Here is a 134,824-nt window from a genome sequence, read left to right as displayed (position 1 = left end):
CCCCGAGCCTCCCTCAGAGCCGCCCCACTCCAGGTTCCGTTCCCGCGGCCTCCTCACATCCCCGCGCGCCCCGCTCTTACCGCCGCCTGCGTTTGAACGGCGCGGTGGGCGTGGGAGTCCTGGCGTCGCTTCCAGTACCGCGGGGCGGACCAATCGCAGGCCTGCGGGGCCGGAAGCCCTGTCCGGGAGTGGCGGCGGCCCCGTGAGGGTGGGAGTGGCGGCGGGTTCTGAGGGCACCGTGAGGGGACCCCAGGGCTGTGGGGCTTCCCTAGCTCCGCATCCGGAGGGAGCAGAGGAGGGCCTTCGGACACTGCTGCACACCAAGCAGCTAATGCTGCTCTGCCCTCACGGGTTTGCTCCCGCTTGTCCTGTATTTCACCTCCTTTTTTTTTTTTTGTTTGTTTGCTTGTTTGTTTTCCTTGCCAAATCTTAAAAGGCAAAAATGACTCATTCTCAGTAGTTTTGAGTGGAGCTGGCTCAACCCTACCCTAGACGTCATAGCTGGCAGCAGCTCCTGGCAGGTAAAGCAGCCAGAGGGGAAATGGAAAGGTTTTCAGAAGCTTTAAATTTCCTTCTGTAAAATGCTTGCCTTACCTTTATGACCTTTTTTGTATGGCCGTTTTATTCAGATACAGGTGATTAACTTTCAAGTGAAGCACTAGTGAAAAGCTCCCAGCTCGGCACCCCCTCTGTCCGTGATGCATCGATCAGAAGGCTCCGTGGGATACAGAATGATCTTGTGTAAGGATGGATCCGATGGATTCGTGAGGAGATGTCCGGGGAAAACATCGGCACGGAGCACTGATGTGACCTGCAGACATCACAGGGGCACAAAACATAGCCCCTTTTTACACAGTGTCTGGGCAAGATTTAATCTGGTAACAGAAACCTCGGTGATGTGGTTCTTAAAAATAATCATGTTGCTGATTGACAAAAAATAAGATATTTTGCTCTCCAACATTCATTTTAATGATGCTAATACTGGCTTGGCATCTAGCTGATCACATAATGGACTGATGGATTTATTACATTTGACTTTATAGAAATGATTTTAGAGATTTGTGCTTCCACCTCCCTGAGTCCACCCCTGGAACACTAACATAAGTTGTGGTGTATTTCTTGTCTCAAACTTACATAGCTGGGTTCATTTCAAGTTACAAAGCCAGAAAGTGTTTTTAAAATCTAATTGTCCACTACCTGCACTACCAGTTTGGTTTTTGGACTCCACTCAGGACACTGTCATTGCTCGTGTCTCGTCCACATCCGCATTGCCCAGGAGAGATCAGCTCTTAAACAGAAATGCAGTAAAGAGCTTCCTGTGCATGAGCTGGTCAATTGTCATGGTAGTGTGGTAGCATTTTAGTAAAATAGTACATCCTTCCCTGATATTCGAACCCTACCATGTCTAAAAGTATTCTACCCTAGATTTTGAACAAGTCTCATTGTCTGCCATCCAACTAAGAGAACTTCAGGCTCCTCTGCCTTTCCCTTTCTCCAGCCTATCTCCTCAGCAAATGTCATTAACCCCCTCTGTTTTAACTGCCAGAATTACTGTTAAATATCCACACTCTTTCTAATTACATTGGGATATCACCATATCTGTACGTCAGTTTGGATTTAGAAAATGGGGGAAGCAGAACTGGGTTCTCCTTCTGACAGCTCAGTTCTATATTGTGTTCAAATCACAAAGGTGTGACTGATTCTCCTTCCATCTTCTCTGCGGGATGGTGTGGAACAGCTGATCCACACATTGGGAGAGGAAATGGGTCATTAAGGGTTTTATCTCGTACATTAAGGCTCCCCTTTCCTTTCAGAATGTGAACACTGGCTCTGGGTCTCCCACAAAATATCCCAAATTTAACCAGCCAAATTAGCTGCTTGGCTGGATCATGAGCCTCTCTCAGCTGCCCAACAGGTTCAACAATAGCATCAGTTTACTGATTTACGGGTTTATAATTTAATTTTTCCAAATAAATATATTTTTTGAGTGTTTGCAAGCAAAGAAGCTGGCTCTTAAAAGCCTTTGGGACAGATACAGTTTTCCTCATAATTTAGATGAAGGCTCAAATTAGATTAGTTCCCTTTAAGAAGGCCCTTAAATACATATTTTGCTAGAAGCAGCCATGTGATACAAGGTCACTTACTGTTTTTTTTTTTCTTCTTTGATCCTCTGTAACAGACTCATGTAAATAGGAATGTCTACCAGCAAAATGAAATAGTAGCATAAAAATGCAGCTGCACCAGAATTGTTATCAAATGGTAAGAAAAAAACTGAAGTGGCAGATGAGGGGAGAAGAAGAGAGAAAAAAACTACAGTTTCAGTGATAACACCTCAGTACCCATTTCTGATGTCTCAGGTAAAAAGAGAAATACATACCTGTTCAGAAGAACACATATTTTGTTTTTCTTTAAATTGGTGAAGTCTTCAGAGTGAAAGTGATGATTCCTTCCTACCTTTGATATTTTTATCAAGAGAAATCATAGTGCACCAGTCCTTTGTAACAGCCAAGTTATGTATCACTCCTTGAACTTGACAGCTGCTCCTGGTTATAACCTCACTTAAGTAGAATGAGCATCAGCAGACCTGCAACCATACAAAGTAAAGGCTTATTCCTACTATTAAATTAATAGGTTGTCCAAAAGTGTAACAGCATAAATAGCTCTGTTATTTTCCCTAAGCAGGTCCCAACATGGTGCTCAACATGTTTTGACATCTCACCATGCATTGATTTGGTTACCATCTGTTTGACATTATTTTATTATAAGAGTAGGGGTTTCCCTTTATTTCCTCAGCCCAAATTCTCTCCCCTCTTGCTGTTGCATTGTGCTCCAAGGTGACTATGTTCCCATTGCTTGTCACTGTAGCATCCTTCAGGCTTGCCTGAGGTCTAAGATACCACATAAATGTAAAAGTAAACAACCAGGCAGGCAGGTACACCGGCTTTTTGGCAAGAACCTGGTGTTCAGATCCTCATCCTAACTAACTTCACCATATTTTAATGGGCAGAGAGCTCCCAAGTCCCCCCCAACACCATCAGGCTGTGAACTTCTGTATTTACAGCAGCATTACTTGGAAATATCTTCATCTGTGGAGCAGTGAGACGCTTGTGGCTAATGAATTTATATATGGTTAGAAAGCAATAAACCAGGCTTGTGTTATGACAGTGCTAAGAGCTAAGTATGACCAAAAGCCTATTTTTTTTTTGCCCTACCTTGTAAATCTCTCCAGCTCTGTTCTTTCCAAATTGTAATGCTGCTCATGCAGATGGGTCTGCAGGCAAGGCTTCCAGGGGATGTTGGCCCCAGAGATAAATCATGCTCTTCAGCAAGGCCTTTACCATAGCTAATCTATAATTCTATATGAAAACAAAAAATTAGCTTTATCAGCTCTATCCCTTCCTCTAACTCACCAATATTTAAAAGATCTTGTAATAAACCAAGTTCTTTCTTCAGCCCTAACCCTGATCACACCTGGGTTACCACTTTGTGTTTCAAAATAAAGGATTTAACTTGGCTGATACTGTCATAAACCATTGTAGCTCTCACCTTTGCTTAATGGGACCTAAATAATCCCTAGATCCCTGACACATTTTGTTTTACTTTCTTTCCCCAAACTATCACAAAGTATCCAACCTGACATAATAGTCATACATACTACAGGGACAGGAATATTTGCATAATACCTATTTGGGAAGAAGAGTTATGGAAGAGGGAAGTAAATTCCTTATCAAAGATATGAAGGCAAAGACAAATAATCGCCAGGAAAACAATTACATTGTCTTTCCTTCTGCAGTATTTTTAATTTCCTCCTGAGATTTTTTGGAAAAAGACTACTATGCTGTCATCCTCCTGGGATAAGCAAAAAGGAAATGAAACTTTAAAAGACCTGAAAGGCTGTTTGGTGTTTCTTCCACAGACTTTCACTAGAAGGTAGGCGCAGAGGTAATATTCTTCAAGGTTGTTTTGATTGAAATATTAAAGGCCTTTTTTGTTTGTATTAGCAATATGCTAATAATTGTATTATACAAGTTCACTGGGGGTTTTTTATGCATTGCTTCTATTTTCTTTATATTTACAGAAGTAAAATCCATCAAAATACTTTTAAAAACACATGGCCCTCTTATTAGGTATGTAGTTGTCATCTATCTTTGGATTTATTCATAAAAATGCAAACAGACATATGTGATACTGCTCTTCAGACCAAATCCCAGTTTTGAGGATTCCTCATTCCAGCACACACTGCTCAGTTCTGACCACACTCTCCTAACAAACTGTTGCATGCAAATGTTGAATTTCCCTGTAAGCCAAAACATAATCATGATAAACTTCTGGTGACCAAAATGAAATAGTAAGAGAATTGGGTCACTAAGAATCCTTCTTTATGAGCAAACTGAGCATTTAACCACATGAAAGTGAAGCGCCTTTTTTAATCCTAATTGTCTTCTTCATTTTTTTTATATTTGCCTAAAACAAATCCCTCATTACTTTCCAGAGAAATAATTTATTAACTTGTAGATGCAGTGAAAAGCAAATTATGTTTCATATATCTCAGCTTCAGGCTTCCTTTGTGCTATCACAGGAACACTCCTGATTCCACAAAAATTATTTTATAGAAAGCAATTTATTAAAGCTCACGATCTGTCAAGACACATGAATATTGATGTGCTCACATTAACATCTCCTGGAGCAGCTGAAAACTAAATTTTGCATGACTTAATGGGAATTACATGTTGCAGAGCAACAGGTGGCAAGAGCTTAATTAAAGCAAAACTGATAAAGTAGCTGAGCCATTATAAAAAATGCTTTGTTTTAAATGTCCTAAAGAACCACTTGCATGTTTTCATTGATGGGGAAGGGAAAGCAACTCTGGTTTACAAGATAAAATCTAGAACAGGACAGGTGCCACTTATCAGATGGAAACTGCATCTACCGTAACACTCAATTACTTTGGAATTTAGATAGAATAATCATGTAAGAAATTGCCATATCCAATTATATTTTACTTAGATTCCAAAAGAAAAAAAGAACAGAGACACCTTTATGGTGAAGATACAGAATTCCTTTGAGAGCACAATTAAAAACTTATTATTAAAATTTAATCATATGTTGGTCCTAGGGTGAATGAATTCTAGATGTTCACAGCAGGACTCTTTGCCTTAAATTAACAAATCCACAGAAAATACACCCTTTCCTTAAATACAGCAATAATTTGCTTGTTTGTAGGATTGGGCATCAGTGCCCAGATATTTTATTAGAAAAACAAATCCCACCGGACTGAAGTATCAAAATTTAGTATGAAAATAGATTAAACAAAGTATGTCTGTTAAAATTATGTCAGCATTTAAAAGACAAACAAACCCACTCCTTATTAACTCTGATGATTTAAGATACAGAGGTAGACTTGGATTCTTTGTGTAATTGAACTTGAAAGAAAGTCTGTCTTTTTCCTTTGAAGATTTATTCCAAAAATGCCAGTATCCAATAATCTGTGCTCTGCAGCTCTATAGCATAGTGGGCAGTATGAATAGGGTAAAAAAGAACAATAGTAGCACTTTGTGCAGAGTATAAATAAAAGCATCAGATGAGGCAATGACAGTTTTAATGTCAAAGGACTCTTCCAGGTAAGACTAAAAGAAATTTAGATTTGATTGCCTGCCTATTTTTCAATCTGGAATCACGATTTTTGTACTTTACGGATTTTAGATGTTCTTGCTCTGAGTGGGTGTGTTCATTCCTGTCCTGAAGAACTCAGCAATGACAGCCTACATGTTACTTTATTTAATTCTTCTAGAATTAGTTCTATACTGTTTGCTTGGAGGCCAAGAAATATTTTACAGTGACTATTGTGGGATTCTCATTTTTAAACAGCTTTTCCATGTTAAGAATTGTGATGAATAAGTGATTAAAAACACCGACAAACACTGAAGTAATTTAAGGTTCATAAAGGAAGTGAATGCCAATTTCTGGCTGCTTTGGAGGTCACTGCATGGTCAAATTGCTCTTTTTGGAGTGCTTGTCACCATTTCTCATGGTGGTTGGCCTGGCTCACATTGTTTTCTCACACTTATAAATTTCCTTTACTACCTGGAAAGGAAAGGCTCCAAACCCAGTATATTCTTCCTCAAAAATAAGTTACGAAGGTGGGAAATTGTTGCAATGGTGCAATGTTCATGGTCTGCCAAGGAATTGCATTTAACCATTTTTAGCCAAAGGCTGGATACAAAAATACAAGTCTTGAAAGAGGAATGGAAACTCCATGTGAAAGAGTTTCTGTGGAATAAACATTACCTGAATAAAAAATAGCTCTAGGCTACCTTTTTTCTCCCCCCATGTTTTTAAAGTATTGCAGGTCGACTTTTGTTTAAAAATAACTTTTAAATAAAAGGTGGGTTTATGCTACTATTTCAAATTCCTCTATAATTGAATTAATTACCTAAGTACTAAGGTAGAATATTTTCTACTTTCTGCTCTTCCCACCACTTAGCTCTCCAGTTTTCCTCAGAGCAATGGATCTTGTGTATTGCTTCTCTGAAATGTGAAATGGATCAGATGCAGCATTAATTAATTGTGCCAGTGGATGAGAACAATTAATAGATCCTTGGAAATGAGGGGAGAGGTGCAGACTTGTTGGCGCACCCCACACATTACATCTTAAACCTTTTAAGCTTGAAGCAGAAAGTAGTCAGCTTTTCATATCAAAGAGTTATCCAAAAAAGCTTAATAGCCAACCTCAAATGACAAAAAACAACAATAACTAAAACCAAAAATATATCTCAAGTAATTGTTATTTGTTAACAACCTTTCTAAAGCAGAACACCAGCTACCACTTAAAATCCTCCAGAAGACAATGTTTAAAGCAATGGAGGAGGCTGGGTTCTGCATCAACCTATTCCACCATGAACAGATACTACAAAATAAAGATTATTTAGAATACTGGATGCTAAAAGATGCTGGAATAAAAGAGATTTGTACACAGGCTGCATAGTTAGTTGCACCTTTGTCCTCTCTATGTTCCTGTGACTTTCATTCTGATGCCTTTCAATATCCCAGGCTCAAAAGATGATGTATCATCTAGTTCCCGTGAATAAGAACTGCTACTTCTCTCTTGAAAAGGGTTCTTTAAATCCTACTGGTTTTCTGGAATTCAGTTACAATCTGAGCCAGAGGCACAGCCAGGCAGTGCTGGCAGTCGTGTTCAACAGCAGCGTAGAGTCTGCAAAAGTCTTCCCCCCTTATATGTAGCCTCTTGGGGCAAAAACTGCTATTCCACATTCAGAAATATCCAACGAACAGGCTGATACAAGGTATTTATAAACAATGAAGGTGCAGGAACAAGGCTGTCTCCCCCTGTCACTGTCTGCCCAGCTGTGGTATGACAGAAGAATACACAGCCCCCACTGCATCATTCAGCAGTACCAACACATCAGAAAATGGCCACGGCTAAGAGCATTTTTCTTTTCATTCATACCAACTCATTTGTAAAGGGCCATTTCTGCCCGAGCTGCATATAAATCATAGGTTGTTAGTGGATTGCTGCTCTCTGGCTTCATCTGCCACAGTGCTCCGTGCCAAAACCACAGCTCTGCAGAACCTCAGTCGTAAAGAAGAAAATTATCAATAAGCCTGGGCAGCTTGTGATGCTCAGTGACAGATTTTCACTGCCTCTATGGCTGTATTTTAATTTAGACAAAAATAGTTATCAGCGCAGTTGCAAGGGAAAAGAAGTCATCTGCTTCTTATCTAATGTGTAATTCAAAAATTCCTATAATTGATCTTCATAGACAATTTTTGCAAGCTCACTCACCCACACTGCACATATTGTGCTTCCTGACATAATTCCCGACATAGACGATGATATTTCAACAGAGGAAGCTTGTTAAATCAGGTCAAACAAAATAAAGAATCAGAATGTGCTGCAAGTCCTTGCAGCTGTCTGTCTTTTCACCCTTCCCCCTTATCCTCACCAAAAAACCACAAAACAAAAAAAAAACCAAAAACCAAAACAACAACAGAACACACACAAAGCAATAGAAAAACCAATTTCCAAATACCGCTAAAAATACAAAATTCAGCTTTGTTAAATGTTGATAGGCTTCTGAATTAAAATACATTATTTTCTCCAAAGATGTTGGACTATTACTGTTGATCAGACGTAACTGCCAGTCTTTTATTGCTTCCACATGGTTTAATTTTCCCTGGAAGTGCCATATATATTCTAATGATTTGCCAAATTAAAAGAATTCTAAATGGGTTCCCAATTGATGAGACGGTGTTTCTGAGATAGGACAATAAAGGACATTTTCTCTCACAGACAAACACAAAAATTCAGGAGGTGATAATCGGTCCTCAGGTGTCTGAAAGAGCAATACATAATTTCAGAGCAACACAAACAATAGATGCATTTTCCATTCATAATGACTGTAAGTAAAGAGGAATATGTTTCTGTTTTATAAACACAATCACTGGCCTAGGCAGCATTCTCCAACTACTCAAACTGCTCTTATTCTTCAAAGAACTGAGATAAACGAAGAGTTCAACAGACTAACAACTAATAGATACAATTAAGGTAGCAGAAAGCCAGACAAAGTTCAACAGAAGCATGTTAGAATACTAGACACAAAAGGCTGGCACAGGGAAACCCCATTTTAATTTCTATGAATGCAACTCCAGCTTTTAAAACAAAACATTTGAAGTGCAGAGTGAGGTAGATTCCTTTATTCCAGATTCTTTTTCCAACTCTAGGTGCTAATTCTATAGCAGTTGAGAGATGATTCCCATAAATCACCTCCCTCACCCACAGGCCTTTCCCCCATCAGCTGGGGATGGCTCTTAGGCTGTGCTGCTGAATGATTTTCCAATACCTGGTGCCTATAGCGCTTCGGGTTACTTATGCTACACCTTATTGAGCTGGTAAGTCATCAGGAGAGAAAGGGAAGCAACCAAGGGGGACCGCACGTGCAGACACACTAAAAATCACAGTAAGCTCTTACCTTTCATGCCCACAGCAAGTTCCCAGGAGGCTTCTGCACTCAACAGGGATGTTGGTGTGCTCCGAAAATTGAGACAATATTTCCTGAGCTCTGCAGACATACCATGTTATGTGCAAGCATCTCCTCTTTCCCACTGAGTAAGTTCTGAAACGTTCAACAAACTCAACAACTTGAAGGGCAGACCCATAAATATTTCAGCTAGTTGTAGATAGGTTACTTCTTTGGAGTTAAATAACTGGAGTAAAACTGACCCAGCATGTATTTTATACAGAATAGCACAAAACTGACCCAGGGAGTAGTAAGGATTATGAGCCAGACTGTGGAATGGGAAGCCATACAGGCTCTTTCGCGAGGATATTCAATAATGGAATGTTTGGAAGGTAGTTGCTTCCCTAGTTTTTTGCCTTCACTGAAATTTCTTCATTTAAATGTAAATTTGGGGAAGCAATATTCATCTGTCTATATGATGCCTTTATATGAAAACAGTGAGGGAAAATAAAAATTAATTAAATTCTTTACATAAGGCTACATCTGACACTGACCTAAAAGAGCATAACTAAAATAGGCAAAAACATGTTTATTTAAGCTAAGATACACTTTTAATAGCAAAGTGTTGCTGAAAGAAACCAGATACCCAAATAAGTGGCAAGCTAACCCACAGCACTAAAATCAGGTACAAAATATGGGTTTTGATGACTTTTCCCTTCCTGCTCAACAAGGCTGATTTCGTGTCATTCTAGGCAGGCAAAGGTGTGGAAGCTTTATGAAATAACCTGTTTTCTAAGAGAGAGAAGAATCACACACCAAAGGGCATTCAGCCAAACCCAGAGCCTAGATTGCTATGGAGTTTTATCAGTCTCTACATCCAGAATGAAAAGCCATTGAGTAAGCAAAATATGCATCCTATCTTTATATACTTTCTACATGTACTAGTTTGCAAACAAACCAGCAGGAGGCACCAAGTCAGAATAACAACTTAATGGAAATTAAAGAAAATGAAAAAAAAAAACTAAAAGAAAACACTGGTTCAAACTGACATAGTCAAGATACAACCTGAGTCCCTGTTAGGCAGGGTGGTGGTAGCAGTCTAGTAGAATGGTGGCTGCAGTCTTCTGAAGCGGTGAGCCTGTAGAAAAAGGGTCTGCTCTTCCTCAGAAGGTCCAGTGGTGGCTGTGTAGCTCCTGTCCTCTGGGAATCCAGTAGAAAGGGTTGCCTCTGGTGTTCAGAGTCTCAGATTATATTCATGATGGAATGCTTGGTTCCTCCCTCTGGGTGGAGCATCTCACAACGGGGTAATGAGTCATGAGGCCAAGTGTGATTAGGCTCATTAACAGAAGATAGTTTGGAGGGAGTTATCTCTGAGTCATGCGGCAGGACAATGATGGGCAATTAACAGAAAGATAGTCTGGGGGGAGGAGGCAAGGAAACACTGCCCCACATGATTTCAACAGCTCATGAGGATGGTAATAGAATACATTGCAACCCAGGACACTACAACAGCATGTCAACATATTCACTGATCCCAGTGAAGCGTATATGGCTCCCTTTTTGTCACATCGCTGCCTTCACTCACCCCATGGGAGAAGTTGGCTGTGAACTCACACAAAGGCTGTACTAAATGTTCATAAATGTCATTCCCGATGCAACTGAGCTCACCCAGTCCCTGCAGGCATGGAATGCTGTACAGCAAAATGCAAAAATGGGAAGCAAGAATAGAAGGCACTTTATTAAGGTAATGTTCATATCTAAATTTCACCCCCATATAGATCATGTGTGGGTGAATATTAGATTTAAGCAGTCAGCTTAATGCTGAATATTTTATTGACAAATATGGTCTATGCATTTCCTAAAATGTCTAGAAGTATGCAAAGCAATAATATGGGAAAGGCAGGATAGAAAGAGAAAGGAAACTTTTACTCTTAAGGTTTATTTTTAGGTGATCCATTGAATGAAGGTTTGGCTTTTCCTTAGAACACCCACATCCATGCAGCAGAGCAAAGATTCTGATGAATGTGATACCCAGAGTATCACAGCTTTCTCCATGGTTGTTTTTTTCATATAATGTAGTCAGTTAATTAGATCTCCTCTGATCAATCATTGAATTTCCGCTTCAAAAGGCATTATGATATGATGAGAGTGCCTTGCAGCAGTTAAACACTTTGATTTTTCTGTCCTAACACATTTATAACTGATGTCAACTAGGTCCTCCAAGCAGGAATAAATAAATACTTTTTAAAATTACAAGCACAATTTATCTGACAATTTAAAATCTGACCAGTAAAATTAGTGTAATACAGATTCATTCTCTCCATTGGTCCTTTCCAGTATCTAAGACCAACCTCTTTCATGTTTTCCATGTGCCTTATGTTTTGATCTCAAGCCCTCTGGAGCTTCAACCTTCTCTCTTGCAATTGTTCTCTTCAGGTCTTTTGTAGCATCACTATTATACATCTGTGACTTCAGCTGTGTTACAGCAGCTCCTTCCTTGATCCTCAGGAGTCTGACTCAAAAACCAAAGCAGTGTAGTTGTTGTAAAGATATATTGACAGGAACTCTTTTGTTTTCCTTTTGTGACTTGACTCTTGAAGAGAAACTGTGATCTAAGAGTTAAGACTGTAGGTCACAACTTCATTATGAGATTTGCATGCTTTGGCATTGGGGATTGTTGGCAAATTACTGCCTTGGCTTCTCCTCATCCCTCTGTGAAAGGGGAGCAGGGATTAGAGGACAATGTCACCCCAAGGGTTGCCTCATTATAGTTTCTGTGAAGAGGTTTGGACTCCTTGGAAAGCAGACAGTACAAGGAGGGGTGGTGTGTAGTTTTGGGAAAGGCTGAGTTTTGCTTCCTCTCCAAAAGCAGATGGTATGTGCAACATCCAGGGATCTTTGCACAGTGCTGTTCAGAGAAGTTCTTATGCTTGCAGTAAAACAAGAAAATAAAAAAGCTTTCAATGTCCTGTTTTTGTTTGTGATTCAAGTCCCAAAATGAGGGAAAAAAGATACATTGGTTTTCTGAGCAGTATAAATGGTAGAAAATAATTTACTTTTTAATCCTATGGAAATACTTTTGCCAGATGAAAACTGTTCTGCTTTTGCCTTTCCAGCAGGAGAGTGCAGTCTGCAGGTAATTAAACAACAGAAAGCAATACCCATAATTCAACAGTATGTCTTAGCTATTACTTGGCAATTCTCTTTCTCTTGAAAACCCCTATACATAATATGAGCTTAAAATGGAAATCACTCATAGCAAGTTTCATTTCATTGTGAATTGTTCTCATACAGTAATATGTAACCACATTTGTAAGAAACCCAAATCTTTTCCTGCCAGCTGAAGCTGTCCTGCACTCTTACAAAGTCTGCTATTTTGCATTTGAATACCTGCTATGTGGGCAGCAGACCCCAGGGAGATGATACACCAGTCTGGAAACTCGACATTCTGTAAAACGAAAGGGTGCTGACAAACTGAAGGGGATTTAGGAACCAGCAACTAGAATGAGAAGACACAGGATTTTCATTTTTCTGGAGCGATTAAGATTTGGCTATTTTTATAGCAAGGTTGATTACTGCCTCCCAAATTAAACCCACTACTCGGGGAAACATATTATCATCTGGAAACTCATTCCCTAGTACTTGCAGGTCTCCCCATGGCCAGGCTGACACAGCAAAGACAGGTTTCCAGGTGCCTCCAGAGCCAAGAGGAGGAGAGGTTATTGCTCCTGACAGTGTAGAGCACTCCTGGGGCCCAGGGAGACAGTGTGCCCCTGTCCTGTGAGCTGAACATGTAAAAGGTGACAATGTTCTTTTTTAGTAACTCAACCGTTAAAAAGAAATAGAAGAAATCACAGTTTGAAAGCATGAAAAAGGAGGAAGATGCTGGGGAATAGCACTGACTACTGAATCGCGCTGAAACCGGGCCAGGAGACACCTCAGAGACAGAGTCAGAGAAGTGGGTATTTGCTTTATTTGGCGCGCTGGGTGTGTGGGGATCGCTCCTCCAAACACACACACCGGTGCTCTCTACAACACAGTATTAAGGGTTAAATTATGAATATTCATCACATTCCTTGGGACAAGTGTGGTATTACAAATTATTTCTCAGAAGTCATTAATATCATTAACATACGGGTCACGCATGCGCATGCTCCTCTTCTTCCTCGGGGGTCTTTTTGATGAAGACCAGAAGTCTTCCTCACAGTGCCCTTTTCACCTTTCTCCCTGGGCATGTGTAGTCCTTTGAGGAATGATTCAGCAGTCTCTGAGATAATCCTTGTCCCCTCTATCTTGACAAGATTAGGGTGAATTTGGCTTCTTAGGTTTTGAAATTAGCATCTGCTGTCTGAACTAACATTTGCTGTCTCCCAATAGTTAACTTGTGCTTACATGAGTTAGTTATTGACTGCCCTTTCCTCATTACCTCAAGCTGATGCAGGGTCCCTCATCCATGTAGAATGAGCTTTAGCTCACCAGGAGCAACTTAATTACTTCTGTTCAGTGGTTTTCCACCCACGTGTTTATCGTAGTTGGTGGTCTTGGAAAGTGCTGAGGAAACAGCTCAGGGCATAAAAGGGGATTACTCTCATAGGTAATGGGTGCTGCAAAAACTCCTTCTGAAAGCTTCTCTGCTGCATATACCCAGGATGTCTCCCCCTGGACAGGATTGTCTGGCTCCTAATGATGTGACAAGGGAGCAGATCCTGTATGGACACAAAGGTGCTGGTATTTGCATCAAGGAGTTAACAGCCCTAAGGATTAGTAATTACACAAATAAATATACAGCTAATAAAAAACCCTGTTATCCTGTACTTTTTACTTTAAAATTCCTTGTTCCCAAAAAGTGAATCAGGTCTCTCTTCAGGTAATTTATAGAATACCAGTTTCCATAACAACATAATTGCTCAGTGAAGTAAAAATACCTGGCAGAGTTGCCATTATCATGAAATAATTGACCACAACAGTTAGTGAAAGAGGCTGCATTAAACCCCACATTGCTTTTTGTCAACATGGCCAATTACAATCCAATAGTACCCGATCAAAGACCAGCATTCCTAAAATGAGTCATCACAAATCACTGCATAACCCTAAGAAGCAGAGCAAGATAACAGTGAACAAATATTTTTTCCTACAACAAAGCACAAAGTCATGTCCAGTCATTAATGGTTGCAGAACTCCATGGCCCACACCTTGACCGATAATTTTAAAACTTAAGGGTTTGCTGTAAAGAAATACTAGCAAAAACAGCTCTCTGTTTGTGCCTCCATATGAGTGAAGGCACAAGCTACTTTTCAATTGTTAATAGGAGTTTTTGTTCCACAAAGGCTTGGCAAACATTGTCATATGGTAAGATTCAAGAGGGAGAAACTCACACCCACTGCTGAAAATACCTACTTCATTAAAAAACACAGCACTAGTCCAGATGTAGATGTACATCTTCCCATGGAACCATTACATCTTTACTCCTCCTATGGGCTGCAGAAGCAGCCAGCCCACGGCTGGGTTTGTGTAGGAGCACTCAGACTCAACACCTCTCACATGAGTCTGCAGTTCCCATCCTGCACAGCCCCAGCCCAGGTCTGCTCTGCACTCTGTCATGCTCACCATGTCCGTGAGACATTTTTTGTTTCTCTGCAGCTTCTCCAGCAGCTCCAGCAGTCTGCTACTCACTGGTGAAGGCACACAGTGCAATCCCTGCAGCTGGCGCAAGGGTATGTGAGGATGGGTGCCCTCTTGGCTTAAGTGTTGGAAGATCATCCTACTAAGAAGGACCCAGCTTGAATCCTGTGTCCAGAGTCTCCCTGGAGCATAGTAAGTCAAGAAGGAGCCTCAAGTGCAAAGCAGCTTATGTGTCAGGTCAGGGCCAGGCGTGAACTGAAGTCAAATTGCTGGTGTGGTACCCCAAACAGATCAAGCTGGCCTGAAGTATTGGCCATGCAACTCCTCCAGATCCAGAGTAGTTCTGCTTGTTCCTGGCACTGTCAGCTTTGTTTTGGAGAGTCTGTTAGAGAATGCTTCTAAACTTCACAACTCACAGAGATGAAAACCTATAGTACAAAATTGTTAAATCTCTAACTCCTATGTGCCAAATTACAAAACTCTTCCCCTATTCTTTTTCCTTTGCACCCCTTGTTCCTTACACACAGGCAGGGTGAGCACAGCATGGTGTTGGCTCTGTCCTTGGGAACTCTTGAGTCATCCAGGCCATGCTTCACCCCCTTAGCAGTCAACGGATGTTTCCCCTGACTTCAATGTCATGAGTCACCTTGGTGGATGAGTGATCTTTCTGCTCTACCTGACATGATATTGATAACCCTGGGAAACAACAAACTTGTCAGAAACTCTGTGGAGATATTAAGCCTTGATAAAAATCCGGATGGTCTTTTATTTTACTACATCTCGCTTGGCTAACACTCATAACAGCTTTCTTTTCCTTCTGTTTAACGAGAAATCTCTGGGTTTTTCACCCTTACCAAGTGTCCTGGGTTGCAGTGTGTTCTATTACCATCCTCATGAGCTGTTGAAATCAGGTGGGGCAGTGTTTCCTTGCCTCCTCCCCCCAGACTATCTTTCTGTTAATTGCCCATCATTGTCCTGCCGCATGACTCACAGATAACTCCCTCCAACCTATCTTCTGTTAATGAGCCTAATCACACTTGGCCCCATGACTCATTACCCCGTTGTGAGATGCTCCACCCAGAGGGAGGAACCAAGCATTCCATCATGAATATAATCTGAGACTCTGAACACTAGAGACAACCTTTCCACTGGATTCCTAGAGGACAGGAGCTGCATAGCCACCACTGGACTTTCTGAGGAATATCAGGCCCTTTCTACAGGATCACTGCTTCGACAGAACCACATCTATCACTTCAGGAGGACTGCAGCCACCATTTTATTGGACTGTCACCACCACCCTGACTAACAGGGTGTCAGGTTGTATCCTGACTCTGTCAGTTTAACCCAGTATTTTCTGCCTTTATTTTTTTTCCCTTTATGTCCCTATTAAGTTGTTACTCTGACTTGGTGCCTTCCACTAGTTTGTTTTCGAACTAGTACACCAAGCTCTGCAAATACACCTTCCCATCCTGTATTTCCTCTACCCAGCACCAGGGAAAAGCTAGGCACATACTAGATAGCTTTGGACATTACAGAAGCAGAGAAAAAAAGGTCACACATGAGTTTTATCTCTGGCTTTGCCGTTCTGGCCTGTTTTGCAAGCAAGACACATATGGCTTTTAATTATTTATTAGGGTAACTGCAAACTCTCTGAGGCTGCCTGCACCTCTTGCAGCAGGGGAGGCTGTGGCTGAAACACCTCGGCACAGAGGTACACAAACAACCAGAAAAAGCAAAACATTTGTCAGAAATAAAGTGGAGGAAAACAGTGAGAAAAATAAAGCAATTAATCATTCAAAAAGTGGGGAGTGGGGCAGGGAGAGAGAAAGAGAGAGAATGGCCAAAGAAACCTGGTATCTTGTGCTGCCTCCCCTGGAAGTCTGTCAGCCCACTGGCAGGAAGATTAAGGATGTTGATGGGAATTCCTTTCTCACCACAGTCGGTTCTAAAAGCACAGGACAATAACCTACTTTTACAGGTCTGGCTGTGGCTTTGCCACAATACATCTTTTTCTCCCCTAACTCTAAACAAAAAAGGATGATCTCTTGCACTGCCTGTTATCTGAATGCTGCCCTCACAGCTGAGGTAAAGGTATTGATTGAAGCACTTGGACATTTATTGGACTTACAGCTTTTCTGATGTGTGAAAAATGCTTTGTCCTGCTAACTCATACAGTCTTACATGCTCCAGCATTTGTTGGTGTAACCACCAAAGGTCCAGACCCTCTGCCACACTTCCTTTGTAAACAGACCAACCAGTGAAATCCCTGCAAGGCAGAATACAGATTTCAAAGCATCAGACTTAACCATATACTTGACATTGGGCTTGAAGAGCCTGCACATCTTAGAGTTCAGCTCTCCTTGACCCTCTGGGAAGGACAATACCCATTGCTGTCTCCACAGCTTAAGCTGGGTTGCCTGTTTCAGTATCTTGCTCTTTGAGGAACCTGTTTAGCAGAGTGAATTTGCACTGGCTGGTTGCCCTGGATGGCTTCTTGAGTCAAGCTCTCCAACCCTCCCCATGGCTTATTTACTGGATTCAGTACTTGTGGGAGGGGGAAAAGAAAGAAGGGAAAATTACTTAGAGGTAAGGTCAGTGCCATCCTTTTGCCCCATAAGGATAGAACCTTTTGCTACTTTCTTTTTTATACAGACCTGCAATATTTTGATCTGAGCAAGGAAAATATGATTCACCCTCTTGCAGAGACTCTTAACACCACTCTGTTATAGCTATGCTTTATTTTAACCCTTGTTTGCTAATATCACAAAGAAGGCCTTCATATGTCCTGGGCAAGGTGACATTTCTGTGTTCTGTAATGACATCACTGGCATCAGTCACTTGCTCTCAGTTCTCTGTGTGCTTGAGTCAGTCTGGCCTTTTTGCATTTTCAGAAAGGGCCATCCCTGGAGTGATTTCCAGGCTGAAAGATCATTTGTTCTGTACACACAGGAACCTTCTGTGTTGCAAGAGCATGAGCTCTTGAAACGCCTGATCTAAATCTCCACAAGAGCTACTCACTGTTGCAGTCCTCAGTACATGAGGAGTGAAGTCTCACATCAGGCTTCAGTAGTGCAGTTAAAACAAACCAAAATAATCTCATATTTGACTTGTTTCCAATAACTAGCTCTTCTATTTTCTGGGCTGATGTTCTCCAAAGGACATAACCAAGCTTAAGCAGGGGAAGAAGAGCAGAAATGGGAGTTGGGTGTCTGTCCACTTACGGGCAGCAACTGTCCCAGCTCTCAGCAGAAATACATTTTAGGATCCTAATAGATAATGCCACCATATCATTGTAAAGAAACTGCATTATTATATTCTTAATAGTTGTTCATAGGTATTTGACTGTGATGACATATACAAAATAAAATACTAATAAAGTAGCATACAAAGTAGTTTTAAAAGTAGTAACATAACATATTTCTAAAATGCCAAATCAATAACTAAATTCACAGGACAATGAATTTCTTTGTAAGTCAATAACATGTTGTGCTATAAAGAAAGCTTTAATCCAGGGTTACTCCAGGTAACGCAGTTGTGTTTTGCAGTCAATAGTCCCCAAAAGAGCATTAAGCTTGTATATATGCCTGACTAAGATGGTGGCATATTTACAATGTATTTCACTGATTTATACGTCCTTTCTCCTCTCCATCCAAGCAATAGCTTTTCTTCATCCCTATCCTAACAGCTGCAGAAATGGGGTTTGTCTCAGGCTTTGTTTGGGAGATTAAAACCATCTCTTTTTGCAGTAACAAAAAGTATAATCTCGTTTTATACACTGAAGGAAGCATTAGAGATGAAAATTAATGCCACAATGGATTTTGTTAATCACACCAGGAAGCTGGGTTTGCTGTAGTAGGCACTTCCAGCAGAAGGTACTCACAATCAGTTTAAATATTAAACGCCCTCCTGTGTTTAAATAGTGATGATCAAATCTGGGCAATCACAGCTCCTGTCGGGACAGGGGTTCTTTTAAAAGGGCCAGTACTGTCCAAACCATCTCACCTTATGGTCAATCCCTCTTTCCAGCAATATAAGTGTCTGTGGAACTGCAAGGACAAAAGGACTAGAAAAATCAGTGCCTGGGGGAACTGCTGTGAGATAAAGGAAGTGTCACCTCTGGGTCACCAGCGCAAAAGAAATCATAATGGTCATAAGGGCCAACAGTTACTGTGGTGGGACAGGTGCTGGCAACATGAGGGACCAGTCTCTGCTCGGTCCTTGGAGAGTAGGTGCTCACATTACAAAAAGCATCACTGCTGTTAACTGATGCTGCCAGGAAAAAGGCCAAGGATCAACAGGTCCCCCAAGCTGGGCTGTTGGGGTGTATCCCCACCAAAGGCCAAGTCCCAGTAGCAGATGGCCAAAGGGAAGTTTGCATTCCCACAACTCATGTTCTAACTGTTACGAGTAATCAGCAGCTCTCCAGGGCGCTGGGTTTGACGTGAGGCAGGAGCCAGCCCTGCTTGAAAACTGCATCAGTCACCAACTGTCCCAGCCAAAAACATCCTTGGACTGATGCGTTGGGGCTGTTGCATACAGATGAACATGGTCTAAGTCAACCTTCCATAGAAGGAAGGAAAGCAAGCCCCAGGAAAGCAGCATACAAAGAGAAAAGCTGTAAAAAACCTCATAATTCCTTTCTGCAGAATCTAGGAATCAAAAGTACAAGTTTCCTTTAAAATGTTTTTGTTCAATCACTATTAAAGCCTTGATTGATTTAAAAGTATAATCAGAAATTGAGGGAAATGGGTCTTAGCAAATGTGACAATATACAGGTTTATTCTGCTGTATTCTGCCTCAGCCTCCCTCCTGTGCCAGGATCTAAGGGGATAGAAAATCAACAAAACTAAAACTGAAACCCCAACCAGTCCTGCCCCTAAGAGAAGGAATAGTGCTGGGAGCTGAACTGACTACAACTCCCAACGTTCACTGAGGGTACCTTTAGGACAAATGTTCCCCTAGAACATCCCAAACAATCTGAAATTGAAAGCAAGCCCCGGTGGCCGTTGGAAGCTGTAGTCAGCTCTCCGGGGTAAACTACTGAGCACAAAGATCCCGAGAGCTGCTCTGGCAACCAAAAGAGCCCCGCCAGAGCTCTGGGGGAGCGGGCGGCGAGCGGGGAGAACGCGCTGTTCCCCTCGGGGGGTGCAAAGCTCCCTCCTTGGGCTTCCCCGATGTTTTGGGGGGATTTTCGGCCTGGGCCTGCGGCACAAGGGGCGAGACCTGCCCGCGGCAGCTGGATCCAGCAGGACCCAGTTTTCCCCGCGCCACCCGGGCCCGATGCCGATGGCTGCGCCGGTGGCAGTGGCGGTGGCCGCGGCGATGCGCTGCCGGGGCCCGGCGCCGGGGGGCGGGGGCCGGGGGCGGTGGCGCTCCCCGCCCAGCCGCCGCAGCCGCGGGCCGGGCGCGGGGGGCGCAGCGGAGCGGCGGCGGCGCACAGGGCCATGTCGGCGCCGTGCCTGCGCCTGCCCGCCGCCGGGTCAGCACCGGCGGAGGCGGACAGCGCCGGCGGCATGGAGCCGCCCGGGGCCGCCGCCCTGGAGCTGGCCCTGGAGGAGGAGCTGGCGCTGCTGGCCGCCGCTGGGGAGCCGCCGGAGCCGCCGCCCGCCGCCGCCGCCCGCGACCCCGAGCTGCTCTCGCTGATCCGGCAGAAGGAGAAGGACCTGGTGCTGGCGGCGCGGCTGGGCAAGGCGCTGCTGGAGCGCAACCAGGACATGAGCCGGCAGTACGAGAGGATGCACAAGGAGCTCACCGACAAGCTGGAGGTGAGGCCCCGCCGCGCTCCGCCCGGTCCCGGCCCCGGTCCCGGCCTGCGGGGTCTCCCCGCGCAACGCGGCCCCTTCCCCGGCGAGTGCCGGGGGCGGGCGGCGGGCGCAGGCCCTGCCGGGCAGCCCACGGGATTCGCTGTGGCCGTGACGGGGAAGAAGAATTCTGAGCAATGCCTGCGAAGCCTGGGGGAGGCAAAGCTGCCGTTCTCCCCCGCTCCTCCCGGCCGAGAGCCGGCATGTGGGGCCGGGGCCGGGCTGCAGCACCGCGCTCCGGAGGCTCCTGGGGGACTGCTCTGCCCCAGGACCACCTGGGAGAGATGTGTGCAGCTCATCTCGTCACAGAAATACCTCGGAAGGTAGATTTGACAGCAGGTACTGAGCTACAGAGCATATGTGACCCTTATGCTAAGCTGTTGCAGCTAAGGCTTTAGGCATGGCAGGAGATAAGCCCTAGTGATACATCGCTGTTGGTTGTTTGGTCTGAAAAATGCCTACAGGTATCTGGAGAGAGCTGTTTGCCAGGAACTCGGTGGGTTGAGCTATTTATTGATTTTAAAGATAAAATAGAGCTATTACAAAGAAAAAGACTTGTGGAGGCAGCTTTTTTTGGAACAACTGTCTTGCACAGTTGTGAGAGAGCCACTGTTACTCACTCTTCCTCAGAGGTACTCTTGAAATTGTATTTCTTCCAGTAAGTAATAGTGCCTAGAAGGCTGAGACAAGCCTCTCTCACCTTTCTGGAGAGAGTTTGAACAGTGCTGGATTAACATTCACATTTCAAGTCACAGCCCTAGACCAGTCCTTTCTGTACAGTCCTGCATATTCCTGTATTCCTTCCTCACGGACTTAACATTGCTCAAGTTCAAGAGGATTTGTGAGATTACTGTACGCCTTTTGTTCTCCTGACAAAAATTCCTCTCTCTTATTAAACTTGTCACTTTACCCTAGCTGATCCCTTCCTCTTTGCATGGGAATCTCTCTGCCTTTGCTATTCTAATGGAAAAGTAGTGAAGGTGACATTTGCTCAGAGTGTTGCTTAGTGGCTCTGTTTATCAGATTAGAATTTCCCAGAGTATTAAAATTTGCCAGAGTGAATGTTTCCAGGGTGATCTTTAAGCAAGAACAGACATGTGGTGTTGTGCTGACATGGATTTCCTTAGGAGTTGGAGTAAAACCTTTCCTACCATTAAAGGAAAAATGCACAAGTTTAGGTATCCATTGAGCTGCCTCTTAGGGAGTTCAGGAGCCTCAAATACCACTCACTGTTTGCAAAAGGTAGAGGTGAAAGGGAGAAACTATGACTTGATAGTACTTTAAATAACATCCCATGAATGGTTTACCTCTGGTCTCACAGGCCCATTCAGAAGGTAAATGAAGAGATTGTAAACACAACCAACTGTTAATATATTTTCATCCCATTACTATCACCCTAACTTCCCAGTGGAATAACAGATTGCTATTTTCCAGGCTACCTGTCTGATAGGAGTTAGTGTTATCTGCTTTAGGGTCAATTTTTTTCCACTGGGTTTGGCAAATTTAACCCAGTGCTGCTTCACACGAAAAATCAAATTTCAACATTAATCTTCTAAAAAACACAAGCTTGATAATCCCAGCCTCTGCAGATTAAATCTTGGCCTCCTCCTGTTGCCACTGAATTGAATAAAACTTCACAATAAGCTTTTTGATTTCAGAGGAGCAGAGAGGAAGGACACAGAGCTGTTCCCTCCTTCCCTATGCTGAGAACTTTCTGACGGTGACAAGAAGCAAAGTCTCAGATGAGATCCTTGGTGACAACCTGATATAATGATGTTTAAGTAGCACTTAGAAGGAGATATTTTTCTCCCAGTTCACAGTTCAGAATTGGTTACAAGAGCTCAGTGAAGCCTCTCCATTTCACAACAGGCAAGGTACTGGTCTTCTCTTTGGGTGCTTTGCCTCAAGATTAAATATGTTCTAGTTTTGTGGGTTCATTGTTGAGGTACAGCATTCCTGCCATACACCTACTCTGGCAAACCTTTCACTTCACAGCCTGAATTTAAATCAATTTCTAATCATGAAATATAAGTTCTGTAATAAATTCTGCTAGGTGATCCTAGAGAGTTTTATCTTCTGTAAGGGATTAAAACAGTTAATACTGCTGTTCCTCTGACACAAAGGAGCCTGCTGTGTCCAAGCATTTTACAGTATGAACGCTCTATATCAGCTGGGAAACTCTCTCCTTGGTTTCATCTCTTTAGATGAGGACCAGCCCAGCTCAGTTAAGTTGAAGAGAAGCTGTTTTCAGAAGAAAACATCTTCTAGAAAGAAGTTCTGTGTAAAAATCAATGAACAGCTCGTGAATGGAGAGACACTCAGGAAACAAGAAACTCCCCTACTGAGGACAGCAGTTTGCCCTATCAGCACTACGTGCAGAAATCCCCTCTCCAGATCTGCAGCCCTGCAGGTGGTGGGGTGAGGGCAGGCTAGAGGAGACAGCTGCTGGCAGAGGCAGGAGGGACTAGTCAACACAGCTCATCTGGGTTATTCAGCGTCTCTGTGCCCCACTGCACTCTTCTGGTTTCTCTGTCACAACAGAATAAACTTGATGCTCTTCACCTCCCTGTAACTCCAGCCTTTGTGATGGCCATTTATGTGGGCTGTGTCTAGTGGAGATTTTCTTTTGCAGTGAAGGATTAAAGTGCTTTTTAAATGATTGACAAGTCTTAGCAGTGGCTTCTGAATCACATTAGGGTGTCTGGGGCACTTCAGCTGCGGTACTGCTCCTCTGCAGGCTGAAGTTCCATCTTCCATTTAGAGAAGGGCCTGGATCTTTCTAAACGTTGCCTAGCAGTGAAAGAGGCAGAGCTATAAAAGACAGAATTTTCAGTGTGCCACTAAAAGTGAAATTGTGGTTGCTCCAGCCACGCTTGGACTACAAACAAGATTTCTTTGCAATGGTTGTCATGGGCCAGCTGCTGGGATCTCATTCCTACCTATTGCATTAAAATATTTATATTACTGCTTAGCTCTCATTTGCAAGGATGCTCACTCTTTTAGTGTCTGAAATATGGGGAAATCCCCTGCTATGGAACACTGTTTTTAATCAACCTTCCCTCAAATTTAAGGGTTTTTCATGTAAGTTGGGAATTTGCAGAACAATTTGGAAGGGCACAAGCAAAGTGCTGCTACACTGAGCTGGAAGGAGCATAGGAAAGAATTTGGGGTTCAGGTGAAGAAAGAGAAAACATGGCATCTGCATGGCAGAGCTAAAAAGGTGGAAGATTAGCAATACACAGACCAGAGGGCCGGAGAGGAACTGGAGGGTTTTGACATTCAGACCTGTTCGGAAAGGTGACAGGGACCCTGCCAGGGAGTCTCTGTGTCATCAGTGATAGGCACCCAGGGGAAACAGCCCCCTCACAGCCTGTGTTTCCAACAAGCAATAAAAAGCCACTTCACATAAATGCAGTGCAATTTTCTTTTCTGCCTAGCAGGCTTATTTTTCCCTCCTATCAGAAGTGCCATGGGAATTGTTCACCAGGGAGCAATTCACCTGGGAGAAATAGGCAAGTGCTACCATTGTTTGACCCATTGGGTTTCTGTTCTTTTCTAAGACACATTCCTAAAAGACTGGGGAATCTGAGAGAGAGTAGCAGGAGATTATTTTGGGCATCAGAGGACAACCAACAAGGAGAGGACTCCCGCTTTTCAGGTTTCCCTGCTAATCCTGCGACGTGCCCATGTCCCCAATCTGTGACTGTTCTGAAAGTAAATGTGTAGCTTCAGTCACCAGGGGAAATTCAGACTCAGAGTTTTGGAGCAGGAATTCTTTCAAATGGGCACAACATAAATTTACTTTGACCTGATTTGCAGCTCTGTTTCAGTCAAGTCCTCATTTAACTGAGCCTGTAAAACATGCAGAAGTTTCACCAGATTTGTACTGTCCCTCATTTTCCAGCCAATCCAAAGCAGAGCAGAGTCTCTAGAACTGAGAGTGGTTTCTAAGAAACCTGAACCCAGAACATGCACATACATAATGTCTATAGCAACCAGTTCATTGCATCCATTGCCATTCCAGAGCGGACTGCATCAAACAGTGGAGTTACTGTGCACTATCAAACTCTCAGACAACTAATTAGGTCAGAAATAGAAAGAGCAAATGGATAGATGATTCAGCTGTTGTTCATGAGACCCATATGACAACAAGGATGCCTCATCTACATTCCTCACCAACAGTAAGGGTACAGTTTGTGTATTTTGACTATAAAGGCAATTTAAAAAGAATTATGACACTGACCACTGAAATATTGCTTTGGAGTTAAGACGGGCTCTGCTAAATCGATTGCTCTGTCTGACCTATATATTCTGCCTATTGACATGCAGCCTACTTTACTCTTTTGGCAGTTATTTCAGTGAAAATTCAATGTGCTGAACTCCAGAGGCAAAGGACAGGCCAATTGCTGGAAATGGAAAATGGCTTTAGTGCCAGTGACCTGCCCTGATGTGGAATTGCCATCTTCATGGCATTGTCACACTCTAGCACCATTCTCTTTCCTGCACAAGGTTTTAGCCCTAGCATAGATGAGGAAAAGGAGACATTCACCTTTTTTCCCTCCCTTCCTAACCTCTTCTCCCCCATCATTTAGCACCTGGAACAAGAGAAACATGAATTGCGGCGGCGATTTGAGAACAAGGAAGGAGAGTGGGAAGGAAGGGTGTCTGAACTGGAGAGTGACGTGAAGCAGCTGCAGGACGAGCTGGAGAAGCAGCAGGTCCACCTGCGTGAAGCCGACCGGGAGAAAACGCGTGCTGTCCAGGAACTCTCTGAGCAGAACCAAAGACTCCTGGACCAGCTCAGCAGGGTGAGTCAGCTGGGTGGCACAGCTGGGCATGGGACAGGGTCACAACTCTGCTATCATCCACCTCTGGGGCAAAAGAGTGAGAAAGCTCCCACTTCCAGGAAAACAAAGGTTTCTGCCTCTGGTCATGTTACACAGGTGTCCCAATAAGACATGCTGCCTTTAAATTGATTTGACACCTCTAAGGAGTGATGCATTTCTTTGGCAAAACAGTTGTGTTTCTGGGTTGAGTGGTCATTTACTGCATAGTTGTCTCTCTCAACTGTTTTTGTATCTAGAACTGATTTAGAAAATCTCTTTCTAATTTACTATTAGGCTGAACAAATGTAGCATGCAAGAAAAAGGCTAATCTGCAACAGTGGGGTGAAAGGCTTTTTGCAGGTCTCCCTTTTTTGAGATACGTTGGCTGTAATGTTGTAGAATTGAACATACCATATCATTCTTGGATGGTGTGTCACTACAGATAACTTTGCCATGGTTAGATGTGTGAGAACCTACTGAAATTCCTTGGAATGGCATGTTTCATCAAAGAGCTTAACTTGCCTCTGAATGAAAGAGGATTTATAGTGAGGCTGCTACAAATCAGCCTAATTGACTGAATACTTGCAGCATGAGTTTCTTTCTGACAGCAAAAGACTTAACAGTTCCTGCCTCCTTCCCCCAGAAGTTAACCTGTCTTCTGGAATTAAGAACCTTGGGTTTTTTTCTCCCCACTGGACAGTTACTACAAACCATAATTTTAATTTCTGAGAACACAGTTACTCTAGCAGACAAAAGCATTTGCTTGTTATCAGTTATTCCCAAAACAGCACATAACAAAAACACACACGCAGATTCATGCTGAAGAGGCCCATCTCATGCTGTAAGAACATCTCTCAGTCTAGATTCTGTCAGAGCTAAGTCTCTGGGGCTGATATGTGGATTTTACCTATGGGAGGGTGGACACCTCAACCACAACACTAGGACCAGAAGACTCTGAAGTGGGCCAAATGTACAGGTCTTCACTCAAGTTGTGTATGTGGTTGTCCTGTGCCTCTGGAGGTGAGAAGAGCAAGTCTTGGGTATGACAGTCTGTACTGACACTTGAGGAAATCATTCCTCATTCCACTGTAGATTTTCTTGTCAAGGATCAATGAAGTCACTTAGTCCAATTTGTTTAACTGGCTTTAAAAAAAAATACAAAAAGACCTAATCTTCCTTAGCTCAGGAATGTTGTTAAGTTTATCCATGTTTTTAAAGCAATGTGTCCCAAGTGAGCTACAGATCTGGACAGAGTATATTCCATATACACCATGAATGAGAGATTCCACCCAAGATTGCACAAGCCCTGTGTTGTGTCAGGTTTCTTATCCAGGGCTAAGAGCTTGGCTCCCATCAGATCTGGTGACTCAGTAATTTTCTGTGTATGTATTTCTGTCATTGACTGGGGAATGTAAGATTTGTTATGGTCCCAGCATAAGCATAAACTGGAAGAACGGACTAGAAGATGGGAGAGGCAAACCAGACAGCTTGTTTTGGGCTTTCAACCACATGGGATTATCCTCACATGACACTTGTGCTACAGGAGCCTCTCACAGTCAGATGCTCAGAGAGGCACTCCACAAAGCCTTGTCAGAAGAACCACCAAGTTAAGTCTACCAGCATGTGGTGTCCGAGTGTGGGTTTTGTTCCCTTAACTCCCTATTAGTGCCAGAAATAGTCTTCATTGACCCACTTCAGAACTGCCACATTCAAAAAAGATGAGTATTGGTGCAGCCCTTCCCATTCCAACTCAGCCCTGCTCCCAGCTTGGAGGACAGTTTTTCTCCAATGCAGATAAGCTCTGATAGAGACAGAGCTCACGTTTGCCGAGGCGCGATTCAGTGCTCATTGAGTTTGTCACCTGGCCAAAACTTGCCAGTAATTCAAATATAGCAATGGGTATAGCAAGCTTGTAAACAGTCTTCCCACAGTCAGGAAAACCTGGACAAATTGAAAGAGAGTGGGGAACGGTCTGTTGTCATTCTCAGGGCTTTAGCTGAGGCTTTTTAAAATCCCAGCATTTTATTAGCACTTGATTCCTGGCTACTTAATATTCCATATTTGCTGCTCCATAGTGCATTTGCAGTCTCATGTGTCTGGTCTCTTATTCTGAAGAGGTTACACATGTAATCCCTGAGGCAGTGGGACTGCCTAAACCCTGCACCCATGTAGTTCTGGCTCCTGTTACCACTTAGGCTTCCAATTAATAAAAAAGACAAATAGAGCTGCATGGATGTGCTTGCCCACAGCCATATTGCCATAGGCTGGAGTCTTGCCTGGGGTCATGAACTGAGCACTGGGAGAGGAAAAGTCCTACAAAGAGGTGCTGTTACAGCTTCTGTGACCTTTAAGGTGTTGGTGGTACCCTCCTTGTGTTCCTGGTTCTGCATCTTGCACCTGCCTTTTGTGTCACTCTGGGTTGTTTGAGAGCAGAAGGTTATGAGAAGTCTGGGATAAGGTGATGAAAGCCTTATTCAGAGCCTCAAGTCTGCCCCATCCAACACTATCCTGCTTCACTCACAGGACAGAAAGACGGGCTTCTCTCTGGTAGAGTCATTCTACAGTAGTAGGTACTGGCTCTTTAAATTTGAATTTCTACAGTTTTTAACAATTAACACCTCGTGGCCCCATTTAACAACACTTGATCATCTCTCTCTTGGAGAAGGCACTAGGCTCTGTGTGTTGAACGACAGTCAGCCTCAGAAGCTGCCACCCCACATGGTCCTGCTTGTTTCTTCTGGATTCCCTGGGTTTCAGCCTCTTTTCCCTCAAAGCAGGGCAGCAGCTGCCATCTCCTTCATCCTGCCCCTCCTTCTTCCAGCTGCTGCTGCCATTCTTTCACCAACTAATTAGGCTTTAGGACATTTTTTTAACCCTGCCTTCCCCAGAGATGAAAAGGCAACACAAGCACATACTCACTTTGTCTAAACCTGGCACAAATGCCAACCAACCAAGCACACACACCCACACAGGGACAGCAAAGGAATCTGGAAAGTTCTGTCTTGCAATTAATGCATGGGACTGAAAAAAATCCATTGTCAGTTCTAGCAAAGACTGAGAAGGAAAACTTAAGGATAGGAATTTTAAGTCTGTTCCAACATCTAAAAATTAGCCTTTTTCCTCTGTCACCAAGAGGCTGAAATAAGGTCCTTAAAATGGTTTGAGGTCTTCTGATGAGGTGATGATATAGGAGAACTTTAAATATCTAATAATAGTAAGTAGGTTATAAGGAACTTTGCCTCATCTTGAAATACAGCCTTTGGTTCTCTGCTTTTAGCCTGAGGTTAGAACAGCATTAAACCATGGGGAAAATTTGGTTGGCTGGACTGGGAGCATACAGTGAAAGACATGATCAAAATGCCAAAGAGCAAGTTTAAGACCTCCACAGTATTTTTTAATTTTTTATGTGATGATTAAAATCCCTTCTGCACATTGCTTTGATTTCCTTCCCCCTGCCTCAGCACAGCAAAGGGTGCAGGAGCTCTCAGCAGTGTGTCCACACCAAGCTAAATGCTGAGTTTACCAAGAACTGTAGAGCTCCTCATGAGCAGTGTACCAGAGTACAAACCACTCACCAGGACCAGGTGATATCAGAGATAAAGTATAGGAGTCTCTTGTCTGTTCTTGACCACAGGAGTCAAAGAACAGTTCTGCTGAGAAAGTCAAGGCTTGGGAATTATTACAAGTTCTGTTTCCAGCTCCTTCAGTCTCTCCCATCTGTCTCAGTTCCCCACTAGGATAAAAAAAAGAAAGAGAAAAAACCCAAAAACCATAATCGTATGCTTTCTGTCCTTTTATGGGGGAGTGTTTATAGGGAAAGCTCTCCTCTTACATGTGCCCACAGCAGGTAACACAGCAAGAGTCCTGTCCCCACCTTTGGGCTTCTAGGAGTTACTAATGCAAATAATAATAACAAGCAGTTGTCTTCTATAATGAGGCAACATATTACTACTTTGTCAGGAAGTGAATGAAAAAAGACTTTCACGCTGTTTCTGAGTGCCTTCAGCAGATGGCTTTCCCACACATTTCCTGCTCCCCAGCTCTGTCTCCTGGAGCTGTTTGCTGCATGTAGCTTGGGTGAGGCTCATCCTTCCCAGTTCAGCTGGGCTTCTTTTATGGTACATGGAACACAGGGGAACAATTTCACAATGTCAGGCTCAGGTAGTTTTTGCAATGCAAATCTCTTTCCAGGGGCAGGGGAAGAGTGTCATCTTGCACTGCTGAAACAGCTCCTTGTGTTTAGAGAGGAGTGCTGGGCTGCTGTGGCATCCCTCAGAGGGGCCCTCAATCACCAACTCATTATATTCACTCAGCATCTAGAGCCAGCATGCTGCTACAAAGAATGAGGTGTTTCAGTCAATTCCTCTGGTACAGAAAGAACAGGAGCAGCCAGCACACAATTGTCCAAAGAAGGTATTATTTACTAACCACAAAACCCTCCTTTCAGTAATATTTCAATTGAAGTTTCACACTTCATGCTCTAACATGCAGCATGTTAGAGAACTGGCAGGCACTCCCTGGCTTTGATTTGAAAGAAACAGGTTTTTATTTAAGAACAAGCTGACTATACTGTATTCTCCTTTCCAAATTACTTGTATTTTAAATACATCCTTTTATGGTCAAGAGCAGACAAGAGAGGCACGCCTGTTGTCAGTTATTAATTTGAAGAGATTTTTCCGAATGGTTGGTTGCTGGGTCTGTCAGCGTAGGAACAATGTTGGTTTTAAGAAATTCAGATTACTCACTGAAAAAGTTACTGGAAGAAGTATGCTGGGCAAGATGCACTGTTTTTGCCATGCCAGAGATTTGTAGCAATTACACTATGAATTATGTCTTTAATTCCTTATTTTATCTATTCAGGTGCTTAATGCAAGTCTCACTATGTTTCTTGTTTATTAAGTTGTCTCCAATAGCCCAGCAGGGTCTCATGGGAGCTCCATCCTTAGCACAGAGGCAAGTGAGGCTGAATTTGAGTCCTGCTTCAGGGGGTTTATTTTTAACTAGACAAAGATCCTGAGTGGACCTAGGCTAAAGAAGAGTTGCTTTGACTATTCCTACATTTCAAGGTGCAGATTAGCCACTACACTGAATTATTTTTCATAAAAACTCTCCAGGTTTTGCTCTTCAAAGTGTTTACTGGACCTGTTCAGCGAGTAGCTTAATTATGAGGAACTCCACACTGAACTCCTCAAGCACATAGCAAATCTTCACCTGCATCACCACTGAGCAGTCTAAATTCAATAGAAACAGGAGATTGCAGGAGAAAAGGCAGCACTGCCTCCTGTTGAAGGGGCTGAAGTACCTGCTTGTCATGGCAGCCTAGGTGGGGCTGCTCATTCCTTGGGGGAAGGCAGACAGCCCTTGAGCAATGTTTTGTGCCTGGCTTAAGGCTCACTCGTGTCACACATGCTGAGGTGAGAGGAAACAGACACCAGCACCAGACAGAGCCAAACACTGATTCCAGCAAACCTCCCAGTAAACTCATTCCTCAGCTCCCCACCCCTCTGGAGCATCAGCAGATCCTCACGCCACATAGCCAGATCCCTGATCACCTGGGGAATACTGATGAGAAAGGCTCCTTCTGTCCAGTTGCTTCTACTCTAGCAGAGAGCACTTTTTAATAATTCAGCTTCATGACACATCAGGCCTGGAGTACTGAGGCTTTCCATGATAAAGCTGTAAATATAGGATGTGACTGCAGCTGTGTGTTCTCGCCTGCAAAGTCCTTCAGTGAAATGATTCAGTCCCCTAGAAGGTAATGAAGAAACACCTTGAGGTCACTGCTGAGTGGCACTTACCCACCATCCCTCTAGAAGAACAAGGAGAAAGGCTCAACCCTCTGCTGAGAGTCAGTCCAAGTCTGCAGCACCCATTAACCCCATTTTAGGACACACAGAGCTTTGGGACCCAACAGGAACAGGGCCATCCAGACACCAAGGAATAAATACAGGAAGTGCCAAAGAAGTAATTTCAGCAAACATAAGGAGGAGGCACCCATACAGAATTTGCCCAAGGATTTTGCACACACTCATTTCATGAAAGATTTTTACTCTTGAGTCCTTTGGTTTAAGGGCTGATGAGCGCTGAGAAGGAATGTGTGGAAAGAGAATGGGTTGTAGTGATAGGACAAGGGGGAATGGGGACAAATTAAAGGAAGGGAAATATAGGTTACATATTAGAAAGAAGTTCTCTCCTATGAGGGTGCTTAGACACTGGAGCAGGTTGCCCGGGAAGGTTGTGGCTGTCCCAACCCTTGCAATGTTGAAAACCACGTTGGACAGGGCTTGGAACAGCCTGGTGTAGTGGGAGGATTCCCTGCCTGTGGCAGGGGGCGTTGCGACTAGATGATCTGTAAGGCCTATTCCAATCCCTTAACGTTTTGTGCTTCTATGAAAGCTGTGCCTGGAATAAAACAGGAGGCAAAGCCCTCCCTAGGAGAAGGATTAAACTACTATTAAGGTTAAAAAAATAAATGTTACTGTTAAGGCAGTGGAAGTACACAAATCGCTGCACCTGGGCAAAAGGATGGCATCCCTGGGTCCCAGGGGCTGGGTGGGACCCTTACTCTTCTCTGCGGCAGGGGAGCATCCCCTCCATCCCCGGGGTCCCCTCGCTGCTTGCTGGATGACAGCACAGCACGCCCCAGCTGGTGATGTTGCTGTGGCAACCGGGTGTGATTTCTCTGCTTGTAATGCCACGACAGTCAGGGAGACGCAGAGAGACGCACTTGTGACGTCCGAGGCGGGCGGGCAGTGGCCGCGGCCCGTCTGCCACCCCCGTGGGCTCGGCTCGCTGCCAGGACGTGTTCCCGCGTCCACTCTGCGTCCCCCGCGGGCCCCTCCCTGCCTTTCTTCCTCTGCTCACGGCAATTTCCCCCCCCCCCCCCCCCCCAAATCGTGCTGGAGCTGTCCCAGCCCAAGGCAGCCTGTTGGCTGTACCATCCACAATGAGCTCCCGAGCTCCTGCTGGGGACAGGTAAACATTTTATATCCTGAATGAAAAGAGCCTCTTGTGAGCAGGTCAGTGAGCTGGAGGATGACCCTCCCACCACCCCGGGCTTGGCACACAGCATCACCCGGGACATGGCACCGGAGAAAAGATTGTCTGCCCGAGCTACTGAACCTCCAGTCTGTGCACGGCTCATCTCACACCCTCAGAGGCTCGTAATGCTTGGATGGAGCAGCAGAGGCTGCCCCGGGAGACATCACAGAGCTACACCTCCTGTCCCACTGCCACCCCCTTTCCCTGGGCAGCACATCTGCAGGAATGAGTGTCCACAGCACTCTCTAGGACAAATACACGTAGGTATAAAGCCCTTGGTAGTCAGCCATACACTGCACTTCAGCTGAGCCCAGCTCACAGCCCAGCTTTCTCCTCCAGCAAGTAGTCCTAGAAGAGATTTCGAAAGTTCATGCAAGGCTTCTGTCTTGAGACGTCAGCAGCACCACTAAGCTGTGAACATCTGAAGGCCAGAATCCAACATAAAACTGAAGCCAAACTTGTCCTGGAGTAAGGAGGTAAAATGCTGAATGAGTCCTTTCCTCCCCTGTGCACTGCACTAAAAATTTCGAGTGGCTATTTTGTTTAGGTCCAGGTTGTTTCTTGGAATTGTTTTATTATGCAGTAGCTCAGAGGTAGGAACACATGGGCAGAAGAAGTCTTTTCAAAATATTTCTGCTTATTCACACTTGCTGTAAACACTTCCTCCTGGAGATTCTGGAAAGTAGGACACAGAAGGTGTTTGTATCCAGCCACTGCATTACTAGCTAGAACCAGAGACAAACATGATTGAAGGCTTTGCAAATATCTACATGAGAAAAAAAAACATTTGATCTTTAAAGACCCATTCTGGGTTATAAAGTTTGCACACTTTATAATGAAAGTCTTTAAATTTCTTCTTTTTTCAAGCAGACTGGTTTTTTCTAAACATAATTTAGTAGACAACAGCTGAAGAGGGAAGTCTCTTCTACACTGTGAGGGGCTTTTGGGTGCTCTGATTACCCATGAGAACAGAGGCTTCTTGCAAAACAGCCTAGAGCTTAACCAACATTTTGTTTAGAATGGCATTTAGCAAAACCCAGTTTATTTTGAGCACAGATACAGGATCAGCAAGACACTCTTGTTGACTTCTGGTGGCCACAATGCAATACAGAGCTGGCTCATGCTTGGCAGCACCACCACAGGGATGGGAAATGCCACCTCAGATAGGGACACAACAGCATCCAGAGGCAAAGGTACAACAGGGAACAACTGACAGATGAGGACATAAGCCAAAGGACCTGCATGTCAGAGCAACTGGAAGAGCATTTAATTTTGAGGAGATAGAGGCTGGCCTAAGAATCTCAGTAGGTATCCTTCTGTATAGGCTCAGTTCTGTAGATGCCAAGATCTGCAACAGATTTCCATCATAGATGGGATCCCTGTCACTGTCTGAGGGGAGACTGCTGAGGTCAGAAGTGTTGGGAACAATTCCATTAACTGTTCTTGCCCTCTCCTAACTATTCTTCCCTGGGAGGTTCTAATGTTGAAGCATGGAAAGAACATTTTTGAAAGGAAGAACTGCTTGGTTAGTTTCAGCTGGTTACCAAGATTAGCACAGTAATGCAGATCATAGATGTAGAGCTTTCACAGAACACTTGAAAGATCTGCAGATGTTTGGGTAACTAAAGCTCATTGGATTTGCCCTTTAAATGGAATCCCTCAGTTCCTTTGCACTTCAGTGCACCAAGATAATGAAATTTAACCTTGTGATTGCTTTGTTCTCTACATCCTTGAAAGTCTATTCCTGAATCCACTTCTAGATTTGGCACAGTTTTGTAGTGACAAGGGTCCTCTTAGAAAGCTGTTCCACTTGGTGTCTATTTAGCCTGAGCTGTTCCTGGTTACTTGTTGAACAAAGTACCATTGTATTTGGCTGTCTACAAGCTCAGATCCAGGAAAATGGAAGTGCTCTACAATTCAGGTATAGACCAGCAGATTTGTCACTCACACCAAGACCATTAGACAGGTACAAACCTTAAGACTTGCTGGAGGGAAGGGTCTATACTTACAGAAGAGATCCATAGTCCCAATTGCTTTTGCAGGTGAAGTGTTTCAGGACAAAAACACCCACAGATTTCAGGAGAAGGATGCCTTTTGGAGAAGTACCTAAAGAGTTCTCCATTGTTTCTTTACTTGGTTAGCAAGTGATGTGGCATAGATTCTATTGGAACACCAGGAAACTGAGGCACTGACAGACTAGGCAGTAATTATCAGTGTAAACCAATAAACAAGACCCTAGTGAACAAAAAATCTCCTCTCCACTCAAGCAGAGTATGCAAGAGTTTGAACTTTTCTCTTGATCTTACAGAATGGGGATGAACTGGGGTGGGGCTTTTTGTTTGTTTTTAAGGTGTGGAATAGGAATTTAGTCATCTGTGTCCCACACTGACAGCATGACAGGGTAAAGCTAGTGGTCAGACATTACTCCTTGACCAAGTATAAGCTTTATTCTCCATGTCCTTTACAATAACGGGCAGTGTGTATAAATTGCAGGATAAGAATTAGACTGATACTAAAAAAAAACAGCTGTAAGTTTGGCTGAGTAGAGGAGATAGCCCAGAGATTCTATAAGGTCTCCATCAAAGGAAACTTTTGGGAAGTGGCCAAGTAGCCACCGGTCAGGCAGGTCTGGCCAATTTTTGCACTGATATGAAAAGAACTAGGCAAAGTTAAGTCTGAAAGAGACCTTCTGGGGTTTCCCTTTTATGCAGGCAAGAGTTTGATTAACATCAGGTCAAGTCTTCTTGCTATTTATGAATACTAAAGAATGAGGCAGAGAAGCCTGAGGGAATATTCACAAGGAATAAGTGATCTCAAAGGCCTAGGAACTGGCTTGCATTTTCACTCTACATGGACATAAAGTAATGAAAAGGTGAAAAATGTAAACAGGGCATTATTCAAAATGCTTGAATAGACTCAGATTTTCTGGGAGTCATACTTTTCAACAGATTTTTGTTTAGAGAAGCCAAATGAGAAAGCCTGGAATTACCATGTTTGTTCAAGAGATCATTTGTAGAATGTAACTGTGATACTTGTCTAAATAATATCTATTGATCAGCTATGAAGTTGCACAGGGATTTGCCAACTCAAATTGTTCCTGTCAGTTTGCCTCTGTTCCAGAGAGATTTCCCTAGGCTTTACTGGATGCTATACTTCAATTTGTGCACAAATTCTTCCTAAATGTTGTGCTACTCAGCCTTTATTTCCCTCTCCACCTTGGGACAAGGGACCAGACTCTAGTGAAGTCTAACTAATAAATATTTAAAGCTTTAAGTGCTCCAGGCAAATGCTTATGAAATTGATGATTTCATTAATGTCACCTCTTCCTGGGGCCTTCCTGTGCCTGAGGCACTGGTGCCATGGGCACAGGACCTCACCCTGCAGAGCTGCAGAAAGCAGGGGTCTCCTGGTCTTGGGCTGCTTTATCATCAGAAGCTGCAATAAACCAGTCCAGGCATTATCCAATCCAGCAGCTCAGTTAATCTCTGCTTACCCAGATTAACTCTGGCATCACGAGACACAGCCCATCAGCTGCAGGCTGGCTCTCAGCATCTCCTTCCTTTCAAAGGAGTTATTTGCATCAGGCATTCAAAACTTGGGAAACTCCTTCTGTCTTCCCATCCTTCTTAATCATCCATCAGGCCACAGTATCAGAGACTAAGAAGGGCAAACTGGGGGAGAGGGAAGAACACAAGCAGCTTTCTCCCTCATTGTGGGTCACTGCCCCACCTCAGCACAGGAGGGGAAGATTTGCCCAATGTGGGACAGATCCAGACCACACAGCTTTAGTGCTCCTGATCCCAGACATGAGATCCTCCGACAGTCTCTGACCCTTTCCATGGCCAGGGAACACCCCACCAAGAAAATACTTTGCTGTATGAAGCTGACAGTGCAGAAACCTTTCCACGCATGAACTTGCTCAAATGAAGATACTAGCTCTCCAGCTTCTTTTAATCTCCCTAAGCAGAGCTATAAGCCACCCCAGGTCAGGGAAAGTGCATAATTGATCAACATGCCTGTCCAGATCCATATACCAAGTAGGCCATGGTGCTAACCCTGCCCACAGCTCAGTGAATCTGACACAAGCACCCAGAGGCAGGTGTCTGTGGTGCAGCTGGGCTCACCCTGGGGACAGGGATGGAGGAATGAGCAGGCTGGCTGTAAAGCCATGGACAAAGCACACACACCTCCATCCTGTAAGTACACGTACACCACCACCTCTGCTCTTCCTTTCCCTCACACCATTGGCATCCAAGACCTTTGCATGAGGCACCTGCAAGTATTTCAAACACGTGGACAGTTTTCATTAAGCCTCTGTCAGCACCACAGACTGAAATGGCTTCTTTACACTGTTTATCCTTGTGTATGCTGTGCTAATGCCACAGAGTGCAGGTGGCTGGACAGGGAACTCACAGCACTGCAAAAGCCTTGTCTGCCCCTCCCCACAGCACTGGATGCAGGATAAAGAGGAAAAAAATCAAGGCCAAGCTGCTGCTGCTTTAAGTTCACAGGGACATTTTTTGCATGTGTATCAGTCCTCCATATTCATCACAGAAGAGGTAGTACTTCAAAGGCACTCAGATAATCACTTCTTGGTGCATTCCACCAGTATCGTTAGGCAAATGTTCATAAATACCTTTCTCACATATCTTGTTTCACTCAGATTATCCTTGTCTCCTTGGCAACTGTCAGATGATGTATAATGCTAGCAGGGGATTAGCCCCAATGAGCCTCATAACCCTTGTGTAAAATCTGACTCTGTGAAGGGACCTGGCCAAAATACTCTCCTTTCCTGTTTAAGTGTTGCCATAAACAATATTAAATTCTAGACCCTTTCAGCAAACCTGAGTAAGGATGAAAAGCAATAGAGAGCTTTTTAAGTGGTAATATTTGTCTTGTCCTCCAGATAAATAAGTTTGACACATGGATATACTTGGTGTTTCACAGTTTGACATGTAAAGCTGTATTTTGAATCAGTACTTCAGAGCAGGTTTGTGCTGAAAACTTGGCTCTAATATCTTTATCTTCTTCGTTCCTTGTTGTCAGTGGGGATCACACTGGGAAATTCCAAATCCCTACAAGAGTTTAACAAACTTATGCTACACTTTAACCTATTAATTTCTGAAAACTCCCTGAGGTTCAAGTCATCACTTGGTGTGCACACACTGTCTGACATGGATTGCACTGAGACTTTCTGCCTCTGAGCAAGCAGTGGTGGGTTGCACCCTCACGCCCCACTGCTCAAGCAGACATGACCAAAGCATCAAGTCAAGGAGTTTCGATACATGCTCCACTTGCATGAAGCTTGTCTCTACTCCATATCTGGGTCTGTGTACTAGTTTGAAAACAAACGAGTGGGAGATTGCAAGTCAGAATTATAATTTAATAGGAAAATGAAAATAAATGCAATAGTACAAGAACACTGACAGAGTCAGCATACAACCTGACACTGTGTTAGTCAGGGTGGTGGTAGCAGTCAAGATGAAGTGGTTCTGTTGAAGAGGTGATCCTGTAGAAGGGTCTGGTCTTCACCTGAAGGTCCAGTGGTAGCTCTTGTCCTCTGGGAATCCAGTCGGTAGAGCTGCTTGTGCTGTTCCAAACCCCAGATTATATCTAGGTGGCAATGTTTGGCTCCTCCCCCTGGGTGGAGCATCTCACAATGGGATGATGTAATTCTGTGAGTCATGCAGTGGGTCCTTGATGACCCATTAACAGAGATAGACCCCCGAGGGAGTTATCAGGGATGAGTCATGGTAGGAGATAACAAACACTGCCCCACCTGCTTTAACAGCTTATGAAGATGATAATAGAATACATACTTTTGGTTACATCTTACACTGTAACCTAGGACAATCTGCTGAGAAAGAAGTTGGTTGTCTCGTGGCATCCTGGGCACCAGAGCCAGCTTTTGTCATGTGTGGCACTGACATGAGACCTGTCCCCACATAGGAGATGCAGAGTGCCAGTACATGGAGCTGAGCAGCCCTGCATTATATACAAGTGTTAAGAGTTGAAGATCTAAGTGATAAAAGCCTACCTGTGCTGCACGAGTGACATGGTTAAACTACTTGTTCCTTCTTCAGTCCATTCAGTTCTTTATAATGTTCCAGATTAGGCATATCTGCTCTAATTTGACAGAACAACAAAAAATATCTTTAACCAGAGCCGAAGAAAGGAGGCTGAAATCAGCACCAGCCTCAGGAACAAAACCAAATCCAGACATACTACAGCAGAAATAATAGTATTTCTGTAATTAAGCAAACAAATCTCTGGCACAGCATTGTGTCTAAAAATGAATTCAGCAATGTGCTATGGCTGATATCTCTTAGACTAATCACCTAGAGAGAGCTGAGAGAGGAAGGGAAAAAGCATTGTTCCAGGAGGTAGGTCACAAAACAGCCAAGCCAAGGGGTGATCGGGAAGCCAGTGTAGGCAGGGCAGCGAAAGGCAGAAGAAAACCCAAGTTGTGGCACAAGCTGGTTAGTAGTGATGCAACCTGATTTTTTTTTGCTTGCCTGCATGGACGTGTTTTCTCCGCAGCTATCTGCCAGCTCCAGCACACACCTCTCACCCTTGCAAGGAGGGAGAAAAGAGATCAGTGGGTTAAGGCAGGTGATTTTTAGCACGGATAGGATAAAAGTGCTCCTAACTCACTCACATGTCTATGTACTGGCAGAAGCTCTAAGCAGCACCATTTTGGACACTCCAGCGTGTCTAAAGGCGCTCAGGAGATTTAGTACTGCTACCACTGGCTTGTGCACATAGAGAAATTCAGCTACAGCAGCAGGAGTAATAAAAACTGCTGAGAGCTGAATACCACAGTCTCATCTGTCTCTGGTCACATTACTCTTGATTTCAGGCAGCAAGAGAAAGTTAATCATTTATGTGCAGCAAAGCTAGGGAAGATCCCAGGTTAAAATACTACTGTAATAGCAGAAGAAATGGAGTAGATCAGCCCATGATCAAGTGCAGGAGGATCCACACACAGGCAAGGCAGCCCTCTCTGCTGAAGATAAAGTGATAAAAGAACATATCTGAAAAGCAACAAAGGTTGCCACAGGTAGAATATGAGCACACTCAAACAAGGCTTTGAAAATTAAGCACATTCCCAACAGTAGCTTGTCAGGGAGTCTTTGAAGCTAGGAAACAGCCACTGCCACACCACTTTCATTGTGTTTTTTCTTGTTGCACTTTACAGCTGGTCTCCTGTTCCCTAGGTAGGGCCAAAAGGCGCATGCGGAGGGTACACGTCATTGGTACTGACTTCTGCTTAAAAGCACCGGAGCCAAAAGCAACAATATTATCCCTAAAGGGCAGCTGTAGGTCTTTACAAACTCTGCCCCTCCAAGACAAATCACTGAGGGTGAGATGGGGAACTTTGGTGAAGGAGGGAAGCCTGCTTCTTACGAGCCAAAGCCTCAGCCATGAAACCTTCAACCACCAGAGAAAAGAGATCTTTTCTCAGCATCAGACACAGGACAGGCTGCTAATTCTGTCTCTGCAGTGTTTCCCAGTCTTAAGACCTTGTGCAGTGCTTACAGGTGCTGGTTGGCAGCCAGGGCTGTGGGCCTGTCCCAAACCTGCCTGGCACCTGCTCCAGTTCAGCCCAGGCTTGCCGAGAGCTGGCTGTGTCTGCATGGAGTCAGCTGTTAGAAAGCAATAGCCTCTGTGCCAAAAAAACACAGCTTGAGTGACTCTTATCCCTTTAAGCAGCATCTTAGACAGTGGGGGAAAGGACTTTCAGTTCAATGACATCTGACCTGGATTTGCAAAACCTTGGCTACAGGTGCAAGTCTAAGTCTAACATGTTTATGCCAAACTGGCTGCCCACAGCCAAGCACAGTTTTTGTAACTCTTTCAGTGGACTCTCTCCCGGGCCGTTACTCTAACACAGCTGCTGGGATGTTGCTACAGCAGGTGTTTCTTCCTCTGATAACACTGTGCCTCTTTTCCATCAGAAAAATAGCTGAATACATGAAGGGGTTGTGACTGAGGTGTCTCCCCCCATACAGGACCATCCATATTTTACCTTTTGCGATATTCAGATGCACTAAAGCCTGAAACTCATACAGAGAGGGGCTCTTTCCAGTCCCTGATAATGATTCCCTGCATGTGTATGATTTGGCAGATTATAGTATATTTTATATGCCATCCCACAGCATGTGCTGCACCCACCTCATTTTTCAGCTACATTTCCTCTCCACATCTACTTGCTTTATTTTGTATTTCCAAGCACGGCTTTTTGTAGGACCTAAAGTACCAAAATGCTAGTGAGTTTGCCAAAAGCTGTTATTTAAATAAAATTAATGCAAGAGCTTTTTAAAAGCAAGATTGTAGGAGGACAAAGCTGCAAGGAGAGATCCATATTTCCAGACCCTCCCCTCATCCAGACACTGGCCACAGCTACAGCCATGCAGTCTCTTCAGAGGAGCACCTCACCTGCCAGGCTGGCGCATGCATAAGATCTGGCCACTTGCAGAAGTACTCAAGCTTCCCAAAAGCTGGGTTACAGGTGTTGTTTGGAAAATTTATCTTCAGCTTTGAATAGACCTGCTGTGAATTTAGGCTCTGGCTCACACTGGAAATTACTATTGCATATTTGTCCCTACTACAGCTGTGGAGGTGCAGACTGCTCTGAAGGGCAAACCCTGCCCTGAGGATCTGGGAATTAAAGACCTAAGCCCCTCAATGTTTACATCTGTGCACTGCACAGAAGGTAAACATACTGTGTTCCAGCATCTGCTGCACCTGCATCCATAGGTTCAACCTGGGTGGAAACAGAGCAAAGCTGGGCTGAAAGGAGACTGTTCCTGTACTTATTACCCATCTTAATGCACAAAGTATAGATTCAACTGCAGATCAAAGTGCTCAGATGTTATTACTAACACATTGTAATTATCTTTTGTCAGCAATCACCAGGAGCAAGGTCTACCTTGTGCTCAAAGTCTGCTCCAAAGACTTTATGCTCTACAGATCTTTTCATACTGCCAAGAGGGAGAACAATTCAGATTTAGCTGGAGGCTGCCAAAGTACAGGAAGAAACACTGCTAGGTTAAATGGTATCTCTCTAGAAGCTTTTTGTCTGCAGGTGTTCAGCATGGTTCTTTTGTGTTTAGAAGGACAGATCAAATGCTAGCTGACCAAGAAACATTTTCAAGTAAAACGTTACTTAACAGCTCCAGAACAATCCTTTAAGAATGTAGATTTGTACCTTTTTATTTAAGCATTGGAATGTGACATGCTGCCACATGAGTTTCATGGTTTGGGTTTTTTCCAAAACACTGTGATGCACTTGCTCATTTTTATGGCATTCACCTTCCATTTATGACCCTATTGCACCTATCAGTGGTTAAAACATTTAGTGAAGAGGAAGCTTTTATGGAATAGTTTGAAGCTGTAGCTTTCATCCTGGCCAATATTCACTATAGGGTCTGGGTTTCCTTATTTTTCCATAGAAAGCAGCCACAAGTTCTACTATATTGGCTTTGAGAAATCAGCCTTCTGCACAAAACATTTCCACATCTTGCTGTAGTCAAGCCAAGCTCCAAAAAAACCACTTCTTAGGTCTTCTTCCTCTGACTTTTGAAATAAATTTATCAAGTTATAAAGGAAATGAGCAAACACACATGAGCACCGTTTTTAAGAAACAGACTGATAGAAGTTACTTGGAATCAAACTTTGCAGGGATTTAAAAGCTAATAAAACATCTCCAGGTCAACCTACTATAAAATTTAAATATACATTTGAGAAAATGTTTTCTTTCTTCCTGTCTGAAGGCTTCTTGGGAGAGTTTAGTATATTTTAAACCAACTCCTTGAATTTTGTCCCATTTTTTTGGCACTCGCTCATTTCACATATATGGTAACGGACACCACTATTTTCATGCACTCAGATGTGTTTATAACTGCAGGTTTGAGCATCAGGTCTACACATACTAGAAAACTTTTGGCTTGTATCTTATGACCAATGAATCCTAAAACAGTATACTATGAGCTTAACAGGGTGTAGACATGAAGATTTCAAGAGCAGACAGAGCTGCTAGTCTGCCATCATGTGTTAGATATCCCCAGCAGAACTCAGTTAATTTGCCTTCAAATAAGGGGAGAGAGTGCTTAAAGCCAGAGCAAGAGACTGCAAGAAGCTTAATTATTGTCTGTTTCTTCCAGGCACAACCATTTGAGTTTGAACCACCTCCAGGTTTAAAGTCTTAGACTAAAACAATTTCATAAAAAAATTAATTCGAGAATGGAGATTGACTGTCCTGACTCCGGGCTACCATGGAAAGACCTCTCAGAGCAGGAAGGAATATTACATTTCTTTGTCTCCACCATTGTAACCTTCTTCTTAAGTTTTCAAAAGGCTTTAGTGACCTGGTTAAGTCTTCATGTTTCCAGTTCAGTTATTTCCAAACTAGTCAGGCATTTTGTATTTTATTATCCTCTCATCTGACCCACACTTTAGGCTCATTAGAAACTTACTGGAAGAAATATTTTTCAGCCTTTAGCTCATGTAGAAAAGTCAGACTGAGCTCAGGCAAATCTGGATTAAAAACCTGCATCGAAGGTAATGGCCAAAATGGTCTATCAGGATAAAATATGCATTTTTTCAGGGGAAAAAAAACTTAGTGGAAATTAAGAATTAGAAGTTATCTAGGAGAACAGACCACAGAACTTACTGATGCAAAACATAAACCATCCAGCTTTCAAACTGTACCATTCCCTCTACCATTCCTAGTCCAGTACAAAACTTCAGGCACTGCTATCTCACACAGGCATGAGGGGAATGACAGACTTTTTAACCTGAAGGTTGCAGACCCCCTTGAAACAAGGCCCAGGCTGTGCTGCAGTGAATTATTGTGGTGGTTCCTCTCAGCTCCACCAGACTTGATTATTGCAGCCTTTCTGCTTCATGTGCAAATAGGTAACAAATGCTTCACTCCAGGTGATGTGCAGCATCCCCACAGAACTAGAAGAGCCTGCTGGTGTTACATATTATTACCCCATTCCTTCTCACCATCCAGGAGCCAGACTGCTACCAGCAAGCGCACGTTCAGCTCACTTTGCAGAGCCCCACAACAGACACTGTGCAGTGTTATCTCATCTCCCACACTTCTTCTGCAAAGCAGGATTTGCACACTGAGAGCAAGAGCCATTTCGTGCATTACTTAGCATGGTGTGTCCTCCAGGCACACTTTGTCCTCTGAATTATCTCCAGTGCTAATTTATTGCAGCATTCAAAGTATCATGCCTCCGGCAGTCCCTCCCACAGGAAGCTGGCTGACTCATTTTTCCACACACTCTGTTTTCCTCTCCACAAGAGCCAAATGCTTAGGTCAAGAATAAACCACACAAAAAAAAAGGGAGGCTCATGTTTAAGCACCTCCTAAAACACAGCCCACAGCCACTTGTGAAGCTCTTTCTTTCATTCAAGCAACAGACCTGGAGATGTTACACCCAGGTAGAGTTGCCCCCATATGGCACCCAACTACCCTTGCTTCTGTTCTAAACAGCAGTTCCTAATCCTGTAAATTGATTTAGCCCAAGATAATGGTTTTGGCCTCAATCAAACAGTTATCTGAGCACTTACTAAAACACAAGATGAAGACCACCATTTTGCATTCATGCCCCTAAGCTCTTTCCCAAAGCATTCAGATGTTTGCCTTACAAACTGGTTCTGATATATCCCCTAACCTTACAGGAAGGGAAAAAAAGAACAACTACGCTGCCAGGAAAACCCTGTCTAATTTTTCACTCTTTGCTTAGTGATGCAATGAAAGTCAACTGTCTTTGTTGAAAGGACTTTTCAAGCACACTTAAAAATAAAAAAACAGGAACTTTTGTCCATCTCCAGCCACACTTGCAGTCCTCCAGTCACAAGAAATATAGGAAGGCACCAAAGACAGACAATGTGAACACTTCACCTCCCAAAAAGAGGCAATTCAGCTTCAGCCTGAGAAGGGCCAAACTTTATAGATGTGTCTATCAAGGAACTAAACATCTCCACTCTTAACTCCACCTCAAGAAGCAGGTGCCAGCCCACCCCACCCCAAAATACAAAGCCCCAGGTGCTCCCTGCTCTCTCTTTCAGCCAGCTGGGTCTCTGCCTCTCAGGTGTGAGGCATCAGAGCTGATGGGCATTAACCCATTGCCACCCACAACAGCCACTGCCCAGCTAGGGCTTGTTGAGAGGAAAGACATTCTTGGGGTTTTTTACTGTAAAACTCAGGTAAATAGGAGTGAGGTCAAAGGACACACTATGCATTTCCCGCTTGTCCTACAGAAGGGAAAGGGAAGAAATCTGCACAAAAGATTCTCACTTTCATGCAAGCAATAAAGGCTCATATTTCCAAAATGTCAAAACTCTGAAAGTAGTGCAGAGCTTAGCATAAGCTGCCACCTCTGCCCTTTGTCTCACAGAATCCTCTCAGAATAGGTTTAATGCTGCAGCCATGAGGCTTTCCCCATCAGTAATATGTCCCCAGCCTGGTGCTTATAAAGCAGTCATAACAGTGCCTTTCCTCCATTACTTAGTCTCCTTGCTTTGGCAATCCTTTGGATCAAGATTTCTGATTTCCTTTTTTCTTGACAGATCCAATTCGTGGAAAAATGAGGCTCTTTTGTTTCCTGTTTTGTCCCCCTGCCCTGTTGTCAGTGTAGGGCCCCCCACCCAATGGAGCTGGCCTCTGCCAGCCTGTTTCCTGGTGAAGGGAAGGCTCATCAGCTTTAAATCCCCCATGCCTGGGCAGTAGCAGAGTGAAGCATGAGGCAAGGAGGAGGATTGAGCCCAACTCCATCATTTGGTAGGGATGGGGGCAGTGCTGACTCTCACCAGCACTTCCTAGCTCCAGTGTCCTGTGCTGAACTGGGGAGAAGCGGGAAGAGGTCTCTGGAGAAGGCCTAGCCAAATCCCATCCTACTCCTCCTTCAACCACGGTGCTCATGGGGCTGTTTCTTACACTTTTTACCTCAGCTGTCACTGCCAGAAGGTGTTTTGTCCTTTCCTGAGTGCGTTTTTCCAGAGGCACTGAATGACAGGCTCAGCCCTGCCCTGCAGAGGGGCTGGGGTAGAACTCACCATGTCCATCCTGCTGAGAGCAGCCCCAGCCTCACCCTAGAGGGTCTCTCAGCTCCCCTGGCAGTTCCTGGGCACCTGCAGCAAATAAATTCCACCACTTGCCTCAGCAAAATGGTAATTTAATAATGGTCATTAAAATATTCACTTGCCACCCACACTTCACAACTCCACTGATGACATCAGCCTCAAAAAAACCTCCTCACACCACAAGGGAAAGGGCACCATCACAACCCCACCAGGGTGGGCAGTATCCACCCTCGGTACAGTTCCATCCTCTCCCTCACCACAAAAATCCCCATTGCTACTCTAGTCCCCAGCAATGGCCAGTCTGAGCTTTACCTTTTACTTTACCAGTCACTGTTTTAACTTCAAATTCCCCTAATAGTATATAATCTCGCTGTCTTTGTCTCAACCAATGAGCTTTTTTAAATCTTATTTTCTCCTCCATTGTTGAGGAGGGGGGGTGAGAGCAGCTGGGTGGGCATCTGGCCAGCCCACCAGGGTGCCGCAGCTCTTCTCTGGAGAGAATTTCACAGGGAATCTCTCTGGGCACATAAATCAGCAAATACAAGCTGCAGGCCTCAAAAGGTGGTGAATGCAAGCACCTCTATTATATAAGAACTTTCCTGGGTAGGTTAATAATAACAATTTGAAGTTGATCTGCATTAAAAGCTTTGCTATAAACCTTTCAAAGATTCCCAAACTGAGCAACCTCCAGGTGTTCAAAATATTGATGGTGGTTTATGGTGCCAGTGTGCCAAGGGCTGGGAAACAGCTGATTTATTGACATGGATCAAGCATCCCATAAAACCAGGCTTCTCCCCAGCACCAGAGTGCTGGCTGCAGTGGAAGGGCAGCAATTCCAGTCCTCTGGGGCTTCCCTCAGAAGCCAGATTAACAATTTTTTTTAAAATTATTAATTTTAAGCAATTTGTTGTTGTTGTTGTTTCCTCCTCTGGTTATGTTTTAGTAGCCAAATATATTTTCCTTCCAGAGAAGACTTGGGAATCCAGGAACCTGCAGCCAGGGGAGGCAGCAACTAGTGGTATGAGGTGTTAATGGGACCACAGTGGGAATGGGAAGTCCCTTGAACTCAGCTATTAGCAAATTAATAGAAGGGGTAACATGCTCTCCTGAGTGTTACAAATTCAACACTAATTAGGACTTCTCTTTCTTAGCTATTTTAGGCAAGAAAATTTTCAATATCCTTTGTTAAATCTGAATCATCTTGTTTTGTAGAAGTAAATCATCTGGAAACATTGGTTTCTTCACCCAGCTACAGTCTATTAAACTTTTTCCATTCTCCTTTTCTTCCTGACATGACTTCTTCACCCAGCTACAGTCTATTAAACTTTTTCCATTCTCCTTTTCTTCCTGACATGACTGATAGCTAGATATTTTGTATACAGTTTGCTTTATTTATCAAATCTTACCCCAAAGGAAGGTTTTCTTTGAGTAAGACTAACCTACAAGCCATTAATTTGTCACAGTCCATCCCAAACTTCTCAAAGATCCCCACTTCACAGGAACATCAGTGCTCCAATTTATTTGTATTTGTTTTATTTATTTATTGCTCATATATTCCAGATGTTAAAACTCATGGAGTTCTTGTAACTGGCAAGCATCTCTTTCTGCCAAAGATCTACACAGTTTTGTGTATTTTAGCACTTGGGAATTAATCACGGGCGAAACTTAATCAAGTTTGCAGTGATGAAAAGCCCTTAACTAGAGCAGAAGCCAAAATGTCCTCCTGCTCTTCCTTTCTTCTTGCACTGCCCAAATCTCGTCGCAACCTTGCCTGAAGAACAGAAAACAAATCTCACAGTTGATTGGCTATATCTAATTGTGAATTGATGTCTATGCTTCTGCAGATAGGTTCCAAACCTTGCCTGGTGGCTGTGTTGGCCAATTTGCCATACCCAGGAAATTAATTCATTTTTAACTACAGAACAAAGCTGTGATGTTGAGCAATATGTGTCTGCCTTTCTGCAAAGAATATTACTTGTCTCTAGCAAAATCAGTGCATTGCTAAATGATTGACATAACCACAAAAGATTTAGCTTTTAATGTTTAGGAAACACTGGTGGAGAAGAGAAAGCCACACAGGCTGGCTGAGGCAGAAGAAACTCACTTCCATTCAACAAAAGCCATATTGAGCAATAAAGAGAAAATGTAGATGGAAGGTTACATCTTCACTGATGCCACTAAGTAAAAAGAACGTTAGAAGTAATCAGTGGTAAACTCATGGTTTAAAACACATGTGTACAGGTGCACATCAACAGCAGTGCTGAGAACTGAAGCAGACACTTTATGAAAATACACCATAAAGCCTGAGAAATACTGGACACTGTCAAGGTGGCTTCCATAAATTACTGCAAGTTGATGTTAAAATCTCTATTTTATAATCAATTAGAAAGGGTAGTTTGGCAGCAGGATTAATAACCTCTGAAACAAGTGTAGCATGAAAAGGAAGATTCCATGACCAGAGCTCCGCTCAGAAAACTTTGTTTCTTGTCTAAAAAAACGGGATGAAGACTTTTCTTGTTAGCCTGTGTTAGCCTGTGTGTAACACAAATTACAGACATTTCTGTTTACTTCTGCTAAACAGCTGGTCAGAGAATATTTTCTGCACTGTGTGAGGCTAAAGCTAGTGTTATTTTTACTTTACTGCATGAGGCAGGATGTAAATGGTGTTCACTGAGGTGACACTGTGACATCCTGTCTGCTTTAGGGCTCTAAATACTAACAATAACTGAGTCCTTTTTTCCCTCCATGTGGGTTATAATTGTGGGAATAAGATATGTGAGCCTGTGAGCTGGGCAGCACATAGATAAATTCCAGATGATGATTTAATGCTGGTGAATACAAGTCTTACAGTCCTGCAAGCAGCCTGGTACTGGAGAGGACCTTTGAGGTCAATTCATTTCCCTTCTGTCATAGGCAGCCCTCTGAAAGAAGCTGCATGATAAAGTGATCCAGCTCCATTACAAAGTTATTTTTTTGCCACCATTTCTACTATTGTAATGGTGCAGGAAGAGGAATCCTACATCAGGTCCTTGGAAATGTAGAAATCTTCCTGTCGCCAGCCTTAATATACTCTTATCCGGTTTATTCACATCTTTCTTTTCTGCCAAAATTGTGCTTCTGCTTAAATAGCGCTTCTCCCTTCTGTGTGCTCATCCGTGATGTATTTATAGGGAGTTCTCTCTCAGCATTCACTCCATGAGATAAAACAAGCCATTCTTTTTTTAGACTCCTTTCATATAATAGACTTTCCACAATCTGAATCATCCTTGCAGCTCATTCCTTCACCTGCTCCAGTCTGGCCATGAGGAACAGAACAAGCAAGAGCAGCTATATATTCTCTTACCAGGAATTTTTACAATGCCATTAAGTACTCCCTTGTTTCCTTACTGCTATATTGTACATTTATACTCTCTGTAGGTAGAATTCTTCAAGCATATAAATTATGTTACACAGTGAACCATCAAATACTGGTGTGTCATCTCCTCTGGTGCCACTTGTGCTCCTTGGGAGTGTGGTCAGCACCTTGCAGACAAAATCCTTCAGTGCTTTTCATCTGGTGCTTTTTCATCCGTGTTAGCTCCTGCAGAGTGTTTCAGCATGAAGATGTTTCAGCAGTCATTACAAAACCAAGTGAATAATTCAAAAAAAGCACAATCCGTCCATCTTCTTTAGTGTCACCAATTAATAGCTGCTCAGGATGCTTTGCAACCTATAGTTGCTTTAGGGAAGAAAAATAACCAACCCCTTCCTATAGTGCTGTGCTGTCATTATATTTTGTATATTCTGCCCATGCAAGGAAGCTTTATTAAATAAGTGAGGCAACATGCAAAGGGTTCTGATATGGGGCTTTAAAGAAGAGGAGAAAAACAGTATAAGAAGGGAACTAAAAAGCAATTGGTAGACAAGATTATTTCTTATTATTGGGACTCTTTTCTCTTTTCAGAGGCCAGTGGTCAGAGCCTGATTTGGTGGCCACACTTCTGTCTGCTGCTGCCTCTCCAAGCAAACAGTTTTGGGGCCACCACAGTTTCCTCCACGTGATGGAGCTGTAACAGCCTTTTACTTCATGCTTCTGATTTGGAATATTTTGCTGCAGATTCTGCAAAATAAGGGACCATTTTTTAAAGGGAGCAGTGTTGCCTTTGTGGGCAGCTCAGGCTGGGTCTGTGTGCTCATTGCTCCAGTCACAAGCTGCTAGAGCAGGGTCACTGCACCCTTTGGTGAAGCTCTGCCTTGGGCACTATCAGAGCACCCAGAGAAAATCCTGACCCACATTTGCCAGGCCTAAGGATGCTCTTCCCAACCTGCCCACAGCTGCTGACTCCAATCCCTCCCTCCCATCTTGCCTTCCTGTCTAAGGCATTGTGGCTTTTGCCATTGGACACACCCCAAGCAGGACAGCAATGCCACCTTTTGAGGGGAATCAATTCAATTCCAGCCCATGTGGCATAGTTAGAGGTCTGTGCCTAAGTGTAATGGAACATGATGGAAGCTAATTAAAAAGAAAACCATCCATTTGTGCTGTCTCATTAGGGTTTCATCATAAAAACCTTATGTTGTCTTACAAGCCTAAACAGGTGTGTTCACATGTAAAAATCAGCCATAAAGCTGTCTGGAGAGTAGTTGACATGTCTAAGCTGTCATTTGTAAGGGCTACCTCAAGCCTGGATCCTGCAGGTAGGAATGGCCTTTCTGCAGTCCTCAAACGACCCTGCATAAGACGGGCATCCCTCCTTCAAGATGGGAAAGAGGGACAAGTCCAGGGATCCCGCACAGACAGTCATGTGGAGTGGATGTTCTCCATCTGGCCCTAACAGGAGCTGGTTATCAGAGGCAAAGAGTACTTGTTATCTGAGAGCTGTGCCAAAGATGTTCAGAGGTTAAGAGAGTGTAAATCTAGTAGGAGTGTTTCCTGGTCTTCTCTTCAACCCCAGCTAGGCTACAATTTTTAAAGTGAATTTCCTGTAGGACAAAGGAGTCATCATGGTTTTTTACAGTGGAAAAAACACACAGGCTGTGTCCCCTTGGCTGCCCCAAGGGAAAAATCAACATGGTTTAAATGGCAGCTCTCCCCAGTGTCTGTCCAGGATGACATTTTCACTCACCCAAACTGTGCAGAATTGAGTTTCTGCTGAAACTGGGTTTGTGCAGAAGTTATATCTGGGCAGGTCTCCCTGGGCAGGAGGAGATGGTTGCTTTGGATCTATGGGTGACTCCAGATGGTGTCTCCTTGCAGGCGTCGGAGGTGGAGCGGCAGCTCTCCCTGCAGGTCCACACCCTCCGGGAGGACTTTCGGGAGAAGAATTCCTCCAGCAGCCAACACATCGTGCGGCTGGAGAGCCTCCAGGCTGAGGTGAGTCATCAGCCTCCCTCCTTCAGAAAGCAGCCAGGGCTGTTTGAGCTTGTATAATGACTCTTTCTGAGCTGAGCAAACAGTCAGCTGGTGGGGCCAACAGAGGGATGGCAGCACTGGGGCAAAGGACTCCCCCAGCAAGGACTGCTCCATGGTGTTCTGGCTGGGCTGGCCCAGGGCACCTTCCAGTGCTGCCTCAGCCACAGCATTTCTGCAAAATGAACGGATGAGAAGGATCTTCCATACATATGGCTGTGCTCCTGCAGGGCTGCTGCCCAGTACAGATTAACGCTGGTGGGCATGGTGGAAAGGTCTGCAAGGATTTTTTCTCCTGTTCGTCATGCTTCCAAAGAAAGCAGCAATCCTCTCCTGCCTCTGAGACATTTACTTGGGAAAGCAAGAAGCCCCTGCCTGTTTTAACTCCGGTATATTTGCAGGAATGATACAACTTCCTTCCTTTTCCCTTCCCTGACAGGGTCACTGGGGATCACATAGGCAGGAACTAGATGGGTAGAAGATGTCCAGTTCTACTACCCAACCACTTATTTTATTTAAAAGCTGTCTGGAAAAGCTTCTAAAATCTCTCCATTTCTTTTCTCCCGCTCCCACCTGCTCCTTGTTGGTCCCTCGCCTTTTCTTCCCCTCCCCTTGGTGTGGAGCAGCAGGTCCTTGAAGTAAGTATGGAGGCTTGGAAAGGGTTTGCCTGCACGTACATCGCTGTAATCATGCATGCCTGCCACCATGCATGCCACACCTTGCCTCCTCCTCTCCTTCCTGTCTCTTGCTTTCCAAACCCTTTCCCCCTGTGCCCTTCCCGTGGTCCAGGGCTCATGGCAGAGTGACGTTTTTTCTGTCATATGGTTATTTACAGCATGTTCATTCTTGGTGTGCCCACCAAGTATGAACTCTTGATACAATCTCTCCATTAAACCTCTTATTTTTCTTTCTCCAACCCACACAAATCATGATGGTGGTGGGCAGAGACATCTCAGAAACCATTAGTCACCTCAGAGCAGCTTTCCAATATCTCCACGAGCCTTTACTCTGCAGAAATAGCAAGTCCACACACTTGGCTGGTATTCCTTTGTGCAGCCAAATCTTTCCAGCAACTTGGAAAGCGGCAAAGAGACAAGGTCCCAAAGAGGCCAAGAGGGAATTTGCTGAATTTGTCTATGCTCCGTGAGCTGAAAGGAGGCCATAGGGAATATTTAAGGTTATACTGGACTGGTGAATGGCTGGCATACCAGACCCCAGATATCCTGTGTATACTAATGTGGGAAAAGGCTCCTTCTTCGTGGTGAAACAAGAAGTGACCTTGGCTAGTGCTGATTCATCCTTTGCACTGTTCCCAGCTAACTGAGTCACGGAGGGTTTGTTTGGCACACTGTCCCTCGCCTGAAATCACTGCCCTTGACAGTTAAAAGAAATGAACCAATTTTGAAGGCAACCAATCACTGGGAGGCTAAAAATAAGTGACACAGAAAGGAGTCTTCACAAGTGAAAAGACAGAAAAATCCCTGGTGAGGACCTGATGAACACACACCAATTAAGAACAGCTATGGGCGGTACTGTGGCACAGTCCTGTGGGGAGGAGGATCCCACAGGCTCACCCTGGATCCCACTGACTCACCCTGGATCCTTCTGGCTCGCCTTGAGGTCTCCAGCACCCATACAGGAGAAAATGCCACCATCAGGGACCAGCCAGGAAAAGTAACTAGTTTTGCCCAGTCTTTCAAATGTTAAGGTGCAAGGGATGGGCAGGGCTGGTCTCCACTTAATACCTTTGAATATTCCTGCCCACTCCCTGACCTGCCAATGCACACCCAACCCCTGCAGCCTGGGGAAGGAGGAGTTTCCTTTCAGAGCTTTCCTAAGCTTTAAACCACACACGGAGGTAGTTTCTCTCATACAGGTACAGAACACCTGTGTACATCCTTCTGCTTTTTGCTGTTTCATTTCTCTCTTCGGAATGTGGTGTCTCTCCTCTCTGGTTCCTGCAAAGTCTGACAGGGCCCTCTCTTTGCCCCGCAGATCAAAATGCTGACAGACAGGAAGCGGGAGCTGGAGCATCGCCTCAGTGCCATGATGGAGGAGAATGACCTGCTCCAGGGAACCGTGGAAGAACTGCAGGACCGAGTCCTCATCCTGGAGAGACAAAGCCATGACAAGGATCTGCAGGTGAAGAGGCAGCAGTGAGATGGGGAAGGGATGGGGAGATGCAGTAAAAGTCATTATTTGGGGCAAAATTGGCCACAAACTGGAAGACAGAACAACTGGAAGAATTAAATGGTTCATGCAGGAGTGGCAGCAAGCAAGGTCATGGGTGTTCTCCATGGAGACAGGTAACAAGAGTACCAATGAGGCATCCTGACAGCAAAGAGCAGCTTAGGAGGGAGATCTGAGCAAGGGAGTGGGGCAGGGTGCTGGAGAAATGAGGTAAGTGCAAAAAGAATCAGAGGACTCCAGTTGCAGTTCATTTTATTTAATTTTTTAATAGTAGAATTGGCTTCAAAAGGGGCTTCTCTAGACCCCGCTGTTCCAGAGGGTAGTCACTGGCCTCTTAGATCCCAGTGCTCAGGTGGTTTCCTAACAATCTCCATGGTGTTCACAGCCACAAATCACCAAATATCACTCCCCAGAAAAAAGCCTGGCACCTCTGGGCCATAGGGCAGGGCAGGATTTTTCCATTTCACTTTTGTGGGTTGCCAAGCACTGGATCCTCAGCTCTGCAAAACAGCCCTGAATATTTTTCCTTTTTTTTAATATATGTTTGTATATATTTTTTAAAAACATGCAGGTATCACTTTCTTTTTGGGTTCACTTCCTGCTGTGTTGTTTTCAGCAAATTTCTTTACCTGAGTCCCAACTTCTTCACAATGTTTCTCGTTTTAGTGCTGATTAACCTGCTATTTTTATCTTTCTGGATATTCTGGATTCTAAACAGTGTCTAATGACACTTGGAGATTATTAAGCTCAAATAAATAGCAATACCAGCCAAGAGTACTTTCCTCCTGGCTGGAAACCCTGTTTTGTGTCACTCATTCCTCCCTCCCAGCTCCCTCACAAACCAAGACATTGATCCAGTCCTTATCACCTCCATTAATATTTTTCTGATTCCTTGGTTTTCTTCACAAGCTGCACCAAAGCCAGCTGGAGCTTCAGGAGGTGAGGCTGTCCTACCGGCAGCTGCAGGGCAAGGTGGAGGAGCTCAGCGAGGAGAAAAGTCTCCAAAACCTCAGCACAACCAGCACATCCCTGCTCTCTGAGATAGAGCAGAGCATGGAGGCAGAGGAGCTGGAGCAAGAACGAGAACAGGTATTTGCCCTCCAGCCTCTGGGAAAGCCCATGGGCCTCTGTGACCAGTCCCAGAGCAAAAGGGAGTTTAATGCATTTGATCTGGATTTGTAGCTGAACCAAAGGCCGGAAAATTGGGATTGGGGTCTGGCATCAACACACCCTTTTGACCATATGAAAGTAAACCTCTGCATCCATTTCAAAACCAACATAGCAAATATTTGTGAGGACTGGCAATCACACACTTCACTTTACCATGGAAGGAGGGTCTCCATGGCTCTGATGCCCCAGGCTAATGCCAGGCTCTGTTCCAGCTGAGGCTGCAGCTCTGGGAAGCGTATTGCCAAGTGCGGTACCTCTGCTCCCACCTGCGAGGGAATGACAGCGCCGACTCGGCCGTGTCCACAGACTCCTCCATGGACGAGTCCTCAGAAACCTCATCAGCCAAAGACGTCCCAGCCGGGAGCCTGCGGGCAGCTCTTAGTGAGCTCAAGAGACTGATACAAAATGTGCTGGACGGGGCAGACTCCACGGTAAGTTGGTGGCACAGAGAGGCCTTGGCTTGTGCACGTTCCCTGGCCCAGAGCTTGCTGCACGTTCCGCTGGATCTTGAAGGCCCTGGTTTCCTAGAAAACTTCTGTGGCTCACAGAGATGGGCAGTCACAGAGCATAGTCCACTCCTTGTGTCTCAAATGGTCATCCAAGAGCCAAGCACATGGGGTTTCAGCCTGCAGTGCTCAGACCACCTAAAGTTTCAAGCGCAACCGTCATTGGCCTGGGAGTTGTTCTGGAAAATTAATAAAAGTAGGCTTACTTTGAGATTTTCAGTAAGTTAGAGTTTCAATGTGGAAATACTGCAGATTGCCTTACACATCAGTTATTTTCTTTGGGACTTTCCTAACCTTGCTTTACTAGTAATAGTATCACAAAAACATCATAACCCCTATGTCGGGAGGTTCTGTCGCTGTGAATTGTCTTTGGGTACAAATGTCTTGGCAGGAGCTGCCAAACTCAAATCTGTGGCAGGTGAAGGCTTTTGCTGGCACAAGATGATGTCAAGGATGTGGCTCCAGGCTGCTGGGCAGGAGAGGGTGGAATGGAGGGACTACTCAGCATCCACAGGAGTGCAGAATTAAAACAGAACACCTCACTTCTTGTTGTGGCTCAAATCAGGCCTGTTCCCATTCCCTACAAGCTGGTTGCATTGCCATTATGACTTACTTGGGGTGCTGTGGTGAGGGAAACAGTGCAATCCCTGCAGGGGGCTGTGAGGGAATACTCACCCCCCTCGTTTAAGCACCCGTAGGCTGAGTGTAGAGATGAAGTTGTATTTGTTAAAATGTAGAGAGTCCTGTAAAAGGTCAACAAACAGAGGCTGTAGCCACATTGGCTACCAAATGGGCAGTAGGTCTCTAAATTTGGTTTATGCCAAGGGCTGCATGCTCTTTGCATCATGTGTAGAAACACTACCCTTGGTTGAGCACAGTTCCACTGTGGAGGTATATGGGAACAAAAAACTCTACCGAAGTCACATTTTCACATTTTCTTCTTCCTTGTTTAGCACCCTGTTCCCAAACTGGTGTCAAATAAATGCAATTGCCTTTTTTAAAGTGAAATCTGAGCAAGAGATTTCTCTCCCGCTCTCAGAGCTCTCGGCGAAGCGACGATGATACCTTAGAGGAACAGATCAGGAGAACAAGTGAGGATTCGCGAGCCCTGAGGGAATTAATGGAGGGAGAACGGGGGAAACTGAGGCAGAGTTTGGAGGAGCTGCAGCGACTGCACAGCCAGGTTAGCAACTCCCACACTTTACATATGGTCTTCTAACACCAGTGTTCATCCTCCAAGAGATGCCTTCCATCAAAGAGACCAACATGATAAATAACCCAGGAGGATTTAGGCCAAAATGGTTGGATGAAGGAGACTTTGTTAAACCAAATGCAGAGGATTTAAGCATTTAGAATGAGAGTTTCTGACAAATTGTCTGGGGCCCATCCGAAGCATCATCTCACGCAGCCAAACTTCCTTTAAGCCTTTCTCTGAATCTGCATTTTAGCCAATCTCTGTTGCTTAAGTTCTCAGCAGAAGACCCCAAAGTACGAGGCTGCTTGGTATGGGGTATTGGAAACCCAAAGGTATCCAGGCTAACCTGAATTGCTGCACTGAGCCCTTGTAAGGGGTATGTGCACCCATTCCATGGATATAACAGTGCTGCTCTGCTGTGCATGGAGCAGGGCTTGACCCCATCCACAGCAGCATCACAAAACCCTCAGAAATGCACTCCCAGAGAATCCTAATCATGGCCGGGCACCAGGCAGCACCCCAGGGACCAGCTGAGGCAACCTCAACAGCAAGGAATGATCCAGTCCCAACACCAACTCCACACCCAAAGCCCAGAATCCCATTGCATCCACACCCAGTGCAGCTTCGTCTGTCTGAGGCCCTCTGCCAAGAGCAGCAAATGGAGACAGGCATCCAAAGAGATGCTTGGCAGTCCTTGTCACTGTGGGACAAGACTCCAAATGCTGGAGGGGATCTGGAGGCTTCAGCAGAAACAGTAGCAACTGCACGGGAGCAGGGAATGGGATTAATGTCCTTGGCTGGTCTTCCCAGCAGTGCTGTATCACCCTTTAGAGCATAAATAGGATAACACATTCCTGTTCAGAAAGTCAGCACAACCTGGGGTCTGACAGCCTTGTGTAGGGCTGTGGGAGCTCCCACCATGGGACCTAAATGTGAGAGCATCATTAAATACCCTGGCAGTGATGGCTTGCATGTGTGTGAGGGTGGGAAATGTCCTGCTGCCACAGCAGCTGATGAGGGGCAGAGTACGGGAGGGGAGCAGCTCTGGAGCCCATCTTTCCCCCAGGACTGTTCCTCTCAGCAATGTGACCATCACAAGAGACACTTTTGAGGGTCCAGACTTCTGCCCCCAGTGAGACATGAGTCCAGACACTGCCCTGGCCATGCTGCCACAGTCCTGTGCACCACACACAAGCCCTCCTTGCCCTTAAACTTGAGATGGAGGAGACAAGAGCTCGATCTCTGCAACTTAGCAGTACTGACAGAGACCTTTAGAGGCTTATTCACAGATTTTAGGCTTGTCTGATCTCCCCAAACTCTCCAGCCAGGAGGGACCAGAATACTAGCCCTGGATTGCAAGTCCAGAACCCTGTGTCTGCTTTTAAGGGTCCCCGATTACCAAAGCTCCTAATATTTAGTAAGCAAAGGGAGGACTGCAGTTCTATTTTCTTCTCACACCTCTGTGTGATGTGGAGAAAGATGGGGCATAGCTACAAATGGAGCAGCCATTACTCTCAGGGAGGCACTCTGGCCTCCCACAGCAAGTACGCATCTCCCACAGCTTTTGCCTGTTACCCAGCCTCACACTTGCTCCAGGTTAATAATTATTCTCACCTCCTGTTGAAGAGGCGACATCATCTTCTGTTCAGTGCTACAGGAAATTGATGCATGTGGAAATCTTGTCCACCCAGGGGAAGCAGTGCTCTGCTGCCTCCTCGTCCCTCTGTTGTGGCACTGGTATTGATACAATCAAAGGGGATCTTCTAAATGGCTTTTAGGACCTTGTAGCATCACACACATTCATTGCTCCTTCCCAAGAGCATGGTGAGCAGGTGGAGACAGGAGTCACCCCCCTCTCTATCTACACTGTTTCACACCTTCTGCCTGTTTGTTTTCTCCCAATCTTACCTGAAGCACAGACAGAACCAATTAAAATCCCAAACCTATCCCCAAACACCATTTTTTGGGCATCCAGATCCTCTGTCCCGTGGGATTTCTGTAGAAGTGCTCAGCACCTTTCACGTCACCCCACTACCACTGCTCTCTGTCACATCATTGCTCCGAGGTGCCCCCCATGTAGGGCTGAGGGAGAGCACAGTTCCCCAATTCCCTGGCAGCCCTGGCACAGCTCCCTGGTTCCCTGGCAGCCCTGGCACAGCTCCCCAGTCGTGTGGAGAGTCTCTGCACTGACAGGGTGCACCCTCCTCCCCCCAGCCCAACCATGCCGTGCTAATGGCAGATTGTCCCACACTGTGGATGTGATGAGCCCTTTTTGACTGTCTGCCCTCTATTTAAAGATTTCTTTGAAGATTCAAGCACTACTGAGCTGCATTTAGAAGCAGGAGGTGGGTCAAATGCTGGAAGGGTTTCCAGGTGGTGGAGTAGCATAACAGAGCATGTGTGTGCGTTAGACAAAGAAATTAAATGAGTATGAACCATTGTAAAGCTGTGCTAATGCAATCCTTGCATGATTTCACACCCTGTTAACTCACTCTGCACAGGACCAAAATGATAGATCATTTCTCAGACTATTTAAGACTCCACACATATTTTAAAGTCTAATTAAAATTGTAACACCTTCCATGGCATAAAAGGGAATTTTCCCATCCTTTGTCTACAGCTTCATATTACTTCAGGAGACATAATGGTCTCTTCAAAAAATCTTATTTGCTGGTAAATTATGTTAGCAATAATTTAACCCTGGAAAGATCAGAATTACAACAGGCAGACTCAGAGGATGTGTGCACAAGACCAATTGCTTGGAGAGGGGCAGTATTTTAGCACTGATGCCATAGTGACAACAAAGTCACAGGTGGGTCCTGCCCTGCACAGCTTTCAGTGCTATTTCTGCATGTTACTGAGGCCATCCTGGTGACACATCTTGCTCAGGCCAGCATCCCAGGGCAAGCCAGCACATTTCATGGAGGGTGGCACCAGCACTAACAGCCCCCCACACAGCAGACACAGCTTCTCCTATGACCGGGGGATCTCTCAACCTGCAGGTTGGCATATGTGGCGTTTTCCCACACACACACTTGGCGGTGCGTTTTCCTGAGCAGCCCTGGGTTTCACGGCCTCCGTCTGCCCACAGGTGACGCTGCTGAGTGTGGAGATGACGACGCTGAAGGAGGAGCGAGACCGGCTGCGCGGCGCTGCCGAGGACAAGGAGGCGAACGAACGGCTCTTGCAGGCCATCAGGGACCGCGACGAGGCCATCGCCAAGTGAGTGGCACCAACAGCCAGAGCCAGGCTAGGGCGGCAGTTGGGAGTGCCTTGGCAGGAGATGCCTCTGGAGAGGCTTTCTCCTGCTCTCCACAGCAGCTGTGACAAAATGATATCTTGGCTTTACTGGCATTGGGAAATGCTGCCAGGAGCTTGGGAGCAGGGCAGGAGGTGCTAAAGGCAGAGCTGCCTCATGGCTCGATTTGGGGCATTTAGGAGGATTCTGTTAACCATGTTTGTGCCATCCCTAGTGCCGGTGTGAGTCACAGCAAGGAGGAGAGGACTTCAGGGAGCCAAATGGCAATACTAGGTCTGGCCTATTTGTCATATTTTTCTTCACACACAGCCCTGCTTTCCTGACCATCCCCATTACAGCCTGCTTGGGCTTCTTCCCTAACCCATTCCTCTGGTCGCTCCTTCTCCTTTCCTGTTCCAAAGTCTTTTTTGCATCTCCAGTCCTGTAATTCTCTGGTTCTCCTTTTGGGATTCTCCCACTGGTTTGGCTCTTTATTTTGACCATCCTCCTTACAAATCTGTGCAGTTCTGCTCCCCCATACCCCAAATCCCCCTTCCCCAGCTCTGTCCTTGGGCTCGCCAAAATGCCCTGAGCACTCCTTGCCCAGAGGAGAGGGACAGACACCTTTACCTCTCTGTGCTCTGCTAGAAAGGGTTCATCTGATAATCCCTTCAACAAGCAGGTGGGCCAGGACACCACCAGTCCAGCTTCTTAGGGAAAAGTCTAATACTCAAGCCCTGGGCAAGAGGAGGAGCAGGAGATGGTTGCACCTCCGAGAGCGCAGGACCTAAATCAACCTGCATCATCCTTTTTTATAAGTGGCTCGATCGTCAGTGCTGCCCTTGCCAGGAGAGCTGGCTACCAAATTCCCATTGCTGTCCTCTGTAACACCTCCATCTGTTGGCAAGGATCAGGAGCATCCCAGCTGTCTGCCGGGCACAGCGAGGTAGTTCTGACATTCCCGGTGCATGTGGGTTGCTGGCTCTGCCGTGGCTATGGCAACACTACCGCTGCGATCAATCCCCTAGAAACGTTCAACCAGCAGTAGGGAAGCGTCGCGACAAAAGGCTGCTTCCGGTGCCCAAACCACAGCCGGGAGTGGAAGGGCACAGCTTTTCCAGTTCACTGTGACCCTGCTGGACAAAGCACCAATATTGGGGGCTGGCTGTCCTGCAGCACAGGAGCCCCGGGAATGGGGCACGGGCGAGGGGGATTAAGGAGCAGAAAGTGGCATCAAGTGAAAGCAGACAAGAACATCCTGTCACTGGAAGTGAAAACACTCTTCCCAGACCACGTGGGCTGGTCACTGCCTGGAGAGGCTTGTGATTTTCTTCCCACCTCACACCCGATGGGTTAAATCGCTTTTGTTGAACCCATCCCCCCAAAAATCCCTAATTCTGAACAGAAAAAAAAAAAATTGCTGCCCCAGGTAGACATCTGGTGTGCAAAATTCTTGCTTGAAGCTGAAGTTTGGCAACAGGGGAAGCAATAGGAAAATAGGATCCTTTCAGAGGAAGTGTTAAGCAACCAGTACCTGGAATATAAACACAAATTCCCAAATTGCTCTTCTGCAGGGGAACACAAGGGAGCTATCAGGAGACAAGGAATTAGCTACAGTTAATAAGATGCAATTATTTCTCTCGAAAGTGTGTGCAAGGAAAGATGGTTCCCAGCAAGTCATGTTACAGTTTCCTATCACACAGCAGTTAATTGAAAACCTAAGCTATGTGCTCACCTGGTGTGGTCCCAGCATGGTGAGCAGCATTTCCCAGCTTCAGCAGCTTAGAAAATTGCTCCATCCTGAAGGACAGTTCCTCTCCACAAGCAAGGAACAGCTGGAACATCTCAGCCACTGAGCACTTGGGGCTCCTTGGGTAACCTTGTCCATGGCAGCACATGCCCAATGGCCACCAAATGTCTGGGAAGAAATGCAGCAGAGGTGTTCCCAAGGGTTGGGTCAACTACACTGAAATTGGGAGCTTTTCTTAAAGCCTGACATTTAATTCAAACAATTTTAATAGTTTGTTATTCTTAAAAAGTATATGCTGTGCTAAGCTCTCTTCTTTAATTTCTTCCTTCAATCCAAGTCCCAAGTGAAAGCACTCTTAAAGAGGTTTTTTTATTTGTTTGTTTTATATTGCAATTTATTGATCAAGTGATCAGACACAGGTCATTTGATTTTTAGTGCGTACCATTTGTATTCTCTGTGCCTGTAAACAGAAGAAAAAAATATTTTTATTGGCAAATCTTGCACGTTATCTAGGCACACTATTATCTTTTACAGCTGTGTATGTGATTTTCTTTCAGTATTCTTCACAGTGTGCTTATGAGAAATCTGCTGGTTTTAAAGTAATGATGTCAAAAGTTCTATCCTACTCTTCAGATTAATAGATTGTCCAGAATACAACAGAAATGAACACCTTAGGATGTGGCAACTTAACAGTGAAAGACAAATTTTAGACTCGTTTAGATATGCTTAACTCTTTGTTTAAAAAGAAAAGAGTGCCATGCCCCAATTTCTGTCCCCGCAGGAAGAACGCGGTGGAGGTGGAGCTGACCAAGTGCAAGATTGACATGATGTCCCTCAACAGCCAGCTCCTGGACGCCATCCAGCAGAAGGTGAACCTCTCGCAGCAGCTGGAGGCCTGGCAGGTGAGCACCTCGGCAGGGCAGGGGCTGTGGGGGAGTGTGCCTCCCTGTGGGTTTGTCATGTTCTCTGCCTGAGCATCCATGGATTGGGTGTTTGGAGGTGCTTGGTTTTGGCTCTGCAGGAGCCAATGATGCTGTGGGGCCCAGGGGGTGAGCTGCCCTCCCTGCTCCAAGCCTTTTGGCTGTGAGCTGTTAATTCTACAGCTCTTAATACTCATTTAAAATGGAGAAGCAGACTGTGCCTCCTGGCAGAATGGGAAATGTGCACATTGCTCTGCCCTGGGGTGGGGAGGGGTCTGTGCAGGAGGTGTCCCTAGGCAGGCACACCTTGGGTATGTGTGGGCACAGCATGTCCATGCATTTCCGTGATGGAGCAGAAAGGCAGGAGAATGAGGTTGTGCTGATTGTTGCTGCACTGTTTTCATCAACTCCAAAGATCCATCAAGAAGGAGAAGCTAAAATCCCAGTTCTTCACCAAGGTAAAGGAAACAAAGCCATGGCAGTTCCACAGCTGCCCTGGAGATGCTCTGCATGGGGTCAGTGGGGAAAACCATGTGAAGGCAGAGAGCCCTTGAGGGTAGACCTCTCCCAGCTGCCTCCTCCCAGAACCAGCACCAAGGGAGGGCTACTTCAACAGCAAATAAAGCAAACTCAAGAGAAAAGGTCTGTGCCGTTTATAGTGATTTGTTGCAGACCATGCAAGACCCCAGCTCTACTAACAGCCAGCCTGACCAGTAGAAACCTTTCCCATACAACCTCGCTCCTGTTTCAACTCCACTGTGTTTTCGTTTCTCTCTCTCTTTTTTTTCCCCCTTTCCTTTTCTTCTTTTCTTTTTCCTGCTTACAGTTTGCTTCCTCAGGGCTTTTTACTATCTGGCTCCTTTGGTTTCTGATCTAGTGGCCTTTCTCAGTTCCTGTACCAACAGCTTTAGTCGTACACCCCTCCTGCCTTTGAGGTGAGCTCCCCATTACCCACCATCCCCTCTCCATCTGCTGCCACCATCACCCACATCCTTCTCTGCCCTCATCATCATCTGGCAAGAGGGGCCAGTGGGGGTCTCCATCACCCACCAATATTCCACACACAGCCCCCATCCCAGCACCAGGGGCAGCATCCTGCACCCCATGGTGAGGCTTTACCAGGGCACCACGGGGAAAGCCAGGCTGATGTGCACGTATTATTAACCCTCTATATCCACATATTTAGTATCTGGAAAGCTTCTTGAAAGACAAACTGGGATTTTACTTCTCAGCCTCATTGTCTAGTAAGTGACACTCAGTGCTCTTCATAGGAGCTGTCTGGAGCCAAGTTCACTCTGAATAGGTGGCATAAAGTGAGACCTACTAGTGCTAGAATAAACCCAGCTTAGGGGTTAAGAACAGGTCCTATCGCAGTAACACAGCAACCCCAGACCTGCTCCCATCAGCTCTCTGAGCTGAGGCTCAGGCTCACTTCATGGCAGTAAGTTGTCTCCAACATACTGACCTGAGGTATTAGTACACAGCAGCAAAATAGTTTCCAACCACCTCATGTCCCCTCAACAGCAGCTCAGCCACAGAAGCACAAAACAAGTCAGGTGATTTATGTATTTTGGGGACTGTTTTGCAGAGGGGTTTGCAGAAAGTGTCTGATAAAATAGGATAAGAGTCTCTGCTTTAGCTGGGCATAATTGGAGGCTTTAATCTGGTAGCATTTTGCTCTTGCACGCTTCTAGTCTGCATTTCATCAAGGGCCATCAACAAGATTATAGTGTTCTCTAAGGACATAATCATACAGGCTATAGAATAGGACTCAAGCAAAAAACCCTCTACATCCAAGTGCTTTGCTCTCTGACTCTCACATCTGACAGACAGGGACCAAATGCAGTGCACTCTCAATAGTGCATACTGTATTTATATATATATAATATTTTTGTGTGTGTATATATAAAAATATAAATCATTCTTGTCCCTTATTGTATGGTTGATCAAGGACACAGATCTGCCATGTAGGAGCCTGGGTACCTACTTCATTTAGCAGAAGAGGTACCTTCAAAATCCAAGTGCTGTACAGTTTCACGTGGCAGCTTCAGCTCTGGAAACTTATGTCACTGATATTTCATACTGATGTTCACCTCAACCTCTTCTACTCTCCCTCAGCCTTTCCTCTCTCCAGCCCTGCTCTAAAAAGACCCAAAGCTTCCCTAGTCTGTGTAGCTCTGCACCCTCCAGTTCCCCATGGGGAAGTCCCCATACTAAATTGAGGTCCAGGTCATGGCTATGGATCCTTTTCCCTCCATAAAATGCTGCAACAAGAGATTAGCTATTATTAAGTTTCCAGTCCCAGCTGGCTGATTTGATTGCAATACAGAGCATCTGGGGCACCTGCTGGGCGATGGCAGCACCTTCCCTTCAGTCCTGGGGCTGCCCTAACAGGCTGCCCCTCACCAGGTGCTGAATGGATAGCACTTCCACCACTCCAGCCCATCCAGAGTATCCTTGTTCTCACCAGACAGTGTCCTCAGCCTTAATGAGAGACCAGACAGCTGGAGAGCAGTTGATTCCTCCTGTGGGGCTAGTTTGTGTACATACATTTTCACTAAGCTGTAGTTTAAATATGCAATTGTAGGAGAAGCAATGGATCTGTAAAATCTGTAAAATTGATAGCCAGGTTTTCAAGGAACATGTTAGCACGTCATTAGTGACAACAGAACTGGGTAATTATTTTGTATAAAGCAGCTTCACTGTGGTGCAAACATGGACAAAATCAGAGCGTTTCTGGTACATCTGAAAAGCCACAGTTAATGTTGAGCTGTCAGTCAGAGCTCCGACTGGTATGGTGGCTCTAGGGAAAGGAGGGGTCTAAGGGACGAGCTCAGTTCTGTTTGGTGAGTCTGGTGCAAAACCCAGGAGGGATCTGGTGGGCCCACACCTTCCCCAGCCCCTTGGCGCCTTCCCCAAAGAAGCCCCAGTGATAGTGGCTATGCAGCAGCTCTGCCACCCCTACCTGTCCACTTGGTGTGCACACAAACCTGCTCAGCACAGACCTCCATCCTTCTTCTGGCCTTTGCTTTCAGCTGCATTTGTTCTTCTTAATTATTTCTCCCCCAAAGGGGCCATCTGCAAGCTGCAGACAGCAGAGAAACAAAGCTTAGGGGTGGCACAGAGTCCCAAGCAGGGACAGTGTTCCTGTGCGAGACCACCTGAGCAATTTATCCCTCAGAATTGTGTGATTGATCTTCCTCGCTCCCTGAAAAGCCTCATGGCAGCAAGCACAGCTGAGCCTGCTGTCAAGTGGGGACACAGACCCATCCCTACTCCTGTCATGCCTGCTTCATCTCATCACTGCACGTTTCATACCCATTTCAGCCACCCCTGGTGCAAGATCCCGTTAAGCATCAGCTGCCACTAATGCCCCTGTCCTCTCCCTCTGCTGCAGGATGACATGCACAGGGTCATTGACCAGCAGCTGATGGACAAACACCCGAAGGAATGGAGCCAGCTTGCTTATTCCTTCTCCAGTGGCTCCAGTGGCTCCAGCGCCAAGCGGAGTGCCAGGCCCTCCCCTGCGTTCAGGCCGGAGCAGCAGGGGGATGAGCCCATTGGGGCCGAAGGAAACCGTCTCTTCTCCTTTTTCAAGAAAAATTAATTTGAAAAAGAGAAAACTCTCCAACAATTCCTGCTTCAAGATGGGGAGTGGGGCACCTGCCCAGCTTGCTGATGGACCCAAGTCTGATCCACTGAGTAAAAAAGAAGGGGGCAAAGGAGTTAACCCTTGAGACTCTGCACTATTTACATGGCACCTGATCTGAACCAAATGTTTACATGAATTGGAGATTTGCAAATTGACAATGTGATTCTAATAGAAAGAAACTTTTCTTATTCTATAAGTGAAGTGATAAACTTCAGGGTATAATTTAGGCGCTTTTACACAGTCCAGTTTCTGCTGTGAAGAATACTCTGATTGTCTTTAAAGCATTCTTATGCTGGAGAAGGAAATAAGCAGCCCCAAGACAGAGTGGTGCAGGGGATTGAGAACTGCTGTCACAGTGAGCACAGGGGGAAGAAGAGGGCTGAATGCAAGAGGACAGAGGGGAGTCATTTGTACCACCCTGGCAGCTGTGACATCCTTCATCCATCCCACTGAGACTGGAGTCACTCTGGCCCCAGCATTACCATGTTTTGACAAATGTAGCTTTCTCCGTGGTGGAAGTTGAGCCCTTGCTGGAGATCCTGCCTGGGCACCATCTCCCCTGGAGCTCTGTGTGGCTGTTCACCCTCACTGGGATCCAGGCTCCTCGCAGCTCAGGGCAGGGGACAGATAGCTGGTGTCACTGTCTTCTCCAGCTCCCTCCTGTTACAGAGGTAAGAGTTGCAGGCTGTAGCTACACAGATTTCTCCCCAGGAGACTGACCATCTACAGACAGGGTAAAAGTTGTGCATGTTCAGTCCTGGGGCACCTGCTGTTCCTCCAATGGCCAAAAGTAGTTTGGGAGCTTCAGCAAGTCACACACCTCTCCCCAAAGCCATACACATCTCCCAAACGGAGTAAGAAAACTGTCATTTTAACTGGATAGGCCTCCAAAAGCCTAACTAATAATTCACTGAAAGCCTCACAAGGATGTCAGTCAGTTTTTGACACTGGGTTGGCAGACTCGATCCTCAGAAAGCACACTGCATCTGCCTTCACTGGAGCCAAAGGCCATCAGGGTCTCTACAAAGCTCTGGAAAGCCTGCAGGTTACCCTGCCCTATGCAGTAACATTGGCTATAGCCTGACAGAAAGGAGTATTTGTCCCTGCCTGTCAATCAGTTACTACTCAGCCCTTTGGTGAGCAGGTAGCCAAAGCTCCTTTTGATCAAAGATGATCAGAGCCTGCTTTGCATGACTTGATCATCAAAAAGGAACGTGGCTTTTTTGTTTTATGCACACAGCAGTGCTGGAAATCCTGCAATACTCAAGTAGAGACCTTCCCTCTGCACTGGATGGGCACTTTATAGCTCTTCTCTTCATCAGTCTACTATCATAAGCCAGTGAGGAGCACCAGGCTCAGTTCAGAGATGTCCTGCTGTTGTCATGCAATTTTCACACATTCTCCCAGCTCATAATACCCACAGGCCCCAGTTTGTTTCCTGCTGCTTTAAAGAGGCCACCACCTGCACTGTCCCACAGCAGACAGAGCTGGGTGCACCTTCAGCTCTGCCCTGCTCAGCAACTTTGGTGCTAACACACCATCCCACAGGGAGCTGCTTATCTCTGCTTACTACTTACAGGAACAAGCTTTCTGCTAGAATAGGTACCAAACACCTTCTAAGCAGCAGGTAGGAGGCTGGTGGCTTGGGTTTTACCTGTGGGATAGAACATCCATAATACCTCAGTACAAATATCCTTTCTGCCTACAAAGATTTGAGCATTCCCATATTTCCTTGTTAGCATGAAACAACCGCACTGGTATGAAATCGTATTGCACTAAGGCAGCTCTGTGTTGCAAGGAGCAGAGTGCTCTGGGATTGGCAATGATGGTAAAGAGCTGAGTGGTAAAACCTGAAAGCAATGAACCCTGGATTGCAGAGCCTGCTTCAGGAAATAATTGGGCAAAGCCCCACCAATACAGCTTGATGCTTATGGGGAAAGATGCTCACAGGCAGGGAAGGAAACTGAACCTTGGCCTCTCCTTTCTAGGCAATGTTCAGCTGTTGAGTATCTGCTTGTACCCACTTGTGCAGGCAAGGGGGAGGGCTGCAGTGCAGTGTCATGTGCTCTCAGGATGACAAGTCCTCATCCTCCTGTCCTGCCTGTATTGTGACTCTGGACAGGGCAGGGACATGAGGCACATGCTCAGCATCTCCTGCTGCCAGGACTCAGTCACACCCAGATGCATTACCCTTTGATACCTGCAAAATGAGGCATGGCTTCTTGATGCCAGTGACACCTGTGAACACTGAGAACGATGCTCCATCGCAGGAGAGCTGTGAACATCTTGGTCCTCAGGGACCCTTCTGCTGTCAGTTTTCATTTCTCAGACCCCACCAACTCTTATTCAAGCCACATGCCCAGCAGTTGTGTGGGACTCTACCCCAGTGAGGACGAATGGATGGATGGATGGATGGATGGATGGATGGATGGATGGATGGATGGATGGATGGATGGAACCCTAAGGCAAGGGCCTTAAGTTATCCCATGAAGATACAGTAATGAGATGAAGAAAGGTACCTTCTGCTACAAGTTTGCTGAGGAAAGTGACTCATTCAATTGCAGGGGTAGGCACAGCACATGTCTTCATTTAAGGAGAATCCTTAATCCCATTGCAATTTTATTTATTGAACAAGAGTGATGGAAGAGATTGCAAGAGGAAAGTCAGCGTGTTCTAAGGTGCCAGTTGGGCACGGTTTCTTTAAACAATCCCCTTAATCCTAAAGATTTAGTTGCACTACTAAACCCAGAGATACAAGAGAACTGGGTGTAATGAACTGGAAAACACACCAAAGGAGACCTCCTTGTGCTGAGCTGCTACTCCAGAGGAACAGAAACTGCCTTAACATAGCAGCTAGGTTTTGTCGTTCTGTCTTTGGAAACCTCACCTGTGCAGTCCTTCACACTCATTTGTCATGTTGTGTTTTAACAAGGTCCCCACTACTTCACCCTGTGCTGTCATTAAAACACTCACCTCCATCCTGTCATGTCCAGGAGCCTGGAATCAGCCTTGCAGTGCTGGTTAGAAGACACTTAACTTGTGGTACTTGACTCTTCCAGGACACACACTGTGTAAAGGAAACATCGGCTCCCAGGGATGAGATGGAGGGAACACATAAATCTAGCAGGTACTCGGGATCCCAAAGGAGATTTAAGGAGTGGGATCAGCAGCTCTAAACACAACCCTCAGCCTTGCTTTTGAGATAATGGTAAATAAAACAGTAGTGCTGCACAGTCACTGTTCAAACATTACACAGAGAAGAGATGCCTGCTGAGATTAAGGTTATAAAGGACTTTCCACAGCTGAGTAACAGGTGACTGTTTGGGCAAATGTTTGTTATTCCAGCCTGAGGGAAAAGGGATCAGTCTCCCCTTCCTAAACTCTGGAAGGGAAGCAGCTGTAAACAGGGAACAAATGTAAATGAAAGGCAAGTCACTAGCACTTTATCTTCATACAAACTTAGATCAGCAACTTGCCATGGAGATGATCAACAGTAAATCAAGAAGTTAATGACAAAAATCATTTTGCAGAGAGAGCAGGAAGTAAGGCTGCAGGCAGGGCCACATGCACTTGTCCTACTTAGAATGGTAAATTCCAGATATGCCTCTCCATCAGGCAAATTCTCTACTCCCCACTCAGCTATAAAAAGCAAAATTGTTTGAACCGAAAAGCCAGGAAAGGAAGTGTCTGGGTGCTGCAGCAATGATTCCCTTGGATTGAGAGGGAAAAAGCACACAGCAGGGAGAAGCAGAAAGAATGTACCTATAGATATGTACATATACCACAGTGCTGTAATTTTTGTATGTAGCAGTCATGTAAATAAATGTATGGTTTTTATAAGATACATATTATAAAAAATCTATAAAGGCATATTTTTAGTAAAAACAATGCTCTACTTCTTTTGTAAATAGTTCTCTTCAGAATAAAACAGATCATTTATACTATACTGCCTCAGCTCTCACCACTTTACTGTGCCCAGCTGCAACACAAGCTCATTTTCTGAACTGTAATTTAACACCCAAACAGCATCTTTGATGCTGCATTGTCTCATGAAATTCAGCCCCTGTGTGTGTTTAAGAGAGAGGGGGCCAGGGCAAAAACATAAGAAATGCTTGTATCTGTTGGTGCACAGGAGAACATAAAGGTGGGTAAATTATCTCACTTTCCAGCCATTTGTGTCCTTTACTGGCTGTTGTATGGAGGCAGATTCAAACTGGAACAAGTTTAGACACAAAACACAGACAGTGACACATCCACAGCTGGCAGCAGCTGCAGCTCAGACCATCCACAGGTCCCCAGGATTCCCCTCTACCTACTCCTACCTGAAGGGTGCAGATGGAGCAAAGGCACCTTCCCAGAGCAGGTTTCCATCACACTCCCCAGGAGCAGCCTGGGCAGCAGGGCAATGGGATGCTGAGGGCACAGCCACAGCTGCAGTTCCTGCACACATTAATTAAACACACATTCATTTCCTGGGAAAGTGAGGAGAGACTCCAGATGCTTTAAAGTCACCTTGGAAGGAGGAGCTTTCAAAGCTCACTCAATACTTTCTGTTGAGAAGACAAAAGATTACAGCACAATCACAGGCACCTCACTTCACACAGAAATAAGTTACCTGTTCCACCTTGCTCTTTCATTCAAACTAAAACAGCAACTAAACATTTGACAGCATTAATTATGGTTTTCTTAATATCCCCTCTCAGGAAATAACCCTTTTACAAATGGCAGCAGAGCTCACCTCTTGGCTTGCCACCCTCCACCTCCAGGTGCTGGACAGCAGAGGAAACAGAGCCTCAAAAAAAGATTTGGCAGCTTGTAAGCTTTATTTTTAGTTTTTAAAAATTATTTAAAAAGCATAATTAGAAACTTTCATTACAGAAATAATCCTGGCAAACCAGTTAGACATTCCATTGCTCAACATTTAGGAAGCTTCACATCAGCACCACTAGAGACACAGTCCCCACCCCTTCCAATTGAACAGTGATGGCAAGAGCAGAGGTAACTGCTCTTCTACGGCCAGCTCTGGGGAAAAAAAAAAAAAAAAATCCCACTTTAAGCCAGGAAGCAGGACCTGGATTTATAGAATTCCAACCACAGCCACAAAAACCTAGACTCAAAGAGGACCAATTTTTCCATATAAGAGAACACTCCAGGCTTGGGTGCACCATTTCCTCATTTTATTGCATCATTTCCAGTAAATTCAGACATGTTCTTTGCTTCTGCCTACATGAAGTTACTCCCTCCTAAATCTGCACACATGCTACCAACAAGAGTCCCAAAGTAACACAGCTGGGCCCCTTAATCTGCAGGGGGTAGCTCCCTACAGGAGCGTTCCAGGGACTGACCCAGCCCCTCTCCAGTGTGGACCACATTCCACACTGGAGAGCAGACAGGATGGACTGGTGTGATCTAAGCCACCACTTTCCACAGCCACTCAAGTCTTAATTACCAGAGCTCACTCCAGCAGCATCATCCCAGCTCACTCAAATTCTTGGGTTACCAATGCAAGCAAGATATGTGAAGAAATGGGTGAAGGCAGCTGGATATATACCCCAGCACCTGAACCGATTAAAAAACCCATGTGTTACACATTCATTGTTTGCACCTCGGAAACAGTCTTTGAAGTGATTTGATTGTGATGTGATTGTATGATCAAGGCTCTTACCACAACCCGAAAAATCTAAAAAAATGCAGGCAAAATAAGTGACTAAAATTTAGCCTCTCCTGGGGGAAGGGTGAGGAAGGGAGAGAAGTGGGCTGATTCCAAGCTCGTGGACATGGGTGAATCACATCCTACCAAACTAAGGCCAGCAATTCCATAGGGCCACTTACTGGCACATGGAGTACGTCCACATTCAAGGCTTTATAAGAAGTCATACCCTCCATGCCTTTTAAGGAAAAATTATTTTTTAATATTATTTAGGCAATAATTCAGGTGCTGAGCATGTCCTTTCAGCCCAGACGTTTCATATTTTAGTTATACACACATACACTCATTACCTTTAACTACATCTATTCAGGCTGAGGAAGTGAGCCCTTGTTTTCCCAGAAAGGCTGACAAGGGCCAAGAAAATGTTGCTGAGCACAGCAAGCCTGGTTTGTTTCCAAGTGTGATCCTCCACCACCACAAAATCCAAGCAAGCAAGCTTCCCATTTCTTTGCATTGAACAGCAGTCCTCTTTCCTAACAGAAGAATCCTGGGAATGATCCTGCAGTTTTCATATTCAGACATCATGAAGAAGAGCTGGATTTTTTTTCATGCCTTTTCTCTCTCAAAAACAAAAGCTTTGCCGCCAAAATTCACATTCAAGTTCAGATTGCCTATCTGTGGACAGGGCAACAATAAGATTGGGGTTTTTGGCAGAATCACATGATTTTTGTTCTCAAAACAAATGGACCCTCACTTAGGACACTGGCAGAACCAGAAGCAGAGGTCAAAGTAGTTAAACTTTGCTTTAAAAAAACAAAAAAGGTTTTATCCAAACAAATCCCACTTCTGCAGGTCAGTTTGTTTTCCAGTATCTTGACACAAACTACAGGAGAGCACAGGTACAGGTGGGCTGCAGGACAAGGAGGTGAAACCCAAGGATCCAGCCACAAATCTGGATGACAGCAAGCTGAAATTCCAGGCCCCAGCAGCAGCACCAGCTACCAGCCCAGGGGCTGGTGAAGTGAAACCCCAGGCTCCAGCAGTGACACCTGCAATCCTGGTACCTAGAAAAACACAGCCTGAGCCCCAGTAAAAGCCTGGGACTTCAGGAGAAGCCAGGGACCGCAGGGGCACCAGGTGCCAGCCTGGAGCCCAACAGAAATGCAGCTGGAGACCCCAAGAAGCAGTCGCTGCCAGCCTGGGGCCAAATCAAATTAAGAACTTTTTACCTTTTTCTTTAAAAAGATGAACTCTGCAGTCCATGATTGGTTGACATTAAGAAGGCAGAAGCCAAAGCGACAACAGGGAGGCAAGGCTGGTTAAAGCAATATACATTATATACAAACTCTTGGGTTAATTAGTCCACTTGGTAGGCAGCGTCCTTCTTGTCTACAAGGCGCACTGGAATGAGCAGGGGAGGAGGGGGGGGCAAGATTCCATCCAATACCTTCTTGGCACTGCAGTGGTAAGGTGCCAGCGCCTCTTGATAGAAAACATGGAGAAAAAATAATCTTTAAATAACGGCACAAAACTGAGAAAGTCCTCCCAAAGCCTGCCCCAGTGGAATTGCCAGAGTCTAGCTGGAGGGGCTGATCTGTTTGAGAGCAGAGTCTCTGCAGCAGGGAAGGAGCATTAGCAGCACCGCTTCTTCCTTTTACTGTTCTTCGTTAGCTTCACCACATCGTTCTGTTGCTGCTGTTGCTGCTTTGCTAAGTTTTCTTTCTTTGCTCGCAGGACAAGCTCTGTAATGCAATTAAACATCTGCAAGAGAAACAAGCACATTCAGACCACACCAGAACTCAGGCTGGCTCCTGTGGGGTGCTGCTCCTTGGAAGCCACTGCCCTTTTCTACATGTTTCAATAATGCTTCGGAGACCTTCCCCAGCCCACTATGGCCCGAGTGGAAATCCAGTACCTTTTCCCAACCTACTCCCAGACTAAATAGTACCTCTGTCCCTTTTTCCAAACCAGTAAATAAAACCAGGGTAGTTTGGCAACTGAGGCCAGGAGTGCAGCATGAGCAGTCATACCTCCTACAAGCATTCTCAAGTCTTTCCTAATATGTGAGCACTGCAAAGCTACTGAAAGTGCAGCATGGGCTCCTTCATTTCGCTTCTCCAACTCTTCCAAAAACAGTGGAATGTCTCTTTTTGACATTTTACCTACTACTTGCAACTCGTACAAGCACTTTATCTTTCTTCGTCAATGGGAAGAATGGAATTTTTATTTCCTCCCTCACAATTATCCCCAAATCACTGTATCTCTACTCTTCTGAATATTCTATTACCTCTTCCACATTAATATTTTCTTTGGCGCTGGTCTCAAACAACTGGATCTCCATCTGCCCAGCAAATTTATAGGCATCTTCTGTTTCTACCACTTTTCGGTCTGGGTCATCATTCTTATTCCCCACTAAAAAAGGAAAGAGAAGAAAGGTCAGTTTGGTATTTCATCAGGACAGCCCACTAAATAAGATGCTGTAATCCCTAATTACCTACCTAGTATCCTGCAGACATCATCACAATTTTGATTAATTTCATGCAACCACCGTTTTACATTCACAAAAGATTCTGCACTCGTTACGTCATAGACAACAATGACCCCATGTGTTCCTCTGTAATACCTGTGGGGCACAAAAGTACAGCAAATGTTAACTCAAGGTATCTCCTTCCCAGCTCTTGCTCTTCCACTTAGCTTCTACAGGAGTCACAAAAAATCCTCAGGTGATGGTAATCAAGTGCCCCTATTTTCTTTCTCTTGAGACTCATGTAGCTCTTTTATAACAGCTTGATCCCAGGCTACTCCTCTAAAGCTACAGAGCTCCCTGCTCATTCAGTCTATACAAATAGGTTTCAAAGTCCAAAGACTTCTAAAATCTTCCTTGTTCAGGCTGTCAAGACCTTCAAGATGAATATTGTCTTCCAGCTACAGGACCAAAGGCAGTGGTACCCCTAGCACGTCCTCAGAACTGGCTGTGATGTGGACCTTGGGGCTGCATAAGCCACATCAGGTTTTTAGAGTAATTCTGTTATCTGTGAATGATCACATACAGACTAAAATTTCAGCAGATCTCCAAATATACCCAAACCTCAGTCACAGTTCTCTCGAGCTCTCAAAAATTTCTGTCTTGTTGAGCGACTGTGTTCTGATCACACCTTCCTACTCAACAGATCTACTCCATATGTGCATTCAATACACTCTGCTACCTTTAGCCATTAATAATAAGTTTTATTTCAGTTTATTGCCATTAGTCTTGGGCAACTGGCACCTTTAAAAGATGCACAAGTCTGACATGCAAGAAAAATATCTGAATTCAGGTTCCAACATTATCACCTGCACAAAGCTACCAAAGACAGACAGTATGTGCACCATGAGACTGCTATATAAAAAACCAGCAAGTTCTACCTTCTCAGTTTTCAGCCCCCATCACAAGGCTACCAGGTATGTTCTCTATTGCAAATTAGGCAGCTGTGACCCAAAAAAACCCCAAACATAATTGAAACAGAAAACAGTTAACAGCGAGGATCCATTTTTATATTAGGTGTAGCTTTATTCTTTTCCTTTCATCCTCTTCTCTTTCTTCCGATCAATATTAAAATTTTTAGTAAAACAAATTCAAGAAGCCAGCATACAAAGTTGATGGTTTTCCCTTAAATTGTGACAGCATTCCTAGACCTTGCTCTCTTACCACAAGCACTTCTTGCAGTACATCCACTGCACTTCAGAGACGTCCACTGTAACCATTCTGCTCCTTTTTGGTTATTCCAACTCAGCAAACACACCTTTGAACTTCAAAGCCTTTGAATGTAACCCAAACACATCTTTGAGAAGATCTCAAAGCTTCAGCTCACTTTGCTGCTGAAGTGCTTGAGCAAGTTACTGTCTCTTCGCACCTCCAGCCTCATCGACCTTCTACAGAAGAAGCCACCTGCCTTTATACACCATCAGACAGACTTCCAGAGAGGCACAGATCACTTCCAGAGTCACACATATTCCTCTCCTGATCCCCCTGCAGCCACAGTCCTGGGGTATCAGTGCTCCTCCATGATGCTCTGTAGAACAGTCTGCTGCTCCTACTGCTTGTCTGGGCATTTGCAGAAGACACTCAAATATTTCTCCCATGCCATGTTTTACCAGTGATTTATGCTGTACATTCACTTCCCTTGGCAGGAACTAACTCAGGTAAGAATTACTTATTCCCAGCCCATAAGAGATCATGCACTTCGAAATGTTCTAGTCCATCCACAGTCAGTTCTAACAGCTTCAAAATTTCCTACAGCACTGCATTTGTGCTTTACTTCATTACAACTCAATTTTAATTTGTAACTTGGATCCTTTAGAGGGAGAAGTACTCCATGGCCTGAATCCACGTCGCAAAAATAACCCATCCTCTCCTGACACCAACATGTCCTGCACACTGGTTTTGATGAACCCTGTTTTGTGTGATAACATCAGAAAGGGAAAGATTCCCAATCCTACCAATACACTGGATTTCTCCACAGCTGAACAATAAACCAATTATCTTCAAGCTCTCCCCCATCATCACCTAATAGTCTTTTAATTCAGCAGCCCTCAGGCTGACCTACCACTTCCTCCCTAACACTAAGGATTGCATTTGCCAAGACAACCCTCAGCCCTTAGAGAAGTGCAGTGGTTCAGCTGCACCTACGCTGAGCTGCTTCATTCTGTTGTGCACACCATTGAGTCCAGCCTGGCATCCCTGTCATCCCAAGAAGGAGGCCCAGCAGAGTATCCTGCTGCTCCTACCTTGTCCACACACCTAGATTTTCTTCTAAGCAAAGCATATGATGTCAGGGACAACAGGCAGCCTGCACATACCGATCCCACTCCTGACACATCGTCAGCACAGTCAGACTGTGCTCCTGGAATGAGGACTGTGGGCTGGACCCTGCAGCAGAGACCACCACAGCAATGGGAACCCAGCAGGAGCTTGGAGCTCCTGCCACTGATATTGCCAATCACCTCATCAGAAATATCTTCCTTTGTGCAAGACAGCAACCCCTGACTCCTGCTGAGTTCCTACCAGCACACACCGCTTCTATTTTTGGAAGGGAAAATTGTCTGGCAAGTCATTCTAGAAAGGTTGCTGACCTCTCATCTACACTGAAATGTCATTTTCTCCATTGGCTGTCATTACCAAGAGAGATAAGCCTGAGAGATAAGACCATGACTACCTGTTATTCTCTAACTCTTATGTCCCACAGCACACATTTTTTCTCAAAAAGCTGGTCATGCTATTTTCTATCAGTTGTTAGATACGGCTCTTCATCCTAGATAACATTTTAGTCTTAACAAGTACACCAAAGCTTCTCCAATCCCAAATGCAGGACAGTACTAGAAAACAAAATCTGATTTATCCTATCCCATACTTCAACTTCCAGAATGATGCAGTGCAGAACTGCTTTTATAACAAGTTGTGGGCTTTGGCAAGTAGGGAACAGATGGGGCTTTTGGCATTCAGGGAGGAGTAGGTGTAAATTTTGTGCTTTTGGCAACCAGGAGGTAGTTGAGACTTTGACACAAGGGAAAGAATGTCTTATCTCCTTCCCATCCACATTTTTGGGAAGATAGAGACCACAGAAATGAGAGCAGAAGAGACCTGATGTCCTCAGTCTGAGGCTCCCAGTTACAGACTGACTGATGCTGGCTGTCATCTGTGTGGTGGGTATGCTCTGCCATGTACTCTGCAAACCCCCAAAGCCAGCATCTGCTGGTAGAAGTACCTCAGTGAAATAACAGAAAAAAATATTCTAGACCAGTTAGTCATGTTAAGGGTATCCATGAAAGTATCCTCCTGAGGTGAAAGACAACCAAACCTGACCTGTGTATGCCCTTGGCTGCTTGGTAGTAGCCAACAATCTCCCATATGGTTTGAAGAGTTCCCTAGACATAGAGGCTTTACGTTTAGCTTTGGTGTGGAAAAGGCTTAAGAAAGCCAACATTTACGTTGAAATAAACACCTTATTGCTTGTTCTACTATTAGAATTAAATTGGGGGTTACCCAAACTCAACATGTCCTTCAGCCACCTGCATCCTCCCCCATGTCCCTGAACACGGCCTTGGTAAACACAAGGGAACATTTGCCGCTCATTGGGGCATTCCTTACTGCAAGATATCAGTGAGAAAGTTTTCATATTCCCTCTAGCAATTGCTTCCCAATATTAACATCTGGAGTTAAAACAACCAGTTTCTTGGAGCACAGCAGTAGCTAAGTCAGATTTCAGAGACACTATGTCAGTCCAGTAGGACCCATATGTTGCTGTTTTCAGGAAAACATGTTAATTGCCAAATGTGAAAGACAGGTCACTGGTTTACTCCAGCTTCTTTGTTCATATTTCACTACTTTGTAGCACACATTTCCTTCATTTTTTCATTCATCTAGAATTCTAACAATTTCCAGTGACTTCTAATAATCTGGTTTCATACTCATCTTTCAGGTTGTTGGAAGCACATCTATTGTCAGACAGACTAGTCTTTTAACCACTAGTCTTTTAGTCATACCTGCTTTACAAGACACAGCAATTCTGTCATCTCAAAAATTTTATCCCTCTCTTGAACATGCCATTCCACAGGAAACCATGGCAGAAGATCCCTCTGCTATCACTCCTGAGCTGGCATCTGACAACTATTATATAACGCTTGAATCCTAAACACAGTCCTGAATCAGGACAAAGTAGTCCTGTCTACAGGGGACTGGCTGTTCATGCATTTTAAGTATTCCTGCTAATACAGCTGCATCCTGGCATGCTAAATCCCTGGTGAATTTAAATAAAATTTAATCTGGATGACATTCCATGACAACCAAATTCACACAGATCAGCCTCTCCTCCCAGAAGGCAGCAGCTATCCCAGTATTTCCACATTTAAAAGACAATAAAACTAGTGGCCTTTATACTTCCTAGTCCGCAATTCTGATCTAGTTTCATTTTCTTGAGCTTCTGTAGAGTACTCCAGATCAACTTGATTTCTGTTCCTTAACAGTTTTATTCTGCTTTTCAGCTTTTGACTGTAGCTACAGTCAAGTGAAATCAAACTAGTACAACCTTTTAATGTTTCCCAATTTTCCACTATTAACTTCCTACCACCTCTAGCATTTTGCAGTTCTAAGTCCACACAGCAGCAGTTCCAACCTATTACTGTAATTACCAGATAGGCTCTAATTTCAAGCTTTCTTGCCAGCCTTGGCTCAACATCAATCTGAACTCTGCCTTTCACTGTAAAGGGACTCCCTGATCTACTGTAATACTGAAGGAACACCTTTTATGTTCTTAACTTCAGTCTAAACCTCAATATAGTCAAAGACTAGGCAGACTACTACAATCTGTTGACAGGGCACTCACACTCCACCCATGATTTGACAGCCAAGCCCTTTTGTAAGAAAAAACAAGGTTACTTGATTTGTCACTCAGTTTATGATAAATAAATCGGTTACAGTACTTTGTCAATAAATGAAAAAAAAACAACCCAGCCAGAACCATTTCTAAAATCCAGCTCTTGTTATCTCCTGGTTTTATAGGTGATATGATTAGGAACAGTAGAGAGGCACAGCCAGCCAACTTAGCAAGAGGAGCCCTCATCTCAAGGTAAACAGCATTCCCAAAGCGTTTTCCTCAAAAATTCAAATGCACTTAGATACATGAACTTCTTTTCTTAGAATTGCACAAAATGCAAATCTTTTTCCCTGACCATGGAGGATTGTGTAACTACCAGAGCTAAGGCAGAAACCTCGAAACTTTAGCTCCCCCCAAAGTAAAACACACCCCACCTGAGTAAAAAAGCTATGCAAAAGGAAGTAGCAGCAGAGTTCCAACAGGTCATGGCACAAATGCCTCAAACTGTTTCAGCTTATCTATTTTAAATGTTAATCAAGAAAAGAATTTACATTCTTGCAAAGTCCAATCTGTAGCTATTCCCACTGACAGAAGGAATCCTCCTTTGCTGGTATTCCCTGCTCAATGCTGGATACACCATGGCTTTCTAAGCTAGCTGGCATCAGCCTCACGACCCAGTGCTCATTACCGAGCTCCGAGTCGCCTCAGGGAATATGCAAACAGGAAGGCCATTTGCTGACTCAGCAGTAATCAGGGCACTCTGACTAGCCTGTCACAGCTGACAGGGGCTGCAGCACTGCACGGCTGCCTCCCCCTCACCACTTCCTTCCCAAAGCTGCCTGCAGCACTGAAACAAGAAGTGATGTCCCACGAAGGAACCCTACAAGAAGCAACTGAGCTTTTTTTCAAGCTAAACACTTAAGAAACAATGGAAGTAATCCAATAATATCCGCATAGGAGCGCAGAGGAAAGGGGCAGTGCACACATCACGTTAAACTTGGCCATTTCTAGTGCTTCAGCTATAACACAGATGTAACCAATCTCATTATTTTCAGGTCTCAGTAACTTAATTCATCAGCTGAAAATTATCCTCCTCTCAAACAAGAACTAAAGGAGAAGTGAGTCATGAAAGACCAAGTAAAACACATGGGTCTTTCAAGAATTACTATTTTGGTTAATACCCAAGGAAACAAAAGTTCAATTTCCAAGTGTACTTTTCCCTCTTCCCCAGTGAGCAGTCCACCTTTACTGCAGTCAGTTTACAAACACATTTTATTCTTAGTTCCCACCACCGCAGCTCTGGGTGTGGTTTCTTCAGGAACAGGAAAAGCTCTGCACATGCTGTTCAAAAGGACAATGAGCTTGAATCTGATTCCAACCAAGGAAAAGGTTAATATCATGTAGGCATCTGCTTCAGCATAACTCCACACAAAGATAGCTACTGAAGCATTTGTCCTAAAGAAAAACCAAGGATCAGAAATCCTACTCTTTGATCTCCAAGCTGTTCATTAGTTATACGACACTGACAGAGAGTTTGCACTCTGTGCTTCTGCAGTGCATTCAATCAGAGGATGAACTTGGACAGGCACAGAGACAAGTTTTCTACTACATTCAGTCTAATAATTCCAGTTCTACCATTTGGAAACCAGCAGCAGGGGAATAAGACAAAGCCACCAGGGGAATGCACAGAAGGGTGGAGGAACTTTGAAATCCCAGCTCCAAACCTTGCCAGAGTATCACCACCATGGTCGGTTCTGAAACAGCTGAGAGAAGTTTCACTGGACAGACCACACAGCTATCATTAGTTACCTACTGCAACACTTAAATATCTAAACCCCAACTCTGGACTACGAGATCCAGACCCAAAGCTGCACAGCACAAAGCCCAGTGTTACTCACGTTGACGTAATAGTCCGGAAGCGTTCTTGGCCAGCTGTGTCCCAGATCTGGAGTTTCACCTTCTCTCCATTGATCTCAACTGTTCGGATTTTAAAATCCACTCCAATGGTGGTAATGTAGCTGCCTGGAGGGAAAGTGTGGGTAAGTGAGAACCTAAGTGTTGTTTATTTTGGATGTCCCAAAGCACACTGCTTGAACACTAGTTGGCAGCAGCTCTCAGACTGGACAGAACAAGGTTCCCCATATCTGCTTACTGTTTAAAATGCCTTATATCATGCTGATCTGCATATTTTTATCTGCAGCTAACAGCTTTTTTTCCTAGCCATAAAACCACTTCTCCCATGCCACCCCTAAAATTAAAAGCTCAGTGTTACAACATAAAATTATTATTTTTCAACCACAATGATAAAGAGTATGCACCCAAATAGCTCAAGAAATAGACAGCAACTATGAGAGCATTTCATTTGTGAAAATTTTGAGATAACACTTTGCTTTAAATGCTTGTACAAACACTTACTTTGAATACAGTCTGTTCTAAGACTTTCCTCCCAATAAACTGGTTATATCACAAATATAAGTGGTTTACCACAATAATCAATCTAAATCCCAAATGGCCAATAGGAAGTCTGCAGAGAGTACAGCATAACCTAAACCACCTAAGCTGTTTCTGGAACCACCTCAGTATTTCAATACTCAGGGACTTCCAACTGCAAGTGAAGATCAGACAGGATGGCCTGTACAGGCTTACACCAAGAGATGCAAAATTTAAAGCACGACGTATTCCCAGCTATCAGTGGGCAAACACAGATTCCTCACCAACCAGCAGCACTGGAGCAAACCTGGAGCATTTCACTTATTTAAGGAAACAAACCACTCACCTGAGAAGGTATTATCTGCAAAACGCAACAGCAAACTGCTCTTGCCCACACCTACGACAAACAAACACAGCAAATCTTTGAATACAGTCATCTTGGGGGTCAGGGAACATAACAGTGTTTTACCCATCCACTGCATAAAGATCAGCAGATCATATGGTACCATCCACCTTGACTGTTCATCTCAGCATTCTCCTTGGGGATTTGACCAAGCACAGTCACCCCAAGACTTAGGATGCTTCTGGTAGCAGCGCAGGGAGGTAGGAGTTGTCCCCGCTCTCCTCTAGCCCTCAGCACACCCTCAAACTGCAGCTTCTGAACTGTGGTCAGTTCAAGAGGTCAGAGAAGAATAATACCTAAAAGCAAATTTACAATCAGGAGGCTAGGGAAAGAACCAAAGCTGAGCGTGTCCTGTGAATTAACAAGTGCTCAGAACATAGCTCTGAATTCAGCACTCTATTGAATTCCACTTGCACATCATGTGTAACATCAATAACACCACTGCCTGCCTCCCATTCTGTGAGGAATTTGGACTGCTCTGACAATCGGACCAGGGCTCGGTACTACAAAGCTCACATTAGCATGGTCACAGACTAATGGAAGCCTAAACCAAACAGGAACTGGGAATCACTGCCATCCAAAACAGCCTTGTTCCACATCTAACAGGAAGGACACATACCTTTCTGAAGCTGTACCTATTGCCAAAATGTTCAATGAAACATTTTTCTAAGTGTTTTGAGTAGCACTTCATCCAGGTTTTCCATAATTGATTGTTTGCACCCTGATCACACCCTGTTGCAGGGAAGCATTTATCCGAACACCCCCACATTGTTATCTCTGCACAACATCTCTGCTGTTAGTAACCCTTCCTCCCCAAAATAAACCTGCTATGGCATGAATAGGAAATTCAACTTCACCAGGGTAATTATCTATTAAATCTTTTCAGGTAGAAGTTATTCAAAGTTATTCTTTTGATGATGTATAACTTGCAAGTTTTTCTTAATAGAAGACCTATGCCAAGGCTGTGCAGAACTCCAGCTGCTGGCATGTAACAACAGCTACCAACAAAAAGTAAAAACCAAGCTAAAAATCTGCATGATTGCAGTGAACCAGGTATCATTTGCAAAGAGTTCAAATCACCACCCATCTGGAGAAGCCATGCTCATTTCTCATTACTGACAAGCTAAGGAGGAAAAGAGGAAAGAAACTGAAAAACACAAAGTTACAGCATACATAAAATCAATACCTCTGAGCTCAAAAAAGGTAGTAGAGCAATTCCTGTACTTAAACAGAGGACTGGTTATTTAGCAAGAGTTAAAGCTCTGCAAATACCAGTCAACTAAGAAAAAATAAGAGCATTTCAGCAGCAAGTGCTATACTTCTTGACCAAGCAGCCTTGGCCTTCAGCTTAGTGAAAGGCAAGAAGGTGCCGGAACCTGCAGACTTGTCAGACCACACCACCATCTCCAAGCGTCAGCCATCCCTGGGCAGTGCTGCAGAACTGCACATCACACTGCTCTCTGCCACACTGCCCTCCACTGCACAAGCTGCACAGCTCCCAGCACGCTGGCAGCTTCCAGAGAGAAGAAACCTCCCAAAGTCAGGAAGTTCTACATGCTCCCTGTGACAACGATCTCACTAAACAAACACTGCCTCTGACCCACACTGTTCACACATAGAGAAACCACACTCTTGGTGACCCCACACTTCCCACACAGAGATATTTGAAGATCTGAAGAGAAGGCTCACAGGGCCCTCAGCTTGTTGAAGACAGCAAAATGAAACAAAACAAAGAAAAGGCCTATTGACTTTGCACAATTAAAAATGAAAGCAAATGTTAGTGTCAGACAAGTTTCTAAGACCCATATCTTACTGAATGGTAGAATGAATTAAAGAAGCAGATGCAAAGCACAGATCTTCTGTATTATTTTTAAATACCTGGCACAGCTGAAATCACCAGCAGCTTTTCAAGATAACCTGTTCTAAAAACACACAAACCTACTACCCTCTTGACAGATTTGCATACAGGGGAAAGCAGATGAGACAGAACTATCCTACCCAGTAACAGTCCACTTCCTATTGCAGAGAATAAATGTTAATAAACAAGGCAAGCAAACTGTTTTGTGAAAGCACGGACAAAGCCTTCCTGTTGGGGTTAGCAAAAACAAAACCAAAGAAAAATCTATACTCAAACTTCATCATGAGATTTAATTACAGCAGAGAACCACAGGCATCCTGACAATTCTCACTACACTCCTTTACTGGATATATCTATATATAGGGATTTTGCTCAAGAAGACCTAAGAAAATTTATTTAATTGTTTAAAATGAGGAGAAGTCTTCCTCAGAGTTTTCATCACCCTCTTTCTCTTCCCTGAACAGTTTTGGAACTCATCAGCAAACAACAGAGTTTCGGCTCTACTCAGAATGCAGCATTTAGTTGTAATAATCCACAGGCTCCCAGAACCGGATGGGGTTTAAGCTGTTCTGAAGCTGTTGTCCTGTCTCCCTCCTTAGATCCCTTCATGCAGGCACAGTTTAGTATAAAATAAAACATTTTTTACATGAAGCTAAAGCTTCTGAAGGTGACAACTGCCAAGATCGTGCAACATTACACTTTTATCCAAGAGCTGTGCCTCGCTGCATGCTGGGACCTGCCGCCCGAAGGACCACACCTCTGTTAAAAGAAGAAGGTGGATGCACCCTTCTCCAGTTTATGGAAATTCAGCTGTAAGCTGCTGTAAGCACACTAAGCTGCGCCAAAGGCAGAAATCTTCCCAGTCCCATTTCTTATGTATTCAGACCAAAGCACCAGACACTGGCACAGTTCACATGCTCAGCCCTCCAGAATTTTCTGAGGCTGCTGCAGAAGTATTTAAAGGTCTATTTTCAAAAAATTCAAACTACGCCTTTAGATAGTTACATCCTATAATATAAGGATATACTGTATCCTTATACTATAAAAGTACACAAGGCTACCAGCTCTTCCAGGATTTATTAAAAAAAATGATGAACTCTACAACTGAGACTCCCGGCTGAAGCATAGAAAAAGTCTTAAGGGATAATTAAGATAATAACGACTGTTAAAACGTACTAGTTGCCACACTGGAAACAATAGTCCTTAGAGCAGTCAGCCCTTCCCATCGATCCCTAAACTGCCTCTCAGAGGGGAAGGGAATCCCCTCCTCATCCCAGCAACAGATTAGTGGGCGCCGTCAAAACATGCGCTCGCCAAGGTTGATGCCGGCAGCACTGCCGGTGCTGTCTTGACTTCTACGTGTCTAATCTGCCTTTTCTCAAACCCAGCCAAGCTATTTACCATAATATCCTGTGGCAGCCAGTTCCGCAGGTTTATCAGATAAAACCTCACGAAGCCCAGGCGAACGCGCCCCGCCATTCACACACAGCGCGAGGGTCCCGGCTCAGTCCCGCGCCACGGCACCGGCAGCACAAGGCCGCGGGTGCCCCGGCCGGAGGAGGAGGCCGCCCCTCCCCGACTCCCCCGCGCCGCCCGCCCCGGCCCCGCCACAGCACTCCGGCCCCTCACGGCCCAAGGGGCGGCCACCCCGCCAGCGGCCTACCCACGCCCCCGGGCCGCGCCGCCCGCGCTCACCGCTGTCGCCGATGATGAGCAGCTTGAAGAGGTGATCGTAGTCCCGGGCCATGGCCGGGGCGCGGCCGCGGGCGGCAGAGCGGGCGGGGGAAGCAGGGGGCGGCGGCGGCTCCAGCCGGAGCCACTTCCCGGACAAATAGCCGGAACTGACAACGGCGCCGCCGCCGCGCATGCGCAGAGCCGCCACCAGGAGCCGCCAGCTGCTTCTCCGCGCCTGCGCCGGCTCCGCCCCACCCCACGCCGCGTCTGCGCGGGAAAACGGCCGCGCCCTCCCGCGCCCCGTGCGGTCGCGCCTGCGCGTGAAGGGGTGACGGTTGAGGCGTCTGGGGCACGCCGACGGCCATGGCCGGAGCGTGAGGGACCCGCCGTCCTCCGTCGCCCATGTCCCGCTTCCCTTCGACGGGGACCTTGTCTTGCCCCTCTGCCGAGCCGCCGAGAGACCTTCGTCAGGCGCCAGTGTGTCCCCCTCTCGTTCCCGTAGGTTCTCGTGTAAGGACATGGCAGAAACGACGCTGCCCCCAGGAAAGCATCAAAGGCGCGAAGGAGCCCTAGCACTCCCAGCTCTGCTCTAAAGAAACGGTTTGTGTACGTACAGGAACAGTTCCCATCGGATCCCCACCCGCAGGTGAGGAGCCCCACAGCAGCGATATGAAATGCCTAAGTGTGTTTCACAGGCCTGTCAAATCAGGCCAGCCTGAAATTAAATTCCTCGGTGTTCTAATCCAGAGATATGCCTGTGTATGGCTCAGGAAGGGCCTTGACCTCACGCCCATCAGCAGCTGTGCTTGCACCATCCCCAGCCCACATTTGCAGTTCAGAAGCACTTTCACAGTCGTCCCAACAGCTTGTGTGATTTTGTTACCAGTTGCACAGACACTGACTACACAAATTCTGCAAGACTGTGGTCACTTTTTAGGCGATAGCCACTTCTAGTGGGGACACAGCACAAGAAAAGTGCTGGGTTTTTGCTTTGATTAATTTTTCTACAAAAAAGTATTCTTACTGGTACTTGAACTCCTGAGATCAAATTGAATTATTTAATTAAACCTATCACATTAACAAGTATTGTCATTGAGATGGGAAGAGGTATATTAGCACTAAAGAACTTGGATTGTTACAGACTATAACTGAGTCTGTGTTAGGAAGAAATTGTCCCTTGTGAGGGTGGTGAGGCCCTGGCACAGATTGCCCAGAAAAGCTGTGGCTGCCCCATCCCTGGATGTGTCCAAAGCCAGGTTGGATGGGGGTTGGGGCAACCTGGTCGAGTGGGAGTTGCCCACTTAATTATAAACCTTTCTTAATCTTAACCTTCAAAAACATATTATAGTTTTCAAAGTCCACCCCTGTCAAGGTCCTCACATCCTGGAATCCACTTACATGACCTGCAGCTCACATTCACTCTGCAACTCATGCATTTTAAACACTACACGTATAGCTCATTCTGTTATGCTCAAATGGATGATGTGGGTATATATATATATATATATGTATATATTCCACCCCAGAAAAGCACTGGGGCAGCCCATCATGCGACCCAGCACCACCAGAGTAACTGAGGACACTGTAGCTGCAGGGAAATCCCTTGAAACCAGCAACACAAACCACCAGTTCAAACCCAAAATTACAAAATGACAGTGACTCCTATTACTTCTGTTTTTAAGCTCATGAAACCTCATCATGTAAAAAGTGAGGTGTCATGATGTTACCAAATAAAATGGACAGTAAGAACTGTGACTAATCAAAAAAAAAAATCAAAATATTTGAATACTTTGTGCTTTCACATTTGTCTCCCATTGTAATTTTTAGCACCTTGTACATGTAAACCCCTCTCATAAATGATTTTTTGATCTTCTTGAAATACACACAGTTCAGCTGTCACTCAGACAGTTTCTTGACAGTTCAAAGATATTACCATCAGTTGTAGGGAAAGATTTTACTGACAACTGGTATTTTTAAGGCATTTGAAATGAGAAAAAAGTAATTCTTTAGTCTCCAAGTTGGTACAACCAATTTATCAGATCTCATGTTGTGGTAAAAATTACGGATATTTTATCTTTGATATATTATACTGCAGTGTATAAATAGTTTAGCAAAAAGCAGCTATCAAAATCCAAATCGAGTGTTTCACTGTGACTGAAATATCAGCATATTCTTCACAAGTGCAAGTGAACTCCTACCTTTTTTACCCCTCCCTCTCAGGAACAACTAAATTCAGTGCAGAAATTCAGATGCTGTTTGGGAAGATGAATGAGTTTTTACACTTACTGCTACCTAAGCTGGAAATACAAATTATCAAAATACCCTAAAAGAACTTATTGGCTAAAATTAATGAGTTAATAAAAAAGGCTTCATTTACCTATAATTTTCTTTCCCATGTTTATGTGGAGCATCAGTTGGAATCAGAGATAAACAGGTAAGCCAAGGTGCCCATGATCAAGAGCTCCAACAGCCATTCTTCACCAAAACTTGCTGGTTTTTCATTCCTTCCTGTCTGCAATGATGGAGTGAGTGATTCCAGTACAACCACTGAGCTTTCTGACACCTACTTAGTAGGTTTTGAATGGCATCAAATTTTGTACATTTCAGTGTAGAGGTTTTTGCATTGAGTGGTTCAACTGCTGTTCCTGTGATCCCAAAGCACAGCTAATTCATTACAGGTGAAACTCATTCCAGTGGCCCGAGCTGCCAGATCTTTAAGAGCACTTAGCTGAGTTTTCACTCTTAAGTATTACCAATTCATTGCAAAATATGTAGTTTTAAGATGGTTTCAGATTCACAAGATTCGCAGATTTAAAAGGCAAAAATCAGAATTAAAACCCACCTTTGGAACGCAGCTAAATGTGATAAAATAGTAGAACACAATTTCCATTAGACCAACTGGGAAGGACTGCAGTTTTGTAGAAATAAGTCAAATGCATAAATACAAGATTAGAAATAATTAGCTGAAGAGCCATTTTGTAGCTTGGCTTCATAGCTGATCACAAACTAAACGTGTCAACGACATGGTGGTGTTGCAACAAAGGAACACCCAGACCTTGTGCTGGAGTGGACAACAGTGTGTTTGTTATGTGGAGCTTGCGAAATAACTCCCTGGGAGACCTGGGCCAGCAGTGGACACCTTGAGGGAAAGAGGAGTCAGAATGGAACAAACAAACACAAGGGGCAGCAGTCTAAGTTTAGAAAACATGAAAATGTGTAAGAAAATACATAGAAAAATCTAAATTTATTTCATCCGGGGTGAGGACACTGAAGTGACATTGCTGCAAAAATGAACTGTTTTCAAAGTCTGTGGGAACAGGACAAGCAGCAATGGACTCAAGTAGCAGCAATGAAGAGTCTTTTTTTTCAAACATGAGGGAAGTTCTGACAGTCTGGTAAGTTTATGTAACAAAATAGATGGCATAGAGAGGTTATGGAATCACCATCTTACAGTGCTATATAAACAATTGTGTGGCAATCAGCTAGGAATGGTTTAGCGGCAGCTGCGCCTATCTTAGGTACAGGGTAAAGTAGCTGATTTCCCAAGTTCCTTCAAAGAGCATTTCCACTAAACTCCTACAGCAAATCTGTTGTCAGGAGCCTACACCAGAGCCTGGAAACTGACACAGCACCAAGAACCTTTTGACAGATTCTCATACTTCTGACCAGAACAAACCACAGCACTCCCAAATACCTGCTCACAATTGTATCTTGCTGTTTGAGGCATTATTATGATAAAAATGTCCTTTTGTTTGCTGCTACTGCCATAACAATCAGCAATTCGGTTCTAGCAGAACATGCATTCCCATGGGGTTCCACTTCATGATCTCAAATTTTATGTTGTGTAGTATTGTGTTCTCCTCCCATCATCATGGTTTGAGCTATCCAGAGTTACAAGCAAGGAAGATTACTTACACAGACACACCATGCACATGAAATAACAAATCTTACTGCTCTGGCTTCTCAGGTGCAACCAGCTTCTGTAAGTTTCATAAAATAGATAAGGCTCACTTATCTAATGTAAAGCTCATTTTACCTTCTAAAAATTTGTATTCTGCAACAAGATTTTCACTATTTCCATCAAGTGACATAAAATGTACTAGTAAATTTCTTTTTTTTTTTTTCAAGAGAGATACATGTGTCTAGGTAAAAGAATATACTTTCTTGGAGCAGCACAACTCACTGACCAAAAAAACTAATGCCAAATATCTTGTGAAGCCTTTGAAGATGTAAATACAAAGGAGTTTTTGCAAGTTGGGTAACTAAAAAGCTGTCTGTAGTCAAAAATACTTTGGAAATTAACAGGAGTAATTACTTACAAAATTCATTAAATGTCAGTTCTGGCTTGGCTTTAAACCCTGGTTTGCCTCAGTTTTGCAAAAGGTTTTCACAGATCACAGCACTGTCCACTCTACAAACTGTATGCCCTAGAACAAACAGGTCTGAAAAGTAAATCAAAGTGTAAGTTTGTTGAAAAATTAGTTTGTAAAGAACAGTTTACATCAGAAGGATCAAAGTCAGAGCCTTTATTAAATGTTCCTTCTCTAAACAGACTGCATTTAATCCCCCTTTCGCATCTGTGATTTCTAAGGCTATTTTAAATACTCTGTTTTACAGGGATTTTCAGTCTTCAGAACCGTCACAAGCAGCAAGTTAGCAGTACACAAAAACAATACAACTGAATCACTGAGTTCTATTCCTGCCTCCCAGAGTATGTGGAAAAACCAACAATACTTACAGTACTGGAGTTTTTGCACAGACCCTGGAAAGGAAATAGTTGTCATCAGAGTTTAAGCCTGATGTGCTCTAGCCACATCTCACAATTGGCCACAACTGACCAGTACTGGTTAGTATGTCTGTCTCTTGCACATAATCTGTTTCAAAAAGGGGACCAAATTTTTAATTTTCAGCTAATGTGGGTCTAATTAAGGCTATTGTGGTATATTTGATACTAAAATACTCTCTGGGAGTCCTTTTCATGAAATCCCATCAGAATTAATATTTTCAAAAATGAAAACATTTATAATAGGTGTTTGAGTTGAAATGCTGATGCAGCGGTTGGTTCAGTGTTTCCAGGTCTTTGGGAGCTTTATCACGTCAGGATAGTGTCATCAATCTGTTCCTCGGAGTCAGCCTGCCCAGCCAGCTTCCGCAGGGACCTCCTGCAGCTTTCATTGAGAAGCTCCAGGCTGGCAGCATCAAGAATCTTGGAAACTGACTGTGGAAGGGAGATAGCACCTATTAACAACTCCTTATGACACACCATTCAAAATCAGAGTAAGTGTAAGTGCCTTACACGCTGTATCAACTAAAAATCTTTCAAACATATCAAAAGTCTTCACCTGGTTTTACAATTCCAGATGGGGGAACTATCCAAAAGCAGGTCAGACTTAGAAAACAGGTCTGGAAATGGATGCATGAAGTAGTCCATCCTAAATACTCCCTAGCACCACTATGATCTTACAAGTGACCAAAGCAATGAATCATCAGTGCCAGCTGAGGGAACTCCAGCACAGGCAAGGCTTAAGGGGGTATGTTAAATGCCTTGATTCTATTAATGCTGCACTAGAATAGGTGTTGCTGATTTCTTCAGAGCTTAGCATGAGAATGCTGCTGAAGGCCTAAAAAGGCCTACATGAAAACTGGGATGTCCCACTTCATCTATTTCATAAGAGACTTCCAGCACATTCCAAGGCTGCAGGCACCCCACAGACAAAAGCAGAACGAGGTGACACAGCCTTTTATGGTTTTTTATGTCTCGTACCTCAAGCACTTCTTCACCTGCTCTCATCTTCAGAAGGTTGACAATAGCCTGGTCACTGTAGGCTCTTACACTGGTGTTTTTATCCTTAGTGTTGTCCAGAAGTGCTTTGAGAATTGGTTTAATTGTCTGAGGATCCAATGGGGGAAGATGACTTTTATTTGCCCACCAAATCATCTTTTCTGCAACTAACTTAATGTCACTGGATGCGTTCTGAAGACACTAAAGGAGACAAAGATACTTATGTTCAGATATACCAAGGACACATATTTAAAGCAGTTGTTAATACTTTTTTCTAATTTAAGTATTTAAAACTATGCTAAGAAAAGCAAACAGTTTTCAACTCGCAGGTACACAAGAGACACACTTCTTACCAATTAAGTCTGACTAAACTGTGTAAGAGAAGATCAAATCTTGAAAACAAGACAACTTTTCAATAGAAAATTTCTAAATATGTAGTTGATGACAGTGTCACATATTCATCTCAACTGTCTCAGGAAATGACAATGGCCACTAAGTGCAGAAAAGTTGATAGTGTCAGCACCTCTACAACACACTCAGCAACAACATCCAAGTCAGTCTCTAATTGGAATACTGGGTGCATTTCAACAGTGGATTTCACTTCAAAATTTCAAAATTGAGAGTTTTATATTTTAATCTTAACCCATTTAAAACATGAAAGCTAATATCTGAATGTCAAGTGCATTTAGTGATAAAGATTTTGTGACAAGTGTGATATTTTATATTTTAACACAATACTATTATAGTAATATAGGAAAGTAGGATTTCAAACAAAAGGTCTGCTTTGAACAATGTTGGCCTGTATCATGTCAACTTGGCATGTTTGGTAGTTTTTCAAGTAAATTGCAAATAAATGTAAAATCTGAAAACGTAACATGCTCCAGCATCACCCCTCTCTATCTACCCTTGTCTACCAAGAAGGATACTTGGAGGTGTGGGTGGGGTTCAGGGAGGGCAGACCATGAAAGAAACCAAAAAAATCCAGCCACACACCAAAAGAAACAACCAACCAATAAAGGAATTTTGAATAAAAATATTTAAATAGAAAAGAACTGAAAAAGATGTTAATGTTCTCAGGTCAGGTGAGTTTTGGTATTTGACATATTTCTAACAAAGGCCGTTTGACCTTTAGCAATCTTAAAAACCTGACAGCTTCCTCACACTCCTCTCTGCCTCTCTGCCAGCTGTTTGCTACTGCAAAGGAAAAATGCATTTATAAGAACCAGACTTATAGCACAGAAAGCTCAAAAACAAATTTCCATGTTACAGCAGCGATGGCAGTGTTGTATTCACAGGTTCAAAACGGGCTCATACAGCGATTCTATCTGCACTCTGCCTCAAAAAAAACCACCAGATTTTCAGGGATTTGATAGACCCACCCATGAGTTAGGTCAAACAGAGATTCAGATCACAAGACCACCACCAGGTAGTTATCATGAAAGTTCTTACCTTAATAAAGAGGCTGGAAAGTTTGGGAGGCAGGTTGCCTCCCCCTTCCATGTGGTATTTCATGAGAAAGCCCATCCCTCTGATGCCACTAACTGCAATGGGGATCTTCAACATAAAGACAAGAATTGGTATTACTACAGCAGAATTCAACAACAGCCTTTATAACCAAACTCATGGTCTGTCAGCTTTTGTGGAAAGCCAAACCCATCTTTCAAAAGAACAGCAGCATCAAAGCAGGAAAATGTTGGGTTAATGTTATTGGGTAATATGATGAAAAAAATCCCAATGCAACCATGAGCCAGATGGAATAAGGCATCCACCAAGCCCACAAAATTTCTACCCCAAATTACTCATTCAACCCCAGATTTAAAATCATCCTCCTAAAATGAGTAATTTCCACTTCTTGTAAACTTGGGTCTGTGAATGAGAACTCCAGGGAAACAGGAGTGTAATTTACTCCAAATGAAACCTACTCTGCAAGTTAAAGATTATTTAATCTTCATCTCCCCAGGGATGAGAACTTAAAAGAACCAGAACAGTTGTGTAATTTCACCATAAAAACTGCATCTAGCCAAGGGAGAATCTTCAGATGTCACTTGGGGATTTTTGTCCTGTTTGGTAACACAGGAACCTGTTCACACACCCTTCAAAACTGCTCCCAACAAGTGCTTGCAACAGCACTCACCCACTGTCGGGCAGGACTCACCCTGTCGGCCATGGCATTGCTGACAATCATCTCCTGGACACTGTTGTAGTATTTTGGGGAACACAGCCTACCAGAAGCCACATTCACAGCCACAGAGAGAGCCAGGCTCCGGCCATGCCTCACCATCCAGTCAATGCCAGAGACATCTGCTGCAGAGGAAAGAACAGAAAAATGGTAGGGCTCCTGCTATCTAGTCCTCTTTATCTGAGAGGCTTTTGGCAGTTTGTGAATTCACTGCCATAAAATGAAATAAAGAGTAGCATCTAAAGCAATAGCCTGCTTCCTCCATTTCTCCCAAAAAGAGATACAGACAGAGCTAAAATGCAACACCTTTTCCAGGCAGGAACACCACCTGGGCAGGCAGGAAAGCAGACACAGACAAGGGACTCTCTTGTTCAACTCAGATACTTCTGATGGCTCAAAATTAGACAAGCTTTGACTCTCTAATAAAATTGTAAAAGTCATCTGTAATTTGACCAGTCAACAGACCCCCTTTTTAATCCCACAGGGGAGAGTAATCCATAACACTCTCGAAACACTGGAGTCCTATAAAATCGATGGGTTTTTCTAACTTAGAGGCAAATTAGTTAATTCTCCAAAAGCATGTGAAGCCATCAGATGCTGTCTGCGATTAGCCTTAACCAACCTAAGATCAGAGTGCCCTCCCAAAAGGTGGGATGGCCTCCTGTCCACCCTGCCTGAACATCCTGTCATGTCCAGCTGTCCTTGTGTCGGCACCAGCAATTACTCAGCCGTGCTGGTACTTTTATCAAGTCGTCTGATAACAAATCCAGAGAAAAAAAGGTCTGGGTAACCCCAACTGACAACCAGTTACCTGTGCTCCCTGTGTACCAGAGTGCATGAATTAAGAGCCATGAGCAAAGAAAAGCACAAAAAAGTACAAAGGAGAGATTCAGTCACAAAGTTAGTCTGAATCAATGGCTGAGAAGGAGTCTTCCCTGCTTTCATAATCTGTTCCAGTCCTGTAAACAGCTTCACCTACCCAGTAAGTGCTGGTGGAGAACAGTGCTGAGCTCCTCGTCAGACAGAAAGGCGCACAGCTCTGCCAGGCAGCCGGCTGAGGCCATGCGGGTGGCATCCTGACAGGGGATGGGAGAACAGAGAACATGGCTTGAGCTTAACACACTCCAGAGACAGGCAGCAAGAAAAACAAGTGTCAGAAGATGACAGGAAATAAAGAGGAGGAGAAAATAAATAGTAGTATTTCACTCCTACTCCCTGTGGATTTCTGTCAGTTCACATAGTTTCTTGTACATAATGGAAATTAAAGCCAAATCTAAGGTCAAAAAAGCCAGCAGAGACTGAAGAATTACAGATCTTATCTAAGTTCTGATTTGTTGAATGGAAAAGTCAAAGATGTTTTAAAAGATGAGTTTGTAAGAGCTTAGTTTAGATTCACTTACTGTAAGTGTTATTTCTAGCCATTTCTGGATGAGCTGATCTCTGTGATAAACTCTTACTACTTTTCATTTAACACTTCCAGGCTTTCACTATTTTGGCTTCCTTATGTGACTGTCCCATTACTACCCACTCCTCCCCAAAATTTACAACCCAGTGGGAATGTTTCAATTTTTCTATTTCTAGCGTTTCAACAGTTGCATGTCTGTTGCAGAGACTGACATAAAAAAGAAATTATTAGATGATTTAAATTAATCTCACTCATGTTACTGTTGTTATCTGCCGCATACAGAAGACCCTATATTAAACTTGGAGGGCTTCTCTCGTTGGAGAAAAATCTGCCATTTTCTGAAAAAATTCTTACACTGAATGAAACCTCACCTGAGAGGCTACAAACACATCCGTCCATACAGTGAAGGTATTGCAGGTTTTCTCCAAGATAAAAAGCAAATCCTTACTGCAGAGCTACCTCAAACGTGTTAGTGAGGAGCTGCAGGTCAAACCCACACATGCAGTTGCTGAGGAAACACTAAACTGGAAGCTTTTCAGAGTTACCAGGGACTGGCCAGGAATCTCCAGTTCTTCACTGTGACTACATCATTAGTAATTTTCCCAGAAGTTATTTTAGATAGTAATTCTGCTAGAAAGTTCAGATTTTAAATGTATGAACAAGACTGTCTACAGCAGGGGTTCTTTGCAGCTGGCTGAAGCAGTACCTCATCGTGTCCCAGCATCCCCAGCAGCACCACACTGATATTCTTCCTAATTGCAGCATCTACTTTTGCACCAGCTCCTTGTGTGACAAACCGCAGCGCTTGCAGCATCGTATCCCTGAAGCAATCACAACGTATAGTCAGATACTGCCTCTCCCCCACCCTCCAAGAGAAATTTTGCTCTGGATACCTGTAGATCCTTGCACAGCAATTACACTGATATGCCTTACAGTTTGGGAGAATGATCCCCTCTTTGCACTGCTGGAAACTCCATCCTAGACAGTACTTCCATGTTTCTCTTTGTTATAACACAGATGTTTTCTGATCGTTCAAAGATTTAAAAAATTCTCAAGTCAGGAAGTTTGTATCTCAGGGATCTGTGCCCTTAGGATACAAGAACAGCTGCTTTACTTCAGGTCAGGCTAACAAGTGGGCTGCTTGGGGATGTGCAGGAGAGGAGAACTGGGCAGACCCCAAGCACTGTTCCTCCTAAATACTCTCACAGCTCAGCTTCTGACACAGGAAGGCCCCATCATGCCCATTCTTGGTTTACAGTCCACTGCTTTCATTAATACATACATCTTACTCTAATTGGGGGTTTTGTTCATTCATCCCAGCTCTTTCTTTCATCCTTAGTAAGCAGGAAGGTCTAAGCTGTCAGCTGCAGCTTACCTGATGGCAGAGTCATCACTGGAACGAATTCCATTCAGCAGCTCCATGAAGAGAGGATCCACTTTGACATGGATGACAATGAGTTTCCCAAGAGCATCAGCAGCTTTAAGGCGAACAGCACGGTTTGAGTCTTGCAGAGCTTTGGTGAAGGTTGTTTGCAACTGGGGCAAAAATGGTTTCAGGGCAATCTCAACCTATTCCAGAGATGGAAGAAGGGAAAGTGGTGGGGTCAAGTATTAAAGAGCAGCTAGAGGTCAAAGCCTGAAAACAGCATGACCGCTTCTACAGCAGTTTGTTATTAGAGAGCCCTTGTTAGATCTAACACGCTACTAAAATAGGAAAAAAATGAAACAACAATTTACCACAAAACCTTTGACCTTTTCCAATATAATCATCTTTTCTTCATACTGAAATACAAGGGTAGCACTGAGAAATTTTACACTATCACCAACAGCCTTTTGTACACAGAGCCCTGAAAAAAAGCTCAGCTCTGTTCAAAGATACGTAAGATTTTTGCACTTAACAATACATAAAAATGGTGGCTATAGGAGAGATTAATTACATGGTGGGCTTTAATCACTTGAAAGCAGGACCAGAATTTATCAATATTTCTAAGAAGCCCAGTGGTTCAGCACTAGGGGCTTTTTTTGTAGGCCAGAAGCTGCTGGAAGAATGCAATCCAGTTATAGTGCTATTCCTAAATATCAAATCCACAGCAGCAGGCATTCCAGCTGTATTTACATGAACAGCAACAGATATTTCTGAAGGTTGCCATGGAAAATGTTCACAAACCACACTTTGAATCTTACCTTAGCTAAAAGAAGGCTTAAAGTTTCAAGCAGAGCCACCTTGACATTCCAGCTGAACCGATCTCCCAAGATTCGAATGAGGGGCCCAGTGATGCTCACCACAGATGGTTTGAGAGCTTCAGCAGAAGTCAGCTTAATAACCAGCCCTAAGGCCTTTGCTGCCTCCTCCTTCTGTTCTGGATTACCAGTTAAAACACCTTCCCGCAGAACCACAAGTATGGAAGTCACTCCCTATCACAAAAATCAGATAAGAAAGCTTAGAATCTAAGATGCAAGAAATATGTATCTTATTTTTGCTCCCATTATACACCAGATGAACAAACTTGGAGAGTTTCTCTCAATTTCCTGTTGACCTTCAGCTGCCTGATTCCACATTGACAGAGCTACTTTTATTTGGTTTGATTTCATGCCTCTTCACCTTACTAAACCAGTTGCTATGAAAAAAGTGGTGGCAGCTCAGGGAATTTTTAAACCAGAGAAATTTGGCACGGAAGTCCAATGTTACTCCCCCACAAAAAGCAGCCAGCAACCATAACTTAGGTGCATAACAGAATTGTCAGAGACCTCATTGCAAGAGGGGTCTTCTGTAGGGTTACTCAAGAGCTCTAACCTACAAAAAGTCCTCCAATATACAGGTGTGGAATGCCTAAATAGTCACTGCTTCTAACAGCTGTAATACCAATCAACTCTCCCCAAAAGTGGAGTATTGTGGCTGTGATGAATTCACACTCATTCTGATCCTTTACCTTCTTAGGAATACAGAATCCTGGCACATGCTCGCCCTTGGCCTCATTCCCTACAGTCCGGATATCCTTGTGCAGGTCCTCAATGAGAGCAAGCTGGTTCCCAGCATCTAATTTCTGCAGGAGAGAGAGGTAAAACAAAGATCAGGTAACATGACATCCAGATCTCTCTTGTGAAGTCTTCTCAGGCCAGACATTACCCCTGTAACCTTTTTAAGCTGCCTCTCACCTTGGTGATGGAATTAAGTGCATCCCAGCTTTCATTCAGAACTACAGGGTTGGTGTCATTAAACAGGCGAATCAAGCCTGAAACCAAGCTCCTGAGATGACCAGTGTAGTCTGCTTTTGTCTTGGAGCAGTAGATATTCAGCATGACAGCTGCTGCCTGTCTCATGCCCAGCTCAGGGCTGCGGGTAGCTTCTAGCAAATCTTCAGTTATAATTCTTTGTCCAACATCATCTTCCACAGACAGGATCACAGACTGGCAGTTTGCCATCTCCTGAAGAGCCCAAATTAACTTTACATTAACTCTCAAACAGAACAAAGCCAAATTTAGCCCCACACTTCTCCATGTTATCCCCAGCATTGTCTCTAGATAAATACTACAACACACTCCACTCACTAATTGTTTCTCATTAAAGAGCTGGTCACATCACCATTAAAGGCTTGACTCAGTCCTGATGCAGACACAGGTATGACCAATTCTTAAAATTTAACAAGTGACCAAACTGCTGAACTGATTGCTGCAGCAGCTGCAGGAGAGCTAAGTTACAAACACTAGAGTAGCTCAGTCTCCCCCATCTTACTTACCCATGAGAGACTGTGAGTCTTGTCAGATAACATTCTTCTGGTTTAGGTAGTTTAATGCTGTGCATCACAGCCCTAATTACAAGCACGTCTGTGGATACTTTAGAGATCTCCGGGCGGACTTGGGGCTAGAAGCTGATCTAATGGGCATGCACAGCAGACAGACAACAGGACTCTGTCACTCATTCCTAATTCACCAACTGATTATGAAAATGTCTGTCCACAGTCACAACTCCAGGATGTTCTCTGGAGTCCAAACACCAGATGTTTTGGAAAGCAGTATAGGAGGAGTGCAGCATGCAAAATAAGAGATTTCCTCCCTGCAGCCCTTTAATCTCTCAGTCTTCTACTCCAAGAATAAATACAAAGTTAACTAGACTCTCTGGCAGTTCTCCAAGAATAAGTAAACTGAGAATTGTATCTTGTAGCAGGCCAAGAAGACTTTTAAATGGATACAAATAGATTTGGAAAGCATATGGTTTTTTTGACTCACAATATGCCACCAGGCAAAAAGACTCATCCTGGAAAAGCTAATGGACTGAATTAAACATGCAATCTGTGAATCTAAAGAACACGGATTCTGGGCTGGGAAGTAAACCTGGTGCACTATCTTCAGGCAACCTGTCACAACAAAGAGCTGAGCTGTGCTACTTGCCAACTGCTCTTCACTGGTGCCCAGCTTCTCTTTGAGTGCAGACATCATAGCAGGCAGGATGACACTCAAGTGCCGTGTCAGAGCATCCCCTGCCACTGAGGAGAGGAAAGCCAGCACCCGGGTGTTCACTGGGGGGGTAGTCAGCTACAAAAATAAAAAATAAAAACAAAATATTGAAACAAGCAGAAAGTTTTTCCAAGAGTCTCACTTTCTCTACAACATGAAATATTTATGCATCACAGCCCAAATGACAATGTTTTGAGCACAAAATTAGAAGAAAATTTCAAACTATGTTCTCCCTTTTGCCATATTGGTCCAAAGACAACTGGCAGCAAGCAGAGGAAACAGCACAGATATAAAGTTTAAAATTTGTTTCCCATTGTACCTTTGGCACCAAATAAGGCAGCACCACACGGCTCTTGACAGCCATAACTTGTTTAAGACCATCCACAGCAAAGTCAGCTGTCTCTTCATTATCCTACAGGGAAAGAGAAAGAGACTAACTGAGAAATGATTTGTGACACACCAAGCTAAACCCTGTTTCAAGGGACAATTTTCCATGTGATCATAAAAAAAACCCCCTAAGTCTTTCTATTCAAAAATGTTCTCATATTCTCATAGTACCTAGCAAAACCCAAATCAAGCTCTTGTCACATCAGAAAGATTTTCCATTTCAGGCATGGTGGCCAAGCAACTTAAGCAGGTGACAATGGCAATTCCATAGCAGAGCTACGTACAGCAATCCTTAGGCCTACGCTTTAGCCACAAGATCTTCCCTACCACTGGCTAGGATGACTCCAGGAGGAGACAAAATATTGTTGCCATTCCCTGGCAGGTCTGCCACTACAATCCTCCTTCTTTAAGTTAATTATTCAAAATTTGTCCCACATCATTAATCAGGTTGTTGACTAATGCTGAGCAATGCTCACCAGCTGCTTCAGCAAGAAGGGCAGGATGTCTTCAAGAGCCTGATGGCCAATTGTTGAGTGCAGCTGTTCAAATGTTTTGGCTGCAGCCTCTCTAACTTCTTCCAGAGGGTCACACAGTGCTTTTCTCACTGTAGGGACCAGGGACTCGGAGAAAAGCAGTACCTGAAGATGAAGAGGTAAAATTACAGAACATTTAAAGCACAACAGACATGTGTATCTCAGTGAAGTAGCTAAGAATGCAGAATTTGCACAACTGAAACTAAACTGCAGTTTGCTTGAAATAATATTGGAAGAAAAGCAGGATAAATCAGCACAAGTAGTTGCGGGGCTCTGACAGATACAAATTCATACAATTTGCCTGAGCAGCAACTCAGTGTTAGTTACAAGCTCTGACTTCAGTCCACAGAACGTATTTTTCTGTCTCAAGTGCAATACCTGCACCATAACATCAGTACCTGGAAATACGGGAATTTCACCTGGAACATGTAACTCACCGCATCTCTGCTGGTTGATTTCATGATCTCGCTCAAACCAATGCAGACTCCTTGCCTCTCATCACTCTTGTCTGATCTCAGTCCATCTTCCAGGATAGGAATGATTTCAGGAAGGATCTTCTCTCCTAACTTTCGGACAAGATCTCCTAATGTCCGTGCTGCAACCTGTCCCCAAAAATGTATTAATAAACTATTTTCCTTTTTTATAAAACTTTAGAAGGTGAACTGCGAGCAAATGTTCACTTTTGACCATAAGCTACTGTTCATAGTGCAGGCAGAGCAGTATTAATGGAAACAGTATTACAAATAACCATCAAAAAATAGTTTTACTGTCATCACAATCACTCTTGCCTACAGCAAACAGAGAATTCAGACATGCTCATGCTCAGAACAGTTAAACTGATGACAGCTTTGGCGTGACTTATAGAGAAGAATTATCCTGTGTTCCTCGGGAGTTATCTTCTACAGTCACCCACAGGATCAGGAAGGCACAACTTAATTCCTCACCGTTCGCTTATCTGCACAAGTACTGGCCAGGAACTTTAGCAGAAGGCCAAAGAGTGTTGGCAGGATTTCCCGCAGCGTGCGAGGAGTGTTTGAGACAACGATTTTCCAGACATGTAAGGAGGCCTGGCGCACCACCAGCTGCGTATCCGAGCGGCCCATGTACAGCCCCGCCAGCACCCTGTTCCTCCTCTCCACTCCCAGAGCATTAATGATAGCCTGGAAAGAAATAGCACAAAATTGTATTATCTGCCCCTGAAATCTATAAAAATAATAGAATACATTATTATTCCAAATATCTTTCCAGCAGGCTGTCCATGCTGATTTAAAATGGGAGAATTAAAAAAAAAAAGAAAAAAAAAAAAGGCACAACAGGCAAGAACAGAACAGCTTTACCTTGTTTGATTGGGCTGTTCCAAAGTTGTCATCCTCTGAGGCAGTTTCTGTGGTCATTTTTCCAGTGACTCCTGAGATGTGGAATAGAAGATCTCCAAGGAGCTGAACTGAGCTAAACCTGGCAACAGGAGCAAGTCAAGTGTTACGAACAGGGCACTCAGGCAGTACCTGTCCAATTCTGACAGGACATCAGCTACAGACTGGAGCCAGATGCGAGGCACAGCTAGGTCTGCACTGAAATGCTGCATGGGCTGATGTGCAACATCATCTGCCTACATGGCTGAAAGGAGCATGCTAAACAGAAAGGGAAGGAGTGAATTCCAAACTGCAAGGGCTGAGAGAATTTTCAAACCAAAGCAATGAATCTGAGAATAGCCTTGACTCTAAAAAGGAACAAGACAGTGCCTGCATCTGTCTAACCCAAATGACATTCACCTGGGGTAAGAATACTTAGCAGCACTCAGCTGGCACAAATCATTTAGTACAGCTAATTTTTGAGCAACTGCTATCAGCTGTGAGTGCTCCACTGCACATTTTCCATACACAGGAGAACGATAACTTGCTCAGCATTTGGAGAAATGAAAAACAATACACAAGGGCTAAATAATGCAACATCAACTGCCTTGGAAGTGCATTTCAGAGTCACCGCCAGAATTAATAATCCAGCATGAATGCTCTGCATGTAGTAGGAAACCTGACCCAGCCTGGCAGGGCTTTGCAGACTCAAGTGCTATAAGGCATCATATTCAGATCAACAGGCAAAAAGCAACACTTGTTTTTGCTTCACAGGAGGTCTCTGCATTTTTTTGAGGAGCCTGAATCACACCAGTTTTTCAAGCATGGGGGGAAACATTTGTGGCTAAGCTGATTTTGCCTACCTTATCCTCCACAAGTCATCAAAGAGCCCATCCTCAAGCTGTGGCAGGAGCAGAGCGATGGCTGTCTCTGCATACATGCTGATGATTCGCTGCCCCGCACGCAGCGCCGTGTCCCGCACAAACTCATTCTCGTCGGCCAGGGCCTGCACAGAGGCACAAAAAGGGCCCTGAAAACTGGGCCTTTCAGCACAATACACAAAAGCAACAGCAAGAAAACAAAACAGTGTTTTCTCTCTCCACCATGAAAAGCAAATGAACTACAGAGCTGTGAATGCACAAAGATGTCTTCAAGAAAAGACTAGTGACCAGAAATAAAAGACAGCAAGCCCATAACATAGAAGAAATAATTTATAATTTAAATTCCCTTTTTTTCTAATAGTCTGGACAAGTCTCTGCACATCCCACAATTACTGAAAATAATACTTAAAATACTCTGGAGGCTTCTTTTTATTCTCTAATAAATAAAATCCTTCAGTTTTGCTATATACCTTAAGGATACAAGGAATGATGGGACCAACATAGGGAGTGAACTTGTCTCCAAAGGTAATTGGCAGGTAGTTGAACATCATGATGTAACCATCTCGTACATGTGGAGCAATATCCACTTTACTGGCAGTCGCTACAATCTCTGGCATAAGTTTCTCCAGCTTTTCTACCCCCAAACCAGCCATAACTTCAGCCAGACCTGGGGGAAAAAAGCAGGGAATGGAGCTGATACACACAAGAAACAAGCAGCTAATCTGATTTAATATTAGAAAACCTGAGTTCAGCGCTCACGCACAGGTGTCCCCACCTTGAGCAGCACCAGAGCGATCCACTGAGCTCTGCTCATATGTCAGTGTCTCCATCAGCCATGGCAACAAATCCTCAAAGCAGGACTCTCCCATACCTTTCACCATGGCCCCCAGGGCCTTCGCAGACACTGTGCGCACCTAACAGACAAGAGAAACAGAGATCTGCAAAATGTCCAGTCAAAGATATGCCAGACTGATCAGGACAATGTTTAACCTAATGCACTGAAAGACAAACTGTATTTGTACAAAAGACTTACTTCAGGTACAGGATCCAAAAGAGAGGCCTTTAGTCCAGGGGTCACACTGGGTAGGTACGGAGCCAGATCCTAAACAGCCCGAAAAGTCAGAACCAGATTCAAAATGAGAGAAAACATAGTCGCCTTCATGTAAAGGACATTCACCCCTTATTATGAGCAAACATCCCTAACATCCTGAGAGTTTAATTAGTTGCTCTCACAATACTGCAGATAAGCATAGTGAATTACTCTGCAAGTCCGAGAAACACCAGTTCTGTGCAGATTACTCAAAACCTTTTTAACACTCACTCACAACCCAGCAGTTTGTATCTAAGGAAAATCCAACACTTAACATTTACACAAGGTTTATATGCAGATATTATCAGCAGAAAAATTAAACACAGATCTTTAGCCTATAGTCAGGTCCTACAAATACTCTTCAAACAAACCCTGGATCCATTTGTTAGCAGCTGATCTGTGTTTCACTTCTTTGTTTGTTAAGGCATTTTTCATATGGTAAAAATTACAAGACCTTTTTGCAGGGATAAACTGGTAATAACTAGATGACCAAAGCACAAAGCTGACAGTCTTAAGGACCTGAGAACTGTCACTATCTTTATTGTCATCTGTTCATTTACATACATTTAATTAAGAAGCTGCATGGATATTAATATTTTCTACCTTAACAAAAAAATCCCCAAGCCAAATGAATTCTCTCTAGTGCTTGTCATAGTAACCTATTAGAATACAGTTAGAGAGCATTTTTAGCACTGTACCTTCTGGTCCGTCAGGGAGTACATGTTCCCAATGATCTGGGCAGCCATTTTCCTGGTGTCTGTGGAACGATCCTGAAAAGCTCTCTGAACAATTGGCATGATCAGTGCTAAGGATGGAGCATCAATGAAATGGACAAATTTGGTATCCAGTAGAGTCTGCAAACACTTCTGAGTCTTCCTGGAGGGGTCCGTGAGAGCATCCAACAGAACTGGAGCAATTGCTGAATATTTTTAAAAAGGAGAGAAAAGACTTTATTTGTACATAAACCAAAAACATGTGTCAGGATGAGCTGGTGTGTTCTCATGAGATGTTTGAGGTCCATCTCAAGCAACAAGCAGCATAAGGACAGGGGAAACTCTATTAACATCAGCTGAAAAAATGGACAGGAACATTTAAAAAGCCTGGAAGCAGACAGCTGCTGTTAAGTCTTCGTGTTATACTCCTGTAGGATTACTTTCATTTCTATACAAATTTGCATTGAATCCTAAATACTGTGAACCTAAACCTTGCTATTATAAACCACAGTCACATCAGGACATTAGAGATGCACAGACAGGTCTTACCCAGGATCTCTGGATTCCTGATGACAGACCCAATCTGCCTGAGAGCCTGCTGCCCTGCATTCTGCACCTTCACATGAGAATCTGTCAGCACTTCAGTGAGTTTGGGCACGATGTTGGGTAAACAGGAAGAGAGTTGTTTGGGAGCACAGTATGCCATAGCCCCCAGCAGTTCCACTGACCCTGTGAACAAAGTACACCAAGAAAAAGAAGACAAAAGAAAAGACAAAACACAGTATTAAGAATTGACATGAGATGATGATCACACTTACTCCAAACTCAAATCTACCAGTCAGAGAACACAAAGAAGGGCTGAAATGCATTAAGTTACTCTATGGTACCTAAACACACCAAATAATACTTTTCTTTTGTATGAGGGAAAAGGAATGTGTTAACAAAATTCCATGTTCTGAAGTGCTACTACAGAGATGGGATACAAACTGTCCCTTGAATATGCCAGGGGAAAAAAAGTTATTCAAATGTGTCAGGGAACTCAGCTGTAAAAAGCTGTGAAAGATCCACAGTTCCTTACAAGAACATAAAGCATCATGGCCATCTGTAAGGATGAAGGAATACACAAGGGGGATGACAGCAAAGGGAACTGTGGGTTACTCTCAATCATGTCAGGCAAATATTGGTCCATACCAGCTTTAGTTCTCCATGATTCCTCTTCTAGTGCCGCAAGAAGCGATGGCAAAACCAGCTTCACTCCGTGAGTACTCAGATTGCTCATTACAGCTTTGGCACAGTCATCTGCAGCCTCCAAGGAGAAGAGAACACTTACATACTGTAACACAACACTGTTTTCCTTCCTCTGAGACCCTCTGGGAACAAAGCCTTCATGTAAATAGTGTCTCAGTACAACAATACAGCTGGCTAAGTAGCTCCCAATTAATGGCCAATGAAAACAGATGCTTTCAGTTACTAAGAAGATCAAAATGTTATTAGTGGTTTCTTAAGGGATAGGTCACCTTCTCAACTTGCCTCATTACAAACAGGATTCACATCCATATCCATTCCATCTGGGTTTTTTAACACTCTGTGATAGCAGAAATTTAAGGCACCTTACCTCTCGCACGTACTGGTTCCCATCTCCAAAACAAAGCAGCAGGTGAGGCAGTACATGAACCACATAGGGCTCAAAGAGCTTCCCGAGCATGCTGCAGAGCATCTCGAAGGCAAACAGAGCCCCTACAAACCCAAAAAGGATGGTCAGAGGAAAATACAACTTCATTTAAGGATGATGGGAAAAGAAGATACAATTTGCCAAATATCTGTATAACTGTTCCAAAAGCACTCAAGTCTCACAGCTGAAAGTCTCTTGCTTTCTTGCCCTTGTGGCTTGTGCTGTAGTGGGGATTTGTGACCCCAGAGAAGGAGCTCCCCCCCAGCAACACCTGCCTTCGGAAACAGGAGAGAGGGGCACATCCATATGGTCTAGGACTAGAAATCCTTCTTCCAGGATTGAATTGAGCAATTTTGGGACACTATACACAATCAATGACCTCACAAGAGCCACTTCCCATTTCTTTCTTGCCAAACTTTAGTAAAATAAATGTAGCTAAACCAAACACAGGGATGCAGGAATCTCCTGATGGAGATCCTCATCACCTGATGACAATGGTAGTAGGTTCAAGAGAAATGCTAAGTATCTGGAGGGAAAAGCTCCTGTCCCTTACCCTCCCGCCGGCGGAAGTTCTTCTTGTCCTGGATAGCATCAGTCAGTGTGGTCATCATCTCCTGCTGCTTGAGAGAGAGGATGCCCAGGCCTTTCACCAGGCCAGCCAGCCCATAGGCTGCACCTTTGCGCTCAGCATACTTATCAGACTCCAACAGCAGCTGCATCAGCTTCTGGATCATTCCTCCCGCATCCTCTTTAATTGCAGGCACCAGAGGCGGTAAACAGCTTGCCACTGACTCTTGAACCTGTAAAACAATCCACCAGATCACAAAATAGTCATTACTAACACAAATTCCCCCTAGAATGCACCCCAAATGAAACCTTTCTGTCACCATTTTTCATCTCTCTGCCATCCCTAACAGTATCCTGGTGTTAACCTGCCTCTGTGTGGAACCTGACAACTCCTTCCAAAGGCACCTACCTGTTGAGATGGGGTGGACAAAGCTGCTATCAGTTTGCCAACAATTGGTTTCACTTTAGGGTCACTCTTGTCCAGATGTTTTGCCAGTGACCCCATAAGAATGACCACGCTTTGCCTGACAGCATCATAACTGGCATCATTAGGAGCATTTTTCAGGAATTCTTCGAACACTGGCAAGAGAGAGTTAACATTGTCCTGAAAAACAAAACCACAGAACTTGCCACTAGAGACCACTCAGAATGAGATTTGCTATGCTCAGTGGACTTGTTTGTTCTTCTCTGAGCCAACAACTGAACAATCACACTGTATTTACAGTTCATTTCATGTGTCACATCACATAAAACCTTGTACCATCCCAACAGGCAACAAATATTTCCTGCTAGAGAGAAATTAGCTCTTCAAAATTAGAATCCCCAAGCCTGCCAGCATGATGTTCCGCCAGAAGCAACGCAAGCTCCCAGAGTTGAACATCAGTGCCCGCTCCTCTGCTTGCCCCATTTGCAAAGGGAGAGCAGAAACATCAAACAAACTTCACACTGTTTTTCTAAGAAACAGAAAGAAAGAATGAATAATATGAAAATACCCCAATTGTCTTGGGCTAAACTAAGGAATAAAGACATCTGTCCAGAGGTGACTGGCACACATGAGGAAATCAGAAGCTGAGCAATTCACACCCTGCACACCCTTCCCCATCTGACACTGCTGGGGAAGGGCTGGCAGGGAGAAGGATGGTCCTCAATTCCTTTGATGTCTTCAGTTTAATGAAGCCAACCATCAGCAAGGTTTCATGTTTTGCTTTGCATGAAGCCTGAAAAGGAATTCTCATCTTCGCAGGATTAAAAGATCTATGGTCTGATTTTACTTTTATTACTCTAGTTTTATACCATTTTAACTCCAGTTGATTCAGGGATATTACTTTTTTATAGCCATGACAGGGATGAACCACACCTAGTCAACACTAGACACTAAAAGAACAACTCTGAACACAAAAATTCCTAAATGAAAGTCTTCAGCTGTTACAAGCAACAGCAACCTCAAAGAAATTTATTAAAAAAAAAAAATCTATGGGCTCCAACACAGTATCTACATATCCATTACATCTTTTTTCCACTGCTAGAGAAAGAAATGTTCAGACTTACTTTGCCATGAGTGTTGAGTGTTGAAAGAGCTGCATCCAACATGCACTTCCTGACCTCAGGACTGCGATCATTCAGAGCATCCGGCACAAAAAACTGGAAGAGGGGCTTCACCTGAGAACTGTCCAGATGCTCTGAGAGCTTGTTAAGGGCCAGTGCTATGCCACACCTGTGAAGAAGGTGAGCCTGTGAGTTTACTGACTTCTCACAGAACTGAGAGCTCACAATCACATTTGCTATCAGCAGCAACTGAGAGCAAGAACCATTATGGAAACAAAAAGCCTCAGTGTCCAATCTCTGTGCATTTCGTTATATAACCCCATGCCACAGTCCCCCATGCAAGGACAACGATCCCTCAGCCATCTAATAGCTTTTATCTCAATTAATCACTAGGGATACTTGAGCCAAGTTAGACATCAGGATTTCAACTACTGCTGAAATGCAACAAGGTACATCGGCATTAAAGGATAGATTATCTGAAGACAAGTAGCAAACAAGATGATCTCCAATTAAACCTGTACAGAACATAGAAGTAAACAAAAAGTAATTATCCAAACTGGAATTTGGCCAGTTCATTAAGACTTGCACTGCTGCTCTTGAAACAATCAATGGCCCATACAGAGGTGGGAACACAGTAAGCTAAGACAAAAATCAGACAGCCTGAGAGGAAAAGACTCTGTTTTTATCAGGACATAGAGATGACATCATCCAATATTTTGCTGGAGTTCTGCCTGCCCCCAGTTTGCTTGAGGGGCACAAATATTATCTACCAGGACACATGAAAATAGCAAGTCAATACAATTGCATGTAATATGTCCTTCTAAACAAAAATCAAAAACATGTCATTTGGATGCACAGGAAGTGATGAGATTAATCTGAACATGACTATACCGTGCTTCCCACTGGTCAGGTGGTGATTCAGATATCACTCGTCCCAAAGCATCCAAAACTGGAGGTGGCCTCTGGAAGGAGAAAAGATTTCATTGAAATACCTTTTCAAGGATAGGCACACAGAGAATCTGTCAATCATACCTGCAATGCCATTTGATAATACTGCACAGACTTATGATACCACTAGCAGAAGAGCAAGGTAAAAAAATAAGCAGAAAGCAAGTCTGGGGTCAAAATTAAACTGACACTGCCCTACCACAGCCTTTCTGTATCATCTAAGGTGCCCCTCCCACCTGTACAATGGTGCCATTAGTGGCTGATAACATGAAGTTCAAGACACTGAAGTCTGTGCTAAGCTCAAACACAGCAACAGTGGATTCAATGCACATCTTCAGGGCAGACAAAAGGAAAAGTGACTAACAGAAAATAAAGCATCAGCTCAGACCTGTCACCCACAGGGCAAGAGTACTTACATAGAGCTTCTCCTGGTAAATCTCTGTCAGCTTGCTCATGACCTCTGCTGCTTGCTTTCGGTACTGAGCTACAGCTCTGGAAAGAGCTTCAGCCCCTGCTTGTCGAACTGCCTCTTCATGGTAGATAACGTCTTTGATCAGCAGGGAACAGAGGTCAGGCTGCAGCTCCAGACCCATGGACTCCCACAGCCTGCAGCACACACACAGAGGTGATGGGTCACCCTTCAGCAAAGAAGCCACTGCTATTATGTACTACTGGAGTGACCTACAGCTGCTCTCCAGCTGTGGGGGCAAAGCCCCTGAGTGCAGCTCCATGCCATGGGCAGAGAAAAGGTCCCCCTAAAACCCAGTCAACAAAGAAGAACCCTTACCTCTCTGCCAGCTTCTGAATCTCATCTTCAACGTCAAACTTTACTACCCAAAGGCGACGCAACAGGTTCAGTCCGTTATTCTCATCACTGTCTGGGGTTGGTAGAACCATTTGTAGCTCCATCAGTCCCTGAATTAGGTAACAGGAAAATCAGTGCAAGGATCTGACTTTTAGAAACAGATGCATTAAAACACTTAAAACTTTTGGCAAGTCAAGATCTCAGTGGTTGTGTCAAAATTCATGTTTACTTATGCTTTATACTGCCCATGGTGGTCAAGGACTTCCTACTGCTAGTAGGTGAGATGGTGAAACTCAAGAACAGTGCTCCACAGGCAGGCTGCAGAGAGAGGCTCTGGTGACTACAGTCTAAGTACAGACAAGACAGCTCAGGTGAGCTAAACTGGAACTTGTTTCATGGCAAAGAACACCAAGCACCCTGGAGGCTTTTCTTTCTATGTTCTCAGAAGTGACTAAGCCTGAAGCTTTCCAATAACAAGGCCTAGTACAGACAGGAGTTTTCTGACAGCCTCTCTCTTTAAGACTAAGCTCTATCCAGTTGTAAACAGAAGGTGTTAAGTAGTCCTAATTATATGTCTTTTAAGGAAACAAAGGTGTGGATAAACCCAGAGTACTCCTTTTTGCAGATAAATCTGGCACAAAGAGCATGACTTGGAGCATTATTGCTCAGACTGCCTCTGACACACTGCCCAAAGCATGGCATCACAGCTGAAGCCTGTCTGCATCAGTGTTAGAGAAGATTCACCTCCCAGAAACTTAAGGAATTCGGTGTGACCCCGAATGATTCCCACCTACCCTGAGAGCTGCATCTCGAACATTCATGGAAGGAGACTGGAGGGCCTGCAGGAGCACATCGATCTCCTCCTGCTCAGCGTAGGCACAGCCATCCTCACCGCTGCTGCTCATGCACAGCGCGGTCAGTGCCTCTGAGGCCAACACCTACAACACCACGAGCAAGTGTGAGAGATTCTACTACACCTTGAACTGCTGTCAGAGCAAGCGCTGAGTGCTATTACAGCAGAAGAAATTCCCAAAGAAGCAACAAAACCAAGAAGTGACAAGTTCAGTCCAACTCTTTGCTTTTTATTACTGACCTGTCTGCCACCTCATCCCTTAGAACAAACACTCGGGGAGAGACTACTGAACTTATTTGGCAGAGCAAGGCCTTAAAGAAAGAAAAAAATGTCACCTCTGGAAGACTGAAGAATATATTTGGTGCAATAAAACCCACAGAAAAAAAGATGCAGATATTTTATTCCAAGAATACCATAAACACAAAAGAACATTGGCAATGTATCAACCACTAATGTCAGAGACTTAAACCAATTGGTACATTTCCCTCATTTAGATGGTGATGAAAGGGAGAATCCTGACTGTGGTTATGAAGCTGAGCACTCACCTGCAACCGTGGAGAACCCGTTCCTATCACCTGGGTCAGCAGAACCAGCATGTCCCTGCGGGGCAGCAACTCTGGGCCATTCTGAAAGGTTGAGGGGAGAAAAGGTGGGGGGAATAGTCTTTTATCTTGTGATTCCAAAGTGCCTTGCCTGTGTATGACACTCCTTATAAAATCCCAGTCAAAAGCCAGGGCTGGACAGGTACCAAAATCCATGACAGAAAACAAGCCTATACTGTTAACTCTAACTTGGGGAATTTATCTGCTTTGTCCAATTTACACATCAGATTCTGTTTTATCGCATGGCTCGTCTGAAGGAGATCATCTGACCCCACAGCTCTCACCTCATCAACCAACAAAGACTGGCCATTTGCTGATGATCTCAGCTGAGCATGGACTGTAAGGATCTGCAGAATCTTGACCAGGAACTCCTCCTTGTCTTCACTGTTATGGGGTGTCTCAATCATAACTATCTTCAGCAGAGGAAAGACTAAGGAAAATGCTGGAGCTGATAATGGGCCAGCACCTGCGAAAAGGAAAAACCATCCTGTGAACACAGCTGACCCTCCCATGACTTGGTTTAAAATAGTTACTGGTATAAAATGTACACCTGAGTAGCTCATAATAGATATGGCCAAGCTTCAGCCTCATGCACAAACATGCTGAGTAAACCTAAGTATCTGCCACTTCACAGCAGCAACAGTGTAGCTCCGACAGTGACTTTTGGCATTTCAGTGTTAAGGGTAGGACTTGATGATCTTAAGGGTTTGCCAACCTAAATGATTCTGTGATTATACCTGGCTTCAGTTAAAGTCACATTAGGATTCCAAATTACTACCAATGCCTCAAGAGTACAGAAATACATACTGTAAATGGAATTGAAACAATTCAATGGATTAGACAGTCACTTATAAAGTTCATTTGTCCCAAAGCAAGGCCCTGTTTGCCAGCCACATTTCCTTCAAACACTTCCTACCAACCTAGCTAACCTGTCATTCCAGTCTTCGGCTGGATCCTTGAGAATTAAGTCCTTTTAAATCTGGTGCAAGCTTCAACTCCCCTCCACTCTGTGAAGAATTAAAGCTTTTGGATTCCCATTGTCAAAAGATTTTTCTCCTTCCTTTTTACAGGGCCTTGTCTAAAGCATATAACAAATGCTCCTTCCAGTCCTTCCATTAGTCCAGTTAATATTCAAATATCAGCTGTCTAGGGAAAACATTTCTTTTCTATACCCTGTCTGTGCTGACAGAGAATGCCCAAGTTTAAATTTCTAAATGTAAATGAAGAGCACTGCAGATACAATACTGCAGTATTAGTCAGCTTATGTAGGGCAAAAATACTGCAAAAGTAGTTTAAGAGAGAAATATTAAATCTCAAACACATTCTGAGCTCCTATTTAACATGAACAGCTTCGGTAAAACCCTCTCTATCTCTGATGCATGATTTTTCTCTGTTTGCTGAGTATCTGTTTGCTTTTACACTTTTTTTTCTTTTTTAATTATTGGCCAGATATTTTTAGCCTTAAACCACTGTCCTGCTATACCCAGAAGGAGGAAGAAAGCTCTATTTGAGAAGATAAATGTTCTATTTACACAGTAGCTGGTATTGACCAATATTAGAAAGATTATAAGATGTATCTTGGCATTTCAGCAATGAATGATAAATTCTATCATCCACATTACAAGGAGGTATGGTCTCTCTTAGGTCTCATAGTTACCTAAGAAATTAACCTCTACTAAATCATATCGCACAACTACATTCCAAAGAAATTTGAAAATGAGGAAAAATCCTTTGAGAATATAATACGACTTGTCCAATAAAGTACTATGGAAACTACTGTCCTTCTCTTCCAAAAGTGGAAAAAAATAGTAAGATATTAATTTAATTAAGCAATATAGGAAATCTTGGAGGACTGAAAATACTTCCACTACATTCTGGAAATAAGTCTGAAAAAGGATTCAAATGTCAATGAACTTGCACTTACTATGGCAATAAATTGCACAGTGGAGACACCAAATTATCACTGAGATGTTCAGCACTGAAGCGGTGCTCAACATGGTCAATTGCCACTTGTTAGCTGTGACAGTGACACTTGCCACAGTCACACCACTGCACATCTGACTGGCAGATGAACAGCAAGAGAACTGAACTATGGGGCTAAGAGACCAAACAGAATCCCACATTTCCCTTAAAAATATACACCATCTACCACAGCAGCCTTTGATTGGGTTGCATGATGAACAGCTCCAAAGCCTGGGTGAAGTGAACCACCCCTGTCCCTAGAGTACACCCTGAAACAGCCAAAGCCATCCCAGCCCCCAAAGGACACACATCAACCCTCCTCTTCTGTACTATTACCTTCAGTGGAGTGGCACAAGTACTTGTGCACCCCACTGTGAAGAAGATTCTGGAAGTGACCTAAATTAAAACTAACTCCGTGAAATAAGATTAAAAAAAAAACACAAGAAGAAAGGTTTACTTTAACTCAAATCATATCCTTGCACTGTAATAATATTGGTTCTTGCCTTCATGTTACAGAGAAAGAACTGCTCTTTCTACAATCATGCCAGAATAAAATATTCATGAACTGGAGCACTACACAGCAAACAAGAAGAGGCCATGGGCACTTCACTGGTGTGATCACAGATAACACGCAATTATTTTGTCTTTTCACTTAGTCTCACCGAATCCCTTACGGTAAGTGGTGTTGAAAGGTAGGAGCTGTCCTTGGCAAAGATGAGCCTTAATCTCAGTGCCATTATTTCTGTATGAACCATTTTAAGAAAAAATACTGTTTTTTCATTTCTATACTTAACTAGTTGTAACACTCCTACTACTACCAGCACAAAAAAACCTTGAAGTTTTCCATTATCTATGAAGAGTTATCCAATTAAAATAGAAAAAGTGAAGTTTTGCTTGCAAAATATAATACAAACTGTGAAAACTAAACCAGTTCATAGTTATTGGAAGTGGGGGCAGTGTCAGCAGGATCTACCATATCTACCATACTTCATACCCGGCTCTCCCTTGCTTGTTCGGCTGGGAATGGTGTGGGCATGCAGCAAACTGACCACCCTGTTCAGAGCAACAGGCAGCTCCTCCTGACACCAGGATTCATCTAACTCACACTCTGGTTTCATCAGGCGCAAGGTCACATGGCTTACTAAAGTACCTGGAATGGAAAAATAAAGAATCCATGAGAGGGCTAAATCCAAAGATTTCTTGAGAGAAAAACCCCCAGGAACACAGACCCAAGAAATGTAACAAAGCTCTGGGCAAGAGCCCAGGCTGCAAAGAGGTTCAGAGCAGCAAGCCCAGCCCAGGGCTATCAGGGGACAGATTTCTTCACAACATGTGTGAGTTACACTCACACCCTCCAAACTCCACACAGGGAAGATGTTCCCACAATGAGCAGCTGCTCCTCAGAGCTGGTCATTGACCAGACAAGTCGTTGTCTTTGGTCCCAGTCCCATCCAGCAGTAGGATCTCTTAGTCATCTCCCTAAGCACTGTTCCAGATGGTTTTTCCTCTTGACTTTCTGTGGTACATGGTCATGATCCACAGTTTGTAAGAGCAATAATTTTCACCACCATCGAAATGACACACCCTGCCCTTAAACAGCAACTGCAAATATTCACCAAAGGTTTTCAGTCGAGCAGGCATGACACAGGAAGCTAAGGAAAGAAAAGGCTTCTTAATCCTTGGAGCAGCCAAAGGAGATCGAAAAAGTGGCAAGAAGGAACTGATGAGACTAGGGATGTACTGAGTGAGACCGGGAGGCTTTTTCTTTATAACAGTGTCCAGGAGTCCTAGAGCTGTTTCCAGCTCATTATCAAGCTGTAAGAGAAACAATTCAAGAGATTACCATAAAAAAAAGTCCACTGGGAAAAAAATAGAGTTGTTAAATCTCATTTCTAGTAACAGAAACAAATAGGTGATTGCTAGACCATTTTCCCTCTTTCAAAGTGATTTGGGTCATGGTGCCTGCAGAGGACCAAAAAATACAACCAAAACTTACCTCCTTCAGCCGTTTCCTTATCTGAGCCTCCCTTTCCAGCTGTGCGTGCATCAGCTCCTTCTGCTTGCTTGTCAGCTGCACCTCATCCTTTATTCCCTTCTTCTTCTTTATCTCCTGCAATAGAGAGCCATGGACATTATTATCTGGGAGCTACAAACACCATCCCTTCAGACAGAGAAGCAAGTTGGAAACGTTGGGGTTTTTTGCAATTTACTTTTAAAACAGTACCAAAATATCCTTCCAAGTATATCCCTCTTGAGTAAAGACACAAAATGAAAATCAGAAGGTTAATTAACAACACTTTAGTGTCCCTTTAGCAGCATAACATAAGTTTCTCTGCATTGGTCACAAATTATGTGCTATCATTAAAAAGTGCCGTCCAGTTCATTTACAGTGGATGATACGTCACCCTCCCCAGAGCAAAGAGAAGTCAACCTTTATTTTAAAAATGGGATACATACAGATAGCAGAATTCCAAGTAGTTCAGAGAATCTTTCCCACCAGCACACACACATATGCCAGAAACCATAGAACAACACACGACTTGCAGTGAAGATTGTGACCAGCCTGCCATTCCTTTTTCCATCAACTTACCTCCTTCAGTTCCAGCTCAATAATTTGTTCCTTGAAGGAATAAGCTTTGTTCTCCCTCTTCATGTTAGCTTTTTTCATACTATCCTGTTGAGCACTGAGAAGGAAAGTAGAGAAAGAATCAGCACCACTCTGGACTAAGGACCAGGCATAAAAATCCAGAACTTCTGTGCAGAAAGACCATCTGACATACCTAGTCACCCACTGGCAAGAATACCAGCAGTGATCAATCCCCAGGTGCACAAAGAAATTATGAAGACTTACCTCTGTATTATAGATTTGTCATACAGTTCTCCCTCGGGTGTCTTCATGATGGCAAATTCCTCTCGAGTAACCTGGCACAGAGCTGGATTCTCCATTGATGCTGAGACAGTGCTGATGAGCTGTGGGAGCACTCTACCAGGTGAAAGCAGAGAGAGAGATCCCACTGCATTCATAGATGACTGTCAGGAAAATGAAGGAAAAAACATAATCAGTATTCCTTAAAATTGTCTCCAAGAAGTATGTCCTGCTGAGGCAGCCCCCATTACATTCTAATCCCCAATTCATTGTTCAGTGAATATTTGAATCTTATCTAAAATTTTACTCAGTTGCTGGTACGTTCTTTCCCTCTTGAGTCCCAGCTCCTTTCACCAGAGACATTCTCATTTAACCTCCCTCTTCCCCACCTTTTAGACCAGTTAGTACTGAACTCCTCGAAGATATCTCCCAAAACTAACACAAGGAAAGCAGTTTATCACCTGGTTCTCCAGAGTGTAGGTGGTGATCCTGGGTAAGATGTCATTCAGGTGCTTGTTAATGAAGTCTTTAGGATCTATCTTCATCTTGATGAGGAGGGCTGGCCAAAGTCCTGGCTGCACTGCCACTAGCAAGAAGAAATGAGCATAATAAACATGAAGCAGGTAGCTGGCACAACAAAACAAAAAAGTACAATAAAAAGTCATACATTGGCCATGAGAATCTTATCCCTGCACTTACCTACAGATGGATGATGGCTCACCAGCAGGATCTCCAGGGCCAGCTTCTCTGGCTCAAAGGAGTCCACGTCAAGCCCTGCCACACTGGAGATGACACAGAGGGCCTCATGTAGCACACGAGGGGGAATGTATGTCCTTCCCAGCTCTGACAGCTCTCCCACCTCTGTCACCAGGACCTCATGAGGCAGAATCTGAATGGACAACACCAAACCTTCCTGAGACCTGAGCACACTTTCCCACAGTAAAACCAGACAATGCCAACAATCCCTGTCAGTATCAAAAACCCGAAGTTTTCAAAGGAAAGAAGGGGATACAGGATAACAGCAAAACCAAAGCACAGGGATGACAGTGACAAAAAGATTAAGAATAGAGGACTATACTGGATTTGGCAAGCTGGGATAAAACTAAAATGATCACTTCTGGCAAAGACTTTGGAAAAGGTCGAGCCAGCCGGCTGGGAAGTATGCCCAACTTCCGCAGTCTATAATCCAGGGCCAAAGAACCAAGATACAAAGAAAGGAATGAAGCATAGCAGAGGTTAAATCTGCATTAAAATAATAAAAATACATGGAAAAATACAGCTTCCTCCCCAAACATTTTGAATATGTCTTTTCTACATATATAGGGAAGACTAGGCACACTCCAGACATTCATGCTGTAATATGCAGTAATCCAGTATAAAGTGGCATTCCAGGAGATCATCTGGAGCTGAATCCTGTTCAGGCTAACATGTAATCCTGTACATCACGATGTAATCCTGTACATCAATGCTAACAGCAAACCCAGGGCAGGGAGGTGACTGGCAGCACTCAAACATCTGTCTGAGCAGAGACTTGCTGGCTACTCACCTTATGAGAACTGAGAACCACTTTGAGCTCCTCCAAGAGCCCATAGGCCAGCTTGTACCCTCCCAGAGAGGACAAGAGCTTCTTAACTGTTTGATGGGCCTGTCTGCGGACGTGCCAGGTCCGGCTCAGGAGCACAGCCACCAGGGCACGGTGGTACTGCCTGCTAACAGAGACACACAGGGTTAGCCAGGGAGGCAGCTCTGCAACCAAGTGGACACAAAGGCACCAAGAGTTCAACACTCTGTGCTAAGCCCCAAGCCCACCCACCCAGTGCCCACAGCAGCACTTTGAAGTCAGACACGGATCACGGACAGCAAGTGCACTCTACGTACTGAACTTTGCTTTCAGGCAGCCGCTGTGCATGATCCAAGAGCAGGCGCTCTGTCAGCTGCAGCACTGTACACATGGCTGGGGGAAAAGACAAATATTTAAAACAGCATGAGACTTCATAAGGAAACAGATTTTTTTACCTGAAAACAAATGAACAGCAATCAGGACACATTAAAATAGCTCCCCAAGCTGAGCCTCTACATAATCTTCTCATTGAAGCTAGAGACAAATCCAACTCAGATCTGCCAAGACCGGGAACTGAACCATGACTTAATTGAAATGTTTTTAGCTGGATCCCAGGACAATTTTCCTGACCATTGTGTGTGACCTACTTTGGTCTAAGTTGACAGAGCAAAGCAAATTATAAACACCATGCTCAGTGCTTCAGTTCTGTTAATTCCTGAGCCCTGCCAAAACAGCTTCAGTGGCAATGAAATGGGTACTGAGTGTCAGCTGTCACAAGGCCCTTCCATTTGTTTATCATTTGGAATGATAAATGAGTCATAACTCAGGCTCATCAAGAAATAATTCATTTTCAAGCTTAGACTACAACTAGTCTAGATGTACTTCTGAAGAGTACAGAGCTCATTTTAATCTGAAACTGTATCCTCCAAGGATCACAGAACAAGGCTAACAACATTAGTTCTTGTCAAGTACTAAGAAACAGTTAAACAGTAACTGGATATACAGTAACTGCCAATTTACCTTCCTCTGATGCAGACTGCAAAAACTTCTCAGATGTAAAAATTTGTTTTTTCTCATCCAAAATCAGCTGCCAGAAACCACTCAGCTTAGACTCTAACAGGAAAAGAACAGATATCCATCAAGGATGTTTCAAAAGAAGTCAGAACTCATCAGTGCACACAAAATACAGCAGAATTCTCTCTCCTGAAATCCCTCAAATTACTTCTAGCCTTACTTGTCTTCAATTCTAAAGCCTCTCATTTCTCTCATTCAGAACTATAAACATGCCCAAAAAACACCAGCTGACAAAAACACCTTTCTCTGACTTAACACATGTGAAATGTAAAGTCTAATTCACCTTAATCTTTCATAGGACAAACCTTCCTACAAGTGAAGAAAAGGAGGGAAGTGGGTGTGTTGCTTTTGATAGAACACACCTGATGGATGAACAGATGAATGAACCCAGAGAGCTCTTGTAATATCCTCTAATGGGAGGCAGAATTCCAGTCCCTATGCTTTCCAAAGGTTTGTAAAAACACTACCCAAATAACAATCAAGTAATACTTCTGATGCATCCGTCAAATCCTACCATGAAAGGTCAGTGTGAACAGCTCCTGTCAGAATAAAGAGGAATATTGCCCTATGTGAATGGAAGCTGGAATTTGCAAAGCCATGGAAGAGGTAGATTTCTTCACTCACATAAATGAGAGAGATGGAAATTAATCTTTCCCTGGTTTATAGAAGACCAATAATTCTCTATGTAGAAACTTTACACAGATTAAGAAATAGTATTTCCTGCACAATGTCAAGGAGTGTTAACCCTCAGAACCTGTTTATATTGGATTCTGCCACCTGTTTTGTGACCTTACCAGTTTGTCCCTCAATTACAGACATCCTGCAGATCAACAAAGCTGCAGCAACTCCTTCAGTTACCATGGGAACCTGAGTACTTTGAGATGCTGCTTTTTCTACTGTCTGGATCAGCATCGGTAGCAAGTCCGTTCCCTGCAATAATGTGTCACCTGAGGGGACAAAATAGACATGTTACAGAACAACACAGTCCTCACTTTACAACCCAGGTATAAATGGTTTTTCTGCTGCCATAAGACAAGGAAAGGAATCAGACACACACTGGGAAGACTCTGAATCTCCAGAGTATTTGCCAATCACTATCATTAAACTGCAATTATGAAAAGCTCAATGGCAACCACTTCAGTCCTTTCTTCACAGACAGAAAAGTGCCATCTCAATATACTGAGGTTCTGTTCACAGGATGCAAAAGAAAATGCTAATTCAGTTACATTAAAGGAATTACTTCAAATCACAGGAAGTCTGACTTCAAAGATTAATATTTCCCTAAGAGGGAGAAAGCAAATTCCTGGCAAGCCATGACCATCTGTTTCATTTCAAACATTCAGAGGTTAAGGAATCCCAGAGGTCTAAATGAGGATGAAATGCTGCAGTGAAAGGGAGCAGGACCAACAGAAGTAAATCGCTAGAGGATCACCAAAAGAGAATAATTTCTCGAGTTCTTCATTTCAAACACAGTAATTTTTACTATTTTTTTAAGTTTCCAAGAGTCAAAGCCAGAGACCAAGATCCCACTGTGCTGGGTGCTATATAAACAAAAAGCATGGCTCCTGAGCTAGAATTTAGGTGTACCTTACAATTTAGGTGTATGACAAAAATAAAGCAATCAAATATTACTTTGAGATATATGGAAGACAGCATGACGGGCAGTGATTTTAGTTATACATGGAAACAAACCATCTTTATAAACTTGAAGGCAAAAGAGAGTTTAAGGAGAAGTCTGAAGGTGGTCAGTAAACAGACATTGCCTTACAAAATCTTTCCTAATCCACACGGCTCTCTATGTCAGGAAGTACAAAGTTTGATAACTCTCCTCCTAAGCCCCATGGCCAAGAGTTATTAACAGCCCCCAGTTTTACCTTTGAAGGAGGCTAGCATGCACTGCAGGTAGGCATGTCTCACCGCTGAAGTCGAGGTTTTAAGGCTGAAGGCTTTCTTCAGCCATTCTACCAGCTTTTTAGGAACTTCTGTGGTGAACCGAACACACCAAAGAGCCAGGACAGAGACTGCGTGAACCAATGTGCCCTCATGGACTGCGAAGAAACAGAGAGCTCACATCAGTTCAGCAATTGCAGAAAGCACAGAACATGAAACAGAAAGCAGGTAACAACATCAGGATGCAGGAAAAGAACACATGTGGAAAAAGGAAAAGAACACATGCTGCTAGCAAGAATTTTTCTCGCTATTTTCTAAGTTCGTGAGAGACTTTTCTCTCTCACAGAAGAGGTAGCAGAGTTCTATAAACAATGAACACCTGCGACCTTGCAAAAGCCTTGTTTATAGTACAGTCAAAAAATATTTTGACAATGGATGTTCTAGGATTTTAGCCAATCACCCCCAAGGGGTGGCTGATCCTTTGTCCAATTAGACTACAAAGAAAAGGTCTATAAAAGAGTTTGTAAAATAATTAAGTAAATCAATCTTGCTGCACAATTCCTGCTTGTTGGATCTTCTCTCCTCCTCCCTACGGCTGCAGGATACAGTAATATTTACTGCGCTAATAAACACGTGCTTCTAACAGGCACAGCACTGTCTCCATGGGGTGGCTCATCAAAACAGGGCAACAGATTCTGTAACACAGCAGGCAAGAATCCAGATTTATCTGGAATAACCATGTGAAAATCCTGCTGAAGATGAAAGCAGCTTAGCAAACCCAGAACAAAGGCAAGAAGTCTCACCTTCTTGTTGCAGGAACGGGATGAAAAGCTCAGCCACAGTTGCACTCAGAGCTTGGCTGGAGGGTCCAGAAACCACGTGGTGACTAAGGCTGCCAATCCCTGAAAGGACAGAATTCTCTCAGTAGTTCCCAAACTACGCACGACATCTAAATCCAATCAAGAATGACCCTTCACACTTCAATCCTTGCACAGACATCTCTTTTTCTTGTCACTACATCTGGATGTCACATCTACCACGTACCACACTGCCAGATCTCTGTCTTCATTTTCACCCTGGGTACAAGTCATCCTCTTTGCATAAAATTTTTGGCCTACTAGCCAATTATTATTAATTTATTTTTTTAATAGAAAGTCGGGAACCGGTATGTGGTATCCAGCACCCTCTAATGGCTTCAACTACAGCCAACTTAGAGTGACAGGCAGGAAATCCTAAAGGGTGAGGTACAGATCCCTTCCATTCAGCTTTCTGCTCAATTTCTTCCACCAGAGAAGCAGCTTTCTTCTAGGATCCTCACCTGAAAGGACACTCATCTTCTGAGCAACAACTGTCAGCTTCCCTTCTGAGCCTGCCAACAAGAAACACAAAGGTGATTGGTGATTACAGACAACAGCTGTAACCAAGAATCTCCTCCAAAACACAGAAGCTTGCCCCATTATCCCTGATCCAAGCTAAGCCACCCATTCCATCCAGGCAGAGAAAGAGAACAGAAAATACAATACACAAAACTCCTTGAGGCTGTCAAACCTCGATTCATCCCCACTGCTTATCCTACAATTCACTCACCACCTAAGATGGCAAAAAGATGCCTGCCCAGCAACTCCACAGCCGAAGGATCGCTGCACTGCCGAGCCAAGTTCTTTAATGCCACAACTGCTTCATCCATCAGCTGCACACTGTTGGATTTCAGATGACCTAGAAAATAATGCACAAGGTAAGAGTTCCTTACAACAAGCTGCATAAAACCAGCAAGTAAGGACTGTCTTTACATGCGGCTTAATGCAGCTTGTGGAACCATCATGTGAACTACTCCAGTTCCAAGTTACAGCATCATCCTCCCTGCCACCTAAAACAACCTTTACACCAGCAATCAAGCTGTTGTAGATACAGTCAGAAAGTTGCAGAAAGCTTTATTCTGAATTCATAGTTCCCTCCAGAAGTGAGAGTACTTACTGGCCAGTCCTTTCACAATGTCTACAGCATACTGGCTAAGATCCAGGTTCACAGATACGAGCAAGAAAGAGATTGCTGACAACATAAGAGATAAAAACAGTTACTGAACAAAATGTGATATGCCATTAGCATTTTAATACACCCTTCCCCACAGTTCACATCAAGAGCAAACAGGGTAGTAAGGAGTAGGAATAAAAAAAAAAACCTACTGAAAATGATGCCCAATGAACAGAATAATTCAGGATTATTCCTAGCACTAAGCTGCAAAATCCTGTCCCCAGTGCAAACAGTAGCTATCACATACCCTGACACTTGGGATCACACCACAAATGTTGCTTCTCCACATCTAACCACTGGATGCCAGACAATCCTGCCTGCACTCGTGGGACCAAAAGCATAGTCCAGAGTGACACTGCCCCAACAGCTCCAGACCGCTAAGGATTTAGGCTCTTTGACAAAGCAATGCAGAGAGATGACAGACTCACTTTCAATTACATTCTCAGGACTCCGCAGCAGGGATTTCTGCAAAGTTGGCAAAACAGAGTCCTTGAATTCGGCATGGGACACATAGCGAACCAGTGGAGAACAGCTGTCCTGCAAAGGGGACAGGGCACTCAGCACAGGGCAATGCTGCCTGTGGGACAGCATCACAAGCAGCTGTAACACTGTGTCTCACCAGCACGTGCTTCTGAGGCTTTGTCTTGCTCATAAGGATGGTCTTCAAGTAGAAATCCAGGAGAGCACTCTGAACAAGCAGAAACACCAGATTACAGCCACATCTCAACCTGTACACAGCTCCCCAGCACACAGTCAGGTGCCAGGCTGGACACCCCACCTCCTCCTCCTCTGGAAGCTTTCCTTTCACTCTCACATGAGCCAGTCAAGCAGAGACCAATGCTCCCTGCTCTATCCTGAGCCCAACACCCAAACCACACCAAAAGCTACATGCTGCCTTTCATTCCCACAACAGGGACAAGGCAGGAAGCTGTACGTTGGACATTCACAGAAATGCACAGGCAAAACCAAACAGCCATGTATCTGGCACCTCCTCTCTAAACACACCCCAGCTGTTTCAATCAGAAGTGCAGGACTACTGAATGGACAGATAGTGAAACCAGGGGCAGATGCGAAGTACCAGCCTCACTAAGATGTCTATTCAGTCCCTTCTTCATGATAAGAAGTGATGCTTCTTATTCCCCAACAAAAAAAGCTGTGCAACAGATTTACCTTGTATCGTTTAATAATATCCATCTCCTTCTGGGCTGTGCAAAACTGGACCACAAGTCCCAGCATTGCAGCAAAATTCTGGTTTGGTTCAAGCCCAAGAATGACATATAGGTACTGACCCACCAGATCCTGGTTCTTAAGAGAAAAAGAGCAAGGCATGTTAACACCACAGAACCCAGAACAGCTAGAGAATATAGCACATAATGTATACATCACCTCTTTCCACAGCCTGTTCAATTTCTTCACGGCCCCATCCACTGCCTGCTTGTGGGACCCTCCCAGGACTTCCAAAAGGAGCAAACACTGAACCTCCACCTGCCAAAGGCAACAGCCAAGAAAACCTGCTTCTCAGAGTATCAAACAAGGCATGCCAAATGTCAATGATTAGCTGAATCTGCTTAAGTCTTTTAGGTCATCTAAGCTCTTCCAACAAGCTGCCTTTGCTTTCAACCCGCACCTCTGTTCAGAACAATGCCTAACAGTTTTGGAAACACTGAAAACAGATTACATCTCTTCTTAAAACCTGTTCCAACTATATCCCAATGTGCTATGAGTACAGTAGCACGTTTGTGTTGTTAAAAGTGAAAGAAAGGCAAAAGTTCCTTGACACCGTATGACAGAGTGTCACACACACATATTTCAAGGGAGGCACAAGAACTTCATGCCACACTGCAGATGTACCTCAGAGGCACCAGCAGCCATCTCTGTATGCAGAACAACTGCACAGGTGCAAGACCACCCCACTCATGCTTTATATATCTCCTGCTTTCTCCAGGGGAAGAGGAGACATCACAATACACCAAATCTCCCTCCAAACCTGGATTCTAACTTGGTGTTTTCAGTTACATTCAGAATTATTTGCAACATTTCAGCAACTTAAACACATTTAAGTCTGTATCTGCGATGGGATATTTCTGCAAAGCTTAAAGAACCTACCAGTTTTTTCCATGTTTCTCCCTGTCTCTTGTCAGGTGTTGGAAAGACTGTGCGTACAAGCAGGCATGTCCAGGAGAGTGCCAGCAGAGCTGCAGATCCACTGCTCTTACTGTTGTACAAACAGGAGAGGAAGGTAAATCTACACTTCCCAGGACATAACTTACACCTAACTAGACCATTACAGACCCATTTTGCCCAGGTTAGAACAGCACCTGACTGACAGGCAATTTTACCACACAAAAATGCAGCTAAAGCCTTTAGTTTTTAAAGGAAATAATCAGTCCTCAGAAGCTGTTTCAGCTCTGGTTTGACACTCAGAGCTTCCAGATGGCACAAGAGGCAGCTGAACGCTTGATAGGTGATGAAATCCCCTTTCCTAATAATTTCGGAGACTGTTTCTTGGAAGAGTTTGTTCCTCATCTCTCCAGACTTGAAGTTTAACAAAGGCTAAACCGAAACTCAGACCCAATCCACCAGCAGCTACACCAGGATACTCCCTTTGCCATCCCAGATTACATGGAAGAGGTAAGAGAGGAACATCTGAACAGCGTTAACAGTTTTGTCTCTAAAGGCTTTTAACGCCTCTGCCAAGCAGCAGCACAAGCCTCATTCTAAACAGGAGGAACTACCAGCAACTCAGAACTGCTTCCACACAAAGCGACTCCTCCACACCTGGGAACTCCAGCCTTGCCGCCAATCCCTGAAGACTGAAGTGAGTGCAGCAGGTTTTTTGCCGTTGCCTCGGGCTGGGATTCTGCGAGCTGCTGAAGGGCCAACTGCAGGGCTCTGCGGGACGCAGCATCCCTGTGACAAACATGGATCACGAATATTCTAAACCTGCCACATTGCACCGTTACCACCCCTGCACCACACAAAGGGCTCTGCTTTCTCATTTCAGCAGTCAAGCTAGTAACTATTTTATCCTTGCTGTTCCACAAAGTGGAGAAGTTTCTAGCAGAAAGCTCCATTCCCTTCCTCAAATGACAGCAGTTATGTGGAGGCCCTCTGGCAGACTGCAGAAGAAAACAGGTTCTGAACAGCTCCTCTACCACAAAGCACAATTTAATCCCACCTAAAATTGTCTAAAAGAAAGCTCAGTCTTGCTTCACAAGGACATGGGTGTTCATTCTTGCAAACTGAACCACAGGACTAAAGTTTTAATTTCAAAATTAAAGGTGAAATGCAAGGCAAATGTTGTAAAACATTTTAATGTCAATCCTCCCCCGAGAATGTAATTACAAGATGACATCCTTTGGTGTCATATACATCTCTGTGACACTGCATGCTAACATTTCCAGATGCTCCACACCAATTTAACTACTAAATACTGATAGATTAAATAATACTGCCTTTCCACATCAATTTACTTACCGGTATCGATGCAGAGTAAGGCAGAAGAGTTTGCAAAGGCCTTTCACTGCGCCCTCTGGAAGATCTGTAACAATGTATTCCAAAATATTTCTTCATAAATCAATGAGCTCTTAATCTTTAACACAAACACAATTCACTTCATGACTGAAATCAGTAAACTGCTCACATCTACGAAATTGCTTGCACGAATCACAGTAAAAGTTTGCTCTTTTCATACATTTTATGCATATTTTTTTAAAACAATGGTAAAACTGGAACACACGGTCATCTTCAGAAAATGAGAGAAATAAGTTTCAAAAATTTGCTTCAGCTGTTTTATTAAGACCATCTGAAATCTCCCATACTCCCCCTCTCTATACATGTGCATACCCAAGTATTCCATGAGTACTAAAAGAACAGGCCAAGAGTCATGACAGAAACTCAACTGACACACTAATGAAGAACTAATGCTACACAATGCTACAACTGCTGAGTGGAAAAAGTAGATGTGCCAAAAGCTGGGGTTCTCTGCTACCCACAAATTCCACGCTTGGAATTAACCCTGTGATGGAGCACTGGCTCCAAACTCTGCTAGCACCCTCCCTCAAACAAATACCCCTCACACAACTTTTTGAAACAAAACATTATAACACCCTCCTTCACCCTGGTAACCAGAACAGTGCTCCCAAGTTTTTTACCTTTCCCAGAAACACATTTTCCCAGCTCACTGAGGATCTCTCTCCGCTCCTTCACGCTGGCTGTAGTTACTTTCACTGCAAACCGCTTCAGTGTGTCAGAAACCTAAAACCACGAAGCAGAAAAAACATCAGACTGCCTTTGTTTTCAGCCCACAGAACACAAACCAGGGCAAGCAGAATATGTCACTTGCTGCCACATGACCTCTTAGTGCCCAAATGTGAGCATCTGCCATCTCATCTGCCAAGGAAGGGTCACTGTGCACCACACACTCCTTCCCCAAGGCTGAAGGAAGACTGCTCTCCATTAATCTGTGCTCTCGTGCTCTGTAAGAGACCCTAACCCCTCCAAAAGTAACACAGAGTAAGAGCTAAGACCCATAATCTGGAGTACAGGACCTTGAAAAGCAAAAAATAGTAACTTCTAGAATTCAAAGGAGCTTTTCCCTCCATGTTATCTCCTGAAGTCCAGGCAGTTCCAAAAGAGCACTCGAACTGCAGACAACCCAGGAAGACCTACACTCCCAGGTCTTCTGCATTTACATAAACCAAAGCACAGCTCTCCAGGAAATGCTTTTGAAATTCAGCTCTTAAACTGAGCAACTTTATACCAGCATCTTTCCAAAAGGCAGCAAATGAGCATGTCTTTAGAAACTCATCTAAAACAACTCCTTCCCTTTTCAGTCTTTTTCAAAGAGCTCCTCAAAGCTGCTTTCAGTGAAGCTTTTTGCTGACGCGCTGGAAGGCTAATCCTGCACAGTGGCTTCCTGAGATTTAAAGGCCATCCACACCTCCCTGATCCTGTGACCATTTCACACCCACAGGTCCCCTTAAAAACTGGCTGGAAGCAAGGCTGCACCTCTGAACAGCAAGGCTGGGTTGAGTTGCAAAGGATGACCAACAATGTCATTGACACCAGAACCAACAGAACCAGCTGCTGTTACAGACCTGCTCTTCTCGCAAAACTTTTCAATTGCATGAGTTCACCACATACAAACTCAAACCAAGCTGCACTTAGTCATGCTGCTTCCATGCAGGAAGATGTGCAGACATGAAAAACGTGTTAAAATTATCCTAAGTCCAGAAATGAAAAATATAACTTATGTATAATACTACAGAACCTCACCAGCATCTCAGTGACTTATGCAAACCGCAAAACCTCGACTAGTCTAAACCACCCAGTCTCCCCGGAAGACCCACTGGGACAGGCTTCATCAATTTGCTTTTTATTTTTCTTTTTTAGCATGTTTATGTACACGTTACAAAGCCAGCATACCAGCAATGCTGCTGCAACCAAATACAGAGGACAAAGGCAGTATCTATACAAGTACGGACCTGATGCTGAGCAGACTAGGATTTGCTCTAGGAACATCCCAAGCCCCTCACGATGAAGCCGGCGGCCCCAGGCAGTCCGGGCAGAGGGAGCGGTCACACCGCGGCCAGGCGGTGCGAACTGGGGGCAGCCGCTCACGGCGCCGCCGCCGGGCGGGACACGGCTCGTGCCGGGCCTCGATCGCGACGGGCTTCGATCGGGACGGGCCCCGCCGCCCCCCGCTCCGCCCGGGCTCCCCGGCGGCGGCGGCGGCCCCTTCCCGCGGGCCGGGCACGGCGCGGTGCGGGCGGCTCGGCGGGGCCCGCCCCAGCTGCCACGTCCCCAGGCGGCTTCGGGTGCCGGGCCGGGCCCCGCAGCCGGGCCGAGGGCGCAGCGGGGCGGGAGCGGCACGCGGCACGGCCCCGAGCGCAGCCCCCACCAGTCTCCCCTGCCCAGGCTGGGCCCTACGCGGCCCATCCCACACCCACCTGCGTGTCGGCCGCCATCACTCCGCCGCGACCCCGGAACCGGTAGCGGCTTCCGGGGCGGGCCCGGAGCCACGGCGATGGGCGCTGCCCACCCGTCCCGGGAGCGCCGGTCCCGCCGCTCAGGGGGAACGGAACAGGATGGGCGGTAGCTGGACTGACCCAACCTGCTGCGGGCAAGGCCTCTACTGGGCCTGGCCAGGAACAGGTGTGCCCCCGCCCCGAGAACAACTGCTCCCCTGCAGCACCCGGGGCCAGGACCCAACCGCTCACCTGCCGTGCCCCGGCCCGAGGAACAACCACTGCTCTGTAGCACAGGACCCCGCCTGTTACACTTTCCCCAAACCACATCTGATACGCAGACTACACCATCAATGCAGGCACACATGAAGGTGTAAAACATCTTTTTATTTCTCCCATCGGGCCAACTCTGACAGAGGCACAGTGGCTGCTGTTAGTCGAAGAGACCAAATCCCATGTCCTCGTCAGACTCCTCCGACTCCTCCTTTGCTGCCTCCTTCGCTGGAGCAGCAGCGGCAGCAGCAGCAGGTGCAGCTGCTTCAGCTACCACAGGCATGGCTGCCACAAAAGCAGAGGGATCTGCCAGGAAGGCCTTCACCTGCAAAAGGTGGGGAAAAAATGTAAACTCACAGGCAACAAAACATTTTGCAGGACTGAACCTTTGCAATGATAAAGACAGCACTTGCAGCTTGCCTGAATCCAAAGAGGTCCACTATCACTAGCAGATATGAAGAACCATTCATTACAGCCATTTCAGCTATGCTGAGTGTAACAGCCCCAAAGAAGGAACACCAGGTAAATCAGCTTTCTCCTCCCATTTGTACACAACACATGGAAGCAAGCACCCCTTCTCCAGACACATGCCGCACACAGGCACGTCCCAGTCCTCTCAAACCAGGGAACATGCTGTGAATGTGCCTGGCTGCATTTCTAACTCTCTGCAGAGTTCAGAGCCAACCATTACCTTTTCAGCCAGTGGGAAGGTGTAGTCAGTCTCCACAGCCACAGCCAGGACACGCTTGTACCCGTTGATGATGGAGTGGGGCACGGACGCGATGGTTGGGTACCCAATTTGCAGACAGATGCTGGCAACATTACGAACACCCTGTGAAGAGACGGACTTGTGTTTCTGTGGTCTGAGAAATAACCTGGACTAGAAACCACAGCAGAGGATGGCCAGATGACAACTTGTACACTGCCAACGCAAAGGACAGTGTGCAATGCACACACACGTAACAGCTCCAGTGAAATCAAGGCATCAAGATTTAAATGTCACTGATCTCTGCTCTGTGGTGACCAGTGACAGGACCTGAGAGAACGGCATGAAGCTGTGTCATGGGAGGTTTAAGTAGAATAGTAAGAAAAGCTACTTCCCCCAGAGGGTGGTCAGTCACCAAACAGACCCCCAGAGAATGGTCATGGCCCAAAGGCTCCTAGAGCTCAAGAAGCATTTGGACAATGCTCTCGGGCACAGGGTAGGATTGCTTGTGCAGAGCCAGGAATTGGACTCGATGATCCTTGTGCGTCCCTTCCAACTCAGGACATTCTATGATTTCAAGTGGCCTTAAATGATTTCTGAAGCAGCTTCAGATGAAGAATCCTACAGGAAGGTACTCCCTGACACACAGTTTCTGTGGGGAACCAAGGAGAGTTCCTGGCTCTGCAGGACCTCATGGAAAATACCAGACAGGACGCTTTGTTCTGGGGCAGCACTGGCTCCCAGACCAGCGAGGCAGAACACAAGGGACACGGACTGTGGCACTCGCCTCCAGGAAGCGCTTGTGCAAGGTCTCCTCGGTGATGTCCAGCACTTCAGGGTTGTAAATGCTGCCATTGTCAAAGACCTGCTGGATCACCAGCCCGAAGGAGAATGGGGAAATATTCAGCATGTTGAGCAGGGTGGCTTCACTGGCACCCACTTTGTCTCCAGTCTTGATAAGCTGCACATCACTCTGAGGAGATCAGGGAAAAGGAATCAATACACACCAAGAAATTCCAGTACGTCAAAGCAGTGGGACACAAATACAGATGGTGGAACTGGAGGAGGAAACAAGCACAACCAACACACTCCAGATTCAGCTCCACAAGCAGAGAAAGCCCCAAACCATATAAGCAAGTCCGCACCAGCCAGGAGAAAGGCAGCACCTTTCCTGCCTTACCTATAGGTAGCTCACCTGCACGTTCCTCTGACAGAGCCTACCCCTGGAAATCTGATGGAAAACTTCAATCGCCCCACGCTGCACACTGGAGCCAAGCCAGACACCCTCCTTCCACATCCCAAAGTGCAATAATCACACTGCTCATACAGTATCTCGGCACTAACGGGAGCTTTGGCCTTCACAGCTCCCTCAGCTACCACAATCAAGGCCTCCCAGTCAAGGAACAGCTTCAACAACACGCAGCTCACTCACCAGAATTTCAATGGTTCCTCTGGAAATCTTCGTGGTGATGCCCAAGGCCTGGAAAAAGGAGGTCTTCTCGGGTCCAAGACCCGTGTTCTGGGCCGGCACAGTCACATCACAAGGAGCAATAGCACCGGCACGGGCAGCAGCTGGCACCTGAGAGGGCGGAGACGAGAAGCTGCAAGAATGCTCTCCTCAGATCTTGTGGGATCACTTCCTCTGTGACACACTCATTGAGGGTAGACAGTACCCAGGCACGCACAAATGAGGCAGGTGAACTTAAGCAGTTTGGCTAAGACTGCAAGGGACAGTTCCCAACCCTTGAGGACTACTAATCGGGTGTCCACTGTGAAGACCCAGTTTTATTTTTCATTCCATCTCAGCCTAAGCATGCAGTGAGGGCTAATCTCCCTTACCTTGTTAGCCAGCAGCATGTCCCGGATCTCAGTCAGATCCTCCTTGGTGAAGACAAAGCCTACGTTCCCACGGATATGAGGCAGCAGCCTGAAGGGAAGATGACAGCTTTCAGTTTTATTCCTTGGACAACCTCCTTTCCTTTCAAGACAGAGGACCCAGAAGTGCCCTCAGGCAGCATTACCCACTTTTCTAGGGCAGGGTTATTCTCCAGATGACCACGAATAGCTTTGCGCATCATCGTGTTCTTCCCCATCAGCACAACAGCCTTTCCACGCAGGGACATACGGATCTGCTGCATCTGCTTGGATCCCACATTGTCTGCTCCCACAATGAAACATTTTGGGTAATCATCCAGGAGTTGCTATAGCAAAAGAAACACTGCAACTATAAAAAGAAATTCGGAGCAGTGCACATAGCAGCATTGAAACCTTAACACGTTAAAACGTAAAAAAGTCTCTTAGAAGTTTGAGAATGCTAAGCTCCAAGTGAGGCTGGATGTGCCACCGGCTGCATCTTTCACTCAGCCACCGAGTCACGTCCCTGAAAAAGTCTGCAAGCGCCGAGGCAAATTCTCAGGAGGCCTGACCTGGACTGTCTCAAGTCTCTTCCTAGCGCCAGGTACTCGTTCAGACACCCCATAGCATTCACCTATCTCTCTTAACAAAACCCCGCAGCCCGGCCCGCCCGGCTCTCGCTGCCCCGAGCATGCCCCGGCGGCGGCAGCGCCCCACGAGGGCTCCGAGTCGACACTCACGATGATTTTCATAAAATAGTTGGACTTCCACGTAGCCCTGTCTTCCCTGGGCATCTCGGCGGTGCTCCAAGGATCGCCCGGTGGGTTTAAAGACGAGCTGGGACCTGCCAGGAAGAAGAGCGGCTGAGGTGGGTCCCCACCCTTCCCTCCGCCCTGGGGCCCAGCGCTCCCAACCCCACAGTCCGGCCGCGGCCCAGGACCCCGCTCCTGGTCCCGGTCCGCTCCCCTCGACGTGGCCGCCAAGTCCCGCCCGGGCCTCGGAGACGCCGCGCCGCACCCACACCCGCACCTCCACGAGGGCTCCGGGAAAGAAGGGCCGCAGGGCGGGCCCGTCTCCTTTTATACCGCGCCTCATGACGAATCGCAGGGAGCCGCGGCACTGCCCCTCCTCAGCCCAGTGGCTGCCTTCAGTGTCAATCATCCGCCGCTCTGTGGGCAGCGCGTGATGCCAGCGGAAGGCGCGAACGCCGCAGGAAAACGCGCGCGGCTGGGCGCGCGTCGCCCCCTGGCGCCCGGAGGAGCGCACTGCCCCTTCCTTCCTTCCTTCCCTCCCTGCCTCCCTCCCCTCGCGAGCCCTCTCAGCCGTGAGAGCGGGGCCCGCCCTGGGTCCGGTCCGTCACAAGCTACGGGGCGGGAAACAATCACGACACAAGCGTGACAATAATGGTGAAAATTTTATTGGCGTAACTGCAACAATTTTAAATGGAGGAAAAAAAAAAAGCGGAGTTAGAAGTTTACAAGGGAGGAAAGAATCAAATAATTGTTGACCCAGCGGAGCTTCCCCCCAGCCCAGCCTGGACATGATGTGAAAGGCCTTCCCCAGGGATAGCGCCTGGCCCGGGGGTGCACTCACAGACCCTGCCGGCGCACCTCCATCCCCAGCCCTCGCACCCCCGCACCCCAACAGCGGCTGTGCTACCCTAAAACCGCATCTGCAGTGAACGAACAGGCATTTTGGACACCCACAGTGGCGGCAGCCACCACAAGGCGTTATTTGGCAGAGTAGCATCGGTGTGGCATCCCAGCATGTCAGACACCAGATGAAGGCAGAAGGTGACTGTGAAATTATCTCAGTTAAGCACTAAGGCCAGAGGAGCCTCCTCTCAGCACCACGCACCCTACACAGCACCGTGCACCCAGGTGTGCCACAAGTGTCACTGACACAGCCTCAGCTAGCAGCGAGATAGGTTAAAGACTCCGCAGACAGGGAAACAGAGGCACAGGACTACACAGTTTGCAGGTGTCCCACAAAGTGGCAGTGCCAAAAACATCTCACACCTCTCCAGCACTTCCACAAAACGGCTGTGTGTCCCCTCAGCGGCACCAAGGAAGTTGATCTTTCCAGCGAGATAAACACAGGCAGCTTAGGAGCATCCATTTTAAGTCAAATAGACTCACAAGATGAGAAGTTGCCTCAAGAATTTCCCAGAGCTGTGCTCAGCCCAGCTGACACAGCTCTAGTGCTCCCACAGCTCTCTCTGGCCTCCCACCCACACACTGAGTGAGGTTTGTTTGTCGGGAGCAATCAGTGGGACAGTTTCAGTGACCTGAGCAGGGCAGCACAGCACTGCAATGAGGTTACATGGGGCAGTGACCCAGGCTTTTAGGGCTGGTTTCTGACACAGCTGCCCCTGGACCCCTGTAATGCACCTGCTGAGCTGCACAACACAACCGGATGCCAATGGTTGTGTTGTGCTGCAATGGCAGCAGCTCTCTTGAGCAGTAATTCCAAACACCACTCCAGGGCTGGTACCACAGAATGGCCACCGGGAACTTCACCGCAATACTTCCCTCTCCATAGCACGCTCCAGCCAGAGACCTAAAAGTGCTTTAGCAAACATGAACTAGGCCTCAGAATAACCTCACAAATCCAGGCTAAACTGCCCCCATTTTACAGATGGGGAAACTGAGGCACGGTAAGGTTTAGTAACCTTGCCCAAAGTTGCACAGCTAGTCAGGAAGAGAGTCTGTCTCCCAGTTTCTTCTCCTCAGTCACAAGACCCTTCTTCCACAAAAGAAAAGGAGCCCCTTCCCCAATTAACCCTGCTCTGGTTTCAGGCAGCTGAAGATGAGAAGCCAAGGGCAAAGGTCTGAGCTCCTTCTCCCATAGCATCATGTTAAGACTCACTCTTAACATCCTGGAAGTTCGGCTTTGGGAGAACGGCAGGTGATTCAAATACAGCAGTTTATAGGTTACAATAAAAACCAGAATCACACTTTTAGGTGACCCAGAGGAGGAAAAAAAAAAAAAAAAACAAACCTACTCACAGTTCACCTGCCTTTGCTAGGGAAAAAAAAATACAAGTCACATTCCCTTCCCCATAGATTCCAGCCCTCCCAACCCGCAACAAAAAAGAAATAGTGAATGTTAGTTAGGCTTAACAAAGCATTGAGGTTACAGATGTAGTAAGCCAGCACAACTGGCACTGTCTAGAACAGCACAGCTTGATATAAAAGTTGCTTTCTTAAAATCACTTCAAAACCAATTTCTGTATAAGAGGATTAAAAGTAAATTAGATATGAATTCAAAATCAGTGTAGAAATCTAGTTCTTATCAAAGACAGGATACAGTATTCACTTTGATAGTAAAACTCCAAGTGTGTCATGCACACCTGACCCCCAGGACTTGTTATACCAGTAACAGTCAATATAAAAGGTTATTGCTGTAGCATCTCTCAGTAGAACATGTTTAACAAGAGTACAGAAAAGGGAAATACTAAGGAGCTGATAGGTCTCATTAGCAAACTGGAAGAAGAAAGGATATAAATTTCAGATTTTTTTTTCTGGCTTCTTAAACCCTTCCTTCTCCCCAGTCTTGTGACAGATTCAGGCCCTGATAGATGGGAGAGTTTCAGGCCAGATAAACACACGCACGTCACACTCATTCATGACAGGGATGGATGAAAAAGGCTGCTCTGACCTCTCTGCACCTGTGTTTAAAGAAGGGGTGATGCCTCTTCCTCTCTCTCAGGAGCAGTAGGTGAGGGGAGCAGATGCCCTGAGCTGGCCTGGGTGCCTACGGAGCTGCCTGGCACAGGCTGTCCGCACAGCAGAGCACAACAGTGCTGAGGGATGGTCGAGACTTGCCCCACCTCCTGCTCCAGTGTGCTGAGAAAAAGGCATTGAGATAAGGAGTAACAAACTAGGGAAAAAAAGAAAAAACACCCCACACAGTAACATCTTGATTCCTCTTAGTTTAAAAAAAAAAAAAAAAAAAAAAAAGAGTAAGTGGTATTATCGCCTTACAGTGTAATGGAACTGGAGAGACCCTTGCAGGGTCTTGGCTGCCTGTGCTGATGCTCCAGTCTCAGGAAGTCACACACACCAAGTGACTCTGTGAGCAGAGCCAGAGTGGCACTGAGGTCACAGGGTGCCCTCGCTGT

General features: G+C 44.7%; 4 protein-coding genes across 7 annotated transcripts; 1 reads left to right on the top strand and 3 right to left on the bottom strand.

Annotated features, from left to right (window-relative positions):
• Positions 1-20,044: 20,044 nt before the first annotated feature.
• BICDL1 (BICD family like cargo adaptor 1) lies at positions 20,045-65,334 on the top strand (the record flags this gene model as incomplete). The annotated part of the gene is made up of 10 exons (XM_082293457.1): positions 20,045-20,365; positions 24,994-25,209; positions 50,606-50,722; positions 52,754-52,900; positions 53,858-54,037; positions 54,331-54,549; positions 55,664-55,807; positions 58,911-59,041; positions 61,589-61,709; positions 65,125-65,334. The coding sequence occupies 10 exons, from the start codon at positions 20,045-20,047 to the stop codon at positions 65,332-65,334; spliced, it is 1,806 nt and encodes a 601-aa protein (XP_082149583.1).
• A 5,200-nt stretch (positions 65,335-70,534) lies between these two features.
• Positions 70,535-84,921, bottom strand: RAB35 (RAB35, member RAS oncogene family). Its single transcript, XM_082293132.1, has 6 exons — positions 84,768-84,921; positions 81,158-81,208; positions 80,280-80,403; positions 73,528-73,652; positions 73,317-73,441; positions 70,535-72,790 (listed from the first exon to the last, which is right to left on the bottom strand). Exons 1-6 carry the CDS (start codon positions 84,817-84,819, stop codon positions 72,662-72,664), a joined length of 606 nt encoding a protein of 201 aa, XP_082149258.1. The 5' UTR covers positions 84,820-84,921; the 3' UTR covers positions 70,535-72,661.
• Positions 84,922-89,257: 4,336 nt separating this feature from the next.
• GCN1 (GCN1 activator of EIF2AK4) lies at positions 89,258-127,879 on the bottom strand. Of its 4 annotated transcripts, none has more exons than XM_082293463.1 (58): positions 127,851-127,879; positions 126,054-126,156; positions 125,377-125,440; positions 124,678-124,809; positions 124,006-124,114; positions 123,286-123,384; positions 123,070-123,204; positions 122,519-122,587; positions 122,328-122,436; positions 121,843-121,917; positions 121,456-121,584; positions 121,187-121,237; positions 120,672-120,770; positions 119,853-120,026; positions 118,773-118,925; positions 117,925-118,017; positions 117,222-117,297; positions 116,890-117,052; positions 116,043-116,232; positions 115,805-115,929; positions 115,329-115,507; positions 115,068-115,161; positions 114,474-114,587; positions 114,094-114,292; positions 113,472-113,627; positions 110,800-110,981; positions 110,459-110,539; positions 109,855-109,998; positions 109,043-109,170; positions 108,672-108,861; positions 108,199-108,269; positions 107,311-107,476; positions 106,172-106,366; positions 105,749-105,995; positions 105,139-105,260; positions 104,715-104,829; positions 104,073-104,252; positions 103,509-103,729; positions 102,754-102,822; positions 102,496-102,634; positions 102,191-102,387; positions 101,703-101,845; positions 100,825-100,942; positions 100,432-100,647; positions 99,925-100,089; positions 99,431-99,592; positions 98,887-98,979; positions 98,502-98,645; positions 97,269-97,538; positions 97,043-97,156; positions 96,297-96,527; positions 95,488-95,681; positions 94,819-94,933; positions 93,687-93,783; positions 92,684-92,832; positions 91,978-92,082; positions 90,511-90,729; positions 89,258-89,964 (listed from the first exon to the last, which is right to left on the bottom strand). In XM_082293463.1, the coding sequence occupies exons 1-58, from the start codon at positions 127,866-127,868 to the stop codon at positions 89,839-89,841; spliced, it is 8,016 nt and encodes a 2,671-aa protein (XP_082149589.1). In that variant the 5' UTR covers positions 127,869-127,879; the 3' UTR covers positions 89,258-89,838. The 4 variants fall into 4 exon arrangements, with proteins under 4 accessions (XP_082149589.1, XP_082149591.1, XP_082149590.1 ...); XM_082293465.1 differs by having other exon boundaries at positions 92,684-92,829; XM_082293464.1 differs by having other exon boundaries at positions 116,890-117,049.
• A 355-nt stretch (positions 127,880-128,234) lies between these two features.
• RPLP0 (ribosomal protein lateral stalk subunit P0) lies at positions 128,235-131,742 on the bottom strand. Its single transcript, XM_082293733.1, has 8 exons — positions 131,731-131,742; positions 131,442-131,545; positions 130,873-131,048; positions 130,687-130,774; positions 130,280-130,426; positions 129,635-129,820; positions 128,833-128,973; positions 128,235-128,466 (listed from the first exon to the last, which is right to left on the bottom strand). The coding sequence occupies exons 2-8, from the start codon at positions 131,493-131,495 to the stop codon at positions 128,302-128,304; spliced, it is 957 nt and encodes a 318-aa protein (XP_082149859.1). The 5' UTR covers positions 131,496-131,545; positions 131,731-131,742; the 3' UTR covers positions 128,235-128,301.
• Between the last annotated feature and the right edge of the window lie 3,082 nt (positions 131,743-134,824).

The sequence above is a fragment of the Coloeus monedula genome, assembly GCF_965178545.1.
Source record: "Coloeus monedula genome assembly, chromosome: 18".
Taxonomy (NCBI): domain Eukaryota; kingdom Metazoa; phylum Chordata; class Aves; order Passeriformes; family Corvidae; genus Coloeus; species Coloeus monedula.
The sequence above is the reverse complement of the archived record's forward strand: the minus strand, read 5'-3'. Positions and strand labels throughout refer to the sequence as shown.

Excerpts from the sequence above, each read along its gene's own strand:
- RAB35 (XM_082293132.1), bottom strand. The coding sequence starts at position 84,819 with ATGGCCCGGGACTACGATCACCTCTTCAAGCTGCTCATCATCGGCGAC. Across the intron at positions 73,442-73,527 it reads TGATGTCTGCAGGATACTAG|TGGGGAATAAGAATGATGAC; the intron begins GTAGGTAATTAG and ends TTCCTTTTTTAG. Across the intron at positions 72,791-73,316 it reads AAAATATTAATGTGGAAGAG|ATGTTTAATTGCATTACAGA; the intron begins GTAATAGAATAT and ends TTTCTCTTGCAG.
- GCN1 (XM_082293463.1), bottom strand. Across the intron at positions 120,027-120,671 it reads CCCGTTCCTGCAACAAGAAG|TCCATGAGGGCACATTGGTT; the intron begins GTGAGACTTCTT and ends GTTTCTTCGCAG. Across the intron at positions 115,930-116,042 it reads GAGCCATCATCCATCTGTAG|TGGCAGTGCAGCCAGGACTT; the intron begins GTAAGTGCAGGG and ends TCTTCTTGCTAG.
- RPLP0 (XM_082293733.1), bottom strand. The coding sequence starts at position 131,495 with ATGCCCAGGGAAGACAGGGCTACGTGGAAGTCCAACTATTTTATGAAA. Across the intron at positions 130,427-130,686 it reads ACATGCTGCTGGCTAACAAG|GTGCCAGCTGCTGCCCGTGC; the intron begins GTAAGGGAGATT and ends CCGCCCTCTCAG. Across the intron at positions 128,467-128,832 it reads CCTTCCCACTGGCTGAAAAG|GTGAAGGCCTTCCTGGCAGA; the intron begins GTAATGGTTGGC and ends CACCTTTTGCAG.